General features: G+C 42.5%; 2 protein-coding genes, 2 long non-coding RNA genes and 1 pseudogene across 5 annotated transcripts; 3 read left to right on the top strand and 2 right to left on the bottom strand.

Annotated features, from left to right (window-relative positions):
* Positions 1 to 57,257: 57,257 nt before the first annotated feature.
* On the top strand, positions 57,258 to 97,901 carry LOC309512830 (annotated as a pseudogene). Its single transcript, XR_014211666.1, has 12 exons — positions 57,258 to 57,903; positions 58,807 to 58,902; positions 59,115 to 59,345; positions 59,423 to 59,445; positions 59,527 to 59,645; positions 65,539 to 66,035; positions 82,414 to 82,836; positions 91,790 to 91,885; positions 92,100 to 92,330; positions 92,408 to 92,430; positions 92,512 to 92,630; positions 97,179 to 97,901. The product of XR_014211666.1 is annotated as an uncharacterized misc_RNA (transcript).
* On the top strand, positions 59,639 to 63,918 carry LOC309513018 (uncharacterized protein). Its single transcript, XM_082188804.1, has 2 exons — positions 59,639 to 60,675; positions 61,893 to 63,918. Exon 2 carries the CDS (start codon positions 62,680 to 62,682, stop codon positions 63,688 to 63,690), a length of 1,011 nt encoding a protein of 336 aa, XP_082044930.1. The 5' UTR covers positions 59,639 to 60,675; positions 61,893 to 62,679; the 3' UTR covers positions 63,691 to 63,918.
* A 468-nt stretch (positions 97,902 to 98,369) lies between the features above and the next one.
* On the bottom strand, positions 98,370 to 110,353 carry LOC309513131. The gene is made up of 2 exons (XR_014211333.1): positions 110,256 to 110,353; positions 98,370 to 99,905 (listed from the first exon to the last, which is right to left on the bottom strand). It is a non-coding gene; the product is annotated as an uncharacterized lncRNA (long non-coding RNA).
* Positions 101,289 to 104,447, bottom strand: LOC309513088. The gene is made up of 4 exons (XR_014211288.1): positions 104,256 to 104,447; positions 103,376 to 103,394; positions 102,997 to 103,146; positions 101,289 to 101,946 (listed from the first exon to the last, which is right to left on the bottom strand). It is a non-coding gene; the product is annotated as an uncharacterized lncRNA (long non-coding RNA).
* Positions 110,354 to 113,352: 2,999 nt separating the features above from the next.
* LOC309512990 (zinc-binding protein A33-like) lies at positions 113,353 to 122,857 on the top strand. Its single transcript, XM_082188768.1, has 6 exons — positions 113,353 to 113,977; positions 116,876 to 116,971; positions 120,091 to 120,321; positions 120,403 to 120,425; positions 120,507 to 120,625; positions 121,874 to 122,857. Exons 1-6 carry the CDS (start codon positions 113,579 to 113,581, stop codon positions 122,368 to 122,370), a joined length of 1,365 nt encoding a protein of 454 aa, XP_082044894.1. The 5' UTR covers positions 113,353 to 113,578; the 3' UTR covers positions 122,371 to 122,857.
* The last annotated feature ends 21,322 nt before the right edge of the window (positions 122,858 to 144,179 follow it).

Raw genomic sequence — 144,179 nt, 5'->3', positions numbered from 1 at the left:
CCTAGCAACCACCCAGAATACCTTAGCAACCGCCTAGCAACCACCCAAAAGACCCTAGCAACCACCCAGAACACCCTAGCAACCGCCTAGCAACACCCTAGCAACCACCCAAAATACGTTGGCAACCGCCTAGCAACACCATAACGACCACCCATAACATCCTTGCAACTGCCTAGCAAAAAACTTTCCGGTCCAAACTTTCTCAAGCCAACTTAAAGTTTGTCTCGACGAACTTTCGCATCTAGTTAAGTTGGCTTGAGAAAGCCAACATATTGAAATCCTATTTAAACTTATTATTATTATTATTATTCTTCTTACTAAAACTGTTGACTCAAACTCGCCCTAGAGCTTTAACTCTACATACTTCAAACTCGGCTCAGACACTCAAACTGATCTGCAGCTATATGCTATATCTTTTCAGACTGATCGGACTTACGGTTTTCCTACAAATGACGATCAAAACTCGGAAAAACTCCCATTGACTTAACATTGGGCATTCTAAAAAAATTCAAACTCACCAACCGACATAAATTCAAATCTAAATCCCTTGAAAACTAAAACAAACTGCCATTCTATATATATTAGCCAATGAAACTCATTTAAACTAATAAACACTAATCTCATACACTTATAAACTAATTAACTTAAATTTAATAACTAATTAACTAATAAACTCGTGAATTCATATACTTATGAACTCTTAAACTCATAAATTAATAAACTCTGAACTCTAAACTCATTTAAACTTATAAACTCTAAACTCAAAAACTTGTACACTTATAAACTCTAAACTCATAAACTCTGAGTGTGTGTGTGTGTGTGTGTGTGTGTGTGTGTGTGTGTGTGTGTGTGTGTGTGTGTGTGTGTGTGTGTGTCTGAGTGTCTGAGTGAGTGTGTGAGCGAGGTAGTCTGTTTGAGTGTGTGTGTGTGTGTGTGTGTGTGTGTGTGTGTGTGTGTGTGTGTGTGTGTGTGTATCTATCTATCTACCGCTCTGAATACCATAGCAACCACCCAGAACACCCTAGCAACCACCCAAAACACCCTAGCAACCACCCAAAAGACTCTAGCAACCACCCAAAATACCCTAGCAACACCATAGCAACCACACAAAACATCCTAGTAACCACCCATAACACCCTAGCAACCGCCTAGCAACCACCCAGAACACCCTAGCAACCACCCAAAACACCCTAGCAACCACCCAAAATACCCTAGCAACACCATAGCAACCACACAAAACATCCTAGTAACCACCCATAACACCCTAGTAACCGCCTAGCAACCACCCAGAACACCCTAGCAACCACCCAAAAGACCCTAGCAACCACCCAAAAGACCCTAGCAACCACCTAGCAACCACCCAGAATACCCTAGCAACCACCCAAAACACCCTAGCAACCACCCAGAACACCCTAGCAACCGCCTAGCAACCACCCAGAATACCCTAGCAACCACCCAAAACACCCTAGCAACCACCCAGAACACCATAGCAACCACCCAGAACACCATAGCAACTGCCTAGCAACCACCCAAAAGACCCTAGCAACCGCCTAGCAACCACCCAAAACACCCTAGCAACCACCCAAAAGACCCTAGCAACCGCCTAGCAACCACCCAAAAGACCCTAGCAACCACCCAAAACACCCTAGCAACCGCCTAGCAACCACTCAAAAGACCCTAGCAACCACCCAGAACACCCTAGCAACCGCCTAGCAACCACCCAAAAGACCCTAGCAACCACCCAAAATATCCTAGCAACCACCCAGAATACCATAGCAACCACCCAAAACACCCTAGCAACCACCCAGAACACCCTAGCAACCACCCAAAAGACCCTAGCAACCACCTAGCAACCACCCAAAAGACCCTAGCAACCACCCAGAACACCCTAGCAACCGCCTAGCAACCACCCAAAAGACCCTAGCAACCACCCAGGACACCCTAGCAACCACCTAACAACCACCCAGAAGACCCTAGCAACCACCCAAAATATCCTAGCAACCGCCTAGCAACCACCCAGAATACCATAGCAACCACCCAAAAAACCCTAGCAACCACCCAGAACACCCTAGCAGCCGCCTAGCAACCACCCAAAATACCCTAGCAACCACCCAAAAGACCCTAGCAACCACCCAGGACACCCTAGCAACCACCTAGCAACCACCCAGAACACCCTAGCAACCTCCCAAAATACCCTAGGAACACCATAGCAACCACCCATAAAATCCTAGCAACCGCCTAGCAAAAAACGTTCTGGTCCAAACTTTCTCAAGCCAACTTAAAGTTTGTCTCGACGAACTTTCGCATCTAGTTAGTGGTGCTTTTTCAAAGCAACACTAGTGTTATTGTCACTCATACTTATTATTCTTCTTATTTTTTTTATTATTATTATTATTCTGCCAAAAGTTTGGCGCGTAATGCGCCCCGCACCGTTTGTCACAGACCCCTGAGTGAGGTGTCAAATCGAGCGGCTCATTGAGGAGAGGTGTGCTATATCTTTTCTAAGCGATCGGGTGTACGATGTTCGCACAGCGGACGAAAAAGCGGCCAAAAAAGTCCCATTGACTTTACATGGGGAGTTCTAAAAACATTTGAATCCCAACTGCCGTTTTCACACACACCACTCCAAAGGGCCTGACACCCCTGCGTTTCTCTCCCTCTCTCTCTCCCTCAGAGGATTTATATTATCAAGCAGCCAATAAGTAATGGCCTAAAATCTTCATAGCCACACCCTAGCAACCAGTTACAGCACCCTAGCAACCACTCTGAGCTCCCTAGCAACCACCCTAAACCAATAAATAATATAAAAACATTTTTTTTACATTTTTTAAAGCAATATCACACTCGTAGCCTTGCGATATTGCTCCATGCTTGTGCCTATTCGGCCATAGGCACGAGGCCACAGGCCGAGTGCCGTACTGAAGGAACTCGTTATTAAAGTCCCACTCCGATCATATTTTGATTTATTTTTAAACATTCTCAGTGGTCTTTAAATGATGATTATGCCGTTTTTAGCCAAAATCACAAAACCTGTGCCGTTTTCTGGGACTTCTCTTCAGCAGAGCGGCAGTAGCTCATTAGCAATTCGCCTCTGCGTTGTGGGCGGAGCCGTTGGCTGAAGCGAGATACATAGGCAGCAACAGCCTCTTTCTGTCTTTCTTTCTTTCTGTCAACACAGAAAACATTTCATCACTGGATAGTTTTTTTCGTTTAATTAAAGTGTTGTTTTATGTCAGCTGAATGTCCGGAACGCTTTTCAGAGAAGATAAGGCAACTTTTTTTAGCACAATTCACACCCAGCGGCAATTCAGAAAAAGAAAAAAAAATCTCCGAATGCTCCACATGAAACTTTGGTCTTCCGACCTTTTACCGCCGTGTCGATTTATTTTGATTAATATGTGCGAGGGAGAGAGAGCAAGACAGCGCTTAGTTTGGAGACGGTGAGGTCTTGTTTACATTTTCGCCTGGCTCCGAAGACAGAGAGTGCGCGCGCGCGCGTCCGGGTCTCTCTCTCTGCTCGTTCTTTCAGTTATAAACATGTCCTGTCACAAGCGCAGCAGTTCATCTACATTACTCACCGATCAAATAAGACTTTGGCGGGACAAAAAATCACTTTGGCGGGCGCTAAAACAAGTTCAATGCAGGAAAATTCATGCGTGAATTTAACTGAGTAGTACATGACCATGCACTCGCACAAATGCGACCACATAAAATTTTAACTCGCACATTCTCAAAAAATGGTCGCAGTCTGGAACCCTGGAACGTAATCCATTCATCTCTCACAGCAACATGTTTTGGTAAAGCATGAAAGCTAATACCAATATCTCTCCTCTTAGCATTGCAACCCGCTACCGCACATAGGTATTGATCCGCCATCGTCTTCTCTACTCCTCCTCAGAACCTGACCGACCGGGCGGGCCCCGCCCAGTGGAGTTACTACGTCACAACTCCAGTCTATTTTAGCCGGCATTTTAGCGTCTGCTACTGATTCACAGCCATTTGAATGCAGAAATACTCAGAAATACAACTTTGAGCTTATTTTTCTCAAGATATGTCCTCTAGCATAAGAAAAATGCCACAAGAACATGTTAACACCTAGAAAAACATGATTTTCATCGGAGTGGGTCTTTAAAGATTTTAAAAACTCTATAAAAACTCCATAGTAACCATCTTTGACAACTACCAACCACCTAGTAACACCATAGCAACTAACAAAAATACCTTAGCAACCACCCTGAACACCCTAGCAACGTCTAGAAATGCTCTAGTAACCACCAAAAAACTCTAGCAACCAACCAGAACACCCTAGCAACTGCCTAGCAACCACCCAGAACACCTAGCAACTGCCTAGTAACCACCCAAAACGCCTAGCAACCACCCAGAACACCCTAGCAACTGCCTAGCAACACCAGAGCAACCACCTAGCAATGCCCTAGCAACCACCAAGAATACCATAGCAACTGCCTAGCAACCACCAAGAATACCCTAGCAACTGCCTAGCAACCACCCAGAACACCTTAGCAACTGCCTAGCAACACCATAGCAACCACCCAGAAAACCCTAGCAACCACCACCTGGCAACAGCATCTTGCTAAAAATATGCTAGCAACATGCTAATCAAGCTAGCATCATGTTAGCATCATGCTAATCAAGCTAACAACATGCTAATAATGCTAGCATTATGCTACCAACATGCTAATCAAGCTAGCATCATGCTAGCAACATGTTAATCAAGCTATCACAATGCTAGCAAAATGCTAATCAAGCTAGCATCATGCTAGCATCATGTTAGCAACATGCTAATCAAGCTAGCATTATGCTAACATAATGCTAATCAAGCTAGCATAATGCTAGCAACATGCTAATCAAGCTAGCATCATGCTAATCAAGCTAGCATCATGCTAACATAATGCTAATCAAGCTAGCATCATGCTAACATAATGCTAATCAAGCTAGCATAATGCTAGCAACATGCTAATCAAGCTAGCATCATGCTAGCAACATGCTAATCAAGCTAGCATCATGCTAACAACATGCTAATCAAGCTAGCATTATGCTAGAAACATGCTAATCATGTTACCGTCTAGCTAAAAACATGCTAATCATGCTAGCATCAAGCTACCAACATGCTAATCAAGCTAGCATCATGCTAATCAAGCTAGCATCATGCTACCAAAATGCTATTCAAGCTAGCATTATGCTAACAACATGTTAATCAAGCTAGCATAATGCTAGCAACATGCTAATCATGTTAGCATCTGGCTAAAAACATGCTAGCAACATGCTAATCATGTTAACATCTTGTTAAAAGCATGCTAGCAACATGCTAATCATGCTAGCATCATGTTACCAACATGCTAATCATGTTAACAACATGCTAATCATGCTAGCATCATTTTAACAACATGTTAATCATAGTAAATCATGCTGGAATGTGGTAAATCGTAGTAAATCATCTTAGAAACATGGTAAATCGTGGTAAATAATGCTAAAACGTGGTATATCATGGTTTACCACACTCTAGCAACCGAGTGGCGAGTTTTGCCACTGCAAGCACCACTTCACATTTTCTTCAGGAAATGTACATTCTAGTTAAGTTGGCTTGAGAGAGCCAACATATTGAAATCCTATTTAAACTTATTATTATTATTAATATTATTATTATTATTCTTCTGTGAAAAACTATTGACTCAAACTCGCCCTAGAGCTTTAACTCTACATACTCCAAACTCGGCTCAGACACTCAAACTGATCTGAAGTTTTATGCTATATCTTTTCAGACTGATCGGACTTACGGTTTTCCTACAAATGACGATCAAAACTCGGAAAAAGTCCCATTGACTTAACATTGGGCATTCTAAAAAAATTCAAACTCACCAACCGACAAAAATTCAAATCTAAATCCCTTGAAAACTAAATCAAACTGCCATTCTATATATATTAGCCAATGAAACTCATTTAAACTAATAAACTCTAATTTCATACACTTATAAACTAATTAACTTAAATTGAATAACTAATTAACTAATAAACTCATGAATTCATAGACTTATGAACTCTTAAACTCATAAATTAATAAACTCTGAACTCTAAACTCATTTAAACTTATAAACTCTAAACTCAAAAACTTGTACACTTATAAACTCATCAATTTATACACTTATAAACTCTAAACTCATAAACTCTGAGTGTGTGTGTGTGTGTGTGTGTGTGTGTCTATCTATCTACCGCTCTGAATACCATAGCAACCACCCAGAACACCCTAGCAACCACCCAAAAGACCCTAGCAACCACCCAAAATATCCTAGCAACCACCCAAAAGACCCTAGCAACCACCCAAAACACCCTAGCAACCACCCAAAAGACCATAGCAACCACCCAAAACACCCTAGCAACCACCCAAAACACCCTAGCAACCGCCTAGCAACCACCCAAAAGACCCTAGCAACCACCCAAAATACCCTAGCAACACCATAGCAACCACACAAAACATCCTAGTAACCACCCAAAACACCCTAGCAACCGCCTAGCAACCACCCAAAAGACCCTAGCAACCACCCAAAACACCCTAGCAACCGCCTAGCAACCACCCAAAAGACCATAGCAACCACCCAAAACACCCTAGCAACCACCCAAAACACCCTAGCAACCGCCTAGCAACCACCCAAAAGACCCTAGCAACCACCCAAAATACCCTAGCAACACCATAGCAACCACACAAAACATCCTAGTAACCACCCAAAACACCCTAGCAACCGCCTAGCAACCACCCAAAAGACCCTAATAACCACCCAAAATACCCTAGCAACACCATAGCAACCACACAAAACATCCTAGTAACCACCCATAACACCCTAGCAACCGCCTAGCAACCACCCAGAACACCCTAGCAACCACCCAAAACACCCTAGCAACCACCCAAAATATCCTAGCAACCGCCTAGCAACCACCCAGAATACCCTAGCAACCACCCAAAACACCCTAGCAACCACCCAAAACACCCTAGCAACCGCCTAGCAACCACCCAAAAGACCCTAGCAACCACCCAGAATACCATAGCAACCACCCAAAATACCCTAGCAACCGCCTAGCAACCACCCAAAAGACCCTAGCAACCACCCAAAATAGCCTAGCAACCACCCAAAATATCCTAGCAACCACCCAAAAGACCCTAGCAACCACCCAAAACACCCTAGCAACCGCCTAGCAACCACCCAAAAGACCCTAGCAACCACCCAAAAGACCCTAGCAACCACCCAAAAGACCCTAGCAACACCATAGCAACCACACAAAACATCCTAGTAACCACCCATAACACCCTAGCAACCGCCTAGCCAACCACCCAGAACACCCTAGCAACCACCCAAAACACCCTAGCAACCACCCAGAACACCTTAGCAACCTCCCAAAATACCCTAGAAACACCATAGCAACCACCCATAAAATCCTAGCAACCGCCTAGCAAAAAACGTTCTGCTCCAAACTTTCTCAAGCCAACTTAAAGTTTGTCTCGACGAACTTTCGCATCTAGTTATTATTATTATTCTTCTGTACAAAACTATTGACTCAAACTCGCCCTAGAGCTTTAACTCTACATACTCCAAACTCGGCTCAGACACTCAAACTGATCTGAAGTTTTATGCTATATCTTTTCAGACTGATCGGACTTACGGTTTTCCGACAAATGACGATCAAAACTCGGAAAAACTCCCATTGACTTAACATTGGGCATTCTAAAAAAATTCAAACTCACCAACCGACAAAAATTCAAATCTAAATCCCTTGAAAACTAAATCAAACTGCCATTCTATATATATTAGCCAATGAAACTCATTTAAACTAATAAACTCTAATCTCATACACTTATAAACTAATTAACTTAAATTTAATAACTAATTAACTAATAAACTCATGAATTCATATACTTATGAACTCTTAAACTCATAAATTAATAAACTCTGAACTCTAAACTCATTTAAACTTATAAACTCTAAACTCAAAAACTTGTACACTTATAAACTCATCAATTTATACACTTATAAACTCTAAACTCATAAACTCTGAGTGTGTGTGTGTGTGTGTGTGTGTGTATCTATCTATCTACCGCTCTGAATACCATAGCAACCACCCAGAACACCCTAGCAACCACCTAGCAACCACCCAGAACACCCTAGCAACCACCCAAAAGACCCTAGCAACCACCCAAAATATCCTAGCAACCACCCAAAAGACCCTAGCAACCACCCAAAACACCCTAGCAACCGCCTAGCAACCACCCAAAAGACCCTAGCAACCACCCAAAACACCCTAGCAACCACCCAAAATACCCTAGCAACACCATAGCAACCACACAAAACATCCTAGTAACCACCCATAACACCCTAGCAACCGCCTAGCAACCACCCAGAACTACCTAGCAACCACCCAAAACACCCTAGCAACCACCCATAATACCCTAGCAACCACCCAAAACACCCTAGCAACCACCCAGAACACCCTAGCAACCGCCTAGCAACCACCCAAAAGACCCTAGCAACCACCCAAAATACCCTAGCAACCGCCTAGCAACCACCCAAAAGACCCTAGCAACCACCCAAAAGACCCTAGCAACCACCCAAAATACCCTAGCAACCGCCTAGCAACCACCCAAAAGACCCTAGCAACCACCCAAAATACCCTAGCAACACCATAGCAACCAAACAAAACATCCTAGTAACCACCCATAACACCCTAGCAACCGCCTACCAACCACCCAGAACACCCTAGCAACCACCCAAAATACCCTAGCAACACCATAGCAACCACACAAAACATCCTAGTAACCACCCATAACACCCTAGCAACCGCCTAGCAACCACCCAGAACACCCTAGCAACCACCCAAAATATCCTAGCAACCGCCTAGCAACCACCCAGAATACCCTAGCAACCACCCAGAACACCCTAGCAACCACCTAGCAACCACCCAAAAGACCCTAGCAACCACCCAAAATATCCTAGCAACCACCCAGAACACCCTAGCAACCGCCTAGCAACCACCCAAAAGACCCTAGCAACCACCCAGAATACCCTAGCAACCGCCTAGCAACCACCCAAAAGACCCTAGCAACCACCCAAAATAGCCTAGCAACCACCAAAAATACCCTAGCAACCGCCTAGCAACCACCCAAAAGACCCTAGCAACCACCCTTAATATCCTAGCAACCGCATAGCAACCACCCAGAATACCCTAGCAACCACCCAAAACACCCTAGCAACCACCCAGAACACCCTAGCAACCGCCTAGCAACCACCCAAAAGACCCTAGCAACCACCCAAAAGACCCTAGCAACCACCCAAAAGACCCTAGCAACCACCCAGGACACCCTAGCAACCACCTAGCGACCACCCATAACATCCTAGCAACCGCGTATCAAAAAACGTTACGGTCCAAACTTTCTCAAGCCAACTTAAAGTTTGTCTCGACGAACTTTCGCATCTAGTTATTATTATTATTCTTCTGTGAATAACTGTTGACTCAAACTCGCCCTAGAGCTTTAACTCTACATACTCCAAACTCGGCTCAGACACTCAAACTGATCTGAAGTTAGTTGCTTTATCTTTTCAGACTGATCGGACTTACGGTTTTCCTACAAATGACGATCAAAACTCGGAAAAACTCCCATTGACTTAACATTGGGCATTCTAAAAAAATTCAAACTCACCAACCGACAAAAATTCAAATCTAAATCCCTTGAAAACTAAACCAAACTGCCATTCTATATATATTAGCCAATGAAACTCATTTAAACTAAAAAACTCTAATCTCATACACTTATAAACTAATTAACTTAAATTTAATAACTAATTAACTAATAAACTCATGAATTCATAGACTTATGAACTCTTAAACTCATAAATTAATAAACTCTGAACTCTAAACTCATTTAAACTTATAAACTCTAAACTCAAAAACTTGTACACTTATAAACTCATCAATTTATACACTTATAAACTCTAAACTCATAAACTCTGAGTGTGTGTGTGTGTGTGTGTGTGTGTGTATCTATCTATCTACCGCTCTGAATACCATAGCAACCACCCAGAACACCCTAGCAACCACCTAGCAACCACCCAGAACACCCCAGCAACCACCCAAAAGACCCTAGCAACCACCCAAAATATCCTAGCAACCGCCTAGCAACCACCCATAATACCCTAGCAACCACCCAAAACACCCTAGCAACCGCCTAGCAACCACCCAAAAGACCCTAGCAACCACCCAAAATACCCTAGCAACCGCCTAGCAACCACCCAAAAGACCCTAGCAACCACCCAAAATAGCCTAGCAACCACCCAAAATACCCTAGCAACCACCCAAAAGACCCTAGCAACCGCCTAGCAACCACCCAGAATACCCTAGCAACCACCCAAAACACCCTAGCAACCACCCAGAACACCCTAGCAACCGCCTAGCAACCACCCAAAAGACCCTAGCAACCACCCAAAAGACCCTAGCAACCGCCTAGCAACCACCCAGAATACCCTAGCAACCACCCAAAACACACTAGCAACCACCCAGAACACCATAGCAACCGCCTAGCAACCACCCAGAATACCCTAGCAACCACCCAAAACACCCTAGCAACCACCCAGAACACCCTAGCAACCGCCTAGCAACCACCCAAAACACTCTAGCAACCACCAAAAAGACCCTAGCAACCGCCTAGCAACCACCCAGAATACCCTAGCAACCACCCAAAACACCCTAGCAACCACCAAAAAGACCCTAGCAACTGCCTAGCAACCACCCAAAAGACCCTAGCAACCACCCAAAACACCCTAGCAACCACCTAGCAACCACCCAAAAGACCCTAGCAACCACCCAAAAGACCTTAGCAACCACCCAAAACACCCTAGCAACCGCCCAGCAACCACCCAGAACACCCTAGCAACCACCCAAAACACCCTAACAACCACCCAAAATACCCTAGAAACCACCCAAAACACCCTAGCAACCACCCAAAACACCCTAGCAACCACCCAGAACACCCTAGCAACCGCCTAGCAACCACCCAAAAGACCCTAGCAACCACCCAAAATATCCTAGCAACCGCCTAGCAACCACCCAGAATACCCTAGCAACCACCCAAAACACCCTAGCAACCACCCAAAATACCCTAGCAACCACCCAAAATACCCTAGCAACCACCCAGAACACCCTAGCAACCTCCCAAAATATCCTAGCAAGACCATAGCAACCACCCATAACATCCTAGCAACCGCCTAGCAAAAAACATTCTGGTCCAAACTTTCTCAAGCCAACTTAAAGTTTGTCTCGACGAACTTTCGCATCTAGTTATTATTATTATTCTTCTGTGAATAACTGTTGACTCAAACTCGCCCTAGAGCTTTAACTCTACATACTCCAAACTCGGCTCAGACACTCAAACTGATCTGAAGTTAGTTGCTTTATCTTTTCAGACTGATCGGACTTACGGTTTTCCTACAAATGACGATCAAAACTCGGAAAAACTCCCATTGACTTAACATTGGGCATTCTAAAAAAATTCAAACTCACCAACCGACAAAAATTCAAATCTAAATCCCTTGAAAACTAAACCAAACTGCCATTCTATATATATTAGCCAATGAAACTCATTTAAACTAAAAAACTCTAATCTCATACACTTATAAACTAATTAACTTAAATTTAATAACTAATTAACTAATAAACTCATGAATTCATATACTTATGAACTCTTAAACTCATAAATTAATAAACTCTGAACTCTAAACTCATTTAAACTTATAAACTCTAAACTCAAAAACTTGTACACTTATAAACTCATCAATTTATACACTTATAAACTCTAAACTCATAAACTCTGAGTGTGTGTGTGTGTGTGTGTGTGTGTATCTATCTATCTACCGCTCTGAATACCATAGCAACCACCCAGAACACCCTAGCAACCACCTAGCAACCACCCAGAACACCCTAGCAACCACCCAAAAGACCCTAGCAACCACCCAAAATATCCTAGCAACCACCCAAAAGACCCTAGCAACCACCCAAAACACCCTAGCAACCGCCTAGCAACCACCCAAAAGACCCTAGCAACCACCCAAAACACCCTAGCAACCACCCAAAATACCCTAGCAACACCATAGCAACCACACAAAACATCCTAGTAACCACCCATAACACCCTAGCAACCGCCTAGCAACCACCCAGAACTACCTAGCAACCACCCAAAACACCCTAGCAACCACCCATAATACCCTAGCAACCACCCAAAACACCCTAGCAACCACCCAGAACACCCTAGCAACCGCCTAGCAACCACCCAAAAGACCCTAGCAACCACCCAAAATACCCTAGCAACCGCCTAGCAACCACCCAAAAGACCCTAGCAACCACCCAAAAGACCCTAGCAACCACCCAAAATACCCTAGCAACCGCCTAGCAACCACCCAAAAGACCCTAGCAACCACCCAAAATACCCTAGCAACACCATAGCAACCAAACAAAACATCCTAGTAACCACCCATAACACCCTAGCAACCGCCTACCAACCACCCAGAACACCCTAGCAACCACCCAAAATACCCTAGCAACACCATAGCAACCACACAAAACATCCTAGTAACCACCCATAACACCCTAGCAACCGCCTAGCAACCACCCAGAACACCCTAGCAACCACCCAAAATATCCTAGCAACCGCCTAGCAACCACCCAGAATACCCTAGCAACCACCCAGAACACCCTAGCAACCACCTAGCAACCACCCAAAAGACCCTAGCAACCACCCAAAATATCCTAGCAACCACCCAGAACACCCTAGCAACCGCCTAGCAACCACCCAAAAGACCCTAGCAACCACCCAGAATACCCTAGCAACCGCCTAGCAACCACCCAAAAGACCCTAGCAACCACCCAAAATAGCCTAGCAACCACCAAAAATACCCTAGCAACCGCCTAGCAACCACCCAAAAGACCCTAGCAACCACCCTTAATATCCTAGCAACCGCATAGCAACCACCCAGTATACCCTAGCAACCACCCAAAACACCCTAGCAACCACCCAGAACACCCTAGCAACCGCCTAGCAACCACCCAAAAGACCCTAGCAACCACCCAAAAGACCCTAGCAACCACCCAAAAGACCCTAGCAACCACCCAGGACACCCTAGCAACCACCTAGCGACCACCCATAACATCCTAGCAACCGCGTATCAAAAAACGTTACGGTCCAAACTTTCTCAAGCCAACTTAAAGTTTGTCTCGACGAACTTTCGCATCTAGTTAGTGGTGCTTTTTCAAAGCAACACTAGTGTTATTGTCACTCATACTTATTATTCTTCTTATTTTTATTATTATTATTATTCTGCCAAAAGTTTGGCGCGTAATGCGCCCCGCACCGTTTGTCACAGACCCCTGAGTGAGGTGTCAAATCGAGCGGCTCATTGAGGAGAGGTGTGCTATATCTTTTCTAAGCGATCGGGTGTACGATGTTTGCACAGCGGACGAAAAAGCGGCCAAAAAAGTCCCATTGACTTTACATGGGGAGTTCTAAAAACATTTGAATCCCAACTGCCGTTTTCACACACACCACTCCAAAGGGCCTGACACCCCTGCGTTTCTCTCCCTCTCTCTCTCCCTCAGAGGATTTATATTATCAAGCAGCCAATAAGTAATGGCCTAAAATCTTCATAGCCACACCCTAGCAACCAGTTACAGCACCCTAGCAACCACTCTGAGCTCCCTAGCAACCACCCTAAACCAATAAATAATATAAAAACATTTTTTTTACATTTTTTAAAGCAATATCACACTCGTAGCCTTGCGATATTGCTCCATACTTGTGCCTATTCGGCCATAGGCACGAGGCCGCACTGAAGGAACTCGTTATTAAAGATTTTAAGAACTCTATAAAAACTCCATAGTAACCATATTTGACAACTACCAACCACCTAGTAACACCATAGCAACTACCAAAAATACCTTAGCAACCACCCTGAACACCCTAGCAACGTCTAGAAATGCTCTAGTAACCACCAAAAAACTCTAGCAACCACCCAGAACACCCTAGCAACTGCCTTGCAACCACCCAGAACACCTAGCAACTGCCTAGTAACCACCCAGAACGCCTAGCAACCACCCAGAACACCCTAGCAACTGCCTAGCAACACCATAGCAACCACCTAGCAATGCCCTAGCAACCACCAAGAATACCCTAGCAAATGCCTAGCAACCACCCAGAACACCTTAGCAACTGCCTAGCAACACCATAGCAACCACACAGAAAACCCTAGCAACCACCACCTGGCAACAGCATCTTGCTAAAAACATGCTAGCAACATACTAATCATGCTAGCATCATGCTAGCAACATGTTAATCAAGCTAGCATCATGCTAGCATCATACTAATCAAGCTAGCAACATGCTAATAATGCTAGCATTATACTACCAACATGCTAATCAAGCTAGCATCATGCTAGCAACATGCTAATCATGTTAGCGTCTAGCTAAAAACATGCTAATCATGCTACCATCAAGCTACCAGCATGATAATCAAGCTAGCATCATGCTAACATAATGCTAATCAAGCTAGCATCATGCTAGCAACATGCTAATAATGCTAGCATCATGCTACGAATATGCTAATTAAGCTAGCATCATGCTAGCAAAATGCTAATTAAGCTAGCATCATGTTAGCAAAATGCTAATCAAGCTAACATCATGCTAGAAACATGCTAATCATGTTAGCATCTAGCTAAAAACATGCTAATCAAGCTAGCATCATGCTAACAACATGCTAATCATGCTATCATCATTTTAACAACATGTTAATCATAGTAAATCATGCTGGAATGTGGTAAATCGTAGTAAATCATCTTAGAAACATGGTAAATCGTGGTAAATAATGCTAAAACGTGGTATATCATGGTATCACAACATCACATTAATTGGATATCACAACAATTGTGTTAGCATCTGCCCAGTGGCGAGTTTTGCCACTGCAAGCACCACTTCACATTTTCTTCAGGAAATGTACATTCTAGTTATTATTATTATTCTTCTGTAAATAACTATTGACTCAAACTCGCCCTAGAGCTTTAACTCTACATACTCCAAACTCGGCTCAGACACTCAAACTGATCTGAAGTTTTATGCTATATCTTTTCAGACTGATCGGACTTACGGTTTTCCTACAAATGACGATCAAAACTCGGAAAAACTCCCATTGACTTAACATTGGGCATTCTAAAAAAATTCAAACTCACCAACCGACAAAAATTCAAATCTAAATCCCTTGAAAACTAAATCAAACTGCCATTCTATATATATTAGCCAATGAAACTCATTTAAACTAATAAACTCTAATTTCATACACTTATAAACTAATTAACTTAAATTGAATAACTAATTAACTAATAAACTCATGAATTCATAGACTTATGAACTCTTAAACTCATAAATTAATAAACTCTGAACTCTAAACTCATTTAAACTTATAAACTCTAAACTCAAAAAACTTGTACACTTATAAACTCATCAATTTATACACTTATAAACTCTAAACTCATAAACTCTGAGTGTGTGTGTGTGTGTGTGTGTGTATCTATCTACCACTCTGAATACCATAGCAACCACCCAGAACACCCTGGCAACCACCTAGCAACCACCCAGATCACCCTAGCAACCACCCAAAAGACCCTAGCAACCACCCAAAATATCCTAGCAACCACCCAAAAGACCCTAGCAACCACCCAAAACACCCTAGCAACCGCCTAGCAACCACCCAAAAGACCCTAGCAACCACCCAGGACACCCTAGCAACCACCTAAAACACCCTAGCAACCGCCTAGCAACCACCCAAAAGACCCTAGCAACCACCCAAAATACCCTAGCAACCACCCAGAATACCCTAGCAACCACCCAAAATACCCTAGCAACCGCCTAGCAACCACCCAAAAGACCCTAGCAACCACCCAGAACACCCTAGCAACCACCCAAAAGACCCTAGCAACCACCCAAAAGACCCTAGCAACCGCCTAGCAACCACCCAAAACACCCTAGCAACCGCCTAGCAACCACCCAAAAGACCCTAGCAACCACCCAAAAGACCCTAGCAACCGCCTAGCAACCACCCAGAATACCCTAGCAACCACCCAAAACACCCTAGCAACCACCCAGAACACCCTAGCAACCGCCTAGCAACCACCCAAAAGACCCTAGCAACCACCCAAAATATCCTAGCAACCACCCAAAACACCCTAGCAACCACCCAAAACACCCTAGCAACCGCCTAGCAACCACCCAAAAGACCCTAGCAACCACCCAAAACACCCTAGCAACCACCCAGAACACCCTAGCAACCGCCTAGCAACCACTCAAAAGACCCTAGCAACCGCCTAGCAACCACCCAAAAGACCCTAGCAACCACCCAGGACACCCTAGCAACCACCTAGCAACCACCCAGAACACCCTAGCAACCTCCCAAAATACCCTAGCAACACCATAGCAACATCCTAGCAACCGCCTAGCAAAAAACTTTCTGCTCCAAACTTTCTCAAGCCAACATAAAGTTTGTCTCGACGAACTTTCGCATCTAGTTATTATTATTATTCTTCTGTACAAAACTATTGACTCAAACTCGCCCTAGAGCTTTAACTCTACATACTCCAAACTCGGCTCAGACACTCAAACTGATCTGAAGTTTTATGCTATATCTTTTCAGACTGATCGGACTTACGGTTTTCCTACAAATGACGATCAAAACTCGGAAAAACTCCCATTGACTTAACATTGGGCATTCTAAAAAAATTCAAACTCACCAACCGACAAAAATTCAAATCTAAATCCCTTGAAAACTAAATCAAACTGCCATTCTATATATATTAGCCAATGAAACTCATTTAAACTAATAAACTCTAATTTCATACACTTATAAACTAATTAACTTAAATTTAATAACTAATTAACTAATAAACTCATGAATTCATAGACTTATGAACTCTTAAACTCATAAATTAATAAACTCTGAACTCTAAACTCATTTAAACTTATAAACTCTAAACTCAAAAACTTGTACACTTATAAACTTATCAATTTATACACTTATAAACTCTAAACTCTGAGTGTGTGTGTGTGTGTGTGTGTGTGTGTATCTATCTATCTACCGCTCTGAATACCATAGCAACCACCCAGAACACCCTAGCAACCACCTAGCAACCACCAAGAATACCCTAGCAACCACCCAAAAGACCCTAGCAACCACCCAAAAGACCCTAGCAACCACCCAAAACACCCTAGCAACCGCCTAGCAACCACCCAGAACACCCTAGCAACCACCCAAAACACCCTAGCAACCACCCAAAATACCCTAGCAACACCATAGCAACCACACAAAACATCCTAGTAACCACCCATAACACCCTAGCAACCGCCTAGCAACCACCCAGAACACCCTAGCAACCACCCAAAAGACCCTAGCAACCACCCAAAAGACCCTAGCAACCGCCTAGCAACCACCCAGAATACCCTAGCAACCAACCAAAACACCCTAGCAACCACCCAAAACACCCTAGCAACCGCCTAGCAACCGCCTAGCAACCACCCAGAATACCCTAGCAACCACCCAAAACACCCTAGCAACCACCCAGAACACCATAGCAACCGCCTAGCAACCACCCAAAAGACCCTAGCAACCGCCTAGCAACCACCCAGAATACCCTAGCAACCACCCAAAACACCCTAGCAACCACCCAAAAGACCCTAGCAACCGCCTAGCAACCACCCAAAAGACCCTAGCAACCACCCAAAACACCCTAGCAACCGCCTAGCAACCACCCAAAAGACCCTAGCAACCACCCAGAACACCCTAGCAACCGCCTAGCAACCACCCAAAAGACCCTAGCAACCACCCAAAAGACCCTAGCAACCACCCAAAAGACCCTAGCAACCACCCAAAATATCCTAGCAACCACCCAGAATACCCTAGCAACCACCCAAAACACCCTAGCAACCACCCAAAAGACCCTAGCAACCACCTAGCAACCACCCAAAAATCCCCTAGCAACCACCCAGAACACCCTAGCAACCGCCTAGCAACCACCCAAAATACCCTAGAAACCGCCTAGCAACCACCCAAAAGACCCTAGCAACCACCCAAAAGACCCTAGCAACCACCCAAAAGACCCTAGCAACCACCCAAAATATCCTAGCAACCACCCAGAATACCCTAGCAACCACCCAAAACACCCTAGCAACCACCCAAAAGACCCTAGCAACCACCTAGCAACCACCCAAAAATCCCCTAGCAACCACCCAGAACACCCTAGCAACCGCCTAGCAACCACCCAAAATACCCTAGAAACCGCCTAGCAACCACCCAAAAGACCCTACCAACCACCCTAAATATCCTAGCAACCGCATAGCAACCACCCAGAATGCCCTAGCAACCACCCAAAACACCCTAGCAACCACCCAGAACACCCTAGCAACCGCCTAGCAACCACCCAAAAGACCCTAGCAACCACCCAAAATATCCTAGCAACCGCCTAGCAACCACCCAGAATACCCTAGCAACCACCCAGAATACCATAGCAACCACCCAGAACACCCGAGCAACCGCCCTAAATACCCTAGCAACATCATAGCAACCACCCATAACATCCTAGCAACCGCCTAGCAAAAAACTTTCCGGTCCAAACTTTCTCAAGCCAACTTAAAGTTTGTCTCGACGAACTTTCGCATCTAGTTATTATTATTATTCTTCTTACTAAAACTGTTGACTCAAACTCGCCCTAGAGCTTTAACTCTACATACTTCAAACTCGGCTCAGACACTCAAACTGATCTGCAGCTATATGCTATATCTTTTCAGACTGATCGGACTTACGGTTTTCCTACAAATGACGATCAAAACTCGGAAAAACTCCCATTGACTTAACATTGGGCATTCTAAAAAAATTCAAACTCACCAACCGACAAAAATTTAAATCTAAATCCCTTGAAAACTAATTCAAACTGCCATTCTATATATATTAGCCAATGAAACTCATTTAAACTAAAAAACTCTAATCTCATACACATATAAACTAATTAACTTAAATTTAATAACTAATTAACTAATAAACTCATGAATTCATAGACTTATGAACTCTTAAACTCATAAATTAATAAACTCTGAACTCTAAACTCATTTAAACTTATTAAAGCTGCAAGCAGCGATGAAAGGGCCCTCGCACCCGTGCCGCCGCCACCCGGTGGCTTTAGGAAGACAGAGCATGGTTGGACAATGTGCATTTAAGGAGGTATATATAGTAGTTGCTAGCAGGTTTAGTATGTTTTTAGCATGCTTAGTACACAATAGTTATGTGGTTAGTACTGCATTACTGTGTTAACCATGTCAGTTTCTGTTGCCAGTAGGTGGGGCTATGTCTATATCTGAATATCGCTATGTAGATGTGTTCAGTGCAGGACTTTTATCAAACATGTGGAGTTTGGGGCAGATTGGACATTGTATGCTTGAGTTACAACAACTTCCTTTAGCATTTCTAGCATGTTTTATGATGTTTCTAGCATATTACATATTAAAGGGTTAGTTCACCCAAAAATTTAAATTCTGTCAGTAATTACTCACCCTCATGTTGTTCCAACCGCGTAAGACCTTCGTTCATCTTCGGAACACAAATTAAGATATTTTTGATGAAATCTGAGCCATGTTTCACTCCTCCATAGGCTTCCAGTGTGACCGAAACTTGCTGGCCCAGAAAAGTTATTAAAGAGATCGTTAATATAGTCCAAGTGACTCCAGTGGCTCAATCTTAAGTATATCAAGCGACGAGAATACTTTTTGTGCGCAAAAACAAACAAAAATAACGACTTTATTCCACTATTCATTTCCTTCTCTCTGGATGTCTAGTTGGTTTGCGTAGTGTTTTTGCGCAGCGCGTCTGTGTCACACGTCACCACGTAGGCTCACTATTGGCCGACGCCGGTCATGTGTGTGTTGCGTGATGACGTGCAACACAGACGCGCAGCGCAAACACACTACGAGGCCCAGAGAGAAGGAAATGAAAAGTGGAATAAAGTCGTTATTTTTGTTTGTTTTTGCGCACAAAAAGTATTCTCGTCGCATGATAAACTTAATGTAGTGCCACTGTAGTTACTTGGACTATTTTAACGATGTTTTAATAACTATTCTGGGCCGGTGAGTTTCGGTCACACTGGAAGCCTATGGAGGAGTCAAAATTCTGTCAGATTTCATCAAAAATATCTTAATTTGTGTTCCGAAGATGAACGAAAGACTTACATGGTTGGAACAACATGAGGGTGAGTAATTACTGACAGAATTTTCATTTTTGGGTGAACTAACCCTTTAATTTTGGGGTAGATTGGACATTGAATGCCTGAGTTACAGCAAATTCATATTTAATTGCAGTAATAGGATGCTTTAACACTTAGCTAAGTATTTGATTGCATGTTTCTAGTATGTTGCTAACATGTTTAGCAGTTGGTGACACTTTTTTATATGTTATTAGGAGTCCAGAATAGTGTTAAACGTCACTTCCTGTTGCCAGCAGGCGGCGCTATGACTATATCTGAATATGAGCATGGACTTGTGTTCAGGAGATAACTATTATCAAACGTGTGAAGTTTGGGGTAGATTGGACATTGTATGCCTAAGTTACAACAACTTCCTTTAGCATTTCTAGCATGCTTTAGAACTTAGCTATGTGTTGCTAGCATGTTTATTGCATGTTACATATTAAGTTTGGGGCAGATTGGACATTCCATGCCTGTGTTACAGCAAATTCATATTTAATTGCAGCAATAGCATGCTTTAGCACTTAGCTAAGTGTTTGCTAATATGTTTCTAGTATGTTGTTAGCATGTTTAGCACTTGCTGGCACTTTTTTATATGTTATCAGGAGTCCACAACAGTGTTTAACATGTCACTTCCTGTTGCCAGCAGGCGGTGCTATGACTGTAACTGAATGAGCATGGTCATGTGTTCAGGACAGAACGCTTATCAAAAGTGTGAAGTTTGGCGCAGATTGGACATTGCCTTCTTGAGTAACAACAACATCCTGTTTCATTGAATTAGCTAAGTATTGCTAGCATGTTTTAACATGTTTCTAGCATTTTTAGAAGTCAGTGGCATTTTTAACATGTTGCTAGAACGGCATCAACGTGTTAAACATGACACTTCCTGTTACCAGTAGGTGGCGCTATTACTATAACTGAATATTCTCATGTAGATGTGTTCAGGCCATGACTCTTATCAAACGTGTGAAGTCTGGGGCAGATTGGACATTCTGTGCCTGAGTTACAACAAATTTCTATTTAATTGCAGTAATAGCATGCTTTAGCACTTAGCTAGGTGTTTGCTAGCATGTTTTAGCATGTTTCTAGTATGTTGTTAGCATGTTTAGCACTTGCTGGCACTTTTTTATATGTTATCAGGAGTCCACAAGAGTGTTAAACATGTCACTTCCTGTTGCCAGCAGGTGGCGCTATGACTATAACTGAATATGAGCATGGTCATGTGTTCAGGACAGAACGCTTATCAAAAGTGTGAAGTTTGGGGCAGATTGGACATTCCATGCCTTAGTTACAGCAACTTCCTATTTATTTGCAGCAATAGCATGCTTTAGCACTTAGCTAAGTGTTTGCTAACATGTTTCTAGTATGTTGTTAGCATGTTTAGCTCTTGCTGGCACTTTTTTATATGTTATCAGGAGTCCACAACAGTGTTTAACATGTCACTTCCTGTTGCCAGCAGGTGGCGCTATGACTGTAACTGAATATGAGCATGGTCATGTGTTCAGGACAGAACGCTTATCAAAAGTGTGAAGTTTGGCGCAGATTGGACATTGCCTTCTTGAGTAACAACAACATCCTGTTTCATTGAATTAGCATGCTTTAGCACTTAGCTAAGTATTGCTAGCATGTTTTAACATGTTTCTAGCATTTTTAGAAGTCAATGGCATTTTTAACATGTTGCTAGAACGGCATCAACGTGTTAAACATGACACTTCCTGTTACCAGTAGGTGGCGCTATTACTATAACTGAATATTCTCATGTAGATGTGTTCAGGCCATGACTCTTATCAAACGTGTGAAGTTTGGGGCAGATTGGACATTCCGTGCCTGAGTTACAGCAAATTCCTATTTAATTGCAGTAACAGCATGCTTTAGCACTTAGCTAAGTGTTTGCTAGCATGTTTTAGCATGTTTCTAGTAAGTTGTTAGCATGTTTAGCACTTGCTGGCACTTTTTTATATGTTATCAGGAGTCCACAAGAGTGTTAAACATGTCACTTCCTGTTGCCAGCAGGTGGCGCTATGACTGTAACTGAATATGAGCATGGTCATGTGTTCAGGACAGAACGCTTATCAAAAGTGTGAAGTTTGGGGCAGATTGGACATTCCATGCCTTAGTTACAGCAACTTCCTATTTATTTGCAGCAATAGCATGCTTTAGCACTTAGCTAAGTGTTTGCTAACATGTTTCTAGTATGTTGTTAGCATGTTTAGCTCTTGCTGGCACTTTTTTATATGTTATCAGGAGTCCACAACAGTGTTTAACATGTCACTTCCTGTTGCCAGCAGGTGGCGCTATGACTGTAACTGAATATGAGCATGGTCATGTGTTCAGGACAGAACGCTTATCAAAAGTGTGAAGTTTGGCGCAGATTGGACATTGCCTTCTTGAGTAACAACAACATCCTGTTTCATTGAATTAGCATGCTTTAGCACTTAGCTAAGTATTGCTAGCATGTTTTAACATGTTTCTAGCATTTTTAGAAGTCAATGGCATTTTTAACATGTTGCTAGAACGGCATCAACGTGTTAAACATGACACTTCCTGTTACCAGTAGGTGGCGCTATTACTATAACTGAATATTCTCATGTAGATGTGTTCAGGCCATGACTCTTATCAAACGTGTGAAGTTTGGGGCAGATTGGACATTCCGTGCCTGAGTTACAGCAAATTCCTATTTAATTGCAGTAACAGCATGCTTTAGCACTTAGCTAAGTGTTTGCTAGCATGTTTTAGCATGTTTCTAGTAAGTTGTTAGCATGTTTAGCACTTGCTGGCACTTTTTTATATGTTATCAGGAGTCCACAAGAGTGTTAAACATGTCACTTCCTGTTGCCAGCAGGTGGCGCTATGACTGTAACTGAATATGAGCATGGTCATGTGTTCAGGACAGAACGCTTATCAAAAGTGTGAAGTTTGGGGCAGATTGGACATTCCATGCCTGAGTTACAGCAACTTCCTGTTTCATGGCGAAACATCAAAATTTGTCAGGCCGCCGAGGGCCCGCCCTTCGACGAAAACTCAAGATCTTCGCAATTTAACGTCGCAAAGGCCTTAAGATTACACTCACCAAATTTGAAGATGATCAGATTAAAACTGTAGGAGGAGTTCGTTAAAGTACGAGGCCTGAAAATGGCAAAAAGTGCACAAAAATCAGAGAGGAAGTTGAAAATGGCTGACTTCCTGTTGTGTTTAGAGCTATGCTCCAAGAGACTTTTTTGTAGGTATTAGGTCATTACACATATGTACCGAATTTCGTACACGTACGTGGAACACAGCGGGAGGCGCACTCTGTTGAACTTTTATAGGTGGCGCTATCGAGCCATTTTGCCCCGCCCAATTCTGAAACCTATATCAGATGTAAATTTTCGCCAGTTCTGACGCGTGTGCAAAGTTTCGTGAGTTTTCGAGCATGTTTAGGCCCTCAAAAATGCAATTAAATGCGGAGAAGAATAATAATAATAAACAGAGCAATTCCAAGAGGGTCCTCACACCATCGGTGCTCGGGCCCTAATAAACTCTAAACTCATAAACTCTGAGTGTGTGTGTGTGTGTGTATCTATCTATCTACCGCTCTGAATACCATAGCAACCACCCAGAACACCCTAGCAACCACCCAGAACACCCTAGCAACCACCCAAAAGACCCTAGCAACCACCCAAAATATCCTAGCAACCACCCAGAACACCATAGCAACCACCCAAAACACCCTAGCAACCACCCAAAATACCCTAGCAACACCATAGCAACCACACAAAACATCCTAGTAACCACCCATAACACCCTAGCAACCGCCTAGCAACCAGCCAGAACACCCTAGCAACCACCCAAAAGACCCTAGCAACCACCCAAAAGACCCTAGCAACCACCCAGAACACCCTAGCAACCGCCTAGCAACCACCCAGAATACCCTAGCAACCACCCAAAACACCCTAGCAACCACCCAGAACACCATAGCAACCGCCTAGCAACCACCCAAAAGACCCTAGCAACCGCCTAGCAACCACCCAGAATACCCTAGCAACCACCCAAAACACCCTAGCAACCACCCAAAAGACCCTAGCAACCGCCTAGCAACCACCCAAAAGACCCTAGCAACCACCCAAAACACCCTAGCAACCGCCTAGCAACCACCCAAAAGACCCTAGCAACCACCCAGAACACCCTAGCAACCGCCCAGAACACCCTAGCAACCGCCTAGCAACCACCCAAAAGACCCTAGCAACCACCTAGCAACCACCCAAAAGACCCTAGCAACCACCCAAAACACCCTAGCAACCACCCAGAACACCCTAGCAACCGCCTAGCAACCACCCAAAAGACCCTAGCAACCACCCAGGACACCCTAGCAACCACCTAGCAACCACCCAGAACACCCTAGCAACCACCCAAAAGACCCTAGCAACCACCCAAAATATCCTAGCAACCGCCTAGCAACCACCCAGAATACCCTAGCAACCACCCAAAAAACCCTAGCAACCACCCAGAACACCCTAGCAACCGCCTAGCAACCACCTAAAAGACCCTAGCAACCACCTAGCAACCACCCAAAAGACCCTAGCAACCACCCAGGACACCCTAGCAACCACCTAGCAACCACCCAGAACACCCTAGCAACCTCCCAAAATACCCTAGGAACACCATAGCAACCACCCATAAAATCCTAGCAACCGCCTAGCAAAAAACGTTCTGGTCCAAACTTTCTCAAGCCAACTTAAAGTTTGTCTCGACGAACTTTCGCATCTAGTTAAGTTGGCTTGAGAAAGCCAACATATTGAAATCCTATTTAAACTTATTATTAATATTATTATTATTATTATTATTCTTCTGTGAATAACTGTTGACTCAAACTCGCCCTAGAGCTTTAACTCTACATACTCCAAACTCGGCTCAGACACTCAAACTGATCTGAAGTTAGTTGCTTTATCTTTTCAGACTGATCGGACTTACGGTTTTCCTACAAATGACGATCAAAACTCGGAAAAACTCCCATTGACTTAACATTGGGCATTCTAAAAAAATTCAAACTCACCAACCGACAAAATTTCAAATCTAAATCCCTTGAAAACTAAATCAAACTGCCATTCTATATATATTAGCCAATGAAACTCATTTAAACTAATAAACTCTAATCTCATACACTTATAAACTAATTAACTTAAATTTAATAACTAATTAACTAATAAACTCATGAATTCATATACTTATGAACTCTTAAACTCATAAATTAATAAACTCTGAACTCTAAACTCATTTAAACTTATAAACTCTAAACTCAAAAACTTGTACACTTATAAACTCATCAATTTATACACTTATAAACTCTAAACTCATAAACTCTGAGTGTGTGTGTGTGTGTGTGAGCGAGGTAGTCTGTTTGTGTGTGTGTGTGTGTGTGTGTATATCTATCTATCTAACTTATTTATCTATCTATCTCTCTGTCATGAACTTCAAACTACTTTAAACTTTAAACCAATTTAAATTTCTTAAGTTTAAAGCTCCCAGCTCCCAAGCAACTCCATAGCAACCAAACTTGAGTATCCTAGCAACCGTTTTGCAAGACCTATATCTCTGTATCAGAACATCGTATAGAGATGAGGTTTGGCTCTTTTGACTCATGCTAGCAAACAGCACTTTCAACATGCTACACATGCTAGCAGTGAATAGCTACATGCTAATAGCGATTAGTTAAGTAAGAACTCTATAAAAACTCCATAGTAACCATCTGTGACAACTACCAACCACCTAGTAACACCATATCAACCGCTCTGAATACCATAGCAACCACCCAGAACACCCTAGCAACCACCCAAAATATCCTAGCAACCGCCTAGTAACCACCCAGAATACCCTAGCAACCACCCAAAACACCCTAGCAACCACCCAGAACACCCTAGCAACCGCCTAGCAACCACCCAAAAGACCCTAGCAACCACCCAAAAGACCCTAGCAACCGCCTAGCAACCACCCAAAAGACCCTAGCAACCACAAAAAATAGCCTAGCAACCACCCAAAATACCCTAGCAACCGCCTAGCAACCACCCAAAAGACCCTAGCAACCACCCAGAATACCCTAGCAACCACCCAAAACACCCTAGCAACCACCCAGAACACCCTAGCAACCACCCAAAACACCCTAGCAACCGCCTAGCAACCAACCAGAATACCCTAGCAACCACCCAAAACACCCTAGCAACCACCCAGAACACCCTAGCAACCGCCTAGCAACCACCCAAAAGACCCTAGCAACCGCCTAGCAACCACCCAGAATACCCTAGCAACCACCCAAAACACCCTAGCAACCACACAGAACACCCTAGCAACCGCCTAGCAACCACCCAAAAGACCCTAGCAACCGCCTAGCAACCACCCAGAATACCCTAGCAACCACCCAAAACACCCTAGCAACCACCCAGAACACCCTAGCAACCGCCTAGCAACCACCCAAAAGACCCTAGCAACCACCCAAAAGACCCTAGCAACCGCCTAGCAACCAACCAGAATACCCTAGCAACCACCAAAAACACCCTAGCAACCACCCAAAAGACCCTAGCAACCGCCTAGCAACCACCCAAAACACCCTAGCAACCGCCTAGCAACCACCCAAAAGACCCTAGCAACCACCCAGAACACCCTAGCAACCGCCTAGCAACCACCCAGAACACCCTAGCAACCACCCAAAACACCCTAGCAACTGCCTAGCAACCACCCAAAAGACCCTAGCAACCACCCAAAATATCCTAGCAACCACCCAAAACACCTTAGCAACCGCCTAGCAACCACCCAAAATACCCTAGCAACACCATAGCAACCACCCATAACATCCTAGAAACCGCCTAGCAAAAAATTTTCCGGTCCAAACTTTCTCAAGCCAACTTAAAGTTTGTCTCGACGAACTTTCGCATCTAGTTATTATTATTATTCTTCTTACTAAAACTGTTGACTCAAACTCGCCCTAGAGCTTTAACTCTACATACTTCAAACTCGGCTCAGACACTCAAACTGATCTGCAGCTATATGCTATATCTTTTCAGACTGATCGGACTTACGGTTTTCCTACAAATGACGATCAAAACTCGGAAAAACTCCCATTGACTTAACATTGGGCATTCTAAAAAAATTCAAACTCACCAACCGACAAAAATTTAAATCTAAATCCCTTGAAAACTAATTCAAACTGCCATTCTATATATATTAGCCAATGAAACTCATTTAAACTAAAAAACTCTAATCTCATACACATATAAACTAATTAACTTAAATTTAATAACTAATTAACTAATAAACTCATGAATTCATAGACTTATGAACTCTTAAACTCATAAATTAATAAACTCTGAACTCTAAACTCATTTAAACTTATAAACTCTAAACTCATAAACTCTGAGTGTGTGTGTGTGTGTGTATCTATCTATCTACCGCTCTGAATACCATAGCAACCACCCAGAACACCCTAGCAACCACCCAGAACACCCTAGCAACCACCCAAAAGACCCTAGCAACCACCCAAAATATCCTAGCAACCACCCAGAACACCATAGCAACCACCCAAAACACCCTAGCAACCACCCAAAATACCCTAGCAACACCATAGCAACCACACAAAACATCCTAGTAACCACCCATAACACCCTAGCAACCGCCTAGCAACCAGCCAGAACACCCTAGCAACCACCCAAAAGACCCTAGCAACCACCCAAAAGACCCTAGCAACCACCCAGAACACCCTAGCAACCGCCTAGCAACCACCCAGAATACCCTAGCAACCACCCAAAACACCCTAGCAACCACCCAGAACACCATAGCAACCGCCTAGCAACCACCCAAAAGACCCTAGCAACCGCCTAGCAACCACCCAGAATACCCTAGCAACCACCCAAAACACCCTAGCAACCACCCAAAAGACCCTAGCAACCGCCTAGCAACCACCCAAAAGACCCTAGCAACCACCCAAAACACCCTAGCAACCGCCTAGCAACCACCCAAAAGACCCTAGCAACCACCCAGAACACCCTAGCAACCGCCCAGAACACCCTAGCAACCGCCTAGCAACCACCCAAAAGACCCTAGCAACCACCTAGCAACCACCCAAAAGACCCTAGCAACCACCCAAAACACCCTAGCAACCACCCAGAACACCCTAGCAACCGCCTAGCAACCACCCAAAAGACCCTAGCAACCACCCAGGACACCCTAGCAACCACCTAGCAACCACCCAGAACACCCTAGCAACCACCCAAAAGACCCTAGCAACCACCCAAAATATCCTAGCAACCGCCTAGCAACCACCCAGAATACCCTAGCAACCACCCAAAAAACCCTAGCAACCACCCAGAACACCCTAGCAACCGCCTAGCAACCACCTAAAAGACCCTAGCAACCACCTAGCAACCACCCAAAAGACCCTAGCAACCACCCAGGACACCCTAGCAACCACCTAGCAACCACCCAGAACACCCTAGCAACTTCCCAAAATACCCTAGGAAAACCATAGCAACCACCCATAAAATCCTAGCAACCGCCTAGCAAAAAACGTTCTGGTCCAAACTTTCTCAAGCCAACTTAAAGTTTGTCTCGACGAACTTTCGCATCTAGTTATTATTATTATTCTTCTGTGAAAAACTGTTGACTCTAACTCGTCCTAGAGCTTTAACTCTACATACTCCAAACTCGGCTCAGACACTCAAACTGATCTGAAGTTAGTTGCTTTCCCTTTTCAGACTGATCGGACTTACGGTTTTCCTACAAATGACGATCAAACTCGGAAAAACTCCCATTGACTTAACATTGGGCATTCTAAAAAAATTCAAACTCACCAACCGACAAAAATTTAAATCTAAATCCCTTGAAAACTAATTCAAACTGCCATTCTATATATATTAGCCAATGAAACTCATTTACACTAAAAAAACTCTAATCTCATACACTTATAAACTAATTAACTTAAATTTAATAACTAATTAACTAATAAACTCATGAATTCATAGACTTATGAACTCTTAAACTCATAAATTAATAAACTCTGAACTCTAAACTCATTTAAACTTATAAACTCTAAACTCAAAAACTTGTACACTTATAAACTCATCAATTTATACACTTATAAACTCTGAGTGTGTGTGTGTGTGTGTATCTATCTACCGCTCTGAATACCATAGCAACCACCCAGAACACCCTAGCAACCACCTAGCAACCACCCAGAACACCCTAGCAACCACCCAAAAGACCCTAGCAACCACCCAAAAGACCCTAGCAACCACCAAAAACACCCTAGCAACCGCCTAGCAACCACCCAAAAGACCCTAGCAACCACCCAAAACACCCTAGCAACACCATAGCAACCACACAAAACATCCTAGTAACCACCCATAACACCCTAGCAACCGCCTAGCAACCACCCAGAACACCCTAGCAACCACCCAAAACACCCTAGCAACCACCCAAAATATCCTAGCAACCGCCTAGCAACCACCCAAAAGACCCTAGCAACCACCCAAAACACCCTAGCAACCACCCAAAATACCCTAGCAATACCATAGCAACCACCCAAAACACCCTAGCAACCACCCAAAATACCCTAGCAACACCATAGCAACCACACAAAACATCCTAGTAACCACCCATAACACCCTAGCAACCGCCTAGCAACCACCCAGAACACCCTAGCAACCACCCAAAACACCCTAGCAACCGCCTAGCAACCACCCAAAAGACCCTAGCAACCACCTAGCAACCACCCAAAACACCCTAGCAACCACCCAAAAGACCCTAGCAACCACCCAGAACACCCTAGCAACCGCCTAGCAACCACCCAGAACACCCTAGCAACCACCCAAAACACCCTAGCAACTGCCTAGCAACCACCCAAAACACCCTAGCAACCACACAAAATATCCTAGCAACCACCCAAAACACCCTAGCAACCGCCTAGCAACCACCCAAAATACCCTAGCAACACCATAGCAACCACCCATAACATCCTAGAAACCGCCTAGCAAAAAATTTTCCGGTCCAAACTTTCTCAAGCCAACTTAAAGTTTGTCTCGACGAACTTTCGCATCTAGTTTGTATTACCCTCATTAAACTGGAACTTTATTCATCATCTTCGTCTGCCTTCTTGCAACCACCCGTGACAGGCACATTTAATTGCCCGTCAATAAACTGCTTTACAATTAAAATTTTGTTCCGAACCCATGTACAACGACTTCTTATTATGGGCCCTATCTTGCACCCAGCGCAATTGACTTTGTACACCGACGCATGTATCATTCCTATTTTGCACCCGACACACAGCGGACTTTTCCCTCCACAGACGCACATCGGTAAATTAGGGAATGAACTTGCGCTCCCGGGGGCGGTTCAGCGAAAAGAGGAGGCGAGTTCCGGCGCAAACGTTCCCTGGTGCTATTTTGCAGTTTCAGAAAACAATTCCGCCACATGGTGCATGTTATTCATATGCTATTTTAAGGGCGCATGCTTGGCCATAATGTAGTGTGTGCACAACGTGCATACACTTTGCTTCTCTACTCTACACAGAAGCAGCAGTTTTCATTTTTGTAAATCATACATTATTACAAGGAAAAATATTACCACACGAGGGAAATCATTGTTGTGTCCATGAAGATGTGAAAAAATAGGCATAAATCTAGCTTACACATTTACCCAAATTATTATACGCCTGTTTAAGCGAAGTTAATTTGTGTGTGTTTCTCCATCCCCAGTGTCACTTCTCTGTCTTTTTTACGGCCCTGACGAGAACGTCGGTCTCCTCGGCTGTGAACTGCTCCTGGTGTGCGCCTGGCAAATCCACCGTTATAATAGCAAGCCGCCATGGAATAAGCGCGCCTGCTCTTAAAGGGAATGTGAGATGACGCTCTGATTGGTTTATTTCACGTTATGCCCAAACCACACCTATGAGTAATGAAGCTACTTCAGACCAACACATTTTAGATTTGCGTCGAGCACAAGAGTCATTTATCCCGCCGGTATAAAAGCAACAGTGCCCGAGATCCGCCCACAAAGTTACTTGCGTTTGATACTTGTGTTTCAGATCGTTAAAATAGGGCCCCATGAATAGGGATGGGTACCGAAACCCGGTTCCAATAGGGAACCGGTTCCGACGTAAACGGTAGTAACGAGACCGAATAAGAACGAAACTTTCGGTGCCTGATTTCGGTGCCTGACTTTTTTTTACCACCCTCTATAAAACATCTCGCGGCACGAATGTTCCAATAAAACATCTCCAGTTAACCAGCAGAGCATTCATTTCGTTCGTTTATTAAATAAGAGACGATCTAGTGTGTTTTTTAAATCAAGTGATCAAAGTGCTCGTTGCCGCTGCGATCAGTGGCGCTGATACAGTGTTTTCTTTTTTGGCTCGTGCACACCGCACTGTCTTCACTCGGACGCGCGCTTCAATACGTTGCGGAGACTCTCTATTCGTTCCAGTGAAATCAGGAAATGCGTCTCCCTGCTTGATATACAACCACTGATGAGCATAATCGGTTTAAAAAAAAACAAAAAAAAAACTGTACGAATGCGTATTAGAACCCAAAACCTCTGACACGCTTGACTAAAGTTCAAGTTCAGCTGCCAGTGTCGTGGTGGACATGGAAGTCTAGTATTTTAATGCCAACTGCAAATCTTGCATATCAAGTATTAAGTATATCAAGTATATTTATATGAGGCTATACTGTGTGTGTTAAATATTTCTGCTCAGTGTCAGATATTTCTCTGTTTTAAAGTAAAAGTCATAATATGAGAAGACAAAATTTTGATCTTAACTTAATTGACCTTTCGCCGGCCCCTCCCCCAAAACGGCCATTGTCCAATCACACATCATAGCAACCGTTACTATGTGAGCATGTCCGACAAACATTCTCCAAGCAAGATGGTGAAGCGGTGCGCCCACGGCGTTTGTAAATATGTGGAATAAGGGCTGCTTCCGACAAAAAACATTTTCTAATCGACTATAGTTATTCATTTAAGCCATTAGTGGACAAATCGCCCCTTTATATTAATTTAATTACTTAAATAGGCTATATAGCCTACTACAGGATAATGAGCGTTTACGTAATATAGCCGCACAAGCGCACGCATAAAGCTTGCCACAAAGAACCAGTAAAAGTAATTTGGGGTCAGTAAGATTTTTTAAGAAATTAAGAAAAGTAATAGGCAAGGATGCATTCAATTGATCAAAAGTGACAGTATAGACATTTATAACGTTAGAAAAGCTTTCTATTTCAGAAAACTCTGAAACTTTCTATTAATCAAAGAATCCTGAAAAACAAAACAAAAAACAGTTTTCTACGGAAGCCCTGAACCGCAACGTAAAAAAAAAAAAAATTACGTAAAAAATAAAATAAAATACGTAAAAAAAAAAAAAATGTAAAAAAAAAAAAAAAAAAAATGCTATCATTTCGAGATTAAAGTCGAAATGTTTCGAGATTAAAGTCGAAATGCTTCGAGATTAAAGTCGAAATGTTTCGAGATTAAAGTCGAAATGTTTCGAGATTAAAGTCGAAATCTTTCGAGATTAAAGTCGAAATGTTTCGAAATTAAAGTCGAAATGTTTCGAGAATAAAGTCTTCCGTAGAAGTTGTGTGTGTGCTTGCCGTTATTTCACATTGCCGCACAGGCATTCATGCGTGTGCGTGTGTGTAAATACATGCGCTTGTGAAGTCGAACTGCCGTCTATAATAGACAGACACCGTACGTTCTGGATACATTTTAAGTGCATCATTCTGTATCCAATCATTTGGCCGGATCCCGTGATTTCCTCAAATATAATAACCACTGGTGGTTGAGGAAAGATTCCCTGAAATGATTGTAAAGCGCTTTTAAGTGTAGGCCTACAGTAGACATATGAAAGCGCTATATAAATGCCTCATTCATGCATTCATTCATTCATTCATAAAGCTGGATATCTTGATCCAGTCTGACAGTATATTTTATAAAGTCCTATAGCCTAATGTCATGTTGGTAGACCTGTAGAATATCCCTTTGTTGAAAGCCCAGATAAAAGTAAAAAGCTATTATTTTGTGTAGATCCAGTTTACACACACACACACACACACACACACACACACACACACACGCACGCACACGCATGAATGCCTGTGCGGCAATGTGAAATAACGGCAAGCACACACACAACTTCTACGGAAGACTTTATTCTCGAAAGATTTCGACTTTAATCTCGAAAGATTTCGACTTTAATCTCGAAACATTTCGACTTTAATCTCGAAACATTTCGACTTTAATCTCGAAACATTTCGACTTTAATCTCGAAACATTTCGACTTTAATCTCGAAACATTTCGACTTTAATCTCGAAATGATAGCATTTTTTTTTGACATAATTATTATTATTTTTTTACGTAATTTTTTTTTTTTTTTACGGATTATTATTTTTTTTTTTACGTTGCGGTTCAGGGCTTCCGTAGTTTTCTACATTGATAACGATCAGAAATATTTATTGAGCAGTAAATCAGCGTATTATTCCCTCAGGTAACGTTAGGTTGCACGTTTTCTTGCGTGGGTGGATGTTGGAATCAATAATCACGTTGTTTGCATTCGCCTAAACTGATTTGCCGAAATCAAAATGCTGACATTGGAAGTCCCGCTCGAGCGGTAAATCAAACAATGATTTGTCCCTAAATAATGATATATTAAATCATAATATATTATTATTATTGATAGGATGATAACAGGTGTCGTGATCAGCACTGCTGCTGTATCAGTCAGTGGTTAGATCAGCTTTGCAGTAAAAAAAACAAAAAAAACAGGACAAGGGATATATAAATTATGCATTATTAATTATGACAAATAAATTATGCCCAAAATACGGGACATTTGGCAACCCTAACGTTAGTTTTTTCCCTTCCCCAATAACAAAGCACATAACTTTAGCAGGGCTGAACTGGAACAAAACAATAAAAATCTAATTTGCTAATAAAAATGAGCAAAATATAGCTAACAGCTCAGATAACTGCGATTGTCTGCAACAAATCGGAGAAAATCAAGACAGAAGAAGAGGTCTACGATGCCTACGGATGCTGGTTGATCACAAACTTCCAAGATGCCGTCTGCAAGTGTTTATGTCGATTGCGTGGGTATTAGAGATTTTTCTGCGATTGTCATGGGGTTTCTCAGATTTCACTTGAGACCGGTATGCATTAGCCTCGATAGTAGTCGTGTCTCCTTCATTGTGTATTTTTATATTTCGAATATATCCCTCCACTGCATACTGTAACCCCTTTTGCCTCGATCTGGAGGATATCGCGGAGGTATTACTCCAAAAAAGGTCACTGACACGCACAGGTATACCTCTTCCCGTCATGGCAATCTGTCGCGCTGGTCGTGTTTGACCATTTGTTTGTCGGACGTAGCAACAGTAACTAAGGGGGGCGGGGCTCGGCGAAAGGTCAATTGTTTTTGGCTACATCAGTAGCCTATTAAACGGCGGAAATCAGAAATCAGAAAATCTTTAAAGATTTAAGTTAAAATTGTGTCCAGTTTGGACACACACACACACACACACAGGTATTATTTTTTTTTATAAAGTGTGTGTGCTTTCGTTTTCTTAAGTACCGGTTCAAGAACCGTTTAAGCACCGGAACCGTTTAGAAAAGGGGCAATAAAAACGAAATGTTCAATATCTTCAAATTATGTGTTACAAAAAGTACATTTATCTCAAACAGTATGAATATATCTACTAATGGCTGCATTTACAGGATAACATCTATTAATAATTTTGTAAATGATTTCTTTTACTTTATTAGAAATAACATATTTATATGGTAATGCCAAGATATACAGTGAGGTTTAAGCCATTTTGATTTACATGGAGGATTGGATCTGACATTAAAGGAATTTCATAAAAAGTATATTTATATGAGGCTATACTGTGTGTGTTAAATATTTCTGCTCAGTGTCAGATATTTCTCTGTTTTAAAGTAAAAGTCATAATATGAGAAGACAAAATTTTGATCTTAACTTAATTGTTTTTGGCTACATCAGTAGCCTATTAAACGGCGGAAATCAGAAATCAGAAAATCTTTAAAGATTTAAGTTAAAATTGTGTCCAGTTTGGACACACACACACACACAGGTATTATTTTTTTTATAAAGTGTGTGTGCTTTCGTTTTCTTAAGTACCGGTTCAAGAACCGTTTAAGCACCAGAACCGTTTAAAAAATACCGAGTAGGTACTGGTATCAGATAAAACGTACTCGGTTACTAACGTAACCTCGGTTCTCTCTAGAAGAGGGAACGAGTACTGCGTAAGATATCTTACGCTAGGGGAAAATCCTTTTCCGCGAGATATTGAAGCCAAAAATTATCCTTAATTTTGTAATAATGCAAAACGCGTTGCAGCAGCAATGCAGACATAGGCGAGACAGCTCGCGCGCCTATTGGCTGCTCTGCGGCAACTGCAGCAGCCTATCGAGCGAGGCCTGGCGTGACGTCAGACCCAATCAGGGCACTTCGCGCCCGCTGCGTCACGTCCCGCCGAAATGGGCGTGGTCTAGGCCTATAAATATCGCTCGCAGGCAGCTATTATCTGGTTTTTCATCATCGAAGCAACCAGAGCGTGTGCATGCACGGCAAGATACGCAGTACTCGTTCCCTCTTCTAGAGAGAACCGAGGTTACGTTAGTAACCGAGTACGTTCTCTTACGAGAGGTCTCTCGTACTGCGTAAGATATCTTACGCTAGGGGACCCAATGTAAAACGCCGTGCATGCTGAGATCTGACACCAAAGACCCAAGGGCGAAAGCCCGGGGTACATATAGTGCACAATCACTCAGTGAACTCACAGGGAGTCCGGGAAGAAGGAGGGGTGCAGCCTCACTTTTCCACATAAAGTAGCGTCGATGGGACGCGAATTTCATCATACAGACAGGGCGGGGTACGGCCTGAACTGATGGGGAAAAATGTGGGTCTTACACAGTTTGCCCAGCTTTATACTGTCGAACATTGAGCTGTGCTCAGCAAACGCAGCATTCTGAGCTGAACGCATCAGGTCAGATAATACTGGTAGTTTAGACCGACAGCAGCCTGGCCTGCAGGGCGGGAACCTCTAGGTTATAAAACCTTATAAATGTAGACGGGGAGGCCCAGCCTGCCGCCATACAAATATCTTGCAAGGCAATCCCACTTGACCAGGCCCACGAAGAGGCCATGCCTCTTGTGGAGTGCGCTCTGACACCCAAAGGGCACTGCATGCCCTTGGAGGCGTATGCCAGCGCTATAGCATCAACTATCCATCTGGATAGGCTCTGTTTTGACGCGGCTAGTCCCTTAGAACGTCCGCTAAACGAAACAAAGAGCTGTTCCGTCTGTCTGAAAACAGACGAGCGAGACACATAAGCTCGTAATGCCCTGACTGGGCAAAGGAGGCTCGCGTCTCTTTCCTCATCAGGGACCGGTAGGGCTGACAGAGAGATAATCTGCGCCCTAAACGGTGTGTTGAGGGATTTTGGAACATAACCGTGCTTAGGTTTGAGTATAACTTTTGAGTCATTGGGCCCAAACTCCATGCACGCCGCGCTCACAGAGAGCGCGTGCAGATCCCCTATGCGCTTCACTGAAGCGAGAGCCAGCATAAACACCGTTTTGAAAGACAGGTGTTTCAAATCGATTGACTGTAAAGGCTCAAATGGCGCACCTTTCATGGCTTCCAGAACCGTAGAAAGGTCCCATACGGGGACTGAGGGAGGTCTGGGAGGATTGAGTCTCTTAGCCCCTCTAAGGAAGCGGATGACTAAATCGTTCCTTCCTATTGACTGACCAAGCGTTGTTTCTGAGAACGCTGCTATAGCCGCCACATAAACTTTGAGCGTGGAGGGGGCCCTGCCCCCATCCAACAGCTCTTGTAGGAAGGAAAGCACCTCCGTCACATCACAGTTTGTGGGTGACACACCACGGGCTGTGCACCAGCCCGAAAACACTGACCATTTCGAAGAATAGAGTCGTCTTGTAGACGGAGCTCTAGCCTGCGTGATCGTGTTTAATACTCCTTTAGGGAGTCCAACATGTACCCGTTGATGGCCCAGACATGAAGGGACCATAGTTCCGGGTGAGGATGCCAGATCGAGCCGCGGGCCTGTGAGAGGAGATCTCTCCTCACTGGTACTGGCCACGGGGCAGTACTTGCTAACTGCATCACGGCTGGGAACCAAGGTTGGTTTTTCCAGAACGGTGCTACCAGCAGTACTGAGCATCCTTCTTCCCTGATCCGTTCTATCACCTGAGGCAGGAGAGAGACGGGGGGAAAAGCATAGAGCGGGCGGCGGGGCCACACATGGGCCAGCGCGCTCCTGCTCTTGGAGAAAAATTCTTGACAGTGAGCGTTTTCTTGAGACGCAAACAGGTCCACTTCCGCTCTGCCGAATTTCTTCCACAGCAGTTGGACTGTCTGTGGGTGTAGAGACCATTCACCTGCCGGAACATTGTTCCTGGACAGTCTGTCCGGTCCTAAATTCAAGATCCCTGGCACGTGCGCTGCTCTGAGCGAGCGCAGGTTGCACTGAGCCCATACCAGGAGGCGTTCTGCCAGCCTGTACAGTTTCTCGGATCTGATGCCGCCCTGGCGATTTATGTAGGACACCACAGACATGTTGTCCGAACGGACCAAGACGTGGTGACCTTTTATTTGGGGACAAAAACGCGTCAGCGCGTTGTCTACTGCCAGCATTTCGAGGCAGTTTATGTGCAGGAGCTTCTCCCGTTCTGACCACTGGCCGAAGAACGGTCTGCCCTCGAGCAGCGCTCCCCATCCCGAGGTGGACGCGTCCGTGGACACCACTTTCACCCTCGAGGAAGTCCCCAGGCTTACACCTGATTGGTACCAGTCGTTCGCTTTCCAGGGTTTCAGAGCTGTAACGCATTTCTGATTGACCCTGAGGCGAAGCAAACCGGGTGCCCACGCTTCGCGTGGGACTCGCGCTTTCAGCCAAAACTGCAGCGGGCGCATGCAGAGCAGACCCAGCTGGAGCACTGACGATGCTGAGGCCATGAGACCTAGCATCTTCTGAAATTTCTTGAGCGGGACAGACGCGCCGCAGCGAAAAGAGTTCGCTGTGCGTCGAATGTCTACCGCGCGCTGTTGTGATAGTCGCGCTATCATGGATAGTGAGTCCAGTTCTGTGCCCAGGAAAGATATTTTCTGACTGGGTGACAGGGAGCTCTTTGCCCAATTGACACTCAGACCCAAATCCTCGAGGTGATCGAGTAAAATGGTCGTGTGTTCTATGAGCACTGCGCGAGATTGCGCTAGAATCAGCCAATCGTCCAAATAGTTCAGCACTCGCATGCCTCTCATTCTGAGGGGTGCGAGCGCCGCATCCATGCACTTCGTAAATGTACGGGGTGCTAGGGACAAACCGAACGGCAGGACTGTGTACTGATATGCCTGGCCCTCGAAGGCGAATCTCAAATATCGCCTGTGACGTGACGCTATCTGTATTTGAAAATACGCGTCTTTCAGATCTATTGACACAAACCAATCTCCTTGGCGAATCTGCACAAGGATTTGCCTGGTCGTGAGCATCCTGAACTGTCGCTTCACAAGCACTTTGTTCAGTTGCCTTAGATCTAGTATGGGTCTGAGACCCCCGTCTTTTTTCGGTACCAGGAAGTATCTGCTGTATAGCCCTCCCTCGCTCTGATCTTGAGAGAGAGGTTCTATGGCCCCTTTGCTCAATAGTTTCGTCACTTCGGCTCGAAGTAGATGTGCTACTTCTGTTTTTACCGTGGTCTCGACGCGCGCCACATAGCGGCGAGGGCGTTGGCGAAACTGCAGCGAATAGCCTCTTTCTATAATGTTCAGCACCCACTTCGAAAACCCCGGGTAGCTTTGCCCATGCGTCTGCATGGATAGCTAGGGGTCGAATACGAAGCGCGCTCCGCTCGCTCAGCGATGGAGAAGCTTCGGTGTGCTGTAACACAAGCGTGTCGCTCGTGACATTTGAGGCATGGGGCGCGCTGATGACAGCGGGCAGATTGCCCGCGCTCGACTCCTCTGCGGTGGTTAACCGCGAGGGGGAGGGCTGGGCGGTTCCCGTGGGAACTGTCATGTCTATGTGTGGATGTGGGCGCGGGACAGCGGGCACATTTATCACACCGAAAGCATCGTTCGCTTGCGTGAAGCGAGTGCACGTTGGTTTCGTTTTTACAGAAACCGTGAGACATGCATAACGTGGTGTTAGTGGGCACATTCACCATGTTTGAAGCGCAATCGGTCTGAGCCGATTCATGTGCGCGAGCCCTGTGTGACGGGCTGTGCTTGTGTGTAGAGATGGGCACTGGGCAGTGGGCATTCTTCTTACACATAAAGCACCATCGGCCGTGGCCGGGACACCAGAAAAATTCACACTTATGGGATTTATCTGGGTAGCCGTCAAAACGGCGTTTGTGTGCAGGCAAGCGGGTGACAGAACCGACTTGTTTACTGCAGGATACACTGGAACAGTCACATTTACTGGAACTGAACGAGCGAGAAGTTGCCATAGAAACAGAGAGCGTCAACATGCTGGCGTTTATTGCAGGCCTGCGTGCATTACAACAGGCTTGTTCACTGCAATATTGACATTTCCAGTCGCCTGAATTCCAGAGGGGAATGGGAAATGTATAGGAAAAAGGATGCAGGCGTGGCGGGTTGTACAACGCGCTCGTTGGCTGCAAAATACACATCTGCAGTCGCCTTTTCAGGGAACTGACAGAGCGAGCATTGACGGCATAATTTTATCTGCCGGTAGACCCGGGGATCGAACGCGGGTCTCTCGCGTGCAAAAACCTGAGAGTCTGCCACTGGGCCACAGGGGGAGACACATTGTAACTCAGTTAGCGCGAGTATTATAAGAGAGCGTCAACGTGCTGGCGTTTGTTTGCAGGCATGCGTGTATTACAACAGGCTTGCTTACTGCAATACTGACATTTCCAGTCGCCCGAACTTCAGAGGGGAATGAGAAATGTACGAGAAAGAGGAGGTCGGTCCGTCCGCGGGGGGACCAGAAAACGCTCTTTTCTCCTTTCGCCAGTGACGCACGGAAACCATAGAAACGGTGTTTGGGTGCAGGCGAGCGGGTTGTGCAACGCGCTCGTTGGCTGCAAAATGCACGTCTGCAGTCGCTTTTCAGGGAACTGACAGAGCGAAGCATTGGCGGCATAATTTTAACTGCCGCTAGACCGGGATTCGAACTCCGGTCTCTCGTGAGAAAAACCAATGATTCTGCCACTGAGCCACAGGGGGGAACGCAAAGGTTTTCGGATGCACGAGCATATAAGAGCGTCACATGCTTTCTTCGGCGTATGCTTGCAGGCGCGCTTGTATTAAAACAGGCTCGCCTGCTGCAATATTGATATTTCCAGTCGCATGATCAGGGAACTGGGAATATGTATGAGAAATTGAAGGTCAGTCCATCCTCGGAGGGACTAAAAAACACATCTTTCTCCTTTCGCCGGTGAGTGACGCATGAATGGGGCGCAGAAGGCAGGGTAGCTTTCTTATAACGTAAAGAAAAACTAACCCCGACCGTCCGCTTCCAGCCTCCCTTGTGAGCGGCGCAGTTTGCGCGGCTTGAACAGAGGGAGAGAGAAAGCTAGCCCCGTGACCGCCCGCTCCTGACATCCTCTGTGAGCGGCGCGGTGTGCGCGGCTCGAACAGAGGGAGAACAGGTATCGTCCCCCAAGCAGGCAAGGCAAGCGGGCGAACCGGCAAGCTTTGCGGGTTGGGGGGGGGGGCGGAGGAGCAGTCTCGGAGAAGGATGCCAGGTGAGTCCTCAGAGTCACCATAGGCAGTACCTAACTCGCAGTGAGGGCAGTCGCCGTCAGCGAGTGCGAGAGCTGCGTGATCAGGAAAAGGGGCGTCTTGAAAAAGACGCCCAGCTCTTTTAGTGCAATGGGAGTGTGTGTCGCGGCGGCGAGCACACACACATACATAAACACAGTAGCAGAGAAAGGATATAATGCCGGAAAGCGCAGCAGGAAGGCAAGGAAGGCGGCGCGGCCAGCGACTTCAGTGACTCGTCCCGCTGAAGGTGCTCTCTTTCAGACGGCGCGGCTTCTTATCCGGCTCCAGCGATGCGTGTGCTTCGCTTGAAGGATGAAAAATCAGATAATAGCTGCCTGCGAGCGATATTTATAGGCCTAGACCACGCCCATTTCGGCGGGACGTGACGCAGCGGGCGCGAAGTGCCCTGATTGGGTCTGACGTCACGCCAGGCCTCGCTCGATAGGCTGCTGCAGTTGCCGCAGAGCAGCCAATAGGCGCGCGAGCTGTCTCGCCTATGTCTGCATTGCTGCTGCAACGCGTTTTGCATTATTACAAAATTAAGGATAATTTTTGGCTTCAATATCTCGCGGAAAAGGATTTTCCCCTAGCGTAAGATATCTTACGCAGTACGAGAGACCTCTCGTAAGAGAACCCAACCAATACCCAACCCTACCCATGAATGATATCACCATTGTTCAAATAAAACACCAAAACTGTGTTTGTACAAAAGTGAGCAGAACAGTAATGCTTGTTTGTGATAATTGGCCGAAGCAATAGGAAGTTTTCCAGTTATATAAGGACATTGCAACAAAAAAATGTATACCCCCCCCCCCCAAAAAAAGGGACGATATTGAATACATTTTTTTTTATTTTGTTTTAAAAGTTTTACGCCAAATAATTTACGATTTGATTGAAAATAGTCAAATTAAGAACATTTAACCCACCATCAGATAATTTAGCATCAAGGACACTTTTCTTAATTTTATGAGGTTTGTTTCTCCAGATTAAATGAAAGAGTAATTCCTCTATTTGTGAGCATTTCTCCTTTGAGGCACTAATTCTCCATTTGTGATTTTAATTCCCAAATAGGCTACCACACTTTTAACAGGAATATTACACAGTGGACAGGTTGTTGTTTTTAAGTTGTAGGATCTAGACACATTTAAATTCAATCTGGAGAATTTTGAGAAGCTATTAATGGTTTTCAAAGCCAAACCTCAGTACTATCATCAGGAAAAATTGTGGTGTCATCAGCAAGTTGCGATATTTGAATGTGTCTTTCATGGATTTCAATACCTTTTAAAGGGTGTTTATCATATTACTCAACACTTGAGCTACAACTAAAAACAGGGATGCAGAAATTGGACAGCCGTCAGATGCCTCGGTTTATTTTAAATCTGGGAGATGTTCCGTTAGCGAGTTTAATAGAGATATTACTGACATAGTCCATCGTTTTTACACTTTTGATGAAATATTGTCTGAAACCAAAGAATTTCAATCAAATATAACTGTATGTGTCATGATCAATGAAGCGGAAGCAAGAATGCAAGTAACTCTTTATTTAGAAGAATGACAGTTCGAAGATCTTTTGGAAGACTGGTGACGCAGGGACAAGATGGTCAGAAATCCGGCAGATGATGTGATGTGACGAAGTGGGTGAATGGTGAGGTCTCCAGACAACGAACAAAGCCAGATGAACATGGAACAGGAACAGGAGCACAAAACTGAGACGCTGACTGGAACAGGACCAAACACACACGGACATCAAACAACGATCTGACAAAGAGAGAAGAGTCCGATGAGCATATAAAGGTGAGGGAATAGGCTGCAGCTGGTGATGCGATTGAGATCAGCTGGATCGCTAATCAATCTGAAATGAGCGGAACGCCCACTCGCACACACCCACACACACATAACAACAACTACACGAGACAAGAAGAAAACAGTGAATTCATGAACCGTGACAGTACCCCCCCTCCTAGGAATGCCTCCTGGCATTCCCAGACTCCCTTACCTGTCGATTGTAATCAATAAGGGAGTGATCCAGGATGTGATCCAGGTACCCAACTTCTCTCCTCCGGACCGTAACCTTCCCAGTCCAGAATACGATTAACCGAATATGTAGGTTCCCCTTCTACGAATCGCGGCGGGGTGGGGGGGGGACCGGGACTGTCGGATTAATACAAGAACGAAACACGGGTTTTATTTTGGATACATGGAAACAGAATGAATCCTCCTGTACACTGGAGGGAGTTTGAGGCGGACTGCCACCGGGCCAATGATCTTGGTGACAGTGAACGGGCCGATAAATTTGGGAGCAAGTTTATTAGAGACGGAGCGGAGAGGAATGTTCCTGGTAGAAAGCCACACTTTTTGACCAACGACGTATACGGGAGGCCTAGACCGGTGGCGATCGGCTTTGGCCTTGGTGCGTGCTCCCACCTGGAGTAGAGTCTCACAGGCTCTAGTCCAGGTGCGATGGCACCTCTGGATGAAGGCGTGAGCGGAGGGAACCGCGACTTCGGACTCCAGACTAGGAAAAATTGGTGGCTGGTAACCTACACTACATTGACAGTTGTTGGCTCCATGAGGAAGGATTCTTGGAGACCAAACATTGCAGTGTTCTCTCCAGATCTTGGTTGGCTCTCTCAGTTTGACCATTGCTTTGGGGATGGAACCCTGAGGACAGACTGACAGTCGCTCCCAATAATTTACAAAACTCTTGCCAAAATTTGGACACAAATTGGGGTCCTCTGTCGGAAACCACGTCTGTCGGGAGGCCATGTAAGCGAAAGACGTGATCAACGACGGTCAACGCTGTCTCCTTGGCTGAGGGTAATTTGGTCAAGGGAATGAAATGGGCCGCCTTTGAGAACCGGTCCACCACGGTCAAAACTACCGTGTTACCTTGAGAGGGCGGAAGGGCGGTGATAAAATCTAGCGCAATATGGGACCAGCGTCTCGAAGGGACAGGCAGCGGTTGAAGTAACCCATCTAGGGGTCGATTGGAGGTCTTACCAATGGCACAAACTGAGCAAGCCAAAACAAAACTGTGAACATCGCGAGCCATAAGTGGCCACCAAAATCGTTGCTTGACCAAAAACTTAGTACGACTAACTCCTGGATGACAAGCCACATTGGAACAATGCCCCCACTGAATGACGTCAGACCGTAATCCCTCCGGTACAAATAAACAGTTCGGTGGGCAACCGGGCGGAGGCGTTACCCCTTCTAAGGCCGTCTTGACCTTCGATTCGACCTCCCATACGAGTGTGGAGACAAATAGGGTCTCGGGCAAAATGCACTCGGGAGTAGACGGGCGTTCGGAACGGTCAAAAATGCGCGATAAAGAATCGGGTTTGATGTTCTTGGAACCCGGGCGGTACGAGAGAGTAAAATCAAAACGTCCGAAAAAAAGTGCCCACTGAGCCTGCCTGGAGTTCAATCTTTTAGCGGTTTTAATGTATTCCAGATTCTTGTGGTCGGTCCAGACGATAAAAGGTACCCCCGACCCTTCTAACCACTGACGCCATTCTTCCAACGCTAACTTGACTGCCAACAACTCTCTGTTACCAATGTCATAATTGCGTTCGGCAGGGGACAAACGATGAGACAAAAACGCGCACGGATGCATCCTGTCGTCTGTGGGAGAATGCTGGGATATCACTGCACCTACCCCCACCTCTGACGCGTCGACCTCCACCACGAACTGACGTGATGTATCAGGGGCAATGAGGATGGGGGATGAAACAAAGCGGCCTTTCAGTTTGGCAAACGCAGCCTCAGCTGCGTCTGACCACCTGAACGCAGTTCTGGGGGAGGTCAAGTCAGTCAGAGGCGAGGCTAGTTGGCTGAAGTTGCGAATAAAACGCCGGTAGAAATTGGCGAACCCCAGAAACCTCTGTAGGGCCTTACGGGAATCTGGACTTGGCCATTCCACCACAGCCTTAACCTTCTCAGGATCCATACGTATTCCCTCAGATGACACAATGTATCCTAGGAAAGGAACAGACTGTGCATGAAAAGCGCATTTCTCCGCCTTGACAAAAAGCCCATTCTCTAGCAACCTCTGAAGCACTCGCCGGATGTGCTGCACGTGTTCCTGGAGAGAAGATGAAAATATCAATATGTCATCCAGGTAGACATATATGAACTGGTCGACCATATCTCGCAGCACGTCGTTGACGAGTGCCTGGAAGAGTGCTGGGGAGTTGGACAAACCGAAAGGCATGACCAAGTATTCAAAGTGCCCCCTGGGGGTGTTAAAAGCAGTCTTCCACTCATCCCCCTTCCTAATGCGGACCAAATGATAGGCATTCATAAGTCCAATTTAGTGAAGACAGACGCTCCCTGCAACCTCTCGAAAGCTGAAGACATCAACGGCAAAGGATAAGTATTCTTTACCGTGATGCTGTTCAACCCCCGGTAATCAATACAAGGTCGCAGAGATCCGTCCTTCTTCCCCTCAAAAAAGAACCCCGCCCCCGCTGGAGAAGAGGAAGGGCGGATGAACCCTGTTGCTAGAGAATCAGAAATATATTTCTCCATAGCCTCCCTTTCTGGGACAGAAAGCGAATATAACTTGCCTTTAGGCGGAGACTTACCTGGCAGTAAATCTATGGCACAGTCATAGGGAGGAAGAGAAGCAGCACGAGACTTACTGAACACCTCCTTCAGGTCTAGGTACTCCGCGGGCACGTTTGATAAATCCACTGCCTCCTCCTGAAACACAGAGACAGAAACAGACGAACAGGCAGACACAAGACAGGACTCATGACATTTACTGCTCCACTCCAACACTGATCTTTGCTGCCAGTCTATCTTAGGATTGTGATCGATGAGCCAGGGGTGTCCAAGAACAATCGGTGCGAGAGGTGAGTCCAGTATGTAAAACGAAAGAGTCTCAATATGGTTGCCTGATGTGATGAGTGTGATGGGTCCAGTGATGAGTGAAATGGTGGGTAGATCTCGGCCGTTGAGTGCATGTACCTCAATCTTGTGGGTGAGTGGTCGGAGGGGAACTTGGATTTTGTGTGCGAATGAACGGTCCATGAAATTACCTTCTGCCCCGGAATCCACCAGTGCTTGACAGTCGTGATTGTGTGCTGACCATCTTAGTCTTACCGGGAGGAGCGTAGATGTTGATGAGGTCTTCTCAGCGGAGATCCCACCCGACAGTAGCCTCATACTTACTGCCGGGCTTGGCCTTTTACTGGACAGTTGTAAGCGTAGTGTCCCGCCGCTCCGCAGTACAGGCAGAGCCCTTCGGATCTCCGCCTTTCCTTCTCCTCCCGGGAAAGCCGAGCTCTCCCGACCTGCATGGGCTCGTGATCGTAGACGGGGCTGACCGCGTCCCCGCCGCTGGACCGCTGACTCTCGGCTCCTCCCACAACCCGGCTGGGCAGCATCCGTTGCTCGACCCTGGTCAGTCGCGAATCCACTCGAAGAGCCAATTCAATAAGTCCATTAAGAGAAGTAGGAAGGTCCAGGGCATAGATCTCTCTCTGGACGCGGTCAGCCAGCCCATGCAGAAACATGTCCCACTGCGCCCCCTCGTTCCACTGACACTCTGCCGCCAAAGTCCTGAATTCGATCGAGTAATCAGACACTGACCTCTCTCCTTGTTTGAGCTCCGCGAGCACTCGGGCCGCCTCTCTCCCGGCGACGGCTCGGTCAAAAACTCTTTTCATCTCGGCGGAGAGTGTCTGGAACGAGGCGCAGCATAGGTCTTGGTTCTCCCACACCGCCGGCCCCCATAGCGCTGCTTTCCCAGTCAGAAGGGTGAGCACGAATGCAACCTTGGCTCGCTCGTTGCAAAAGGTCCTGAGCTGAAGAGAAAAATGCATTGAGCAACGAGTCAAAAACGCTCTACAAAAGCTTGGCTCACCGGCGTATGATTCTGGAACTGGTAGGCAGGGCTCTGACTGAGAACCGCTCTCCTGTGGTGTGGGGGGAACGGGCGGTGTGGGTGGCGCAGTGGGAGCTCGCAGATGTTGTATTTGCTGGGTGAGCTCTGACACCTGCGTCACCAGCGCTTGAACAGCTCGTGCCGTGTCGTTCAGATTCTTCTCCTGATTGTCCATGCGCAGAATGCTGGAGTTCACAAACTCTTCCAACAGATTACTCGCTGCTTCCATTGGCAGGTCAGATCGTTCTGTCATGATCAATGAAGCGGAAGCAAGAATGCAAGTAACTCTTTATTTAGAAGAATGACAGTTCGAAGATATTTTGGAAGACTGGTGACGCAGGGACAAGATGGTCAGCAATCCAGCAGATGATGTGATGTGACGAAGTGGGTGAATGGTGAGGTCTCCAGACAACGAACAAAGCCAGATGAACACGGAACAGGAACAGGAGCACGAAACCGAGACGCTGACTGGAACAGGACCAAACACACACGAAGGACATCAAACAACCATCTGACAAAGAGAGAAGAGTGCGATGAGCATATAAAGGTGAGGGAATAGGCTGCAGCTGGTGATGCGATTGAGATCAGCTGGATCGCTAATCAATCTGAAATGAGCGGAACGCCCACTCGCACACACCCACACACACACATAACAACAACTACACGAGACAAGAAGAAAACAGTGAATTCATGAACCGTGACAGTATGGCTGACTGTATCAAAAGTTATAGAGGTGAAATGATAATTTGTTCATTGAAATAAATGGATGTAAAAGCTCTTGCTGATCCACAACAATGTTGAATGAAATCGAAATACTTAATATAGAAATACTTGATTCAGATGTTTATAAATCTGATTCTCACAACAAATGATCAGTTTCTCTGCGACTCACTACAAACTCTGACAAAGTTTGACTAATAGTGATAATCACTTGAACTATGTGTTTTAAATAAATAAATTATACCTCTGTGATTATGTGATTTAATGTTCAGAGTGAAAGATTAAATGTTCGCGTATATCGCAAATTATATTGTATCTTTCGCATCACATTGTAAAATGCAGAGAATAATTAAGCAATTGAAACGCGCCAGTTTACTGCTCACTATTTGCACGAATAATAGACCTATTACTAAATTATGAAATATGAATCAGATGATGATGGAGAAGTGGGACAGCTTGTCTGACAGAACTGCATTTATGTGATGAAGCCCATGGGTTTGGACAGGGCAGCTCATTTCTCCTTATGCAAAATGTTAGGATCCATTAACAAGATTAGTACAGTAAAATGTTCGGTCATATAGCAACAATCTTTAACGTTAGCCTTGAACATGTAGTCGAGCCAGGTGCGGTTTGACGCGTCCTAGAATGTACGTATTCAAATCATTCAAGACAAAAAAAGTTATTAGTTCTGGTTTCAGAGTTTAATAACATCAAATCAATCAAAAACATCAAATCACTGCTATTTTCCCCCTCAGGGACAGAACTGTAACCTAACGTTTTAGTTTTGTGTGTGTGTGTGTGTGTGTGTGTGTGTGTAGGGCATGCCTATATTTAACTTTTTTAAATGGTATCGACCTGCTGTTTTAACAATCTAAAAATCGTTTAGAGCTTTTTGAGTTCAACCCCCTTTATTTTGTCTAATTTGTTTGAGATAAAATGATATTACATATTAATAAATTGTATTTATAAAATTATTTTAACAAGTGTCATGTTTGTGATTTTCATTTGTCAAGTAGCCAGATCCTTCCCATAAAATTGTGATTTTATGGCATTCATTTTATTTATTCAGATACAGACGTAACATGTTGTTTATTTTACCTTTCTTTCTGGCTGTATTGGAAACTCCTTCATTCTTCCTTCATTTGACAGACGCACATCTGTAGTTTGATGAGCGGCAGAAATGTTCAAGGCGCTATATTTTCCTCATCCATTTTGAAACAACACGTTATTATAAATTATTAAATTGTCTACATAAAATGATATAGACAAGGAGGCTGTCCCCATATTTTTCAAAGCCAGACCAGTTCCTTATGCAATGAAGGCAAAAGTAGAAGCTGAAGTAGAACACCTGTGAAGAGAAAACATCACTGAACCTGTTAAACCCTCTGAATGGGCAGCACCTGTAGTGCCGGTGTTAAAGTCTGATAATACAGTACGACTACAGTATGTGGTGACTACAAGCTAACAGTAAATCAAGTTTCAAAGTTGGAACAGTACAACATCCCTTGAATAGAAGATTTGTTTGCAACATTGTCAGGTGGGGAGAAGTTCACCAAACTGGACATGATCCGTGCTTACCATCAGACTGCATTAGATGCAGAGTCCAAGAAATATGTCACAGTGAATACCCACAAGGGGTTGTTTACTTACCGTGTTTTACCCTTTGGAGTTTCTTCTAGTCCTGCCATCTTCCAGAGGACCATTGAGGGAGTACGGCAAGGTATACCAGTGTGGCAGTTTTCCTCCATGACATCAATCATGAACTAATCAACAAGAAAAACTACAAAGGACTACAAAACATGGCACAGAACAGGAAATAACATAAAAGTCCTCACAAGATAAGGGGAACACAAGACAGGAATCATGACAGGTATAGTCTAGGTCAAGCTGATCTTTTGCTATGAAAAGACACCCAGAACTTTAGGATTAATAGGAATTTAAATTTAAAATTTATAACAAGGATTTTTCTCCATATAATGGACTTCAATGGGGTCCAACAGGTTGAAGGTTCAAATGTCAGTCTCAATCATAGGTCTCAATACCCTGGAAATCCAGAGTTCTCACGAGAGCACAAGTTGAATTTGCTCAGTGAGTTGCTCTGGCATTGAGTAATGATGCTCATTAAATATGCCCTTGTATCCGAGCTGCACCAATCACATCAGGTTATCTGATATAGGCGGGCCAGAGGCGAGATGACGACAGCGCTGTGACGTCGAAGTCATTAGTAAACATTGCAAGATGGCTATGGAGGAACACCAGTTGTTTGAAACGGCTTTGGCTGCTACAGTGATCGAGTTAGACTTGGCTTTTTATCTAAAACAGGAACAGAAGACGCCGCTCGAATCGTTCCTTTGCAAGAAGGACGTTTTTTGCTGTTTTGCCGACCGGCAGTGCCGCTGCTAGCCATTTTGGTGCCCTAAGCATAATTCCTTTATGATGGCCCCCCACCCCGACCCCCCCAAAAAAAAAACAAAAAAAAAAATTTTTTTTTTGCCAGTTTAACTTTTTCTTACCAAACATATAACTCAATACCAATAATATCACAATAGCAGCATCACAGTATAAAACTTAAGAACACTAAAAAGAGAAAGTAAAATCTTCACAGCTTTGCTGACTTTGTAAACATATGTAGAATAGCCAACACACATTTGAAAGTGCAAACTTTTCTTCAGTAAACAAAATAATCCAGACATGTTTTTCCCAAATTCAATGTCACTTTGAATAAATTACATTTATTAGACAAATATTCAAGAATCTTATACCGGAAAAAAATTATAAACATTTAAAACTGAAAGCATGGCAGCCAAGGAGTTCTCCCCCTTTATTCCTTATTTATCAACTATTTGATAAATCCAATATAATATAATATAAAAGCATAATAGAATGAGGTGCAATAATGCACACAATTCAACATTAATGTTTGCTTTATATCATTCAAAATGACATTTTATATATATATATATATATATATATATATATATATTTAACAGGAATTGTTAGCCTACCATAGCTAACGTTAACTGTTACTGAGAAAGTATTAACCACCGTCACGTCAAAATAAACCATAAACTACTGCTCAATATCTAAAGAAAGAAAGTAACAGCTAGCTGGCGTCAGTTATTTGTAAAATAGGTCATGTTTAACAGGAAAATCTCAATTTAGCTTGCACCGAAGTTGTAAGTTATAATAATAACATAGTTTGCTAACATTAACGTCAGCAAGTTCGAGGCGCATTACGATTAGCAGCAGCACCATGCAGCACATTTCCCGTATTTAAGAATGATTAAACATGAACTTACCTGCAAGTGATGCACGGGCATCATCTCGCAGTTTCTTTTTCTTTCTTTTCTCAGATCCTGACTCCTGCTGTCTTTTCGGGGCCATTTCCCAAAAAGTTGCCTACTGTCTGTCTGTCAAACTTCGTCAGGCGCCCGCGCGAAGGCGTCCTTCGCATTCGCAAAGGCGCCCGCGCGAACAACTGGCACGGAACATCCAACGGGGGGCGGTTCTTTCTAGACTAGAGCAATTCAATTATCTTGTTCCCCCTTTTTTGTTACATATACATGGCTAGAATGTGCCTAATAATATTTCTATAGGCTACTGAAATAATATCGGCATTATATATATTTTTCTTCATTAGGCTATTTTTGGTGCCCCCTCAGCACTTGGTGCCCTACGCACTGCGCGTGATGCGCGTGGTGGGAGCGGCGGCGCTGCCGACCGGATACGGCAAGAGTCTAATCTACCAGTTAGCTCCGCTGGTAGCTAAGCGTATGGGGCTTATTGTTGTGATTGGTCGTAGTGTTATCCAATTGCGTGCAGTGAGATTTTCAAATGCATGCTTGGTGCCGCCCCTCGAGCTGGACGAGTTTCATTAGTCGGTGCCAGACCAATAATCTTTCAGATTTAGGTCTGGATTTCCAATCATAGGTCTCAATGCAGCTTCAAAGTTTCGACACGATCCCAGCCGAGAAATAAGGGTATTTTCTAGTGAAACGATCGGTCATTTTCGAAAAAAACAAAACAATTCTATACTTTTTAACCACAAATGCCTGTCTTGTACCATCTCTGAGATGCGTCAGGCATTACATCATCACGTTGGAAAGGTCACAATTTTTTTTTTAATAAAAAAAATAATAAATTAAAACAAATATGTCGGACCGTTTTGAAGATGAGAGGGAGTTTTTTGCCCTTCCCTACCTTTTTCAACCGGAGTACACAGACAAAGAACTTCTACAGATGTCACGCGTGACCTTTCCAACGTGATGACGCAATACGTGGCCAATTGTTTCACTAGATAAGACTCTTATTCCTCGGCTGGGATCGTGTCGAGACTTTGAAGCTGCACTGAAACTCACATTTGGACCTTCAACCCGTTGGACCCCATTGAAGTCACTATATGGAGAAAAATTCTGGAATGTTTTCCTCAAAAACATTCATTTCTTTTCCACTGAAGAAAGAAAGACATGAACATCTTGGATGACGTGGGGGAGAGTAAATTATCAGGACATTTTTATTTGAAAGTGAACTAATCCTTTAATGCTGCGCAGTTTTACCCATTTAAAACAATCGTACTAAAAGTACATTTGAACGAAACCACAGTATTTGCAAGTTATGGCTTAATGTTTTTTGTGCAACACATACTGTATTTAATTTCACTGCCATAGACTTGATAAAAAGCATTACTGAAGTAGGCTACAAACAAATTGATATTATATGTGTACAATAAATCATATATGCTTACCTGTCTATTAAAACACATGCGATAGCTGAGTCTCTGTCAAGTCCAAGTTTGTCGTGAAGCTCTCCATCTGGAAAACTCCACGCCAATATTGATCCTTGTTTTATTTCTGTTTTTCCCAAAGCTTGCTTGCCTCAGTTGATCGATGTTTACGTTTTTTTTGTGGAATTTCTGAACTCGCAATCAATAATCGTGATCCATGATGACTGAACGACACCACAACAGCATCTGCAATATCATAGATATATATTGAAATGGCCGCTAATGAGGAATCTTTGTATATATATATATATATATGGTTTCTCTATATATCTCTATGGTTTCTACAAGCGAAACCGAGGATAGCGCGGATATTACGTCATTGATGGGCAACAATGACAGAGGACGAGCCATTATTTAAATCTGGAATTTCTCTGGATTTACAAATCCTTGGGAACTTTTGGGATAACAACTGCATGAAATATATCACACTGTGCAAGGGGTTTTTGAATATTTTATTAAAAAAATCTTACATATTGTATCTATAATGGGACCTGCCACCTGTTCATGTCATGTACATAGACCGTAAAAGAAATGGACACAGCGACCCCAAAGACTTCAACGGAGAAAAGTGAAGTCAATTAGAAGCTCTCACTTCCTGATGGTCGAGCGTACTGCGCAGACTCAAACTGAGCTTGACGACGTAGATGTGACGTGAGCAACCCGTCTGTCTTCTAGTAGCTGTGCCAAGAGAAATCTGAATCATTCCCTTCCGAAACTTGCAGAGACGGAGAGCGTGAGTAGGAGGTGTCCATGAGCTAGGAGCAGGAGAAACTTTTGCTAAGTATTCTGATTAATTATTTTGTCATTTTGCCTCCACGTCCCCCCGATTGCCCGCGAGCTTCTCCTCCTGTCCATACGGTAATCTCTCTACTGTGCGACAGAGAGTCGCGTGGTTATGACGCAATCGTTAGCCTATTTTTACAAAAACTGCTTCTACGGGGCCATAACGTAAGATACAAGGTAATGGAGCCGTTTATACATTTTCGTGTTTCTTTAGAAATAAATAATGGACAAATGGAGTCTTTAAGCGCCTCAAATGTAAAGTTATTCGCTGTCAAAGTGACGCCAAAATGAATGGGAGTTAATGGAATGCTAACAGCAGGTGATGGTCCGCTAATCAATGGCGGCGCCCGGGGAAGCTTCAGTTTCTGGCTGAAAGATTACCCCCTTGGTCATGTACTAGGGCTGTAGTACTCGAGTGCAGTCTTGGACTCGAGTCAGGACTTGAGACCGTTTTTCTATGGTCTCGGACTTGTCTCGGACTCGCTGGCATTCGGACTTGTCTCGGTCTCGACCACTGGTCTTGCCAAATATGGCTTTTGGTCTCGACCGAGTCCAGGTGTCTTTATTATGTTCCAAGTAAGCACACATACGTCGCCGCGATATTAAAACGAAATATTATTGGAGGGAAAGTGAAACACTGGCCACCTAATAACTAGCGATGGGCATTTCGGCTCTTTTTCCGGGCCGGCTCGTTTGACTCAGCTCACTGAAAAGAGCCGGCTCTTTTGACTCACAAACGGCTTTTTAAAAAATAAATGTTTAAATAAACTCGCTGAAAGTCCACCGCTAGTGCAATGTGAATATTCACATTTTTTATTGTCCATAACAACCCGAAAACTAGCCTGCTTGCCTTGCACAACTAATTAATGGGCAAAGTTTTCCGACTTTTTTCTTATCTTCTTCTTTTTTTTTCTTTTTTTTTTTTTATGTGGATGTTATTGAGCTTGTAGAAGTTTAGCTCTTGCGTTCTTCTGAACATCTCGCTGAATGACATCTGAACATTGCCCGATGTAATTTCTGAGTCATATCACTCCATAATCTGCCTCTCTTTTAAATGCCTATTTCACGAGTGGTAGACTCCAATGACTGGCTGTTTTAAAATATAGCTAATATCGAAACAAAATAACCCAGGCAGTCTCATCTACGAGACGTTTAGGCCTCCTCCAGTAGTACTCACAGCTTGCAGGTTTGCTTAGTGGCACACTTTTTTCATTTGATTGGTTCAACCGCCACCCGCCCGAATTTAATTAAAATGTTATTTTTCGTCGCGTCATCCGCCCGATCCGCGGTTTATCCGCATCTCTAGTGTGTGTGTGTGTGTGTGTGAGTTGGCTCGGCCCTCCCTCATGCAGTTTAATTGGTTGACATTGCGTGTATGATTGACAGGGACAGAATGTGAGGCTGATCAGACAGTCGAAACGAATATGTGTGCTCCTTTAGGCCTATATAATTATTTTTTTGTTGTTCTTTGAATTAGTCAATTATTTTAAATAAAATTAAAATCATTCATTATTTCATTATTACATAATGATTTAATTTCTATAGGCTATATTTTTTAGCAGACTTTTTTTTCCTGTCCTGGACTCAGTCTTGACTTGGACTCGAACCTTTTTGGACTCTGTCTTGTCTTGGACTCGAAACTCTTTGGACTTGACTACAGCCCTATCATGTACACACACTGTCCGTGTACTTTTTGATCATTTAATTTCCTGTTTGGAATGGAATAACGAGAAATGAAAACCAGCTCGTTTATTCGTTTTTTAGTTTAGTTTAAAAAACGAAAAATTTGATTTTGTCAAAATTTTTCATTTGTGGTTTACAAATCGGTTTATGGGTTCGATATTTCATTTGCACACATGGGCGGCGCTGAAACGCCCCTTTCATCTGATTGGTCAAACCGCTCTGCCTTCAGTAAGCTATGAGCTTTTCTTTCTGTCAGGCAGAATAAGAGCCAGTACGAGTGCGGCACGGACTCGAAATGTCAAAATAACATGCATCATAACGTGCAATATAAATATGATGTGAGTAAATGACACTCAGTGATTATTACAGTATTCACGCAGAAATAAATATGTGTGTGTTATTTATGTACTGCTCAGTGGGATTGTAACAGTGGCTGTTGAGGAACGAGAGTGGGATCCAGATGCAGAAAACTTTTTTTCAAACAAACATAAAAGTAAATCCAGGCAAAACTGATAGATGCAGACACATGCAAGGTAGGCAAACAAAACTGACAACAAGCGCGCACGCACACACACACCCACACACACAAAAACATGGTACAGAACAGGAAATAACAAAAGTGAACACAAGACAGGAATCATGACAGGTATAGTCTAGGGGCCTGTACCATGAAGCTGGTTTAGGGGGATAGCCAGGTGTGTTTCAGGTTAGTTTGCACCAACACTATGAAAGGCACTATGAAAGTGGTTTGGCTTTTAGCGTGTTCATCGCCATAGTAACTAACGCTCCACGGTAACCTGGTCCGGGTCAGGTGATGTTCCAGGTGAGAGGTTGCAAACCGAACTTGGACCAATCAGCTTTGAGCAAAGTCACATGTCTGATGTGATAAAGTCACTCCACTTGTTTCCACTCCAAATTAAAGATCACTACACAGCAAATGACTTTTAAAGACAAAAACATCTGGCTTTTAGTATTGCTTATTAAGAATAATAATTGTGTATGATTTAGATATTATTTATGTATTTGTACCCTTAATCGATCACACATGTACAATTTTAGTTGATCAATTATTATTATTACGCACAGTTTAATTGAAAAAATATATAAAGGTAATATAAATACGCTTTATAATCAATAGATAAAGCTATAAAATTACTACATGTGAGCTTAAATGTTCAACTCTCTCTATACCTTTATCAACTGTATAAACTAACTTCACAACTTTTACTTGCACTGATATAGCAAGACTTTTTCTTTTAGTTGTCCTCATTCATAGACAGCTATTTTCTTCTTGCTGTGTAAATTTGTTTCAATTCTTTGTATTTTTCAATCTCTTAAAGCTGCCGTCGGCAAGTCTGGCAGATTGGGTCGATTAGCCAAAATTTTGAATGTTTACAACTCTCATGCCCCTCCCCACTACCAGCGAGCACCCTCCCATCGAGGTCGTGCTCGTCAGTGCGTCACTGTGCGTGTGTACCTGATTTTCTGTGAACGCGTCCGTCTCTTCAGCATCTATCAACACCATGGACTCGGAGGTAGGCTGCCCTGGCTAATCTATCCATAGATAGCAATAACCGAGGAATTGGAAGCTTGTTAGTAGATTTTCTCTCCGCCATCACGCTTCATGCAATCTCCAGGCGAACTTCAGGCGTGGCGTGTGCATGTGATATTAACGTGCGCGAGTGAGGGGGGATCTGTGGCGTGTGCACGACCTGTGATTGACAGTCAGATCTCACACCCCCCTGCGCTGATTGGACCTGATGAAGCGGGAGCGCTGGATTTTTGCAAAACAAATAACACGCTCCAGGTGGAGTTAGAAGCTCGGATTTTTTTCTAAAACCACCTTATGTTGTTCTGTCGGATTATAGTGTCGATTACACTGAATATGATCAAAAAAATGTTGCCGACGGCAGCTTTAATATTCTGTAGTGAATCGCGTTGCTTCTCTCGTGAGAAATTAATCTCAGTTTCCCTCTTTCTCAGCCTGTGATTGGCTGTTCACTTCTGATGTCACTCCTAAACTCAGGATCAAAGCCTGAGCTGATAGAGAATGTTGATGAACCGCATCATGGTACCAACAAAGCCTGGTTAGATTGGTTTGGTTTGGTTTTGTCAACTCGTCCTGTAACCCTGAGTTTGTTCAACTACCATCATGGTACAGGACACTGATGTTTCTGTTTGACCTGCTTTAACACACCAACTTGATCAGAAGCTGAAAAAAAAAAAGAGAAATAACAAGTCAGCCTCTTCCTTGTTAGTGTTGTAAGAGGGTGGCTCTTACAACATTAACGAGGAAGAGGCTGACTTGTTATTTCTCTTTTCTGTCATTCTGACTTTGTCTCGACAAAAGCAATAAAGAATCAGCGATCAGTGGAGTACGAAGAGAAAGACTTTACAGAAGAATTTGAGAAGTTTGTTTCTGAACAAGTTTGTTTCTGATCTTTGTGATTCTCATGGTGATTTGTGTTTTAAACCATCGTTAAGAAAGTGAAAGTAAAGTTTAGATTGCTGGAGCTCAAACAGTGAAAATGGCTTCACTAAATGCATCTGAAGAAGAACTTTCTTGTCCTGTGTGTCATGAAATCTACAAGGCTCCTGTTATTTTATCCTGTAGTCACAGTTTCTGTAAAGAGTGTCTTCAACAGTTCTGGAGAACCAAGGAATCTCAGGAGTGTCCTGTCTGCAGGAGAAGATCCTCAAGATCTAATCCTCCATGTAATCTTGCGTTAAAAAAATTGTGTGAGTCGTTCCTGAAGGAGAGAAATGAGAGGCGTTCATCTGGGTCTGAGGAGATCTGCAGTTTACACAGTGAGAAACTCAAACTCTTCTGTCTGGAGGACAAACAGCCTGTGTGTTTAGTGTGCAGAGATTCAAAACAACATGACAATCATAAATTCAGACCCATCAGTGAAGTGGTTTCATCATATAAGGTATGACAAATGTTTCTTGATTCACATGTAAAGAACCATAACGAGTCATAAACACAGATCGTTCCGGTTACTAACGTATCCTCAGTTCACTGAGATCATGAGCATTGCATCAGTAACTGACGCTTATGAGGAAAACGTAGTTTTTCCCTGAATACTGAAGCCTGATTGGTTCACGTCTCTGCACCTGTACAGACAAATGGCTTTTCAGTCCGCCAAAATGGACAGGACCGACTGCCTATTCAAGTCACACCGAAAGAGTTGCTGGACAGCCGCAGGGGAAAAGCACAGAGCTGCAGGTGTCGAAGAGCCGTTAATCCACTGCTTGAGGCTTGTTTCAACGGTGAGCAGAAAGGCTCCTATCTTCTTCTCTTTGGAGACAGCGAGGAGATGATCTTCACACTTCAAGGAGAAAACTTCTGATGAAAATAGTTTTCAGCGCGACTTAAATATGCAGTCGGCCCCGTCCGTTTTGGCGGACTGAAAAGCCATTTGTCTGTACAGGTGCACAGACGTGGACCAATCAGGCTTCAGTATTCAGTGTTGATCTGATTGAACAGGACTGCAGTGATCAGGACTGGTTGTGTTTAGTCCAGCTGAACTACATTATAAATGCAGTTTCATAGATCTGAGGAATTAGTAACTACGGGGGCAAATACATTTTCACGCCAGCCCAGTTGGTATTGGATAACTTTTTTGTTTCACTAAATAACATTGTCATTTACAAACTGTACTTTGTGTTTACTCAGGTTGCAATTTCTGAATCAATCTAGTATGAGATATACATACAAACAGAAGAAATCAGGATGGGGGCAAATACTTTTTCACTGCATTATATGATCATATCACTGTATTGTCTTCTCTTCACTGTAATCTGGTGTTTTATGTATCTTTGTTCAATTGTAGGAGGAGCTCAATACAGCACTGAAGTCCTTACAAGAGTAACTTAAACGCAATGAAGAAATGAAAGCAGAGTTTGAGGAAACAGTTCAACACATCAAGGTGAGGAAACAGAAATGAGTCATTTTCATTACAGCTGTTGGATCACTATATACGGTTATGATTTGATATGATGCATGCCAGTTTATTATTTCAGTAAATGACTAGCAGCAATCTGCTTCTGGATCCATTTTATGTCGGTTATCCGAGTTTATCTTGGATATTAATGATGTGTGTCGATTGAGATGATTGAAGTGAATGTGCTTTGATTTCAGTCTCAAGCTGAGCACACAGAGCGTCAGATTAAACAGCAGTTTGAGAAGCTTCATCAGTTTCTCAGAGATGAAGAAGAAGCTACAGTCACTGCACTGAGGGAGGAAGAGGAGCAGAAGAAGCAGAGGATGAAGGAGAAGCTGGAGGAGATGAACACACACATCTCAGCTCTTTCACACACAATCAAAGACATGGAGGAGATGATGAAAGCCAATGACGTCCACTTTCTTAAGGTCTGATTTCAGATCATTGGTTGATTGATTGATGATTGATTGAGTTCTTGATGATTAATGGTGTGTTTGTTCTGCAGGAGTTTGCAGTCTCAATGGAAAGGTGAGTGATCTGCTCCTGTCTCTGGTCTCTCTGGTTCTGATCCAGAGCCACTGCAGTTCTGACTCCTGAATGTTCTTCCAGAGTCCAGAGCTCACAGCCGGATCTACAGATGGCTTCTGGAGCTTTGATTCATGTGCCACGATACTTGGGCAACCTGCCGTTCAGAGTCTGGAAGAAGATGCAGGACATCGTCCAAAACAGTGAGTCTGACAGCAGGAGATCTGAGCTGGACATGATGGATGGGTGGAGAGTTAAAGGCTCTTCATGACATAGATGTTGTTAACATGATGCTAGCATAATTAACATGTTGTTAACATGGTGCTAACATGATTAGAATGCTGTTACTGCGTTTTAGTTAGCATTGTTGATATGTTTCAACGCTTAGTTAATCGCTATTAGCATGTAGCTGCTAGCATGTGAAACATAATGGAAGTCCTGTTTGCTAGCATTAGTCAAAGGAGCCAACCACCATGTCTCTATAATGTTCTGGTGCAGAGTTATAGGTCTTGCTGAACAGTTGCTAGGGTACTCTGTCTAGTTGCTAAGGAGTGGCTTGGCAACTGCCAATGATATTACTTCAAAGGCTGCTTGCCAGTATGAATGATATAAACCAACTGCAACTCTTCTATGACATTCAGATTAGAAGATGTCCTCTTTGGATTTGGGTTGCTAGGGTGCTTGACAATGGTTGCCAGGGCGTGGCTAGGAAGTGTTGAAGGTGATTCATGTTTAGAAGTCAAACACAACAGACAGCCATAATAAACTAATTTAAAACAAAACACAGACTATAAGAGCCAATAAAATGAAGATGATAAGATGCTGCTGAAGATCAGACACACACACTTACAGTTCCCTTACGAGAACGTTATCTCGTACTGCATTGCAAACGCTGTGGGAAAACTCCTTTTCTCGAGAATATTGAAGCCTTTATTTTAAAACGCATTGGAACTGCACAGCAAGAGCATCATAGCCCGTGAAGCGAGGTGATTGGCTGTGCTGCGGCAACTGCATAAACCTATGGCGAGTGAACAGGAGCGCGCGATCCAATAGGAGCGCTTGGCGCCCTACCAAACTCGAGCGCGCCAAATTGGCCGCGTCAGGAGAGTATAAATAGGGAGAAAACTCGCCATATGACAGATCTTTCTCCTTCAGCTCAGAGACTTACCTCTCTGATTCTCCGGATAGGAAGCCGCTCGCCGTCGAAAAGCCCCAACAGCGGAACAGCTTCGCGTCTTCGGCGGACATCGCCCAGCAAGCGTTTCCCTGTGGCATCCAGCGTGTATCCTTTTAACATTCCTAAAAGAGCTAAAACGCTGTTTTAACAGCGGAACGCGTTGATTCAAATGCCGCTACCCGTCTGTGAATCCTGCGGGGTTCCCCTGCACGTGTCAGACCGACACACACAGTGCACTGTCTGCCTCGGCCCTGAGCACGCCTGTGACAGTATGCCTTTCTCCGTCCTCCGATCAAGACTCACTCTCGCTACTTCAGAGAGTGAACCCGCCCATCTTCCGTCTTCGGCGCCCCGCGAGCCCCGTAGGAGGAAGCGGCGCGATCAGAGCATCCCTGAATGCGGTGATTTCAGCTCGTGCACGCCGGGTCCTTCCTCCACGCTGGGGGTGTTCTTTGCCACTATTTCAAGGACAATTAGGAAGAATACAAATAAAAAGCTTTTATGTAACTCAAATATTACATATTTTTTCCACATATAGGCCTTTTTTTTTTTTTTTTTCATAATTTAATTTAATGGCCCCTACCCTGGGCCCGGGACAACAGACCCGTTTGTCCCCCCCTGTCGGCGGGCGTGCTCCCCCCACTTGAAGAAGCGGTCGCCGCTCATTTGTGCCCTCCCACTGCAGGAAGTTGGAGGTCAAAAGCGGTTCACCCGTCTAAACTGTGCAGAACCACTTCGGCTACGGCAAGCCGCGCTTATACCGCCGCCGGCCAAGCCGCCTCTGCACTTCACGCCATGGCGACGCTTCAAGTGTTTCAGGCGAAACTCCTCCGTACTATGGACGAGTCAGGACCTGACCCAGACAGCTTCAAGGACCTCAGAAGTGCGACGGACTTGGCACTACGGGCTACTAAGACCACTGCTCAGGCCATCGACCGTAATATGGCCAGCCTCATTGTGTTGGAGTGCTCAACTTAACTGAGATCAGGGACAGAACCGCCTTCCTCGACTCACCGGGCTCCGCAACTGGTCTCTTCGGCCCATCCGTCAACGGCTTCGCTGAGCGCTTCACCGAAGCCCAAAAGGCTTCCAGTGCTATGAAGCACTTCCTTCCAAAGCGCTCCAGTTCGGCGTCATGGCCCCCAAGAGCACGCCGCAGCCAGAGAAGACAGTGCATCAGGTTCATCAGCCCCGCCCAGCGGCTGAGACCAGCAAACGTCTGAAGCCAGCAAAACGGTACCTGTTCCCCAAGCGCCAGGGTCCCCGGCCGAAGCTGACGCTCGACCACGAGCCCAAAAAGCCGTCCTAGCCGGCATAAAGAGGGGTTTATGTCCCGCCGCGGCCGGACCAGCCCCGAAGATCGCTCGAGTGCTTCTCACAGCCCCCTCTTCAGCTCAGGGAGCTGGAGCAGTAGTAAATACAGAACATGGGCCCGTCTTTTGTCACGCACCCCTGCACCAAAACACTGTTTTTACAGCGACCCGCAAAATACACAAATCGAGCAATATTTCTCTCATAAATCCATATCGGTCAGGGCCCCCGAGTCTGGGCGTTCCACTGTCAGATATGATCTTACCCCTGGCTCAGCGGGCTCTGGCATGGCAAGCCATCCCCTGGGTTTCAGAATGGGTAATGAACATTATAAAGCGCGGCTACTTGCTTCAGTTCATCCACAGACCACTGCGCGTCCGTGCTGTTATCCAAACTTAAGTAAGGAGCACAACAGCTCATATCCTCCGCACCAAAGTTTCATGTCTGCTGGCGAAGGGGGCTATCGAGTTAGTTCCCAAATCTCAGAGCGAGTCGGGGTTTTACAGACGCTATTTTCTCGTTCCGAAGAAAGACGGCGGCTTGAGACCCATTCTAGATCTCAGACATCTGAACAGGGCCCTCATGAGACGGCCATTCAGAATGGAAATGTACCCCTCCGAACGTTTCAGAGGATCTTGGGCCTCATGGCTTCAGCATCATCAGTACTCCAACTAGGCCTACTGCGTATGCGTCCTCTTCAGCTATAGCTAAAACCTCAAGTACCATCCCATGCATGGCGCTCGGGCCTTATGCTTATCAGGGTGGATCAGCGCTGTATCAAAGCCCTGGACCCCTGGAAAAACACCGGCTGGTACCAGCAGGGTGTGAGTATTGGCTTGGTCTCAGAGAGGAGGGTCGTTTCAACAGACGCTTCCAACTCCGGTTGGGGAGCCCTGTACGAGGGCAGGCCTGCCTCCGGCCTCTGGTCGAGCTCGGAGCAACGCCTTCACATCAACTGCCTCGAGATGAGAGCGTTTTTTCTAGCTCTAAAAACCTTCCTCCCATATCTGGCGGGACACCACGTCTTGGTCCGCACGGACAACATGTCTGTGGTGTCCTACATAAATCGCCAGGGCGGCATCAGGTCCCCAAACCTGTTAGCCATAGCCACACAGCTACTGCTATGGGCTCAAACCAACCTGCGCTCACTCAGGGCAGCTCACGTGCCAGGCACGATGAACATAGGAGCAGACATGCGTTCTCTGGGCAATGTACCCCCAGAAGAATGGTCACTCCATTCCCAGACGGTTCTCCTGTTATGGGAGGTCTTCGGCAAGGCAGAGGTAGATCTCTTCGCCTCAGAAGACAACTGTCACTGCCCAATCTTTTTCTCAAAGAGCAGGGATGCGCTGGCTCATGAGTGGCCCAGCCTCCCCCTCTATGCGTTTCCCCCGGCCTCGATGCTCCCTCAGGTCATCGAACGGATCAGGAACACGAATTGCGCAGTACTCCTTGTAGCCCCCCTCTGGCAAACTCAAACTTGGTTCCCAGAGCTAATGCAGATGTCAGAAATAGCCCCATGGCCAGTCCCGCTAAGGAGCGACCTCCTTGCGCAGGCGAACAATTCTATCTGGCACCCCCCGTCCCGACTTGTGGGCCCTCCATGTGTGGCCACTCAACGGGAACCCCAGGACCTCCCGGAAGGCGTCCTGAATACTATTATGGAGGCTAGAGCCCCTTCTACAAGGCGCCTCTACCAATTTAAATGGTCAGCGTTCTCCAGCTGGTGTTTAGCTCGGGACCTCGACCCACACACTTGAAGTAACAGCGGTGCTTTCCTTTCTCCAAGAGCTGCTGGACGCGGGACGCTCCCCCTCCACACTCAAAGTATATGTGGCAGCTATCGCAGCCTCTCATGTGCAGGTGGACGGCTCGTCCTTAGACAAGAGCGACCTTATAGTTCGCTTCCTCAAAGGAGCCAGAAGGCTTAACCCGCCTCGACCACCTTCAGTGCCGGCTTGGGACCTTTCACTGGTCCTACGGACCCCCCTTTCAGCCACTTCAGTCGGCTGATTTATGACCTCTCTCTCTTAAAACCGCTCTGCTGTTAGCACTGGCGTCAGTTAAAAGAGTAGGCGACTTACAAGCACTCTCCATGAGCCCTTCCTGTCTTGAGTTTGGACCTAACGACTCTAAAGTCTTCCTTAGACCAAGACACGGATATGTACCAACACCATTCAGAGCCCAGGTTATTTCTCTATCGGCCCTCCCAGTCTCGGGAGAAGATAGTGATGCTCTCACACTCTGCCCCGTCAGAGCTTTGAGAATATATTTGGAGTGTTCGGCCTCTTTCAGACAGTCGGAACAGCTCTTCGTCTGTTTCAGAGGCCGCACCAAAGGGTTGCCGGCCACGAAACTCACGCTATCTAGATGGATAGTGGATGCTATTGCTCTGGCATACACCTCACTGGGCCTTTCGTGTCCCATAGGTGTAAGAGCTCACTCCACAAGAGGCATGGCTTCCTCTTGGGCATGGTCCAGTGGAGTCCCTATAGAAGACATTTGTGCGGCGGCCGGCTGGTCCGCTCCGTCCACGTTTGTAAGGTTTTATAATCTTGAGGTCCCTGTTTTGCTCTACGGACCCAGGCCAGTGTATAACTCAGACACTTGTTGGGACTTCACTATTTTATGTGGGAACGATATTCTAGGTCCCTGGCTCTTTGACCCAGGCCTATACATGCTTAGTGGCCTTTGTGCTTCACTACATGTTTACATATCATTTAGACCTGACATTCTGGTCTGTGATATTCAGAAGGCTCTGTTATGGTCCCGGGGCTCCCTGGATTCTCAGAGTGGTCACTTCAAATAGCACGGCGTTTTAAATTGGGTTCCCACAGCGTTTGCAACGCAGTACGAGAGAACGTTCTCATAAGGGAACATACTAGGTCACTTACGTAACCTCGGTTCCCTTAGAGATAAGGGAACGAGTACTGTGTTGCCTTGCTGTGCTATTCGCCCATATCAGGTGCTTCGCTTCAGTCGAATGGACCTTTCATATGGCGAGTTTTCTCCCTATTTATACTCTCCTGACGCGGCCAATTTGGCGCGCTCGAGTCTGGCAGGGCGCCAAGCGCTCCTATTGGATTGCGCGCTCCTGTTCACTCGCCATAGGTTTATGCAGTTGCCGCAGCACAGCCAATCACCTCGCTTCGCGGGCTATGATGCTCTTGCTGTGCAGCTCCAATGCGTTTAAAATAAAGGCTTCAATATTCTCGAGAAAAGGAGTTTTCCCACAGCGTTTGCAACGCAGTATTCGTTCCCTTATCTCTAAGGGAACCGAGGTTACGTAAGTAACCTAGTACGTTTTTCATCTACAGCATAAATCTCAACAGATCTCATTGATTTATTGTTATTTAACTTTCCCAAAGTATCAGTTTCTCTTGATGGACACAAATGTCTGAATCTCATATTTAATGTTTGTAGTTGATGCCGTTAAACTCTGATGATAAAAACGAGTGTGAAACTAATAACAGCACTGACAGTGATCAGAGGAAAATGTGTTTGATCAACAGGACGAGTGTCATAATTCATAATAATCTGTGTTGGGTTCACTCTTGATCATTATATGAAGATCAGAATAAAAGCATCTGTTGATTGTGTCTCATCAGCTCCTGTGATTCTGGATCCAAACACGGCTCATCCAGATCTCATCGTGTCTGATGATCTGACCAGTGTGAGAAACAATTGGAACAATCAAACTGTTCCTGATAATCCAGAGAGATTTGACTGTTATCTCTGTGTTCTGGGTTCAGAGGGTTTTAACTCAGGAACACACTGCTGGGATGTGGATATTAAAGAGAGTTCACGCTGGAGTCTTGGAGTAACTACAGCATCAAACCAGAGGAAGGGAGGTGATTTCTTCAACACTGATGTCTGGAGTGTGGAGTATAATTCATACGGACGGCCTTCAGACTCTGGTTTTCCTGTTAAACAGAAGCTTGATCGTGTGAGAGTGAATCTGGACTATGACGGAGGAACGGTGTCGTTCTCTGATCCTGTAACTAACACACATCTACACACATTCACAGCCACCTTCACTCACACACTCTTTCCATTCTTCTGGTGTTATTTTAACTCTCTGAGGATCTTACCGGTCAATAGTCAGTAAACGTCACTTCTGTAGATCTGGATCTTCCTACTTTCATCATGTTTCCAATATTTAATCCATATCTCATGAGTAAGAGTGCTGTTGATCTGAATATCAGTACGTGGCTGTGATTGGGCCGTGATGATCACATGACTGATATCCAGCACTACAGCAACACTCAGATCAATAAACAAGAAGTTTTCATTTATATTCCACTTTACACAATTAGACCGATTGGAGACCGTTTTAGCATTCATGTTTTCAGGATAATTGACATTTACCAGATTATTTCAGTCAATGTGTGTTTATTAATTTCTAAACTTTTTGCATCATAATCATATATGATTATATCACACAATTATACCAATTAGAGACCATTTTAGACAATTACAGAAATGTACAATGCAAAAAGTTCAAGACAAACACAAGGCATCATTCAGAGTATGTACAACAAAGAATAATAATAATAATAAATAAAAAAATTAAAAGTTGCTATATAATATTACAGCATGTAACATGAATTTGAAATGCTTTAGCTTTTTGTTTTGTGATGTCTGAAAGAGTTTTAAAGTATGTTGTGAGATCAATATTATAAAAGGTAATATATGAGGGTTTCTTTTGAGTTATTTTTGTGTTTTAGAATATAAAACTTTGCCAAAATAATTAAGATTAATCATATAATTTTGTTTTTCAGAAAAATATGGGTTTTGAAATCAAAGAAAAATGTCATGAGGTTCTAAATTAAGAGTTCTGTTGAATTTTTGTGTCATGTCTATTTTAAAGTCAGTCCAAAAAGAAATAGAAAAGGGGCAATAAAAAACTAAATGTTCAATATCTTCAAATTATGTGATACAAAAAGTACATTTATCACAAACAGTATGAATATATCTACTAATGGCTGCATTTACAGGATAACATCTATGAATAATTTTGTAAATGATTTCTTTCACTTTATTAGAAATAACATATTTATATGGTAATGCCAAGATATACAATGAGGTTTAAGCCATTTTGATTTACATAAAGGATTGGATCTGACATTAAAGGAATTTCTTATAAAATTGTTAATAAAGCGTTTATCCATTAAATGGAGAAACCATTTACAAAAAGTTGTAATTCATAATTCATAATTCATTTGAGAACTGGGTTAAGATAATTATGCCATTGGGGATAGCCTTAATTACTTTGTTTAATTCTTTTTCATTTACAAAAATATATGTATTTTGAAATAAAATGAGGGGAATTGTCATCATTATGTAGTTTATCAGTGTAAGCTGTGTTCTATTATTATCCTCGTGTGCGTTTGCTTTATAAGTTCATCTCTCACATTCATTCTCTGTTCGGTCTATGTTGTATTAAGTGTGTGTTGCCCGTCCTGTCCTGGTGTTATTGGTATTACCCTCATTAAACTTTTCTAACTTTTCTACATTCTCCATGTACAACGACTTCTTATTATGAATGATATCACCATTGTTCAAATAAAACACCAAAACTGTGTTTGTACAAAAGTGAGCAGAACAGTAATGCTTGTTTGTGATAATTGGCCAAAGCAATAGGAAGTTTACCAGTTATAGAAGGACATTGCAACAAAAAAATAATAATAACCCAAGTTTTTTTTTGTTTTTTTTTTAAGTTTTAAGACAATTAATTTAAGATTTGATTGAAAATAGTCAAATTAAGAACATTTAACCCACCATCAGATAATTTATCATCAAGGACACTTTTCTTAATTTTATGAGGTTTGTTTCTCCAGATGAAATGAAAGAGTAATTCCTCTATTTGTGAGCATTTCTCCTTTGAGGCACTAATGAAGAGAGAAGAGCTGCTCTCCACATACATTCTGCCTTACTCACTATTCTCCCTGAAATATAGAGATCTCTTGTTAACCATGAGTTATATTTCTTTTGCATTTTTTTCAATAACAGGCCTGAAATTAGACTTGACCATTACATCAGTGTTTTTTGTGATTTTAATTCCCAAATAGGCTTCCACACCTTTAACAGGAATATTACAGTGGATTGGTTGTTGTTTTTAAGTTGTAGGATCAAGACCAATTTAAATTCAATCTGGAGAATTTTGAGAAAATATTAATGTTTTTCAAAGCCAAACCTCAGTACTATCATCAGGAGAAATTGTCGTGTCATCAGCAAGTTGCGATATTTGAATTTGTCTTTCATGAATTTCAATACCTTTTAAAGGGTGTTTATCATATTACTCAACACTTGAGCTACAACTAAAAACAGGAATGCAGAAACTGGACAGCCGTCAGATGCCCCGGTTTATTTTAAATCTGGGAGATATTATTTTTATTTATTTTATTTATTATTAACCAGGAAAAGCCCATTGAGATTAAAAATCTCTTTTTCAAGGGAGACCTGGCCAAGATAGGCAGCAGAATTACATCACATCATTACATACATACAAGACACACAAAAAAAACATGAAAATAAAAACAAATAAATTAATAGAAACAGTTTGAAAGCCAAATATGGACTTACAATGAAATCTCAATTAAAACATTGACATGTGAGGGAGTCCAACTCAAAACATCTCATTCTTAACTTAAAAACACTCAAAGGAATCAATTTACTAAGTTTTAAGTTGTTCTGCAGCAAATTCCATGTAAAGGGAGCAGAATAAACAAAGGCCTTTTTACCCAGCTCAGTTCTAACATGTGGGACAGAAAGCAAAACAACAGCCTGAGAACGGAGAGAATAATGACCAGCACTTTTTTTCATAAGAAGTGAACATAAATAGGATGGAAGCACACCAAGCACAGGCGTAACTATCGGTAAGCAGGGTAAGCGGTTGCTTACGGGCCCGGACCAATCAGGGGCCCGGCCGCGTTACTGAAGATATTGATTGACAGCCGTGTCCCCCTATCGCATTTTACTACTTTTAGTCTGATCGCATTTAAATTTTTTGCGAATTGATTTGAATAAATAATATCAACAACATATTTGACTGATCATTAAATAAATGTTTGAAACGAACAATGATGAGTTTGGTGTAATTTGTTTCGAATTGGGACTGGGGAATCCCCGGGTGAACATGCGCATTGCGTGCAAAACAGTAAAAAACTTTGAACTTGAGACAGATATGGAGTCGTCAAATTTTAAACACAAAAGTGGCTTTCAAAAGCGCAAACGAAAAGAGGAATTTGATAAATTAATTAATAAATTACCAAAAATAGGAAGCTTCTTTAAAAAGATGACACAGGGGGAGATTGAGATGGAGCAAGAGAGTGAAGCGAGTAAAGCACCTGAAGCGACCGTTGGTAGTAGCACCTCCGTGGTTAAATGCAGCTATAATGTAAGTGAGCATTTTTTTTTTTTTTTTTATGTATTTGGACCTAGGCCTATGTGTATATAGCAGTAGCAGTGACAGTAACAGTAACAATGTGTTATTATGGTGCGCCGTCACCAGCATTTTTTTTTTTTTTTTGGCGCGTAGCGTCATCACGTGTTGTAGTAGGGGGGCCCGCCTTGATAATCCTGCTTAAGGGCCCGGTGTTGGCTCGTTACGCCACTGACACCAAGAATAGCCTTATATATTAATGTATACCAATAACAAAGCCTCCGTGTGGCCAGAGCAGACCACCCTACACGAGAGTACAGCTCACAGTGATGGCTGCGAGCTTTACAATTAGTAATAAATCTCAGCGATGCATGATAGGCTGCGTCAATCATATGAAGGCATTGAGCAGATTAATGCATATATAATATATCACCATAGTCCAGCACAGATAAAAAAGTTGATGCCACTAACCGTTTTTTAACATTAAAAGAAAAGCACAGCTTATTTCGAAAGTAAAAACCCAATTTTAGCCTCAACTTTCTCACTAGACAGTGAACATGAGGCTTAAATGATAGACAATCATCAATAACAATACCAAGATACTTATAGGTTGTAACAGTCTGTATTTCACGTCTGTCAAGAGTAATCACTGAGGGAACATTCAGTGGTCTATTCCGAGGGCCCGTGAAAAGCTTACATTTGGTTTTGTCTGCATTAAGCACAAGTTTCAGCTGTAGCAAAGTGTTTTGGACCACAGTGAAGGCATTCTGTAAATGTGCAATGGCTTGTTTAAGAGAGGGTGCACAGCAGTAAATAACTGTGTCATCTGCATAAAAATGAAAGTTTGCATCAGACACATGCAGATTAAGATTATTTATATAAATAGTAAATAAAAGAGGGCCTAACACAGAGCCTTGTGGAACCCCTTTAAGGATTGGTAAAATACCAGATTGAACACCATCATGCTTAATACACTGGGTTCTATCACTAAGATAGTTTGAGAACCAAGAGACAGTATTCTCTGAAAACCCCGAATTTAGAAGCCTAATCTTTAAAACATCATGATCAACCGTGTCAAAAGCTTAAAATAAAAGTAAAAATAAAAAGTGATGCACAGTGCTGCTTCTTGTCACGAGCAACAGAGATGTCATTTATCACCTTCATTGCAGCTGTGATGGTACTATGTTTTTTTCTAAAACCTGACTGAAATGGGGATAAAATGTCCTGTACATGCAAGAAGTCTTTCATCTGATCACTCACCAGGGATTCAAGCGTTTTGGCCAAAACAGACAACTTAGAAATTGGCCTGTAATTATTTAAATTTGACGGGTCACCCCCTTTCAATAATGGACAAACAAATGCAGATTTCCATATTTTGGGAATAGTGTTGCTCTCTAAAGTAAGATTAAAAAGGTACATTAGAGGCTGTGCTACACAATCAGCAGCTATTTTTAAGAAGTAAGGCTCTATAAGATCAGGTCCTGGAGGTTTTTCAGGAGCCAGCCCTTTTAGGGCTTTTTGAACGTCAGCCATAAGAATGGAGTGAAGTTAAAGACACTTGTAGAGACTGGTACATCTCCACAAGGTGTCACAGTATAAGGACAAGCAGTGTCAAACAAAGAACCAGACTGAATAAAATGCTCATTAAAATGGTTCAATATCTCCAGCTTGTCATGAACTACTACAGACTCTTTCATAATAAAAGAAGGAACATTAATACTATCTTTGTTTAAAGAAAGTAATTTTATAGCCTTCCAAAATTTTCTGGGATCATTTAAGGTGTTAGTAGTGGCTGACAGATAAAAGTCAGATTTTGCTTTCTTAATAAAAGAAGAACATTTATTTCTTAAATGCCTAAAAACAAGCCAATCAGACGAAAAGCCCGTTTTTCTTGCTTTGGCCCAAGCTAAATTGCGGTCATGAAGAATATCTCCAAGCTCAGAGGAAAACCAGGGATGATCCCGCCCCTTTACTCTGAATCTCTTTAGTGGGGCGTGTCTATTTATTACTTGTAAAAAACTATCCCGGAAAAAGATCCAGGCTGACTCCACATCGGGAATCAGCTCTATTCTACTCCAATCACAATTAAACAAATCATGGCAAAAGCCCTGTTCATTATTTTTTTTGAGATTCCTCTTACATATTACGCGAGGTTTACATTTAGGCATCTTAGTATTCCTTACAGCAGCAACAACGCAGTGGTCACTTAGGTCATTGCAAAAAACACCAACACCAAATTTGTGCGGAACATTAGTCAAAATTAAATCAATTAAGGTGGATTTCTCATGGCACTTAAAATTTAAACGAGTGGGAGAATTGATTAACTGTGTAAAATTGACAGAATCACAAAATGACTTAAATTCATCTGAACAAGATTTCAGCCAGTCCCAGTTTAGATCACCTGCTAAAATAATTTCAGAGTAGTCCAATCTGGATAAGAGTTGAATAAGAGTCTGCAATGCAGTGCTCAAGGCAGAAGGAGGCCTATAACACCCAACAACAGTAACATAAAGGCCCTTGGCCAACTCCACCTTCACTGCCAAAAATTCCAGCTGCTTACCGATTGATTCTGAATAGACTAACTTCACATTAAATTTAGATTTGACATAAATAGCAACCCCACCACCCTTCCTTAGTCTGTCAGCACGAAACACATTATAACCACCCATTCCAATATCCATATCAGTGATTGATTTTGTCAGCCAGGTTTCAGATAGCACAACAATATCTGCATCTGTTAAATTCACCCAAATTCTAAGCAGATCCATTTTGGGTAACAAACTGCGAACATTAAGGTGAATTACACTCAAACCAGACATGGATTTCACATCAGATGGCAATGGAATACACTGCAACTCAGGGCCTGGATTTGGCTGCACATTGCCAGATAAAAGCAACAATAAAAATATTAACCATCTCTGTTTACCATCAGTATATGAAGAATCTGTAGAGTTTTTAAAATGAGAGTCCCAGTAATGTCTGTCATCAAATGCAAAATAGTCATTTAAAATCAAAAGACTTTGAAGCTGAAGAATATCTCTGGGTAGAAACCAGGCTAAATGTAAGTCTTCTGCCAACTCTTTTGGCATTTGAGGGGAATGCACAAAGGCTGAACAGTTGAATCCATAGGCTATGTCCAAAGAGCCACAAATGTTGTAAGATGTACTCACCCAGTATAAATCACTTGATCTTAGATTCTGCAAAAACAATGAACAAAGCAGCATTGAGAGAAGAGCCATGTTAGCAGACGATGTTAGCAAAACCAGGAGGAGCTGACAGGGCCACAGGATCCACGCAGAGCCTGGAGATGTTAGCTGGGCTGCTAAGGCCTAGAGAAGCTAGCAGAACCTCAAGATCCAAGTCAAGCCTGGAAAGGCTAACAGGACCTCAGGATCCAAACAGAGCCTAGGACGGTAGCTGGGCTGCTAGGGCCTGGAGCCTGAAGATGGTAGCTGGGCTGGAGCTGGGCTAGAGAAGGAAGATGGTAGCTAGGCTGCTAGGGCCTGGAGCCTAGAGATGGTAGCTGGGCTGCTAAGGCCTGGAGAGTCTAACAGGGCCTCAAAATCCAAGTAGAGCCTGGAGATGGAAGCTGGGCTGCTAGGGCCTGGAGAGGCTAGGAGGGCCTCAGTATCCAAGCAGAGCCTGGAGATGGTAGCTGGGCTGCTAGGGCCTGGAGCCTAGAGATGGTAGCTGGACTGCTAGGGCCTAGAGAGGCTAACAGGGCCTCAGGATCCAAGTAGAGCCTGGAGATGGAAGCTTTTCTGCAGCAAAGTAGTCCATAATCCAATAAAAAATTATTTCATCTAAAAACCAGAAAGCTCAATCATGGAATCTGCTAAAAATTTTACTCCAAATATGAGCATAAAAGTAAACAAATGAGTATAGATAAGGGGACAAACACACATCAGACCATACATGCCGCCATCTTGGATGTATGCGAGTTTAATAGAGATATTACTGACATAGTCCATCGCTTTTACACTTTTGATGAAATATTGACTGAAACCAAAGAGCTTTAAGGAATCAAATATACGTGTTATATTTAGGGTCACTCTTTCTCTCTCTCTCTTTCCCTTTTCTTACTGTTTCTTTAATTTCATGATCCATCCACGGCTCTATTTCTCCTCCTCACACAAACACACAGACTCGGCCTTTTGTAAAAATCACTCGACAGCTTGTTATTTTGCAATGATTTGTAAATGGTTGATGAATGCTCCACAAATATGGGAAACGTCAGAGATGGGAAAGGTTAATAGACAGTAGAAGTTTTCATGTTTTTTGATAATGAAATTCAACTCACTTCCAATGTATTTGTATAGTGCTTTACAAATCGCTTTACAGAGAACAGAAGAGTGTCGTAAACCTCAGTGAGCAAAACCACGATGACTAGGGAAAATTCCCGTTTCATGCTGAAGAAAACAACATGTACAATATAAATATGATGTGAGTAAAAGACACTCAGTGATTATTACAGTATTCACGCAGCAATAAATATGTGTGTGTTATTTATGTACTGCTCAGTGGGATTGTAACAGTGGCTGTTGAGGAACGAGAGTGGGATCCAGGAGGGACTTCCGGTTAGGTGAACATGTGAACGGCAGGGTGGTCTCGCGTACGCACAACTTTATTTCGAAAGTTAACTTTTTCATTAACCCCAATAGTCTGAAACAACATAATGTACTTCATTAACTTAATATAAGCTAGCACGATGTAAAAATCCGGGAAAATTTTTAAAAAGAGCACAGAAGGAGAAGCCTCAGCCGCATGCAACAACACCTGCGTAGCTAGCATCGCTAGCTTACAGGAAGACCACAGAGCTAGCATCTCCGCCGATTTCAAAACCACTTTTGCGGCTTTAGAGGCGAAATTGGACTGCACACAGGCTGTGGTGACGGAGCACGATCAACGGATTGACTCTTTGGAGTCCGGAGCTGAACGGTAATTATTCGTCTCCATCGGTACCAGATAAAGGAGATGATTGTACGGGAGGCCCGCAAGAGACGCATTTACGAAGACTACACACCGGAGATTCTCGAGCAACGTGCTAAGTACCGTGACGCCATGTCAACGCTATACAACCTGGGCCTCAGACCGTCTCTCCTATTCCCGGCCCGCTTGCAGATTAAGCTACCCAACGGAGCTAAGAAGAAGCTAGCTTCGCCCGAGGAGGCCGCAACCTTTGCGACTTACTACCAGCAGAGACCAGACATGGAGGCCGACTAACTGACTTCAGCTGGGCTGACAGCTGGCTAGCTGTGTTGACTAGCCTTTTCCTGGGGAAGATCTACTTCGCTTTACTGCGGGTTATGGACCCTGAGCCTGGACTGAATTGAGACAATGTACAGCAGGTGAGCCCCCAGCTAGTTTTTGAGCTAAATGGCAGCTAAATAGCAGGCTAAAGGTCTGTGGCCCAGTGGATGACACTCCATAACTTTTGAGGGGTGAAACATTGAAGATGCTGGACCAGAGACACAGTAAACTGTAGAGTCTGTAGTGCACTCGGACACTTTATGTTGTTAAGTCTGCCTTCTTTTTTCCTTTAATTATTAATGGTGTTGGGTTGATGTTTTTGTTTTTGTTCTGCTGCTGTTGTTTACAATTTCGAAGGTGGTGATTGACATATCATATTACAGGTACCATAGTTCAGCTACCTGCACCATTCTCTGCAGAATCACTTTCTTTGGATTTTTATATACATTTTTGGACGAGTTCATAAGTTTACTTTTGGATCCTCTACTGTGTAACAAGTTGCCAGTTAAGAATAGTTGGATTTTACTATGCTCCAGGCCCCTTTTAATTTTTCAGACTTCTTAGTCTTATAATTGTATTTGATATATACGTCCACACAGCTAAGGGATATTCCTGGAGCATACTCTGCCACTCGCTGATATAGCATAGTGTACACAATGGTTGGCATTTTATTTGTATCTCTTATTTTGGTTATTGGGGTTTTAAACAGAGATGTGGGTTTTGAGATAAAAAGAAAAGGAGACTTGATATGGAAAGGGAAGTGTGAATGGGTAGGGTAAGTATGGAAGGGATGATGTGGGCGGGGAGAAGAGTTTGTGTGGGTCAAGGAGGGGACCTAGATTTTTTCTGGACATTGATCTGGGTGGTAGGAATGAAGCAAGGTGGGAGAGCCAGTGTTTTTCATGTTGGGAAACCTTTGTTTATATGTTTTTTATTTGTGAGGACTGTTTTAATTATTTGTTTCATAGTAAAGTATGTTGTTTATGCACAGCTAATTATTTTTTCTCTCTCTATTTGCTGCTCACATCCTAGGATGTCTCTGATACATTGCAATTGTTTTCTGCGCCATGGCTGGAGTGACTAAAATGGGGGCAAATGGTGGGCAGGCAGTGAGGATTATCTCACTAAACACAGGTGGGTTGAACGCTCCGGTGAAACGTACTAAGATCGTGACGCATATTAAAGACTTGAACGCCGATATAATGCTTTTGCAGGAGACACACTTGTCTGATTCTGATCACCAGAAATTGATCAGGCTCTGGATGGACAGATTTTTCACTCCAAATTTTATTTGAAAACGAGGGGTACAGCAGTATTGATAAGATCTAGGATTGACTTTGTACCTGATACTATAATTACAGATTCGAATGGCCGTTATGTTATTGTCTCTGGCACACTTAACCAAAAAACAATTATCTTAGCATCTGTTTATGCCCCCAATTGGGACGATGATTCTTTCATGAAATCATTTCTGTCTTTTATTCCAAACTTGAATTCTCACTTACTGCTGCTAGGAGGGGATATGAACTGCGTCATGGATCCGGTACTAGACAGATCTAATCCGAAACCTGTCCCGCTCTCGAAAATGGCAGCGACTCTCTCTGCCTTCATGGACCAGTATGGCTATGAGGCTCTCATACCCCTCTACCAGACAATACTCTTTTTTTCTCCCATGTGCACTGTACATACTGGCGTATAGATTACCTTGTAGTAGACAGGGCATTTATCCCATCAATTTCCTCCACCCAGTATTCACCGATAATGGTATCGGACCACTCAACTGTTACTCTGGACCTTCATTTTGACCACAAGCCAAAGGGATTAAAATTTTGGTGCCTGGATCCTCTTTTGTTAGCTGAGGTGGACTTTTGCAAGTATTTATCAGAGACTATTAAACTTTTCCTAGATGCCAATCAGAACGATGAGACTTCACCTTCCCTTCTCTGGGAAACCCTTAAGGCTTTTGTTAGAGGCAAAATTATATCATTTACATCTTATGCAAATAGAGAAACTAGTTGAACATAGAAACTAGCAAAGTAGAAAAAGCTATCGCGGACTTGGACAACTCACTCTCTACCAACCAATCACCTGACTTACATAAAGAGAGGATGGTACTTCATACTGAGCTCGACCTCCTCTTGACAAAGGAAGCTGAACAAAACCTCCTTCGTGCACGGGGATATATGTATGAGCATGGTGATAAAGCCAGTCGCCTCCTGGCCCACCAACTGAAGGCCAAGATGGCCTCAAATCAAATTACACAGATAAAAGACAAAACGGGCTCCCTTACATCTGACCCAGAAACGATCAATGGTACTTTCAGGAAGTTCTACTCCCAGTTATATAAGTCAGAATGTTCCTATGATGAAGCTCAGTTGTCTCAGTTATTTTTTTTAATTGGCCATGCCCAAAATATCTGAGATGTTAAACGCTCCTTTGCAGCTTTCAGAAATCAAAGAGGCAATACAGCTAATGAACAACGGTAAATCCCCGGGACCCGATGGGTACCCGGTTGAAATTTATAAGAAATTCTCAGACCAACTGGCCCCATTATTATTAGAAATGTTCTATCACTCATACCGCCTGGGCTCCCTGCCGCCCACCCTCACACAGGCTGCTATTTCTTTGATCTATAAAACAGGCAAAGACCCCCTGAATTGTACATCGTACCGCCCAATCTCACTCTTATCCGTAGACGTTAAAATACTCGCAAAGGCTCTGGCCCGCAGAATGAAGTCGGTCATGTCCTCGGAGGACCAGATGGGATTTATAAGGGGGAGCCACTCGTTCGCTAATGTCAGAAGACTTCTCAGCATCATTCACACCCCGCATTCTCCTTCAGAACCAGAGGTTGTTATATCTCTCGACGCAGAGAAGGCTTTTGATAGGGTGGAGTGGGCCTACCTGTTCTCCTCCCTCCAACAGTTTGGTTTTGGGGCAGGTTTCATTTCTTGGATTCGGTTACTCTACTCCTCCCCATGCGCATCAGTTTGCACTAACACCCAGCGCTCGGGGTCCTTTCCTCTCTTCTGCGGGACTCGACAGGGATGTCCGCTTTCTCCACTCTTATTTGCGTCCGCTATTGAGCCACTTTCGATTGTTTTGAAGGCAGAGGAGGGAATCAAGGGGAATCAGAGATGGAACACAGACCACAAGGTCTCGTTATATGCCGACGACCTCCTTTTGCACATCTGCGACCCTCAGTCCAGCATCCCACGTGTTCTCTTGGTTCTGAAGTCCTTTAGCGAGTTCTCGGGTTATAAATTAAACATCTCGAAAAGCGAGTGCTATGCTATTAACCAATTAGCTGTGGAGCTACCCCCGTCTTCAGTCCCCTTTAGACTATCTAATACAGGATTCAGATATTAAGGCATTGCAATTACAAGATCCGTCCAGACATTACGAGAGCAGAACTTTACTGCTTTAACGACAACAGTCAAGTCTGATTTGCAGAGGTGGAACCGTCTACTGCTATCCCTGGCCGGAAGAGTACAGACTGTTAAGATGAATATACTTCCTAGATACCTATATATTTTCCAATGTCTGCCTATCTTCTTACCCAGGTCATTTTTTACTGCCATAGAAGGTATTATCTCCTCATTTATTTGGGCTGGCAAACACACCAGAGCCGGTAGATCACTATTGCAGAGGAGCAGATCCCTTGGGGGTCTTGGCCTGCCTAGCCTTATTGGCTATTACTGGGCTGCAAATGCTCATAAGATTATGCTTTGGTTTACTTCAGCTCAGAGAGCAACTGGTGTCAAATCGAGGCCAAGTCATGCTCCTCTTCTTCGCTCCAGGCCCTCGTTTGCAGTAGCCTTTCTTTTTCCCCGTCGCTTTATACATCCAATCCTATAGTAACTGGCACTCTGAAAATCTGGGCACAAATTAGGCGCAACTCTGGCTGGCTCACCCTTCCTCAGACAACTATTTGCAAACTATTTATTCCTTCCTGCTAAAATTTACCCTAGATTCACGTTTTTTCCTAGGAGTGGCCTCCAATATTTCAGAGATATGTATGTTAACGGCTGTTTTGTTAGCTTTGAGCAATTGCGCACAACTTTTAACTTCAGCGGCTCTGATTTTCTAAGACACTTTCAGTTATGGGATTTCGCTAGGACCCACTCCCCTCAATTCCCTCAAATCCCACCCCCAAGTGGCATAGATCTAATTGTTAAGGCTGAGACTCTACCCAAGGGCCATATATCTTACTTCTATAACCTACTTTCCCCATCTTTTGATTCTGTTGTCAACAAAATTAGGACCAGCTGGGAGAACGAACTGCAGATTCCCCTGTCTGATGACTTTTGGGAAAAAGCCCTACGAGCAGTCAGTTCTTCCTCCAGCTATGCTAGGTTTAGTCTTATTCAATTTAAAGTGGTACATAGGATTCAAATTGACAAATTGACAAAAACTTAATACCAAGTTAATACCATTGCTTTCACCTCTCTAATTGCTCGTCGGGAAAATTCGGACTCTGCAAAGACCACCCATTGGCCCAACGACGGAAGTCCAACGGTATGGGCAAAAGGATAATGCGTGTATGTCTTTTCAGTGCTCCAGTGAAGTTCACTTAATTTATTGGAATTTAGTTTCAATATTACTTTAGCTTTGCACTAAATCTGACTCCAATTTCAAATGATAATCAAATTTAGATTGTGTTTCTTATTAGAAAATAATCATAAATATTGATTATGAAGTAATTTAGATATTTGATTACTCTGGGTATCCCATCATTTCAAATATCCGTTCATTAGGGACCCAGTGTCGCTTTGAGACGTCACGCCGCGAATGTGCGCTCATGATCACAAACTAGCCAGTTCTGAAATAGTCAGAGGGTGCAGTGCAACTATTTTACCCTAAGCGGCCGCTCACTGCTGACTCATAACAAAGGTGTCATTTTTTTAATAGTTGCGAGCTTGCAACGTGCTAAGTCAGTGATTGTCAGAAATCGGAAGGTCTCCTTAATGATGTGCCCCATGCTCCATTCATTAGTGCCTTCGGTTTGATCTATCCTGGACAGAGATTTGCGGAAACACCAAACAAAGAATGATTTCAGAATACTTCAGAATAAATCAAGATGTAACATTTATTTGTCAGGTAAAAATGTATCATGCCAATTACACAAGTGATTAAAAGCCAATTCAGAAATAATAAATACATGACATCAATTACTCAAAGATGACTCTAAAAGTAAGCAATGCATTCCTGACAGAGACTCACAGTTGCGTGTGAGTGTGTTCCAAGTGTAAAACTTGAGAAGACACTGATACAGCACTGCATTGGGGTTTTCTGGTTACAGGTTCCCAAAGACTGCTCTGTCACCTACCCTTAAATACCCAGACCAGAACAAAAGGGTTATACCAATATTTTTTAGGGTTGTTTTGGGTCAATTAATTTACCCCAGGGGGTAGCAACTGGTTTCGGGGGAGAGGGGAGATATCTTGAAGAGACATCACCCAAAGAGGAGAACAGGTCTCCTAAGTTCTCAATCTTTCTCATTATACCAATGACTGCAATGAAATTAAGACCATTTTGACATTTAAAAATGATACCATTTAAAATGATACCAAACATAAAAAAAGAAAAACAATAGATTCACAAGATACATCATATGTGATATATAGACATTCTTAGTGAACTTGTGGTGACTTGACTCAGGGGGAGAGGAAGGGAGGAGGGAGAGGGGGATGCAGAGATAAGGTAGGACAAAAGTTTGGACAGGATCTTTGGACAGGACAATGTCCTGTGATCTTTCTTTGCAATCTTGTGTCCAGGGTGTGTTTTATTGCTTTATTGCTTTATTGTAGGGTGAGTTTTGTCTTAGCAGGAAAATCAGTTCTTACAACTTTATGGAAGTCACCCTTACCACCATCATTTAAAGCCTGGCTATGTGACACATGGTCTTTCTTAAAACTTGAGAAGATAAAGTTTACTTTCAGAGGCTCTACTGATACATTTTATTCTCATTGGAAACCAGATTAATTATGTGAACCATCTTTCTGTTAGGGAGATGTCTGTTTAGTGGCATATTTAGTATTTGTCTACATAGGTTCCTACCTCGCTATACCTCACTGCCTGCCCGCCACGCCATAAGCCGCTTTATAGGGGTAATTGAGCCATAGCCCTCATGATTCCTGCTGTAGGGAGGGATATGGGATGAAACCACAAAAGGACATTTGTTTTGAAGAATTGTTCATTCTGAAAACACAAAATGGAGACTTATATTGTATTATGTTACAAATATTGTTTGAACGCTGTATCCAATAAAGAAAAAGAAAGTGGGATCCAGATGCAGAAATTTTTTTTTCAAACAAACATAATAAAAGTAAATCCAGGCAAAACTGATAAATGCAGACACATGCAAGGAAGGCAAACAAAATTGACAACAAGCGCGCACAACATACACACGCACGCACTGACGCAAAACATCCATAGGAGGACAACACCAGACAAAGAACATGAGAAACACTTGGGTATATTTACACTCAAGGGGAGATTGGCAAATAAGACACACCTGGGAACAATCATGAACTATTCAACAAGAAGAACTACAAAGGACAACAAAACATGGCACAGAACAGCAAATAACAAAAGTCCACACAAGACAAGGGGAACACAAGACAGGAATCATGACAGGTATAGTCTAGGGGCCTGTACCATTAAGCCGGTTTAGGGGGATAGCCAGGTGTGTTTCAGGTTAGTTTGCGCCAACCCTGGGTTTTAGGCACTATGAAAGTGGTTTGGCTTTTAGCGTGTTCATCGCCATAGTAACTAACGCTCCAGGGTAACCTGGTACGGGTCAGGTGATGTTCCAGGTGAGAGGTTGCAAACCGAACTTGGACCAATCAGCTGTGAGCAAAGTGTCACATGTCTGATGCGATAACGTCACTCCACTTGTTTCCACTCCAAATTAAAGATCACTACACAGCAAATGACTTTTAAAGACAAAATCGTCCGGCTTTTAGAAATGCTTATTTAGAATCATAACTTTGCATGATTTAGATATTATTTATGTAATTATTGTACCCTTAATTGATCACACAAGTACAATTTTAGTTTATCAATTATTATTATGCACAGTTTAATTGAATACATATATAAAGGTAATATAAATACGCTTTAGAATCAATAGATAAAGCTATAAAATGACTGCATGTGAGCTTAAATGTTCAATTCTCTCTATACCTTTATCAACTGTATAAACTAACTTCACAACTTTTACTTGCACTGATATAGCAAGACTTTTTATTTTAATTGTCCTCTTTCATAGAGAGCTATTTTCTTCTTGTGTAAATTTGTTTAAATTCTTTATATTTTTCAATCTCGTAAGATTCTGTAGTGAATCGCGTTGTTTCTCTCTTGAGAAATGAATCTCAGTTTCCCTCTTTCTCAGCCTGTGATTGGCTGTTCGCTATTGATGTCACTCCTAAACTCAGGGTCAAAGCCTGAGCTGACAGAGAATGTTGATGAACAGCATCATGGTACCAACAAAGCCTGGTTGGATTGGTTTGGTTTTGTCATCCTGTAACCCTGAGTTTGTTCAACTACCATCATGGTACAGGCCCCTGATGTTGTTCTTTGACCTGTTTCAACACACCTTGATCAGACACTTCACCCTCTTACAACACTAACCAGGAAGAGACTGACTTGTTATTTCTCTTTTCTGCCATATGGACTTTGTCTCGACAAAAGCAATAAAGAATCAGTGATCGGTGGAGTACGAAGGGAAAAACTTTATAGAACAATTTGAGAAGTTTGTTTCTGAGCAAGTTTGTTTCTGATCTTTGTGATTCTCATGGGGATTTGTTTTTTAAACCGTCGTTCAGAAAGTGAAAGTAAAGTTTAGTTTGCTGGAGCTCAAACAGTGAAAATGGCTTCACTAAATGTATCTGAAGAAGAACTTTCTTGTCCTGTGTGTCATGAAATCTTCAAGGCTCCTGTTCTTTTATCCTGTAGTCACAGTTTCTGTAAAGAGTGTCTTCAACAGTTCTGGAGAACAAAGGGAACTCAGGAGTGTCCTGTCTGCAGGAGAACCTCAAGATCTAATCCTCCAGTTAATCTTGTGTTAAAAAACTTGTGTGAGTCATTCCTGAAGGAGAGAAATGAGAGGCGTTCATCTGGGTCTGCGGAGATCTGCAGTTTACACAGTGAGAAACTCAAACTCTTCTGTCTGGAGGACAAACAGCCTGTGTGTTTAGTGTGCAGAGATTCAAAACAACATGACAATCATAAATTCAGACCCATCAGTGAAGTGGTTTCATCATATAAGGTAAGACAAATGTTTCTTGATTCACATGTAAAGAACCATAACGAGTCATAAACACAGATTGTTCCGGTTACTAACGTAACCTCGGTTCCCTGAGATCATGAGCATTGCATCAGTAACTGACGCTTATGAGGAAAACTTCGTTTTTCCCTGAATACTGAAGCCTGATTGGTTCACGTCAGAGCACCTGCACAAAGGGCTTTTCAGTCCGCAAAACAGGACCGACTGCCTATTCAAGTCACACCGAAAGCCATTTTAGTCTGAATTTTTCTACTGATGAGTGGCAGCGGAGTTGTGTACAGTTGCACGACAAACTAGAGTCTAGACAATACTCATTCCCGTTATCTCAGGGAACTAGGGTTACGTTAGTAACTGGAACATTCCCTTTCGATACTGTTCACTCGCCTTACATAAGCAGCTGACACTTATGGGGAACGCAATCCAATAGCGCCGTGCTACTAGTGCAGAACGGAAGAAAGCTTTATGACCTGAGCTCTAAAGGCCGCGGAAAGCACCTTAGGCACATAGCCTTGTGTTGGTCTAAGGAGGACTTTACTGTCATTGGGCCCAAACTCGAGGCAGAAAGCGTCCACTGAAAGAGCCTGAAGATCACCAACTCGCTTGACCGATGCCAGAGCCAGCAGAAGGGCGTCTTTAGCGAGAGAGGCCAAAGGTCGGCCGTTCTGAGGAGCAAAGATCTTTGTGCGATCAGGCCTTTGATTAGGCCAAAAGCAGCCAATCATTGAGGTAATTCAGGATGCAAACTCCCATCTGTCTCAGGGGGAGAAGGCCGCATCCACAAATATCATAAAAGTGCGCGAAGCAAGACACAGTCCGAATGGCAGGACTGTAGGTTGGTAAGCCACCCCTTTGAACGTGAATCTCAAGAACTGTGATGAGGGGTTATTTGGATATGAAAGTATGTGTCCTTCAGATCCACTGATAAAAAACGATCAGATCTGTAAGAGGATTTGTTTCAAAGTTAGCATTCTGAACGGCCGTCTTACCAGAGCGCGGTTCAGACATCTCAAATCGAGGATGAGCCTGAGGCCGCCATCCTTCTTTGGAACGAGGAAGAAACGGCTGTAAAAGCCTGAGTCGCCCTTCGCTAGCAGAGCTTGTGCTTCAGCTCGGAGGACGTGAGTGCGATGTCCGAGACTGAAGTGTTAGTCACACTCCTGAAGCAGGGGGGCCTGCGAGAGAACTGGAGCGAGTAACTCCGTTTGAATATTTCTGACACCGTCAGGTTCGGCCAAAGGTGCTGCTCGAGGATCACCAAATGACCAATCGCTTGGGCCGTAGACTTAGTGGCACGCAGAGTGAGGTCGGTCGTGCTGCAGCTGCACAGCTCTTTGAAGGCCGCCGAGTCAAGACCAGTTCAATCCATGGTTCCGAGAAGGTTGGCCTGGTAGACTTGAAGGACCACTATTGTATGAGGGGCAGATCCAGCTTGAACATTTGTTGCATACTCTCTGACCGCAAGGGCAGATCTAGTTCTGCATGGCTTAGAGGGATGGACAGCTTTAGTCCGAGAGCCGAGGGCCGTGGGCGGGCAGAGATGTGCGGTGACGGTCTCTCCGAATGGGGGAAGCTTGGTGTATCCTTTTTCCTTCGCGCCGTCAACAAAGGTGAAGGCAGACGAAGAGGAATAGTGGACGCGTGATGAGTAGGGAGCGCGCCATGACTTATTCAGTTCTTTGTGGACCTCTAGAAAGAATGGCCCAACTATTCTACAGGGAGTGGGGGGGAGGGGGAGTCATCGGCAGAGTTCGCTCAGTCCTCCGCTTCAGAGACATAGTGTCATCAAAGTCCTCCTCGGAGCCGCCAAATTAAACCATGGCACTCACACCAGATGAGGGAAGCAGGGAGACCTGCAGGAGCAACACTCGTGGCACAGCATTTTGCAACAAATGTCGCTCAAATTTGCTCTTTTAAAGGGGTCATATGACAGTTCTAAAAAGAACATTATTTTGTGTATTTGGTTTAATGCAAATGTGTTTACACGGTTTTAGGTTAAAAAAAGTCATTATTTTAATATTTAATAATTTTATTGTTGCTCCTCTATGCCCCCCCTTTCTGAAATGCGTTAATTTTTACAAAGCTCATCGTTCTGAAAAGTGTGGTGTGCTCTGATTGGCCAGTGATCCAGTGCATTGTGATTGGCACGAATACCTTAAGCGTGTGACAGAAATGTCACGGCCCTTACCATATTTGGAACATCAGCTCCCAAAGCAATAATGACAGGTGATAATGTCGGTACCGTACTAACTTATCAATTCGAGCCTGAATCTGATCCGGAAAATGCAGAGGGCCAAGCTGATCGGGCTGAACTTTGCCAGCGAGACTGGACCAGAACGATCAGATTGGTAAAGTTTTATTTCATTGGGGACATAATTACTGATTATAATGACTTATACCGTCTTTTTACACGCCGCGCCGCGCCGCGCTACGGGGGAGAACATTTTGTAAGCATAAAACCATGTCTGCATTTGTGATCGTACTCTATACTGCTCAAAACTCGCGTTTGAATAGTCAGTAGCAAATTATTAAAATATGAAAACATACTTACAGGCTGTGTCTGTGTGTCAGAAGCGCCAGACTGTACTAGCAAAGATGGAATTGCCCCATTTTTTAGAATCAGCCTTTTTGCACAGCCGGCCTTGTGCTCTCGCAGGTTCTGGAAACAGTCCTCCAGAAAATATGCAGCACACGGTCGAATAGTTTGGTTTTACTTTTCTGGAACAGAGTTGTAAATAAAGCTTAACCACTGTTTTCTTATTTTGTCCTCTTTTGGAAGGCCAAACAAAATAGTTTGGCTTTCGCAACAAAACACAGCGTCTCCGCGACTTGCCAGTGCCGGCAGCAACAATAATACAGCGAGAATAAAAGTTACACCTTCTTTCTTTGCGTATACATCTGGGTGGTGTTATGAAACTCTGCGCACACACACTGATGTAGGTTTGTGGCGGCGTGTTTGAATGAAGCATTATAGGAAGGCGTGGCTAAACCTTAACTTTTACAAAGAATATCTCTTTGGGTTTAAGACTTTGAGCTTTGTGACACTGCAGATCTTAAACAGCCACTAAAGAAAAAGAAAAACAAGAAATCACATCATATAACCCCTTTAATAATGATATTTTCTCTTGAAGAGTTGGATAGCCACAGGGGAAAAGCACAGAGCTACAGGTGTCGAAGAGCCGTTAATCCACTGCTTGAGGCTTGTTTCAACGGCGAGCAGAAAGGCTCCTATCTTCTTCTCTTCGGAGACAGCGAGGAGATGATCTTCACACTTGAAGGAGAAAACTTCTGATGAAAATAGTTTTCAGCGGAACTTAAATATGCAGTCGGCCCCATCCATTTTGGCGGGCTGAAAAGCCATTTGTCTGTAGGCTACAGGTGCACAGACGTGAACCAATCAGGCTTTAGTATTCAGTGTTGATCTGATTGAACAGGGCTGCAGTGATCAGGACTGGTTGTGTTTAGGCAAGGCAAGGCAAGTTTATTTATATAGCACATTTCATACACAATGGCAATTCAAAGTGCTTTACATATGTGGCAGGATAAGTGATGTTGCCATCCTATTGGCTCTGGTTAAGTGGGGCTTTGACAGAACAATGAGGTGGAAGTGGCCACAATATTTAAGGACCCTTATTTTGACGGGTGTACGGGTCCTCTAAGTCGGGGTTCTTCCCTTCCTGGCATTTTTTTTCGTTTCGGGTCTCGGTTCCTTTAAGGTATGATGACTCTCTCTCTCTGGCGGTGTAATGATGTACACTCACCTAAAGGATTATTAGGAACACCATACTAATACTGTGCATCTTGCAGTTGATGGAGATTTGTGGGATGCACATCCAGGGCACGAAGCTCCCGTTCCACCACATCCCAAAGATGCTCTATTGGGTTGAGATCTGGTGACTGTGGGGGCCATTTTAGTACAGTGAACTCATTGTCATGTTCAAGAAACCAATTTGAAATGATTCGAGCTTTGTGACATGGTGCATTATCCTGCTGGAAGTAGCCATCAGAGGATGGGTACATGGTGGTCATAAAGGGATGGACATGGTCAGAAACAATGCTCAGGTAGGCCGTGGCATTTAAACGATGCCCAATTGGCACTAAGGGGCCTAAAGTGTGCCAAGAAAACATCCCCCACACCATTACACCACCACCAGCAGCCTGCACAGTGGTAACAAGGCATGATGGATCCATGTTCTCATTCTGTTTACACCAAATTCTGACTCTGCCATCTGAATGTCTCAACAGAAATCGAGACTCATCAGACCAGGCAACATTTTTAGTCCAACATCCAGGGTATTTATTATGTCACATTCAGCAGTAACAGCATGTTAGCGGGTGCGTGTGAATGCTGGCCGGTAAACAGAGCCGCAGTGTTGTGAGTAACCATACAGCTCTGCGTTTGGTTGTTGTTCTACCTAAACCTTTTGTAGGGCTATAAGGACTACCTTATAAGGACTATAAGGACTATAGACTATAAGGACTACCTTATAAGGACCAGTGTTGGGCAGTAGCGTTGCTAGTGACGTTACTAGCTTAACTACATTTCTCAATAGCGTGGTGGTAGCGTCGCTGTTTTCTGAATCAAATAGCTTTTCAGTAGCGAAGCTCTTTTGTTGATCAAGTAGTGCAGTAGCGTCCACACAAGCTGAAGCTACATTTTCTGAAGCACAAGCTCAACTCGGGCGGCGCATGATTATCATCGCGCAACATCAGCATCACACGTGCACAAGGAACGCACATGTAGGAAACCTTGTGAATTTCGGCCGTTTCAGATCGCAAGCATGAGCAGCGCGAATTGTTTTCGGCGTGCATGTTCAATGAGTGCATTCACACCGCAAGAAGGAGCAGTGCGTGAGCGTCAAGTTGGAGCATCGCGTGAGCAGTTGTGAAGCTGAGGGTTTCCGCGCCGAGTCTATTTAATATACTATTTACGCTCAATTAAAGTGAAAGCACACTTTTGATGGACAAAATAAATATGATTTCACACTAAAAGTACCTACAATGCACATAATTTGCATGTATAGTGTGTTTTAACAAGAACTAGAGTAGGCTATGTCAGAAATCAGAAAGACTCAAAAATATTTATAGAAAATGTACACATTTAAACTTGTTTTTATTAATCAGTTTGGGTAAAATATATATATTTTTTTAAATGGTTGTGTTTTATAAAAAAAAAAAAAAAAAAATATATATATATATATATATATATATATATAGAGAGAGAGAGAGAGAGAGAGAGAGAGAAAGAGAGAGAAAGAAAATAAATATTTGTGTGTGCTGTAAAGTGGTTAAAAAATGAAATCTGAATCGGCTAAAATTTGTATCGGCAGGTCAAACTCAATGACAAATCGGAATGGCCTAGAAAATTGTAATCGGGGCATCTCTATAATCTTTCTGATTGGCTGGTATCAAACATTATCACATAATCTGATGTTCACCTAGATGTTTTATTTATTTATTTCTACATTTGCCGTAGTATTGTCGATGGGTTCAATAACACATCCTGCAAAAGGGGGGCCTTGGCCAGAACCGAGTGGTATTTGGGGGGCCTTGTCATGGAAAAGTTTGGGAACGCCTGGTTTAGAGGACATGTTTTTTTGTTTGTTTTTTGCCATGTTGTTTGGAGCAGGTCTTAATTCTTTTGCTACTGTGGTTTGAGCTGAGTTGAGTTTTAAATTAACTTACAGTTAGTCCTGCAAATGTGCCCAAGTCTAAATTGTGCACACCCAGGCAAACACATGCATATGCATACGTACACATACAGATGAATACACACTCTCGACACCTGGTTTTGTTATTATGTGGATCACGTTTTTTGTTTGTTTGTTTTTGTTGCCAAATTGGTTTGGAACAGTTGTTGAAACAATTGAATAAACAATTGAACTGAACAATTATGCTTGCCTATCTGTTTGACTTACAGTTTTATTGATCACTGAGATAGCACTGATTTGGAATGAAGTTGGTTCAATATAAAAATGTAATTTAAAAAAATTGCTTAGATGTAGTGAACTACTTTTGCCATGTTCCAGTAGCTTAGCTTGCTACATTTTCCAGGGTGGTAGCTTCAGTGTAGTGAAGCTTCATTTAATGTAGAGTAACTAATAACTTAGCTCACTACACTTTCCAAGTAGCTTGCCCAACACTGATAAGGACTACAAAACTTGTAGTCCATTATAACATCTACAAAGACAGCCTGCATGCTTTCAATATGGAACTAGGCAAAGCTAGACAGACTTTCTTCTCAAATATTATAAACAGCAATTTAAACAACACACGCACTCTTTTTGCTACTGTAGAGACTGACAAACCCCCCAAGCCAGATTCCCAGTGAAATGCTCTCAGACAACAAGTGCAGTGAGTTTGCTTCTTTCTTCTCTGAGAAAATCAATAATATCAGAAAGGTGATCAGCACATCCATGAGTTGCGCTGGGGTCAGACAGATCAGACCACCTGAGAAAGTAGTTACTATGTCTGACTTCAAAGAAATTGATGGCAAAATTTGGCAAAGAAACCGTACAGCACCTTAAAACATCAACATGCGCTCTTGACACACTTCCCACATCTTTTTTCAAAAGTGTGTTAAACAGTTTAGAAGCAGATATTCTAGAAGTGGTAAATGCCTCACTTCTCTCTGGGAGTTTTCCAAACTCCCTAAAAAGTGCAGTTGTCAAGCCCCTCCTGAAAAAGAGCAATCTGGATAAGACCATATTAAGCAACTATAGACCGATCTCAAATCTTCCTTTCATAGGCAAGATCATTGAAAAAGTTATCTTCAATCAGCTGAACAAATTCTTAAGCTCGAATGGATACTTTGACAATTTTCAATCTGGTTTCCGACCGCACCACAGCACAGAGACAGCGTTCATAAAGATAATAAACGATATTCGCTTAAATACTGATTCAGGAAAATTATCAGTGCTGGTACTACTCGACCTCAGTGCTGCATTTGACACTGTCGATCACAACATACTTCTGGACAGGCTGGAAAACTGGGTGGGGCTTTCTGGGATAGTCCTAAAATGGTTCAGGTCATACTTAGATGGGAGAGGTTATTATGTGAGTATAGGAGACCATAAGTCTGAGTGGACATCCATGACATGCGGAGTCCCTCAAGGCTCAATTCTTGCGCCACTCCTGTTCAACCTGTATATGCTCCCAATGAGCCAAATAATGAGAAAGAACCAAATTGCTTACCACAGCTATGCCGACGACACACAGATCTACTTAGCCCTATCGCCTAATGATTACAGCCCAATTGACTCCCTGTGCCAATACATTGATGAAGTCAACAGTTGGATGTGTCAAAACTTTCTTCAGTTAAACAAAGACAAAACTGAAGTGATTGCGTTTGGAAACAAAGATGAAGTTCTCAAGGTGAACGCATACCTTCACTCTAGGGGTCAAACAACTAAAAATCAAGTCAGGAATCTTGGTGTGACACTAGAGTCAGACCTTAGTTTCAGTAGTCATGTCAAAGCAATAACTAAATCAGCATACTATCATCTGAAAAATATTGCAAGAATTAGATGCTTTGTTTCCAAACAAGACTTAGAGAAACTTGTGCATGCTTTCATCACCAGCAGGGTGGATTATTGTAATGGACTCCTCACTGGCCTTCCCAAAAAGACGATAAGACAGTTGCAGCTCATACAGAACGCTGCCGCCAGGATTCTGAGCAGAACCAGAAAATATGAACATATCACACCAGTCCTCAGGTCTTTACACTGGCTCCCAGTTAGATTTAGGATTGATTTTAAAGTATTATTACTGGTATATCATTCAATGGCCTAGGACCTCAATATATTGCAGATATGCTCACTGAATATAAACCCAACAGATCACTCAGATCATTAGGATCATATCAGCTAGAAATACCAAGGGTTCACTCTAAGCATGGCGAGTCTGCTTTTAGCTATTATGCCAGCCGCAGCTGGAACCAGCTTCCAGAAGAGATCAGATGTGCTCCTCCAGTGGTCACATTCAAATCCAGACTCAAAACACTTCTGTTTAGCTGTGCATTTACTGAATGAGCACTGTGCCGCTGTTCGTACTGTACTGTATTTTATTTTATTTTTCTAAACTGTTTTAATTATTGTTATTTCTTTTAATTATTTTAATTGTCACATTGTTTGGTGGTCCCGTAAGTAACTTTGTTTCAAGAACTGCATTACTTTGTAAAAGTCTGTGGCAGTTAGTGCAGCAAGTAGATTCTTGAACCAGAAGAGGCATTTTCTCTTATCCTTGTAGGTCGGGTAAAAGAATTCTGCGTTTTTGAAGTAATCTAAACTTTGTCGTATGAGCACTGTGCTGATTTGCTGAAGTTAAAATTAGGTGATAAAAGGAAATAAAATATAAAAATATAGGAGATAAAATGTAAAAGCGATAGAGCAAAGCGCGGAGCAGTAAGCAAGAGCGTCCGAACAGTAGCTGAGCAGGAAGTACATTTTTACATTTACATTTATTCATTTAGCTGACGCTTTTATACAAAGCGACTTACAATTGCTATATATGTCAGAGGTCGCACGCCTCTGGAGCAACTAGGGGTTAAGTGTCTTGCTCAGGGACACATTGGTGTCTCACAGTGGATTCGAACCCGGGTCTCTCACGCCAAAGGCATGTGTCTTATCCATTGCGCCACCACCCCTACTGAGCTGAACTACATTATAAATGAAGTTTCATAGATTTGAGGAATTAAGTAACTACGGGGGCAAATACATTTTCACGCCGGCCCAGTTGGTATTGGATAACTTGTTTCAATAAATAAAATTGTCATTTACAAACTGTACTTTGTGTTTACTCAGGTTGCAATTTCTGAATCAATTTAGTATGAAATCAGGATGGGGGCAAATACTTTTTCATTGCATTATATTATCATGTCACTGTATTGTCTTCTCTTCACTGTAATCTGGTGTTTTATAATTTTTTTGGTCAATTCTAGAAGGAGCTCAATACAGCACTGAAGTCCTTAAAGAAGAAACTTAAACGCAATGAAAAAATTAAAGCAGGGTTTGAGAAAACAGTTCAACACATCAAGGTGAGGAAACAGAAATGAGAGTCATTTTCATTACAGCTGTTGGATCACTATATACAGTTATGATTTGATATAATAGATTCCAGTTTATTATTTCTGTAAATGACTAGCAGCAATCTGCTTCTGGATCCGTTTTATGTCGGGTATCCGAGTTTATCTTGGATATTAATGATGTGTGTCGATTGAGATGACTGAAGTGAATGTGCTTTGATTTCAGTCTCAAGCTAAGCACACAGAGCATCAGATTAAACAGCAGTTTAAGAAGCTTCATCAGTTTCTCAGAGATGAAGAAGAAGCTACAGTCACTGCACTGAGGGAGGAAGAGGAGCAGAAGAAGCAGAGGATGAAGGAGAAGCTGGAGGAGATGAACATACACATCTCAGCTCTTTCACACACAATCAAAGACATGGAGGAGATGATGAAAGCCAATGACGTCTGCTTTCTGAAGGTCTGATTTCAGATCATTGGTTGATTGATTGATGATTGATTGAGTTCTTGATGATAAATGGTGTGTTTGTTCTGCAGGAGTTTCCAGTCTCAATGGAAAGGTGAGTGATCTGCTCCTGTCTCTGGTCTCTCTGGTTCTGATCCAAAGCCACTGCAGTTCTGACTCCTGAATGTTCTTCCAGAGTCCAGAGCTCACAGCCGGATCCACAGATGGCTTCTGGAGCTTTGATTCATGTGCCACGATACTTGGGCAACCTGCCGTTCAGAGTCTGGAAGAAGATGCAGGACATCGTTCAAAACAGTGAGTCTGACAGCAGGAGATCTGAGCTGGACATGATGGATGGGTGGAGAGTTAGAGGCTCTTCATAATAAAGATAGATAGATAGATAGATAGATAGATGAGTTTGATGTTTGTTAGGAGGTTACAATAAAAAAAAAATTGTCTCAGAATGATAATAATAATAATAATAATAACTAGACTGTAGTGGTGCTTGCAGTGGCAAAACTTGAAACTAGGTAGATGCTGACACAATAAGCATTTTGCTAACATGATGCTAACACATTTATCATGTTGTTAACATGATTAACATTTTGCAAACATGCTTTTAACCAAATGTTAACAAGATTAGCATGTTGCTAGTATGATGCTTACACAATCACCATGTTGCTTGCATATTTTAGCAAGATGCTAATATGATTAACATGATGCTAGCATGATTAACAAGTTGTTAACATGATGCTAGCATAATTCACATGTTGTTAACATGGTGCTAACATGATTAGAATGCTGCTACTGCATTTTAGTTAGCATTGTTGACATGTTTCAACACTTAGTTAATCACTATTAGCATGTAGCTATTCTGCTAGCATGTGAAGCATGATGGAAGTCCTGTTTGCTAGCATTAGTCAAAGGAGCCAACCACCATGTCTCTACGATGTTCTGGTGCAGAGATATAGGTCTTGCTGAACAGTTGCTAGGGTACTCTGTGTAGTTGCCTAAACAATGATATTACTTCAAAGGCTGCTTGCCAGTATGAATGATATAAACCAACCACAACTCCTCTATGACATTCAGATTAGAAGATATCCCTCTTTGGATTTGGGTTGTTAGGGTGCTCGACACCCCTCCTTGAACTGCCACCTTACCGTGGTGGAGGGGTTTGAGTACCCGAACGACCCTAGGAGCTATGTTGTCTGGGGCTATATGCCCCTGGTAGGGTCTCCCAAGGCAAACAGGTCCTAGGTGACGGGTCAGACTAAGAGCGGTTCAAAAACCCTTTTGTGATGCCTATAAATTTGAGGGCCGTGACGTCGCCCGGCATGGCGCAGCCGGGGCCCCACCCTGGAGCCAGGCCCGGGGTTGGGGCTCGCATGCGAGCGCCTGGTGGTCGGGCCTCCCCCCATGGGGTCCGGCCGGGCCCAGCCCGAAGGAGCGACGTGGTGCCACCCTCCTGTCGACCCACCACCTGCAGGAGGGACCGTAAGGGGCCGGTGCTTAGAGGATCGGGCGGCAGTCGAAGGCGGGGGCCTCGACAACCCGATCCCTGGACGCGGAATCTAGCTCTAGGGACATGGAACGTCACCTCTCTGGCGGGAAAGGAGCCTGAGATTGTGCGTGAGGTTCAGAGATTCCGACTAGAGATAGTTGGGATCACCTCCACGCACGGCTGGGACTCTGGAACCACACTCCGTGAGAGAGGATGGACTCTTCACCACTCTGGAGTTGCCCATGGTGAGAGGCGGCGGGCTGGTGTGGGTTTGCTTATAGCCCCCCAGCTCAGCCGCCATGTGTTGGAGTTCACCCCGGTGAATGAGAGGGTCGCTTCCCTGCGCCTTCGGGTCGGGGATAGGTCTCTCACTGTCGTGTGCGCCTATGGGCCAAACGGCAGTGTAGAGTACCCGGCCTTCTTGGAGACTCTGGGAGGGGTGCTGGCAAGTGCTCCAACTGGGGACTCCGTCGTTCTACTGGGGGACTTCAACGCCCACGTGGGCAGTGACAGTGACACCTGGAGGGGCGTGATTGGGAGGAACGGCCCCCTGATCTGAACCCGAGTGGTGTTCTGTTATTGGACTTCTGTGCTAGTTAAAGCTTGTCCATAACGAACACCATGTTCAAGCATAAGGGTGTCCATCAGTGCACATGGCACCAGGACACCCTAGGCCGGAGGTCGATGATCAACTTTGTGGTTGTTTCATCTGACCTCATGCCGTATGTCTTGGACACTCGGGTGAAGAGAGGGGCGGAGCTGTCAACTGATCACCACCTGGTGGTGAGTTGGATCCGATGGCGGGGAGGAAGCTGGACAGACTCGGCAGACTTAAACGTACTGTGAGGGTCTGTTGGGAACGTTTGGCCGAATCCCCTGTCAGAGAGATCTTCAACTTCCACCTCCGGCAGAGCTTCGACCAGATCCCGAGGGAGTCTGGAGATATTGAGTCCGAGTGGACCATGTTCTCCACCTCCATTGTCAACGCGGCCACCCGGAGATGTGGCCGTAAGGTCTCCGGTGCCTGTCGAGGCGGCAATCCCCGAACCCGGTGGTGGACACCGGAAGGGATGCCGTAAAGCTGAAGAAGGAGTCCAATCGGGCCTGGCTGGCTTGTGGGACTCCAGAGGCAGCTGACGGGTACCGACAGGCCAAGCGGACTGCAGCCCGGGTGGTTGTGGAGGCAAAAAATCGGGCTTGGGAGGAGTTCGGTGAGGCCATGGAAAAGGACTATCGGTCAGCCTCGAAGAGATTCTGGCAAACCGTCCGGCGCCTCAGGAGGGGGCGTCCCGCCGTCACGTCTTCCATTGAGGAAGCAGAGGCTGAGGGCTCGGAGGTGGACTCGTCCATCACCCGGGCTGAAGTCACCGAGGTAGTCAAGAAACTCCGCCCCGATGAGATCCGCCCCGAGTACCTCAAGTCTCTGGGTGTTGTGGGGCTGTCTTGGCTGACACGCCTCTGCAGCATCGCTTGGCGGTCGGGAACAGTACCTTTGGACTGGCAGACCGGGGTGGTGGTCCCTCTTTTTAAGAAGGGGGACTGGAGGGTGTGCTCTAACTATAGGGGGATCACACTTCTCAGCCTCCCCGGGAAAGTCTATGCCAGGGTACTGGAGAGGAGAATACGGCCGATAGTAGAACCTCGGATTCAGGAGGAACAGTGCGGTTTTCGTCCCGGTCCTGGAACACTGGACCAGCTCTATACCCTCTCCAGGGTGCTGGAGGGTTCATGGGAGTTTGCCCAACCAATCCACATGTGCTTTGTGGATTTGGAAAAGGCATTCGACTGTGTCCCTCGCAGCATCTTGTGGAGGGTGCTCTGGGAGTATGGGGTCTGGGACCCTTTGCTAAGGGCTATCCGGTCCCTGTACGACCGGAGCAGGAGCTTGGTTCGCATTGCCGGCAGTAAGTCAGACCTGTTCTCGGTGCATGTTGGACTCCGGCAGGGCTGCCCTTTGTCGCCGGTTCTGTTCATAATTTTTATGGACAGAATTTCTAGGCGCAGCCAGGGGCCGGAGGGTGTCAGGTTTGGGGACCACACAATTTCATCTCCGCTCTTTGCGGATGATGTTGTTGTGCTGGCCCCATCAGACCAGGACCTTCAGCATGCACTGGGACGGTTTGCAGCCGAGTGTGAAGCGGCTGGGATGAGAATCAGCACCTCCAAATCCGAGGCCATGGTTCTCAGTTGGAAAAGGGTGGTTTGCCCACTTCAGGTTGGTGGGGAGTTCCTGCCTCAAGTGGAGGAGTTCAAGTATCTTGGGGTCTTGTTCACGAGTGAGGGAAGGATGGAACGGGAGATTGACAGACGGATCGGTGCAGCTTCTGCAGTAATGCGGTCGCTGTACCGGTCTGTCATGGTGAAGAAGGAGCTGAGCCGCAAGGCGAAGCTCTCGATTTACCGGTCAATCTACATTCCTACTCTCACCTATGGGTGAGCTGTGGGTCATGAGCTGTGGGTCATGACCGAAAGGACAAGATCCCGGATACAGGCGGCCGAAATGAGCTTTCTCCGCAGGGTGGCTGGGTGATCCCTTAGAGATAGGGTGAGAAGCTTGGTCACTCGGGAGGAGCTCAGAGTAAAGCCGCTGCTCCTCCACATCGAGAGGGGCCAGCTGAGGTGGCGTGGGCATCTATTCCGGATGCCTCCTGGACGCCTTCCCGGGAAGGTGTTCCGGGCATGTCCCACTGGGAGGAGACCCCAGGGAAGACCTAGGACACGCTGGAGGGACTATGTCTCCCGGCTGGCCTGGGAACGCCTCGGTGTCCCCCCGGAAGAGCAGGAGGAAGTGTCTAGGGAGAGGGAAGTCTGGGCATCCCTGCTTAGACTGCTGCCCCCGCGACCCGGCCTCGGATAAGCGGGAGAAGATGGATGGATGGATGGAGGGTGCTCGACAATGGTTGCTAGGGCGTGGCTAGGAAGTGTTGAAGGAGATTCATGTTTATAAGTCAAACACAACAGACAGTCATAATAAACTAATTTAAAACAAAACACATACTATAAGAGCCAATAAAATGAAAATGATCAGATGCTGCTGAAGATCAGACACACACTTACAGTTCTTCATCTACAGCATAAATCTCAACAGATCTCATTGATTTATTGTTATTTAACTTTCCCAAAGTATCAGTTTCTCTTGATGGACACAAATGTCTGAATCTCATATTTAATGTTTGTAGTTGATGCCGTTAAACTCTGATGATAAAAACGAGTGTGAAACTAATAACAGCACTGACAGTGATCAGAGGAAAATGTGTTTGATCAACAGGACGAGTGTCATAATTCAATAATCTGTGTTGGGTTCACTCTTCATCATTATATGAAGATCAGAATAAAAGCATCTGTTGATTGTGTCTCATCAGCTCCTGTGATTCTGGATCCAAACACTGCTCATCCAGAACTCGTCATGTCTGATAATCTGACCAGTGTGAGAAACAGCGGGAACTATAAACCTGTTCCTGATAATCCAGAGAGATTTGACCGGTATCTCTGTGTTCTGGGTTCAGAGGGTTTTAACTCAGGAACACACTGCTGGGATGTGGAGGTTAAACAGAGTAAACGCTGGACTCTTGGAGTAACTACAGCATCAAACCAGAGGAAGGGAAGTGATTTCTTCAACACTGATGTCTGGAGTGTTGAGTACGGATGGTCTTTAGCTTCTAGTTTTCGTGTTGAACAGGATCTTGATCGTGTGAGAGTGAATCTGGACTATGACGGAGGAACGGTGTCGTTCTCTGATCCTGTAACTAACAAACATTTACACACATTCACAACCACCTTCACTCACACACTCTTTCCATTCTTCTGTTGTTATTACTCTATGAGGATCTTACCGGTCAATAGTCAGTAAACGTCACTCCTGTAGATCTGGATCTTCCTGCTTTCATCATATTTCCAATATTTAATCCATATCACATGAGTAAGAGTGCTGTTGATCTGAATATCAGTACGCTGGCTGTGATTGGGCCGTGATGATCACATGACTGATATCCAGCACTACAGCAACACTCAGATCAATAAACAAGAAGTTTTCATTTATATTCCACTTCACACAATTAGACTGATTAGAGACCGTTTTAGCATTCATGTTTCTTTAGTCAGTCAATGTGTCTTTATTAATTTCTAAACCTTTTACATCATAATTATATATGATTATATCACACAATTATACCAATTAGAGACCATTTTAGACAATTACAGACAAGTACAATGCAAAATGTTAAAGATAAACACAAGGCATCGTGGTCCAGTTCAGAGTATGTACAACAAAGAATAATAAAAAAAATAAAAAAATAAACAATACTGTGATAAAAGGTGCTATATAATATTACGGCATGTAACATGAATTTGAAAAGCTTTTGATTTATTTTTTACATATTTTTTATAAGCTTTTTGTTTTGTGACTTCATGTTTGAAAGAGTTTCAGAGTATATTGTGAGATCAATATTATAAAAGGTAAAATATAAGTGTTTCTTTTGAGTTATTTTTGTGTTTTAAAATTTAAAACTATGCCAAAATAATTAAGATTAATCATATAAATTAGTTTTTCAAAAAAATATGGGTTTTGAAATCAAAGAAAAAAATGTCATGAAGTTCTAAATTAAGAGTTCTGTTTAATTTGTGTGTCATGTCTATTTTAAAGTCAGTCTTAAAAGAAATAGAAAAGTTTGTAACACATCAAATTATGTGTTACAAAAAGTACATTAATGACAAACAGTATGAATATATCTACTAATGGCTGCATTTACAGGAGAACATCTATGAATAATTTTGTAAATGATTTCTTTTACTTTATTAGAAATAACATTTACATGGTAATGCCAAGAAATACAATGAGGTTTAAGCCATTTTGATTTACATAAAGGATTGGATCTGACATTAAAGGAATTTCTTATAAAATTGTTATTAAAACGATAATCAAATCAGGAGAGACCATTTACAAAAAGTTGGGGATTTTGTAAGATTATTAATAAATTGATATACATTTGAGAATTGGGTTAAGATAATTATGCCATTGGGGATAGCCTTAATTACTTTGTTTAATTCTTTTTCATTTACCAAAAAATATATGTATTTTGAAAGAAAATGAGGGGAATTGTCATCATTATGTAGTTTATCCGTGTAAGCTGTGTTCTATTATTATCCTCGTGTGTGTTTGCTTTATAAGTTCGTCCACATTCATTCTCTGTTCGGTCTATGTTGTATTAAGTGTGTGTTGTCCGTCCTGTCCTGGTGTTATTGGTATTACCCTCATTAAACTTTTCTAACTTTTCTACATTCTCCATGTACAACGACTTCTTATTATGAATGATATCACCATTGTTCAAATAAAACACCAAAACTGTGTTTGTACAAAAGTGAGCAGAACAGGAATGCTTGTTTGTGATAATTGGCCAAAGCAATAGGAAGTTTACCAGTTATATAAGGACATTGCAACAAAACCAAAAAATACGACATTGAATATATTTGTTTGATTTTTTTTAAACAAGTTAAGCAAATTAATTTAAGATTTGATTGAAAATAGTCAAATTAAGAACATTTAACCCACCATCAGATAATTTATCATCAAGGATACTTTTCTTAATTTTATGAGGTTTGTTTCTCCAGATGAAATGAAAGAGTAATTCCTCTATTTATGAGCATTTCTCCTTTGAGGCACTAATGAAGAGAGAAGAGCTGCTCTCCACATACATTCTGCCTTACTCACTATTCTCCCTGAAATATAGAGATCTCTTGTTAACCATGAGTTATATTTCTTTTGCATTTTTTCAATATCAGGCCTGAAATTAGACTTGACCATTATATCAGTGTTTTTAGTGATTTTAATTCCCAAATAGGCTTCCACACTTTTAACAGGAATATTACACAGTGGATAGGTTGTTGTCCTTAAGTTGTAGGATCTAGACACATTTAAATTCAATCTGGAGAATTTTGAGAAGCTATTAATGGTTTTCAAAGCCAAACCTCAGTACTATCATCAGGAGAAATTGTCGTGTTCATCAGCAAGTTGCGATATTTGAATTTGTCTTTCATGAATTTCAATACCTTTTAAAGGGTGTTTATCATATTACTCAACACTTGAGCTACAACTAAAAACAGGAATGCAGAAACTGGACAGCCGTCAGATGCCTCGGTTTATTTTAGATCTGGGAGATATTTGCAAGTTTAATAGAGATATTACTGACATAGTTCATCGTTTTTACACTTTTGATGAAATATTGACTGAAACCAAAGAATTTTAAGGAATCAAATATAACTGTATGGCTGACCGTATCAATAGTTATAGAGGTGAAATGATCATTTCGAGGGCTTGGAGCCAGAGGGGCGTAAGTGGCTTTTGACAAACTTTACAGGAGAGACAAAACAAAATTTTGACCACACTTCAATCACCTGTATTATTAACCTTAAACCACAAACATTGCAACCACAGGCATACTTACATGAATGATTAAGTAATAAACTTATGGCATATTAACACAATGAACATGTTCTAAAACATTTTAAAATAAAAAAAATATGGCAATAACGTCAGATACGCCTTTTTGAGACCAAACATTTCCAAGTCTTCTATGGAGATATTTGGCGTATCTGCTGAACAATGCAGAAAAGAATTGGTCAAAAGGGGAATTGATTGAATAATTAACACTTGAATAACACTTGAACAATTAATTAATTTTCATTCATTAAAATTTTTTGTACAATTTTTTCTCATTTCACTTTTCCATTCTGGGCATCTGCTGAACAGTACAGACTGTAATAAAAGTCACTGAACTTGCTAAACACACTTCTGATTGGCAATTCATGAGTTGTTCAATTTATTTCGTTACATTCATAATTTTTTTTTCAAATATACAATTGACAGTTCTCTCGTGTTCTTTTTACTCATTTCACTTTTCTTTTTTGTTCAACCATTTCAATTACGCTATTCATTGACCACATCCAAAGAATCATGTTGCGTCTTATTTGCTTTTCTGTTCACTAGTTTGTTTAGTTCTACTCACTGTCAGAGTATTGTAGAACTCTGCGTATCTTGTGAGGAAATGCATTCAAAAACAACTCTGACTCATCTTAAACTTCTTCAATATAGGATTCATCAGTTTGTTTCTTAATATTCATCAAAATCTTTTCTGCCTCAGACAGTTCCATGTCTGCAGTTGTGTCAGCCATTTTGAATGTTGTTTTAGGGCACCAACTACACTTACGCCCTTCTGGCTCTGAACAAAAATGTGGGTCTTACATGTCCTACATGTATTTTTCAGAGCCAGAAGGGCGTAAGTGGACTTACGCTCTTCTGGCTCCAAACATTACTCACATTTTTGTGTTAGGTCTTTATTGTTTTGTTGCTTTATTCAATACAGTTACTCATATTCTCCCAAAATGCCACTTACGCCCCTCTGGCTCCAAGCCCTCGATTTGTTAATTGAAATAAATGGATGTAAAAGCTCTTGCTGATCCACAACAATGTTGAATGAAATAGAAATACTTAATATAGAAATACTTGATTCAGATGTTTATAAATCTGATCCTCACAACAGATGATCAGTCACGGGTTGTTCCAAGTGTAATTTATACACGTGTGTTTTCCCAAGGGTTAGGACATTTCCACCTCAGGGAACAAAGAATCTTCTGAGAACCTCTAAATGCACTTTGACTGGAGAAACCTGAGAATAATTTGAGTTCCGGAAAAATAGTTACAGGTGTTGTTTATTATTATTAAAAACAAATTTAGGCGGTGTTGTTGTAAGAGAAACATACAGAGAGTGAACCAATTGAGGGCATGATGAAATGAGAGCATGAGAACAATTTACTAAAATTATCAACACAATGTAAAGAATAATTTTGTCAACTTGTACTCGCACTCATGTCATTCCAAGCCTGCATGATTTCTTCTGTGGAAGATGATATTTTGAAAAATGACTCAAAAAGTCAATGGGATTTTCATTGTATGAACAAAACAGATTAACAATCCTTTTAATGTCTTTATCAATAAATCATTGATAGCTTTAACTTGCAGCCTGAATATGTCATTTTTATTTCAAACAAATACAGAGAATGTGTCTGACAGTAAAAAATGTACTTGCACAGAAAAAGAGTGACCTGTGCCTGAGTGTCTCTCTTGGGTTTATTTATCTGTTTGACACACATCACAATTAAGGAAAAAAGAGAGAAGAAAATAGCCTGGTTAAAACCAGACCATTCTCAGTAGTAACTGAGTTATGATCTGGCAAAGCTTCATTAATAACTAATTTCCAAAGGGGCGTCGCCAACGGACGTCACTCAAATGCCTCTGGGCGCAATTGGATAGACCTAAAACCAATCAGAGCGATCGTCATCGTGTAAAGCCATATACACTACACTACACAAGTTACACTACGCCATAAAAGTATGTACTCTTTTTGTGAAGAAAAGGTATTTACTTTTGAATGTGTAGCAAAAAAGTAGGCAAGCTTTGGGACATACTACTTCGTCATCTTTATCGGACGGATCTGTCGCGTGTATCCTGTCACGTAAACTGCCCTGTCAATCATCTTGTCACAGTTAAAATCCTCTATTAAATCTAATTTAATTTCCTACTGTTTCGGAGAGAAATGTAGCAGCACGTTCATCTGCCAGTGGCTCTTTCATGGAGACTGTCCTCATGTGTTTGCAATCTGAATATAATAATGCATTTAAAAGTTGAACGGACGTCGCTCAAATGCCTCTGGGCTAAGACCAATCAGAGCGATCGTCATCGTGTAAAGTCCGCCTCAACGTTTCTGATTGGTGCCGCGATTTCGAGGGATTAGAAATGGCCTTGAATGAGCTCTTTGCCAGACTACTTGCAGAGCAAATCTAAATTTGCCGGAAGTTGTCTGGGTTTTCCCAGGCTAAGAAGACAACTGAATATTAGTCAAATATTACATAAATCTATACAAATAAAAATGATTCTTTTTTCATCAGTGATTATTGACTAATTAATATGTCAGGAGTTCTCAACTCTGGTCCTCGAAGTGCACTGTCTTGCAGTTTATGTCCAGACCTGATCAATCTCACTTGCTCTTTTAACCAGAAGAGCTGGATTAGCTTGTTCAGGCGTGCTGGACCAGGGTTTGTGCTAAAGTCTGCAGGACAGTGGTCCTCAAGGGCCAGAGTGGAGATCCCCTGCAAAATGTTCTGAACATGATTAGATGGATCACTTACAGCAGTGGTGTCCAGTCCTGGTCATGGAGGAGTTTAGCTCCAGCCTGTCTGTAGTTTCTGCTGATCCTGAAGACCACGATCAACTGGTTCAGGTCTGCTTAACTGGGGTTGGAGCTCAATGCTGCAATCAGGATTAGATGGCAATAAATACTGAAAAGAGACTGGACAAACAACATTTCAAATACAGTATTTGTTCAGGGGTTGAGGAACATCTCATTTAAAAAATTTGATTCCCAAAATATTAACATAACATAAGCAAAATGTTTATGAAAATACAGTTATTTATATGGCGCAAAGAAAGTTTTTGTAGACGTCTATGACAAATCTACAATGCAAACACTGAGAATGTGTCAGACAGTGATTCCAACAGAATACTTACACAGAGCAGCACCAATTATCTGATTACACACGTGGAAAAGGGAGAAAAAGAAACAAAAATTAATATTTCAGTCAAATATTTACAGTATCTGTATGGACAAACGTTCTGATGAAATTTATACATAAAAAAAAAAAAGACTACATTAATGATATTAAATGAATGAATAGTATTTCATGGCCTAAATGTTTTACTTCCATTATAACTTTACATAATTAAGTTAATTAAATATTACAGATGGTTGATTTCATTTCAGTTATCAATTAAAGTTAGAATTGTAAAGTCTGTTATTTTTAGGTCACGTTAACATGATAGTTATGACCCCATGTAACGCTATATGTAAGATAACTTAAATAGCCGAACTGATTTGCTGTCTGTCAGCACGCAGTGTTTATCGGTGTCTATCAATTATGAGCAATCATAATCATATTTAACGAGATGTAATAAGAGTGTGTAGCTTATGTATTGTATTTACGCTACATAAATCCTCATTTACATCGCTATTTAAAACTTTAAAACAAAGACATGAGTTGACATGACTTCAGCCCGGCCATGTGTCTGGCTCGGCCCTATTCATCACGTAAACGGGAAAACAATAATAAACCAAATTATAATAACACCAAAAGTGTAAAACACATACAGGTAATGAATTCATGCAGTATTAAAGTATACATTACCTCGGAGACTGTCTGAGCAGCTAACGTTAGTCGACCGTTATTACCGTTTCATTTAAACAGCAGCAGAGAAACGTTAGCTATACTGTATAGCCTATAATCATAACAATAAAATGAGTGTAATTTAATACCAATGAATTAATTACCATTTTGACCCATTTCAGTAATTTTAATAGAAAACTCAAATTACTATGGAAATTTAAGCTTACCTGTTTGGGGCAAAGCTGGGCGGTACCAGTCGAGTCCAGAATGACAGCTCCTTAACATGCAAAGTTCCAGCAGTCTCACTGGTTAGAATTAATCACGTGATGACGCCATCTACTGTATTACTTATCTTTTTTTTGTTGCAGTTTTAAGAAATATAATATTATATAAAAAATATATAATTTATCAGTGATGTATTTATTAGTATAAAAATTTATATAATTTTATAATAATATTTATAAAGATGCAACCTGCATTGCTATAATGTTATTATGTTATTTATGAATGTATTAATATACAAGTGCTGTGATTTATTGAGGTATAATAGTCTACTGGTGTTTAAACTACTGTAATGCACTGGTCTGTCTGACTTTACCAGTCTGTCTGGGAACGGCTGCTACAAGCAAACAGGTAAAGATAGTACTTGTCTTGCTATCTTGTTGACTGTGTGCAGTTTTAGTCAAGTATGGGATGGACTGTTGAATGAAATAACATCTATGACATTTTACGGGATTGTTAAAATAGTTTGATTAACCCTGAGCTTGTAATCTTAAAACAATGATTTAACTGTACTGTTATGGTGGGTTGCCCACAGTAAACCCTCATGGTGGCCCCACAGTGAAAAACAGCTATGGGTCCTGCAAGCCCACAGTAAATCCTAATGGGAGCCCACATGGGGCCCCAAAGGGTTTGCCCTTGCCCACACTGTCCCACAGAAAACCCACACTTACCCACAGTGGGCCCACACTGGTATGTTTGCTGGGAGTGTGCGAACTGTTGTACCAGTCTGTGGCAACGACAACTTTGATGTGATGACTTAATGAACAGCTGAGACAAGACAGTGAGATGTCGAAAGGATGGCAGGGTAATAAACAAGAAAAGTTTCAGCGCGGCCCAGGAAAAAACTCAGGAACTTTCTGGAACAAAATGGCGCAGCTCAGACCAGCTCGCACGCGGCACGCACATAGACAGTATATAAACTGGACACAGCGACCCCATTGGATTCAACGGAGACAAAGTGAAGTCAATTAGAAGCTCTTACTTCCTGATGGTCGAGCGTACTGCGCAGACTCAAACTGAGCTTGACGACGTAGATGTGACGTGAGCAAACCGTCTGTCTTCTAGTAGCTGTGCCGAGAGAAATCTGAATCATTCCCTTCTGAAACTTGCAGAGACGGAGAGTGTGAGTAGGAGGTGTCCATGAGCTAGGAGCAGGAGAAACTTTTGCTAAGTATTCTGATTAATTATTTTCTCATTTTGCCTCCACGTCCCCCCGATTGCCCGTGAGCTTCTCCTCCTGTCCATACGGTAATCTCTCTACTGTGCGACAGAGAGTCGCGTGGTTATGACGCAATCGTTAGCCTATTTTTACAAAAATTGCTTCTATGGGGCCATAACGTAAGATACAAGGTAATGGAGCCTTTTATACATTTCCGTGTTTCTTTAGAAATAAATAATGGACAAATGGAGTCTTTAAACGCCTCAGATGTAAAGCTATTCGCTGTCAAAGTGACGCCAAAATGAATGGGAATCAATAGGATGCTAACAGCAGGTGGGGGTCCGCTAGCCAATGGCGGCGCCCGGGGAAACTTCAAAATAATATGAAACCCTGCCCCCCTGGGCACGCATAGATCGAATGATCTGAATAACACACAAAAAAATGTCTCTCAAAAACAAATCTTGATCATGGACGATCGTCAGTCTCTTAAAAAAAACGAATCACACCTTCAAAACCGATCGTTCAGCTCACAGACGCATTCTCGCGCACAAACAAGTGCACTTAAATGATTCGCAGAAAATGTCTCTCGCTCCAAAACAGTTTATGGATCACTCAGAAAAACAGTAGGAGGCTCAAAATTTCTTCGTCAGAATAACAAACAAAAAAAAGCAAAAAAAAACCCACGGACCGTTGGCTGAACGTCTGATGCATATGGCACACTTTTCTGGAAACACTTCAGGAGTTTCGAAGTCGCGATCTGATTGGTTGAATTCTACAGGATGTCCGGGAGACGTGTGTGTCGCATTCTTTGTCGGCCCGCCTGGAAACAAATGCTGTGATGCCAAAACCCCTCGTGGAAGAAGAAAGCCATTGTGTTTACAACTGAGACAATAGCGCTTGCCAGGATCAATTAAACGCTGGATTTTCAAAAAGTATGTGAAGTTCGCGGCTCCATTGTTGCAGTAAACTTGCACAACGTTCATGAATGAATAATTTATTAGATGCACACCGGTCTGTTATTGTAGGGACATCGACATTATATTGCCACGCCCCTAAACATGACGCGGAACAAAACGAACTGTGATTGGTTGGGTTACATGTCAGTCAAACGTCCTCTTGGGCGGTCCTTGGCCAAGAAAAGCTCAGATAGAGTCCAGACCTTCTGCCGTCAGTCTGAAGGTCTGGCTACGCGAGACTACGGCTCCAGCAACTCTCTCTTGTGCTCTCAGCCAGTCTCCAACACCGTTCTCTGTCCGATGACGCAATCAACCGAACTTCTGTTTTAACTGCGTCTCCAGTCTCACACAACAATGTTAATGTACACTAAACTCACGAAACTTAATCTGACCGTGCACCACTGTCTTACATTATAGCTTCAGCGAAAAAATGTCGACTTCTCGTCTGGGATCATGGCGTCTGCCTCGTAACACTGCTCTCTCTTCTTCTTCCCAGACGTCTTTGCATCTCCCGCGAACACGTCGGAGAAAGAAAAACCTGTCAAAATAAAAGTCCCGATAGAGAAAAATACCTCTGTTACATTAGCCAATAGGCTCTATGCACGAACGCTGCTAACATATTTCCGTTAGGATCTCAGCCAGCGTCTTTATTTCCGCATAGAGCGTTCTATAGCGAAGTGTATAGCGGCAAAACTTTAATAAAATTCATTTTCTCAGACACGGAGACAACGATTTTAGAAACTGATTCGCTAGTCGGATTTTGCGCGATATGAGAGAATACTCACCCTCAAAGTTGTCGATGTAGCTTGAAATTTATAATTTAAAGCCCTTCTCTTTCTTACTCTTATCATGTGTGACAGCTAACTGCCTCACAATATTGTTAACATCATTCACGTTAACCGCTGCAAGTTCTTGTAAACAGCGAGTGTAATTTGCCATTATCTCCACCTAATGCAAAAACGGCTTCCGACGCAGCACCGGATGTAACTGGGCGGGCTGAGACAAAACGCGGAAGCGATCGTGCATAGAGCCTATTGCTGATTTAAGATATAAATGTTTGACATAAACTGTAGCCAATCAACGAGCTCAAATCTAGAACTTACTAGCATGACGAATGTTGATCACATTATATGAAGATCCACATGACTGCAAATGTGACATTGATTTTATACAACAGTTCAACAAACAAAATATTAATATTAAGTGATGTTCGTTTTCAACACAGTTGTCAGTATTTTTTACAACAAAATAATAGTTAATTTGAACAAATCATTAGAGTCAATGATTCAATTATTAATTCATAAATACAGCCACTTGCTTCATTACTGAGTGAATGAATGACTCGATGACTCACCACCTACTGGCGGTTTTAATTTAGCCTAATATTTAAAAGCATCACTTCCTTTTTACCATCATTGCATATTTCTCGAACATTTTTTTATTTTAAGCATTATTTACACTACCGGTCAAAAGTTTTAGATCGGGAAGATTTTTAATGTTTTTAAAAGAAGTCTCTTCTGCTCACCAAGGCTGCATTTATTTGATTAAAAATACAAACAAAAACAGTAATATTGTGAAATATTATTACAATTTAAAACTGTTTTCTATGTGAATATACAGTAAAGTGTCATTTATTCCTGTGATCAAAGCTGAATTTTCAGCATCATTACTCCAGTCTTCAGTGTCACATGATCCTTCAGAAATCATTCTAATATGATGATTTGATGCTCAAGAAACATTTATGATTATTATCAATGTTGAAAACAGTTTTTTACATTTTTATTTCATGCTATGATGAATAGAAAGTTCAAAAGAACAGCATTTATCTGAAATCTAAAGCTTTTGTAACATTAAACACTACCGTTCAAAAGTTTGGGGTCAGTAAGAATTTTAATTTTATTTTTGGGTGAAAGAAATAAAATAAATCAATACTTTTATTCATCAAGGATGAGTTAAACTGATCAAAAGTTACAGTAAAGACATTTATAATGTTAGAAAATATTCTATTTTAAATAAATGCTGTTCATTTGAACTTTCTATTCATCAAAGAATTTGGAAAGAAAATTGTACATGACTGTTTTCATAACAAAATGACTGTTTCATGAAAATAACAATTAATGTTTTTTGAGCATAAAATCATCATATTAGAATTATTTCTGAAGGATCATGTGACACTGAAGACTAGAGTAATGATGTTGAAAATTCAGCTTTCATCTGAGGAATAAATTACATTTTAAAATATATTAAAATAGAAAACAGTCATTTTAAATTGTCATAATATTTCACAATATTACTGTTTTTTTATTTATTTTTATTTTTATTTTTTTAATGTTTTTTTTTATCAAATAAATGCAGCCTTGGTGAGTCTTGGTTCTTTTAAAAACATAAAAAATCTTACCGATCTAAAACTTTTGACCAGTAGAGTATTTTATAAAGGTATTTGTAAAGGTAAAAATGCACTGGAAAAATCTATTTAAGGGGGCAAATATTGTCCCTTACTGAAAAAGGTGTGACTGAAGAGTGTGTGTACGCAGAAGGATGTTAAAGCCTCATGGGGTACAACTCTAAAACGTTTGAGAACCACTGGGACTGAGTTAAAGAATAGAACAAAATAAACATCAACATCAAAGCACAATACACATACCAAGGGCAGAAAGTAGGCCTAATATTCAGAGGTCACTACAAAGTTAGGTTAAAGACACAAACAAAGAGGGATTCAAACAAATAGCATATCAATAACAATGTAGAATTTACAGACTGTGAGCTGAAGAGTAATATACAGATAAAATATGTGTTTTTGAAGGAGAGAAGGATGGATGTTTGACGGATGTCTTGAGGAAGAGCATTCCACAACCTCGGAGCCACTACGCTAAAGACTCCCATGGTTACCAGACTATTGAAACCGACTGAATATGACACAGCCCCACCTAAGATATTTTTCACCAGCCGCCACTGGTTTTTGAGGAAAACATTCCAGGATTTTTCTCCATATAATGGACTTCAACGGCAACCAACGGTTTGAAGGTTCAATGTCAGTCTCAATCATAGGTCTCAATGCAGCTTCAAAGTCTCGACACGATCCCAGCCGAGGAATAAGGGTCTTTTCTAGTGAAACAATTGGGTCATTTAAAAAAAAAAATATATATATATATATACTTTTTAACCACAAATGCTCATCTTGTACCATCTCTGAGATACGTCACGCATTATGTCATCACGTTGTTAAGGTCACAGATTTTTTTTTCATAAAAAATAATAATAAATTAAAACAAAGATGTCGGACGATTTTGAAGTTAGAGGAGAAAATAAGAGGGAGTTTTTCGCCCTTCTCTACCTTTCTGAACCGGAGTATACAGACAAATAACTTAGAGAGATGTCACGCGTGACCTTTCCAACATGATGCCGCAATACGTGGCCAATCGTTTCGCTAGATAAGACTCTTATTCCTCGGCTGGATCGTGTCGAGACTTTGAAGCTGCACTGAAACTCATATCTGGACCTTCAACCCGTTGGACTCCATTGAAGTCACTATATGGAGAAACATCCTGGAACGTTTTCCTCAAAAACCTTCATTTCTTTTCGACTGAAGAAAGAAAGACATGAACATCTTGGATGACGAGGGGAGAGTAAATTATCATGACATTTTTATTTGAAAGTGAACTAATCCTTTAATGCTGTGCAGTTTTACCCGCTTAAAACAATCGTACTAAAAGTACATTTGAACGAAACCACAGTATTTGCAAGTTATGGCTTAATGTTTTTATGCAACACATACTGTATTTAATTTCACTGCCATAGACTTGATAAGAAGCATTACTGAAGTAGGCTACAAACAAAGTGGAATATAATATGTGTACAATAAATCATATATATTTGCTTACCTGTCTATTAAAACACATGCCATAGCTGAGTCTCTGTCAAGTCCAAGTTTGTCGTGAAGCTCTCCATCTGGAAAACTCCACGCCAATATTGATCCTTGTTTTATTTCTGTTTTTCCCAAAGCTTGCTTGCCTCAGTTGATCAAGGTTTACGTTTTTTTAGTGGAATTTCTGAACTCGCAATCAATAATCGTGATCCATGATGACTGAACGACACCACAACAGCATCTGCAATATCATAGATATATATTGAAACGGCCGCTAATGAGGAATCTTTGTATATATATGGTTTCTCTATATCTCTGGTTTCTACAAGCGAGACCGAGGATAGCGCGGATATTACGTCATTGATAGGCAACAATGACAGAGGACGAGCCATTATTTTAAACTGGAATTTCTCTGGATTTACAAATCCTTGGGAACTTTTGGGATAACAACTGCATGAAATATATCACACTGTGCAAGTGGTTTTTTAATATTTTATTAAATAAATCGTACATATTGTATCTATAATGGGACCTGCCACCTGTTCATGTCATGTACACGCGCATCACTGTGAATGACGTCACAATCCAATAAATAAGAGTGAAAATAAGAATGAAATAATTTCCTTGTTTTTGGAGTAAAATATGACTTGGAAATCTGTTGACTCCTTTTGAGATTCATCCATTCACAGTATTGTTTAAAGTAGATATTGTGCAATTTACACTGTTTATTTAAAGTGTTCATACCGTATATAACTATAGCATGCAATAAAATACGCTATAGATTTTTCTCTTAAAAAAAATACTTGCTTTATATCCACCTTGACTCCAGTGACGTACAGCTGTTTTAGGATGAATCGCTTTACATGGAGAAGTTTCAGTCAGAGACAGGCAGGGTCTCAAATCACTCGACAGCTTGTTATTTTGCAATGACTTGTAAATGGGTGATGAATGCTCCACAAATATGGGAAACGTCAGAGATGGGAAAGGTTAATAGACAGTAGAAGTTTTCATGTTTTTTTTTTGTTTTGTTTTTTGATAATGAAATTCAATTCACTTCCAATGTATTTGTATAGTGCTTTACAAATCGCTTTACAGAGAACAGAAGAGTGTCGTAAACCCCAGTGAGCAAAACCACGATGACAAGGGAAAACTCCCGTTTCATGCTGAAGAAAACAACATGTACAATATGATGTGAGTAAATGACACTCAGTGATTATTACAGTATTTACGCAGCAATAAATATGTGTGTGTTATTTATGTACTGCTCAGTGGGATTGTAACAGTGGCTGTTGAGGAATGAGAGTGGGATCCAGATGCAGAAATTTTTTTTTCAAACAAACATAATAAAAGTAAATCCAGGCAAAACTGATAACATGCAGAAACATGCAAGGAAGGCAAACAAAACTGACAACAAGCGCGCACACACACACACACACACACACACACACACACACACACACACACACACACACACACACACACACACACACACACACACACACACACACACACACACAACAAACACAAACAAACATGGCACAGAACAGGAAATAACAAAAGTGAACACAAGACAGGAATCATGACAGGTATAGTCTAGTGGCCTGTACCATGAAGCCGGTTTAGGGGGATAGCCAGGTGTGTTTCAGGTTAGTTTGCACCAACCCTGGGTTTTAGGCACTATGAAAGTGGTTTGGCTTTTAGCGTGTTCATCGCCATAGTAACTAACGCTCCACGGTAACCTGGTCCGGGTCAGGTGATGTTCCAGGTGAGAGGTTGCAAACCGAACTCGGACCAATCAGCTGTGAGCAAAGTGTCACATGTCTGATGCGATAAAGTCACTCCACTTGTTTCCACTCCAAATTAAAGATCACTACAAATGACTTTTAAAGACAAAATCGTCCGGCTTTTAGTAATGCTTATTTAGAATCATAACTTTGTATGATTTAGATATTATTTATGTAATTATTGTACCCTTAATCGATCACACATGTACCATTTTAGTTGATCAATTATTATTACACACATTATTATTTATTATATAAATTATTTAATTTAATTTAATAAATATATAAAGGTAATATAAATACGCTTTAGAATCAATAGATAAAGCTATTAAATGACTGCATGTGAGCTTAAATGGGACCCTGGACCACAAAACCAGTCACATGGGTCAATTTTCTTAAATTGAGATTTATACATAACCTGAAAGCTGAATAAATAAGCTTACCAGTGATATATGGTTTGTTATGATATGACAATATTTGGCCGATATACAACTATTTGAAAATCTGGAATCTGTTGGTGCAAAAAAATCAAAACATTGAAAAAATCTCCTTTAAAGTTGTCCATTTGTGTTCGTGATTGTGCTGCATTCACTCATTATATATTATATATTTACAGTAGGAAATTTACTAAATATCTTCATGGAACATGATCTTTACTTAATATCCTAATGATTTTTGGCATAAAAGAAAAATGGATAATTTTGACCCGTACAATGTATTGTTGGCTATTGCCACAAATATACCCGTGCGACTCGTGACTGGTTTTGTGATCCAGGGTCACAAATGTTCAATTCTCTCTTTACCTTTATCAACTGTATAAACTAACTTCACAACTTTTACTTGCACTGAAATAGCAAGACTTTTTCTTTTAGTTGTCCTCTTTCATAGACAGCTAATTTCTGGTTGCTGTGTAAATTTGTTTAAATTCTTTATATTTTTCAATCTCGTAATATTCTGTAGTGAATCGAGCTGCTTTTCTCATGAGAAATGAATCTCAGTTTCCCTCTTTCTCAGCCTGTGATTGGCTGTTCGCTACTGATGTCACTCCTAAACTTCTAAACTCAGGATCAAAGCCTGAGCTGACAGAGAATGTTGATGAACAGCATCATGGTACCAACAAAGCCTGGTTGGATTGGTTTGGTTTTGTCAACTCATCCTGTAACCCTGAGTTTGTTCAACTACCATCATGGTACAGGCCACTGATGTTGTTCTTTGACCTGTTTCAACACACCTTGATCAGAAGCTCCACCCTCTTACAACACTAACCAGGAAGAGACTGACTTGTTATTTCTCTTTTCTGCCATATGGACTTTGTCTCGACAAAGCAATAAAGAATCAGTGATCAGTGGAGTACGAAGGGGAAAACTTTATAGAAGAATTTGAGAAGTTTGTTTCTGAACAAGTTTGTTTCTGATCTTTGTGATTCTCATGGGGTTTTTTTGTTTTAAACCGTCATTCAGAAAGTGAAAGTAAAGTTTAGATTGCTGGAGCTCAAACAGTGAAAATGGCTTCACTAAATGTATCTGAAGAAGAACTTTCTTGTCCTGTGTGTCATGAAATCTTCAAGGCTCCTGTTATTTTATCCTGTAGTCACAGTTTCTGTAAAGAGTGTCTTCAACAGTACTGGAGAACCAAGGAATCTCAGGAGTGTCCTGTCTGCAGGAGAACCTCAAAACCTAATCCTCCATGTAATCTTGTGTTAAAAAACTTGTGTGAGTCGTTCCTGAAGGAGAGAAATGAGAGGCGTTCATCAGGGTCTGAGGAGATCTGCAGTTTACACAGAGAGGAACTCAAACTCTTCTGTCTGGAGGACAAACAGCCTGTGTGTTTAGTGTGCAGAGATTCAAAACAACATGACAATCATAAATTCAGACCCATCGGTGAAGTGGTTTCATCGTATAAGGTAAGACAAATGTTTCTTGATTCACATGTAAAGAATCATAACGAGTCATAAACACAGATCGTTCCGATTACTAATGTAACCTCGGTTCCATGAGATCATGAGCATTGCATCAGTAACTGACGCTTATGAGGAAAACGTAGTTTTTCACTGAATACTGAAGCCTGATTGGTTCATGTCAGTGTATCTGCACAGACAAATGACTTTTCAGTCCGCCAAAACGGACAGGACCGACTGCCTATTTAAGTCACACCGAAACCCGAATCTTTCTACTGATAAGCGGCAGCGGTGACTTGTGTACAGTAGAACGACAAACTAGACAATACTCATTCCTGTTATCTCAGGGAAACAGGGTTACGTTAGTAACTGGAACATTCCCTTTTGATACGGTTCATTCCCCTTGCATAAGTAGCTGACACTTATGGGGAACGCAATCCAAGAGCGCCGTGCTACTAGTGCAGAATGGAAGAGAGCTTAATGATCTGAGCTCTAAAGGCCGTGGAAAGCATCTTAAGCACATAGCCTTGTGTTGGTCTAAGGAGGACTTTACTGTCATTAGGCCCAAACTCGAGACAGAATGCATCCACTGAAAGAGCCTGCAGATCACCAACTCGCTTGACCGATGCCAGAGCCGGCAGAAGGGCGTCTTTAGCGAGAGAGGTCGAAGGTCGGCCGTTGTGAGGAGCAAAGATCTTTGTGCGATCAGGCCTTCGATTAGGCCAAAAACAACCAATCATTGAGGTAATTCAGGATGCAAACTCCCATCTGTCTCAGGGGGAGAGGGCCGCATCCACGAATATCATAAGAGTGCGTGAAGCAAGAGACAGTCAGAATGGTAGGACTGTAGGTTGGTAAGCCACCCCTTCGAACGTGAATCTCAAGAACTGTGATAAGGGGAAATTTGGATATTAAAGTATGTGTCTTTCAGATCCACTGATAAAAACCAATCAGATCTGTAAAAGGAATTGTTTCAAAGTTAGCATTCTGAACGGCCGTCTTACCAGAGCACAGTTCAGACATCTCAAATCGAGGATGAGCCTGAGGCCGCCATCCTTCTTTGGAACGAGGAAAAAGCGGCTGTAAAAGCCTGAGTCGCCCTTCGCTAGCAGAGCTTGTGCTTCAGCTCGGAGGACGTGAGCGTCGCTGTCCGAGACTGAAGTGTTACCCCTAATTTCCATCAACTGCGGAACGGCTGCGGATCCGCTCCGGAACGGCGGCGGAGTCAATAGGTTTCCATTAAAGTCAATGTGTGTATTTTCACTGAATGCGGAACGGCTGCGTTTCAACTCCGGCGATCCGCAGCCCTCCAGAGCAGATACGCAGAGCTTCTATTTTTGCCGGATGCCGGAGAGCTCCGCAGCAATTCAGTACTTATATCGCGCAATCATACGTGAATTCGCGTTAACAGTAAAACGTCCGTCATTTAACAAATTTTAAAAACACGGATGGATAATACAAAATGCTTTTTGACATTTTGACAGAAAAAAAAAACAAGCAAGAACAAAATTTAAACTTAGCCCGTAAATATGTAACATAATTAGGTACTGCACTTAAGTTATTATTAACACAATAACTTAAACCCATGAAGGCTACGTTTCTTAACACTGAGAATGAATAAATTAACGTCTGTTTCTCCAGACTCGCGCTTATCGGTAGCTTAATCCACAAATCACATCACTTTCATAATCACTTAGCCATAGCGATTTCAAATTTATTAAGATTTATTGTTCAGCATTACTTAAGCATTTTATTATTTGCATGGTTGAATGATGTCTTCCTCTTTTCTGAGTGACCATGAATAACTGAGTATTTTAAGATAATCCATGCGGTCCGTGTGATCATCGAATCCAGAGGATTAAGTTAACTCAATACAATATTTCAACTTTCCACATCCACCCCAGCCTGTTTACCTTCAGGAGTAAGAAGTACCGCGACTACTGTACTGTCCTCGCTTATGAAATCAGTCTGAGGCCAGCCGCGGGAGTGGAAGGGGGATCGAGCGGGATTCTTTATTAGTGTCGATTTCAGGTCTCTTTTTAATGATAGGCCTTACACATCTGTCAATCATCCCCGCTTGCTATATGGGGAATGAACCCGGCGCTATGATTGGCCGAACTCCGCTTATTTTGCTGTTGCTTGATTTGAGAACTGCACGTGCACAGTGGCGTCACCATGTTTTTGCGTAGTTTAGAGTGACAAATCGTACCAGCGTACTTTGAAGTCAAAATTAAGAAGAAATCGCATCATATGACCCCTTTAATAATGATATTTTCTCCTGAAGAGTTGGATAGCCGCAGGGGAAAAGCACAGAGCTACAGGTGTCGAAGCGCCGTTAATCCACTGCTTGAGTCTCATTTCAACGGTGAGCAGAAAGGCTCCTATCTTCTCTTTGGAGACAGCGAGGAGATAATCTTTGCACTTGAAGGAGAACAATTCTGATGAAATTAGTTTTCAGCAGAACTTAAATATGCAGTCGGCCCCGTCCGTTTTAGCGGGCTGAAAAGCCATTTGTCTGTACAGATGCACAGACGAGAACCAATCAGGCTTCAGTGTTCAGTGTTGATTTGATTGAACAGGACTGCAGTGATCAGGACTGGTTGTGTTTAGTCCAGCTGAACTACATTATAAATGCAGTTTCATAGATTTGAGGAATTAGTAACTACGGGGGCAAATACATTTTCACGCCGGCCCAGTTGGTATTGGATAACTTTTTTGTTTCAATAAATAAAATTGTCATTTACAAACTGTACATTGTGTTTACTCAGATTGCAATTTCTGAATCAATTTAGTATGAGATCAGGATGGGGGCAAATACTTTTTCACGGCATTATATGATCATATCACTGTTTTGTCTTCTCTTCATTGTAATCTGGAGTTTTATGTATTTTTGTTCAATTCTAGGAGGAGCTCAATACAGCACTGAAGTCCTTACAGGAGAAACTTAAACGTAATGAAAAACTGAAAGGAGAGTTTGAGAAAACAGTTCAACACATCAAGGTGAGGAAACAGAAATGAGAGTCATTTTCCTTACAGCTGTTGGATCACTATATACAGTTATGATTTGATATAATCGATTGTAGTTTATTATTTCTGTAAATGACTAGCAGCAATCTGCTTCTGGATCCGTTTTATGTCGGGTATCCGAGTTTATCTTGGATATTAATGATGTGTGTGTCACATTCACCGTCTGTCATCGTCCTGTCTTCACTACAGTTCCCAGAATCCTCCTTGTCTCCACACCTGAACTCACTCCCTCAATTACCCACCTGTTCATCATCATCCGTGTCACCTGTGCTTACCTCTTGTCTTTTTGTTTGTTCTGTGTATATAAGCCCAGTGTTTTCAGTCTGTTAGTTGTCTGTCGTTGTTGCTACATGCGTGGTTGTTCTGTTCTTGTTCCCTGAGAAACCTGTCCATGTAATATCTTGTTTGTTTAAATAAACACTGCTGCAATTGAGATCCCGCTTCTGATCCTGCTTCAACAGCCCGTGACAGAACGACAGACCAAAAATGGATTTTGCAGCAGTGAAGATCCTCCTTCTCTCCCAGGAGGATCAGTCCCTCGAGGCCCACACACAGAGGTATTTGGACTTAGTACCGTATGTTCATTATGATGACACCAGCCTCTGTGTGTTCTTCCGGGCAGGTCTCAACACTGAGACCAAAGCACGCCTGCCCGGTGATGGGCCTTGGGGGAACTTCGCGGAGTATGTGGAGTGGGTGCTGTGGCATAATGGGTCTTCGTTCACTGTTGGGCCCTGCGACAGCAATAATGAGACTCGTCCCACCGAGACTGTCCTGCCTGAATCTCGTCCAGCCGAGCCTGCACTTCACGCCAGCCCATTTGAGCCAGCATTTCACGCTAGTCCAGATCAGCCTGCATGTGATGCCAGTCCAGTCGAGCCCCCCGAGCAGGAGCTCAGTATTCGTCCTGAATCAGTCACAGGGATCGTCTGGCCCAAAGCTCGCAAACTGGTCTCTAACAGTGCTGATCTGACATCCAAGTTGATCGACCCCCCTTTGATGTCCGTCCGAAGAGCTTGCAAGTATGCTTCACACAAAATCAGCCCAGCCAAACCCCCTCATCCTACCTGCCCGCCAGAGCCAGCCGCCTGCCCAGTCGAGCCAGAGCCAGCAAGTATCTGCCCAGTTGATATCGCTCACGACGACTGCCCAGCCGAGATTGCTCACAGCGACTGCCCAGCCGAGACAGCTCACAGTGACTGCCCAGCCGAGACTGCTTACAGCGACAGCCCAGCAAAGTCTTCACCGCTGGTCCCGTCCAGCACAGAGCCTTCACCGCTGGTCCCGTCCAGCACAGAGCCCTCTTCGCCGCTGGTCCCGCCCAGCTCAGAGCCCTCTTCGCCGCTGGTCCCGCCCAGCTCAGAGCCCTCTTCGCCGCTGGTCCCTCCCAGCTCAGAGCCCTCTTCGCCGCTGGTCAAAGGCCTCCGTCCTGGCCACTCAAGGGACCACGGCCACCCGAAGGGTCTTCTCCGCCATGGCCACCCGAAGGGTCCTCTCCGCCTTGGCCACCCGAAGGGTCCGCACCGCCATGGCCACCCGGAGGGTCCGCACCGCCATGGTCCCCTGCTCTGCCTGCACCACCATGGTCCCCTGCTCTGCCTGCACCTCCTTGGTCCCCTGTTCTGTCTGCACCGTCTTGATCACCTCCTCCTCTGTCTGTCCTGCCACCATCCTGGAGTCTCCTGTCTGTCCTGTTCCTGTTCTCCCTCCGGCCACTGACTCCAGGATGCCCACCCCCCCTCCCAGGTTCTGCCATCTACGGCGCGGGTCGCGCCTAGCGGGAGGGGGGAGTAATGTCACATTCACCGTCTGTCATCGTCCTGTCTTCACTACAGTTCCCAGAATCCTCCTTGTCTCCACACCTGAACTCACTCCCTCAATTACCCACCTGTTCATCATCATCCGTGTCACCTGTGCTTACCTCTTGTCTTTTTGTTTGTTCTGTGTATATAAGCCCAGTGTTTTCAGTCTGTTAGTTGTCTGTCGTTGTTGCTACATGCGTGGTTGTTCTGTTCTTGTTCCCTGAGAAACCTGTCCATGTAATATCTTGTTTGTTTAAATAAACACTGCTGCAATTGAGATCCCGCTTCTGATCCTGCTTCAACAGCCCGTGACAGTGTGTCGATCAGGGTTGGGGAGTAACGGAATACATGTAACGGCGTTATGTAATCAGGATACAAAAATCCAGTAACTGTAATCCGTTACAGTTACGTAAAAAAAAACTTAGTAATCAGATTATAGTTACATTTTGAAAAAAGGGGGAATACTTTCAGGATTACAATGGTTTCATTTAAAACTAAATAAATAAGTATTTTGGCATAATAACACTATATTAAGCGCTGCTTGATTATACAGTAGTTCCTGGTTCTGGCAAATAACAGCTTTCTACAATCTCCTCCAGACGCAGATTGAATCACTGCTGCTAGTAGAAACGATGCCTGCGGGTAAAATCGCTTTTAATTCATAGAAATTCAACTGCTATTTTGTAGAAATTAGGAGAGTAGCTTTTTAAGTACCCAAAATGTCCTTTCTTAATCTTTTCTCACGTAATGGGGTGTTCGCTGTCTAGGTAACGTAGGGGAACTCCCACTGCCAACGCCCCAAGTTCAGTCAGGTAAATTAAGAAAGATCACGGCTTTAGTCAACATGTAGGCCTATTTTAAAATAAACTAATATGTAGATTGTTTAAAATTTGTAAATGTTGTGTTTTTATTTTTTATTTAAAAATAAAACAAAATAATCTGTAATACCATACATTAGCCACTAGATGTCTGTATAGCCCTTTACATAAATATATATTCTGGCCTGTGTGTATATTTTGCAAATATTGTACACTGGACCAAATTCTTAATAAATAAAAGTTTTTATTTTTTTAATAATATTTCTTCTTGCTTGACTTTATTTATATACGTGACCTTGAAGTAATCCAAAAGTAATCAGTTACATTGCTTTCATATTATAGTACTTGGATTACGTTACTGAATACTTTTTTTATGAAGTAATTTGTAACTGTAACGGAATACATTTTTAAAGTAACCCTCCCAAGCCTGGTGTCGACTGAGATGATTGAAGTGAATGTGCTTTGATTTCAGTCTCAAGCTGAGCACACAGAGCGTCAGATTAAACAGCAGTTTGAGAAGCTTCATCAGTTTCTCAGAGATGAAGAAGAAGCTACAGTCACTGCACTGAGGGATGAAGAGGAGCAGAAGAAGCAGAGGATGAAGGAGAAGCTGGAGGAGATGAACACACACATCTCAGCTCTTTCACACACAATCAAAGACATGGAGGAGATGATGAAAGCCAATGACGTCTGCTTTCTGAAGGTCTGATTTCAGATCATTGGTTGATTGATTGATTGATGATTGATTGAGTTCTTGATGATAAATGGTGTGTTTGTTCTGCAGGAGTTTCCAGGCTCAATGGAAAGGTGAGTGATCTGCTCCTGTCTCTGGTCTCTCTGGTTCTGATCCAAAGCCACTGCAGTTCTGACTCCTGAATGTTCTTCCAGAGTCCAGAGCTCACAGCCGGATCCACAGATGGCTTCTGGAGCTTTGATTCATGTGCCACGATACTTGGGCAACCTGCCGTTCAGAGTCTGGAAGAAGATGCAGGACATCGTCCAAAACAGTGAGTCTGACTGCAGGAGATCTGAGCTGGACATGATGGATGGGTGGAGAGTTAGAGGCTCTTCATGACAGAGATAGATAGATAGATAGATAGATAGATAGATAGATAGATAGATAGATAGATAGATAGATGCGTTTGGTGTTTGTTAGGAGGTTACAATTTAAAAAAAATTGTCTCAGAATAATAATAATAAAAATAACAAGAATGTACATTTCCTGAAGAAAATATGAGGGGTGCTAGCAGTGGCAAAACTTGAAACTAGGTAGATGCTGACACATGTTGTTAACATGATTAGCATGTTCTTAGCATGATGCTAACACAATCACCATGTTGTTTGCATGTTTTAACAAGATGCTAATATGATTAACAAGTTGTTAACATGATGCTAGCATAATAAACATCTTGTTAACATGGTGCTAACATGATTAGAATGCTGCTACTGCGTTTTAGCTAGCATTGTTCACATGTTTCAACACTTAGTTAATCGCTATTAGCATGTAGCTGCTAGCATGTGAAGCATGATGGAAGTCTTGTTTGCTAGCATTAGTCAAAGGAGCCAACCACCATGTCTCTACGATGTTCTGGTGCAGAGATATAGGTCTTGCTGAACAGTTGCTAGGGTACTCTGTTTAGTTGCTAGGGAGTGGCTTGGCAGCTGCCAATGATGTTACTTCAAAGGCTGCTTGCCAGTATGAATGATATAAACCAACCGCAACTCCTCTATGACATTCAGATTACAAGATATCCCTCTTTGGATTTGGGTTGCTAGGGTGCTCAACAGTGGTTGCTAGGGTGTGGCTAGGAAGTGTTGAAGGAGATTCATGATTGTAAGTCAAACACAACAGACTGTCATAATAAACTAATTTAAAACAAAACACCGACTATAAGAGCCAATAAAATGAAGATGATCAGATGCTGCTGAAGATCAGACACACACTTACAGTTCTTCATCTACAGCATAAATCTACACAGATCTCATTGATTTATTGTTATTTAACTTTCCCAAAGTATCAGTTTCTCTTGATGGACACAAATGTCTGAATCTCATATTTAATGTTTGTAGTTGATGCCGTTAAACGCTGATGATAAAAACGAGTGTGAAACTAATAACAGCACTGACAGTGATCAGAGGAAAATGTGTTTGATCAACAGGACGAGTGTCATAATTCATAATAATCTGTGTTGGGTTCACTCTTGATCATTATATGAAGATCAGAATAAAAGCATCTGTTGATTGTGTCTCATCAGCTCCTGTGATTCTGGATCCAAACACGGCTCATCCATGGCTCGTCGTGTCTGATGATCTGACCAGTGTGAGACTCAGCGAGAACAAACAACCTGTTCCTGATAATCCAGAGAAATTTAACTGTTGTTTCTGTGTTCTGGGTTCAGAGGGTTTTAACTCAGGAACACACTGCTGGGATGTGGAGGTTAAAGAGAGTTTAGAGTGGATTCTTGGAGTAACTACAGCATCAAACCGGAGGAAGGGATTGGGTTTCTTCAACACTGATGTCTGGAGTGTGGAGTATGATCAGCACGGATGGCCTTTAGGTTCTGGTTTTCATGTTGAACAGAAGCTTGATCGTGTGAGAGTGAATCTGGACTATGACGGAGGAACGGTGTCGTTCTCTGATCCTGTAACTAACACACATCTACACACATTCACAACCACCTTCACTCACACACTCTTTCCATTCTTCTGTTGTTATGACTCTCTGAAGATCTTACCGGTCAATAGTCAGTAAATGTCACTCCTGTAGATCTGGATCTTCCTGCTTTCATCATGTTTCCAATATTTAATCCATATCACATGAGTAAGAGTGCTGTTGATCTGAATATCAGTACGGTGGCTGTGATTGGGCCGTGATGATCACATGACTGATATCCAGCACTACAGCAACACTCAGATCAATAAACAAGAAGTTTTCATTTATATTCCACTTCACACAATTAGACCGATTAGAGACCGTTTTAGCATTCATGTTTTCAGGATGAGTGACATTTACCAGATTATTCCAGTCAATGTGTGTTTATTAATTTCTAAACTTTTTGCATCATAATTATATATGATTATATCACACAATTATACCAATTAGAGACCATTTTAGACAATTACAGACAAGTACAATGCAAAAAGTTCAAGACAAACACAAGGCATCGTCCAGAGTATGTACAACAAAGAATAATAATAAAAAATAAAAAAATTAATAAAAAGTTGCTATATAATATTACAGCATGTAACATGAATTTGAAATGCTTTAGCTTTTTGTTTTGTGATTTCATGTCTGAAAGATTTTCAAAGTATATTGTGAGATCAATATTATAAAAGGTAATATATGAGGGTTTCTTTTGAGTTATTTTTGTGTTTTAGAATATAAAACTTTGCCAAAATAATTAAGATTAATCATATAATTTTGTTTTTCAGAAAAATTTTGAAATCAAAGAAAAATGTCATGAGGTTCTAAATTAAGAGTTCTGTTGAGTTTTTTGTGTCATGTCTATTTTAAAGTCAGTCCTAAAAGAAATAGAAAAGGGGCAATAAAAAAAACTAAATGTTCAATATCTTCAAATTATGTGTTACAAAAAGTACATTAATGACAAACAGTATGAATATATCTACTAATGGCTGCATTTACAGGATAACATCTATGAATAATTTTGTAAATGATTTCTTTCACTTTATTAGAAATAACATATTTATATGGTAATGCCAAGATATACAATGAGGTTTAAGCCATTTTGATTTACATAAAGGATTGGATCTGACATTAAAGGAATTTCTTATAAAATTGTTATTAAAACGTTTATCAAATCAGGAGAGACCATTTACAGAAAGTTGGGGATTTTGTAAGATTATTAATAAATTAATATACATTGGAGAATTGGGTTAAGATAATTGTGCCATTGGGGATAGCCTTAATTACTTTAATTCTTTTTCATTTACAAAAATGTTTATATATATTGAAATAAAATGAGGGGAATTGTCATTATGTAGTTTATCCGTGTAAGCTGTGTTCTATTATTATCCTCGTGTGTGTTTGCTTTATAAGTTCATCTCTCACATTCATTCTCTGTTCGGTCTATGTTGTATTAAGTGTGTGTTGCCCGTCCTGTCCTGGTGTTATTGGTATTACCCTCATTAAACTATTCTAACTTTTCTACATTCTCCATGTACAACGACTTCTTATTATGAATGATATCACCATTGTTCCAAATAAAACACCAAAACTGTGTTTGTACAAAAGTGAGCAGAACAGGAATGCTTGTTTGTGATAATTGGCCAAAGCAATAGGAAGTTTACCAGTTATAGAAGGACATTGCAACAACAAAAAATTAATAACCCAAGTTTTTTTTTTTTTTTTAAAGGGACGAAATTGAATATATTTGTTTGATTTAAAAAAAAGTTTTCTTAATTTTATGAGGTTTGTTTCTCCAGATGAAATGAGAGAGTAATTCCTCTATTTGTGAGCATTTCTCCTTTGAGGCACTAATGAAGAGAGAAGAGCTGCTCTCCACATACATTCTGCCTTACTCACTATTCTCCCTGAAATATAGAGATCTCTTGTTAACTATGAGATATATTTCTTCTGCATTTGTTCAATAACAGGCCTGAAATTAGACTTGACCATTACATCAGTGTTTTTAGTGATTTTAATTCCCAAATAGGCTACCACACCTTTAACAGGAATATTACAGTGGATTGGTTGTTGTTTTTAAGTTGTAGGATCTAGACAAATTTAAATTCAATCTGGAGAATTTTGAGAAGCTATTAATGGTTTTCAAAGCCAAACCTCAGTGCTATCATCAGGAGATATTGTCGTGTTCATCAGCAAGTTGCGATATTTGAATTTGTCTTTCATGAATTTCAATACCTTTTAAAGGGTGTTTATCATATTACTCAACACTTGAGCTACAACTAAAAACAGGAATGCAGAAACTGGACAGCCGTCAGATGCCTCGGTTTATTTTAAGATATTACTGACATAGTCCATCGTTTTTACACTTTTGATGAAATATTGACTGAAATCAAATAATTTTAGGGAATCAAATATAACTGTATGGCTGACTGTATCAAAAGTTATAGAAGTGAAATGATCATTTGTTCATTGAAATAAATGGATGTAAAAGCTCTTGCCGATCCACAACAATGTTGAATGAAATAGAAATACTTAAAGCAACAACATGGAACTTTTCCTCTGCGGTCGCCCTACAGGTTGGAAGCGGAATTGTCCATTACCGCTGTCGTAAAATGATTTACGGTTACTGTATATGAAGCATGCAGATTTTTTTTCATATGGGCAATGATAATATTATTAATCTTCCCCCTTTCATAATTTATACATGTTTAGTAGACTAAACATTTTAACTCAAACATTTGAATTTTGCATGTCGATTGCAATGCTCAAATCTGAACGAGAATGATAGCGATAGCATCCTAACCATCTAAAACTACCATGTTAGGGTTTACTAGCTACCAGATTGATAATTCGCTCATCTACTAGCTGATTCATGAAGATAAATAAATGGAGGACCAGATAGTTTCCGTAACGTAGCCAGGCAGACAACCGATTAGAAAAACTAAAGATAGTATGCAAGCAATTTACAGTTACTTACTAGTTCCCCTTCGAGGGAACTCGCACTGCGTCGTCGTCGTGACGACACTATGGGAACGCCCTCAACGTAACGCATCTGAAGCATGAATGAAATCTGTCCAATCCTGATTGGTGCTGCGTCATGACGTAGTAGATGACGGCATAACCGGAAGATACAAAGGGACGCCGGCACAAACACACGTTAGCTTTTTGCTCTTCAGCAAAGCGCTCTGTGTGAAACTGTTTGTCCTATTTGGTGTTGTTTGTCCTATAAGAATTGTCCCAAATAACGTCTGCATTGCAATATAGAATCTAGTGGCTCGGATCTCGCGTTTGCCGAGGCAGCGCGTAGATTACGGGTCTACTCTGCAATAAAGATTCTGTGACTGATCTCGCGTTTGCCGAGGCAGCGCGTAGATTATGTCTGCATTGCAATACAGAATCTATAGCTCGGGTCTCGCGCTTGCCGAGGCAGCGCGTAGATTACGGGGCTATTCTGCATTAAAGATTCTGTGTGGGTGCGAGGCATGCACAGTCAGCTCCTGAAGGTGCTGGCTGTGTGTTCATTGAGAAATATCTTGACGCACACAGCCGTGCGTTCCGGGTGTTTCAGCCTCGCGCCCGTTGGCTTTCTTCTCGAGAGATGAAAGCCAAATATATTGTGAACGACTCGAATCTCGCATTTGCCTAGGCAGCGCGTAAATTACGAGTCTGCTATAAAAGGGACACACACGATCTGTGAAATAATACTGTTTGGGTGCGAGGCATTCACAGTCAGCTCCTGAGGGGGCTGGCAGTGTTCATTGAGAAATATCTCGGCGCGCGTGCATAGAAAAAAGCCGTGCGCTGTCGGATGTTTCAACCTCGCAATTGTTGACTTTCTTCTCGAGGGATGAAAGCCGATATATTGTGACCGACGGCTCGAATCTCGCGTTGCCGAGGCAGCACGTAGATTACGAAACCGTTTAAATAAATATTAAACTAAACAAACAGTATTGTCTGGTGATTATGGCTGCATTTAATTCTTAATGGAATTAAAATGATGGAATATTATCTGACTTTGAGAAGTTATATATTTTAATTCAGCCTACCACCGTTTCACTTATCTAGTGTTTTTGGCTGCATTTAATTTTGAGGAATTAAAATGTTGAGCCTCGCACCGACAGGTGCAAAAAGAGTGTCGCCTCCCGCGCCCCTCCCGAGGGAGCCTGGCAAAGGAGACGGCGCTCTTGCGGCAAGCCTTCTGAGCCTAAGGTCGATCTGAGGACCGTCCTTTAGGCAAAGAAGGCTTCTGCCAGGTGGTCCTATCTGCGGCCGGACCACTCAGAGCTGTCCCCCCCGGGGTGGAGCGATCGAGGTCGCCTCCCCCCGGAGCTCTCAGGAAATCAGTGCTGTGTTCCCGCCGTCCAGTACGCTTCGGGCCACACTGATTTCCAGCGCACGCACGCCGCTCCAGCCGCCTCTAGAAAGACCTGCGGCTGGGCAGCGAACGCGTCCGCACACCGAAAATCATTCTCGACTGCTCCCTGCCGGTCAGCCGCTTCAGGGGGTCGGGAATGAGGCTCGGTTGACACCCGAGGCCAGCCTTGAGAGGCTGGTTCCCTTAGTAGATTATCTCGGCGCATGGTCATGCTTCCGAATATATCTGCGTGGGCCCTGCGTACTGTAGAGCTGGGTTACAGACTGCAGTTCAGCTCCCCTCCCCCGAAGTTCAACGGGGTGGTCTGGACTGTGGTCGGCTCAGAGCAGGTTCGGGTTATGGAACAGGAAATTCAATCCCTGTTGGTCAAGGAGGCCATAGAACGTGTTCCTCTGCCAGACAGGGAGTCCGGGTTCTACAGCCGGTACTTCATAGTTCCCAAGAAGGATGGGGGGTTGCGTCCAATAATAGATCTCAGGCACTTGAATCGTTCTCTGAGGAGATTCAGGTTCAAGATGCTCACAATTCCAGCCATCGTGAGTCAGATCCAGTTCGAGGACTGGTTCGTCACGATAGATCTGAAGGACGCATACTTCCATATTTCCATCCTTCCATGTCACAGGAAGTTCCTGAGGTTCGCTTTCGGGGGCGAAGCGTACCAATATCGGGTTCTTCCCTTTGGCCTAGCTCTTTCCCCTTGCACCTTCACCAAGTGCATGGATGCAGCGCTGGCTCCGCTGAGACTCCTGGGCATTCGTGTACTCAATTACATCGACGACTGGCTAATATTAGCCAAGTCGTACGATATGGCAGTTCGGCATCGAGATGTCGTTCTAGCCCATATCAGGTGCTTGGGGCTGAGACTCAACACAAAGAAAAGCGTGTTGACGCCCTCCCAGAGGACTATGTTCCTGGGAGTGGTATGGGACTCCACGACGATGCGGGCACAAATGTCTCCTGCACGGGTGGAATTCATACGGGCGATGGTCTCCAGAGTGAAGCTAGGCCACAACCTCACTGTGAAGCAGTTTCAGAGACTGCTGGGGCTCATGGCAGCAGCGTCCAACGTCATACCTTTGGCCTGCTACACATGAAACCCCTACAGTGGTGGTTGAGAGCCAAGGGGTTTTCCCCGAGGGGAAATCCGTTCCGTATGATCAGGGTAACGCGCAAATGCCTTCGTTCTCTCGTCATATGGAGGAAACCTTGGTTCCTGTCCCAGGGACCGGTGCTGGGAGCATCATGTTGCCGGAAAACCGTTTCAACAGATGCCTCCCTCACTTGGTTGGGGCGCGGTCATGGACGGCCGCTTTGCGAGAGGTCTGTGGGAGACCCGGCATTCTTCCTGGCACATCAACTGCCTGGAAATGCTGGCGGTCTACAAAGCTCTGAGGAGCTTTTTCCCAGACCTCCGCGGCCACCATGTCCTGATACGCTCGGACAACACTTCTGTAGTCGCGTATCTGAATCATCAGGGGGGTCTGAGGTCGCGCCCTCTATGCAGACTGGCACACCAGATCCTTCTGTGGTCCCAGGGGAAACTGTCGTCTCTCAGAGCGATGTACGTCCCCGGGGACCAAAATCAGGGAGCAGACGTCCTGTCGAGGCGGGGGCTGAGGCCCGGGGAGTGGCGACTCCACCCAGAGGTGGTGGAAGCCATGTGCGTGAGATTCGGCCCAGTGGAAGTGGATCTGTTCGCGTCTCAAGAGACGTCCCACTGTCCACTGTGGTTCTCTCTCAGGCATCCAGCTCCGCTGGGGCTGGACGCCATGATGCAGACGTGGCCAAGGCTGCGTCTGTACGCATTTCCCCCGATCGTTCTGCTCCCGGGAGTCTTGGAGCGAGTCCGCCGGGAGGGGATCAGCCTACTTTTAGTAGCACCCCGCTGGCCGACCCGAGTATGGTTCTCGGACATTGTAGCACTGCTGGACGGCCTTCCGTGGCAGGTCCCTCTGAGGAGGGATCTGCTGTCGCAGGCAGGGGGCACAATATTTCACCCCCGGCCAGAGCTGTGGAACCTCTGGGTCTGGCCCCTGAGGGGGCTCGGTACCTAGAGGCTGGCCTGTCAGCAGATGTTGTCGAGACCCTACTCAGCTCCAGGGCTCCTTCTACCAGGAGACTGTACAGCCTGAAGTGGAATGTGTTTTCCACTTGGTGTAGAGAGCGTGAGGTGGACCCAGTTAACTGCCCAGTGGCTTCAGTGCTGGAGTTCCTCCAAGATCGTTTCTCCGCCGGTCTTACCCCGTCCACACTTAAGGTGTATGTGGCTGCCATTGCGGCTTTCCACTCGCCTATAGGTGAGGGGCCTTTGGGGAAGCACCATCTGGTTGTACGTTTCCTCCGTGCGGAGGATGAGGCCTGCGGCTCGCTCCAGAGTTCCAACCTGGGACCTGGCGGTGGTACTTGAAGGGTTGGCTGAGGCCCCCTTCGAGCCACTGGAGTCGGCTGAGGCAAAGAACCTGACCCTTAAGGTGGCCTTTCTCCTTGCTATCACCTCTCTGAGGAGAGTGGGGGATCTCCAGGCCTTGGCTATAATGCCAACTTGCCTGGAGTTTGCCCCTGGCGGAGTTAAGGCCATCTTACACCCTAGACCGGGCTATGTGCCCAAGGTGCCATTTAATGTGGCACGGTCAGTGGTTCTTCAGGCATTCCATCCTCCACCTCACGTGACGGCGGAAGAGGGGAGACTTCACCTGCTCTGCCCGGTCAGAGCCCTGAGAGTGTACCTTGAGAGGTCCTCTCAGTGGAGGAAGTCAGACCAGTTGTTGGTGTGCTTTGGTTCACCCAAGAAAGGGCTGCCTGCATCCAAGCAGACAATCAGTAATTGGATTGTTCAGGCTATAGCCATGGCTTATCAGGTGCGCAGTCTGCCTTCACCTATAGCTGTGAGGGCTCATTCTACCAGGAGCATGGCCTCCTCGGTAGCCCTCCTTTCTGGAGCCTCGCTTCAAGATATTTGCGAAGCGGCTGGGTGGGCCACTCCACACACCTTCATAAGATTTTATAGTCTGCAACTCCCTGTGACGCCTGGCGCCAGAGTGATCGCGTCCTAAGTGTGCCTGGTCTCCCAGCTTCACACTAGGGTGGCGTGCTTACGGTGTGGCATAGTGGGCATTGCGTTCCCATAGTGTCGTCACGACGACGACGCAGTGCGAGTTCCCTCGAAGGGGAACGTCTCGGGTTACGACTGTAACCCTTGTTCCCCGAGAAGGGAACGAGACACTGCGTCTCGTCGCCACACCTATCACGGGCAGAGCGCGTGCTTCATCGCAAAGGAGCTAACGTGTGTTTGTGCCGGCGTCCCTTTGTATCTTCCGGTTATGCCGTCATCTACTACGTCATGACGCAGCACCAATCAGGATTGGACAGATTTCATTCATGCTTCAGATGCGTTACGTTGAGGGCGTTCCCATAGTGTCGTCACGACGACGACGCAGTGTCTCGTTCCCTTCTCGGGGAACAAGGGTTACAGTCGTAACCCGAGACGTTCAACAGCATGACGGCCAAGTCAGCATCAGTCTGGTAACTCTCCTCCTCCATAAGCTAACGCCAGCGAGCAAACGCTCGACCAATATTGATCCTCGTCCTGCCTTTCAGTTTATCACTCTCCCTTTTCCTCTTCCGACTCTACTCCGACAAAACCTTGGACTTCTTACGTTTCGCTGCTGCTTCAGCCATGACGAAAACAGACGTACGAAAACAAACGCGCTGGTTGGTCACATTTGAGGAAGTGGTGGGCAAAGTGACGTATGCCGTAAAGCAGTCGAATTTTGTAGTTCTTTTTGAGCGCTGGTTACTACCCGCACCCCGAAGTTACATAGTGCCAGTAAAAGCGATACAGACCCCGTCAGGCTCTGGCAGACGTCTCATTCAACCTATTGTAAGTCGATGTACTATCACAAGGGTCTTGGAAATATATTATGAAGGTTGAAAAGTTACATGTTGTTACTTTAAAGGGATGGTTCGGGATTTTTGACATCGGACCTCATTTTTAAGTCAGCCTGGTTGTTATTCATCAGTGGAGACATTAAAAAAAAAAAAAAATCCAGTCCTTATATTTGGATAGTTAGCCGATGCTAGGCTAGCGCGAGTCAATGGTATATGTTAGCCAGCCATTAAAAAACGTTTTACCCACTCCACAGTGCACCAAACGCAAATCAATTATAACACTAGACTATCGATGTATATGTCCGTTGAGAGAATAATGTTAGAAATCAAACTTACCTTTCATCACATTGCATTAGTTATAATTTGTTCCCTGTAATCATAAGCCTTGTCTACAGCAGCAGCGGAGTGATATTGATTACCTAGGCAACCGAGTGAGCCGGTACACACATGAGGCAAGTGTATTTACCTGCCGCTGGTACACTGATTACAGTGCGCTTCTGTTCTGTGTTTACTTTTTGCCGCATTACTAACCGGAGCAAAGTAAAATTCCGCAGCTGCTGAGAAACTAGTTCCTTTGGGATCATTGAGATGAAAGGTAAGTTTGATTTCTAACATTATTCTCTCAACGGACATTTGCATCGATAGTCTAGTGTTATAATTGATTTGCGTTTGGTGCACTGTGGAGTGGGTAAAACGGTTTTTAATGGCTGGCTAACATATACCATTGACTCGCGCTAGCCTAGCATCGGCTAACTATCCAAATATAAGGACTGGATAATTTTGAAAAAAAAAATGTCTCCACTGATGAATAACAACCAGGCTGACTTAAAAATGAGGTCCGATGTCAAAAATCCCGAACCCCTTTAATATAGAAATACTTGATTCAGATGTTTATAAATCTGATCCTCACAACAAATGATCAGTCACGGGTTGTTCCAAGTGTAATTTATACACGTGTGTTTTCCCAAGGGTTAGGACATTTCCACCTCAGGGAACAAAGAATCTTCTGAGAACCTCTAAATGTACTTTGACTGGAGAAACCTGAGAATAATTTGAGTTCTGGAAAAATAGTCACAGGTGTTGTTTATTATTATTAAAAACAAATTTAGGCGGTGTTGTTGTAAGAGAAACATACAGAGTGAACCAATTGAGGACATGATGAAATGAGAGCATGAGAACAATTTACTAAAATTAAATTAAAAAAGGAGTTCTCAACTCTGGTCCTCGAAGTGCACTGTCTTTCAGTTTATGTCCAGACCTGATCAATCTCACTTGCTCTTTTAACCAGAAGAGCTGGATTAGCTTGTTCAGGCGTGCTGGACCAGGGTTAGTGCTAAAGTCTGCAGGACAGTGGTCCTCAAGGGCCAGAGTGGAGATCCCCTGCACAATGTTCTGAACATGATTAGATGGATCACTTACAGCAGTGGTGTCCAGTCCTGGTCATGGAGGAGTTTAGCTCCAGCCTGTCTATAGTTTCTGCTGATCCTGAAGACCACGATCAACTGGTTCAGGTCTGCTTAACTGGGGTTGGAGCTCAATGCTGCAATCAGGATTAGATGGCAATAAATACTGAAAAGAGACTGGACAAACAACATTTCAAATACAGTATTTGTTCAGGGGGTGAGGAACATCTCATTTAAAAAATTTGATTCCCAAAATATTAACATAACATAAGCAAAATGTTTATGAAAATACAGTTATTTATATGGTGCAAAGAAAGTTTTTGTAGACGTCTATGACAAATCTACAATGCAAACACTGAGAATGTGTCAGACAGTGATTCCCACAGAATACTTACACAGAGCAGCTCCAATTATCTGATTACACACGTGGAAAAGGGAGAAAAAGAAACAAAAATTAATATTTCAGTCAAATATTTACAGTATCTGTATGGACAAACGTTCTGATGAAATTTATACATTCAAAAGAAATTATTACATTAATGATATTAAATGAATGAATAGTATTTCATGGCCTAAATGTTTTACTTCCATTATAACTTTACATAATTAAGTTAATTAAATATTACAGATGGTTGATTTCATTTCAGTTATCAATTAAAGTTAGAATTGTAAAGTCTGTTATTTTTAGGTCACGTTAACATGATAGTTTAGCCTGGTTAAAACCAGACCCTTCTCAGTTGAAACTGAGTGTAGGGTCTGGCGAAGCTATGTAGACAAATCATTTCCAAAGGGGCGTCACCAACTGACGTAGCTCAAATTCCTCTGGGCGCAATTGGATAGTCATAAAACCAATCAGATCGATGAAGGAGATGACGTATGCTTCGAGTGTTGTTCTTTGCTCCGGTTTTAACGAAAACGGTAAGTTTAAATCGCTCAAAACAGACGCGATAACTGATTCGTTTATATACTGTCTATGATTCGAACGAGTGATGTTCCACGGCGGCATCCATCTTTGTAATGAAATCTCCTTCAGCGTCGCTGCGCTGTCGTCATCATGTAAATCCCTCCCCAAACGTTTCTGATTGGTGCCGCGATTTCGGCGGCACAGAAATGAGTTTGAATGGGCTCTTCTCCAGACTATCCTGGAGAGAGAATTAAAATTCGCCAGAAGTAGTCTGGGTTTTCCCAGGCTAATGATAGTTATGATGACCCCATGTAACGCTATATGCAAGATAACTTAATAGCCTAACTGATTTGCTGTCTGTCAGCGCGCAGTGTTTATCAGTGTCTATCAATTATGAACGGTCATAATCATATTTAACGAGATGTAATAAGAGTGTGTAGCTTATGTATTGTATTTACGCTACATAAATCCTCGTTTACATCGCTATTTAAAACTTTAAAACAAAGACATGAGTTGACATGACTTCAGCCCGGCCATGTGTCTGGCTCGGCCCTATTCATCACGTAAACGGGAAAACAATAATTAACCAAATTATAATAACACCAAAAGTGTAAAGCACGTACAGGTAATGAATTCATGCAGTATTAAAGTATACATTACCTCGAAGACTGTCTGAGCAGCTAACGTTAGTCGACCGTTATTACCGTTTCATTTAAACAGCAGCAGAGAAACGTTAGCTATACTGTATAGCCTATAATCATAACAATAAAATGTGTGTAATTTAATACCAATGAATTAATTACCATTTTGACCCATTTCAATCATTTTAATAGAAAACTCAAATTACTATGGAAATTTAAGCTTACCTGTTTGGGGCAAAGCTGGGCGGTACCAGTCGAGTCCAGAATGACAGCTCCTTAACATGTAAAGTTCCAGCAGTCTCATTGGTTAGAATTAATCACGTGATGACGCCAGCTACTGTATTACTTATCATTTTTCTTTTGCAGTTTTAAGAAATATAATATTATATAAAAAAATATATAATTTTTCAGTGATGTATTTATTAGTATAAAAAATTATATAATTTTATAATAATATTTATAAAGATGCAACCTGCATTGCTATAATGTTATTATGTTATTTACAAATGTATTAATATACAAGTGCTGTGATTTATTGAGGTATAATAGTCTACTGGTGTTTAACTGCGTCTCCAGTCTCACACACACAACAATGTTAATGTACACTAAACTCACGAAACGTAATCTGACCGTGCACCACTGTCTTACATTATAGCTTCAGCGAAAAAATGTCGACTTCTCGTCCGGGATCATGGCGTCTGCCTCGTAACACTGCTCTCTCTTCTTCTTCCCAGACGTCTTTGCATCTCCCGCGAACACGTCGGAGAAAGAAAAACCCGTCAAAATAAAAGTCCCGATAGAGAAAAATACCTCTGTTACATTAGCCAATAGGCTCTATGCACGAATGCTGCTAACATATTTCCGGTAGGATCTCAGCCAGCGTCTTTATTTCCGCATAGAGCGTTCTATAGCGAAGTGTATAGCGGCAAAACTTTAATAAAATTAATTTTCTCAGAAACGGAGACAACGATTTTAGAAACTGATTCGCTAGTCGGATTTTGCGCGATATGAGAGAATACTCACCCTCAAAGTTGTCGATGTAGCTCGAAATTTATAATTTAAAGCCCTTCTCTTTCTTACTCTTCTTATGTGTGACAGCTAATTGCCTCACAATATTGTTAACATCATTCACGTTAACCGCTGCAAGTTCTTGTAAACAGCGAGTGTAATTTGCCATTATCTCCACCTAATGCAAAAACGGCTTCCGACGCAGCACCGGATGTAACTGGGCGGGCTGAGACAAAACGCGGAAGCGATCGTGCATAGAGCCTATTGCTGATTGAAGATATAAATGTTTGACATAAACTGTAGCCAATCAGCGAGCTCAAATCTAGAACTTACTAGCATGACGAATGTTGATCACATTATATGAAGATCCACATGACTGCAAATGTGACATTGATTTTATACAACAGTTCAACAAACGAAATATTAATATTAAGTGATGTTCGTTTTCAACACAGTTGTCAGTATTTTTTACAACAAAATAATAGTTAGTTTGAACAAATCATTAGAGTCAATGATTCAATGATTAATTCATAAATACAGCCACTTGCTTCATTACTGAGTGAATGAATGACTCGATGACTCACCACCTACTGGCGGTTTTAATTTGGCCTAATATTTAAAAGCATCACTTCCTTTTTACCATCATTGCATATTTCTCGAACATTTTTTTATTTTAAGCATTATTTACACAACCGGTCAAAAGTTTTAGATCGGGAAGATTTTTAATGTTTTTAAAAGAAGTCTCTTCTGCTCACCAAGGCTGCATTTATTTGATTAAAAATACAAACAAAAACAGTAATATTGTGAAATATTATTACAATTTAAAACTGTTTTCTATGTGAATATACAGTAAAGTGTAATTTATTCCTGTGATCAAAGCTGAATTTTCAGCATCATTACTCCAGTCTTCAGTGTCACATGATCCTTCACAAATCATTCTAATATGATGATTTGATGCTCAAGAAACATTTATGATTATTATCAATGTTGAAAACAGTTTTTTACATTTTTATTTCATGCTATGATGAATAGAAAGTTCAAAAGAACAGCATTTATCTGAAATCTAAAGCTTTTGTAACATTAAACACTACCGTTCAAAAGTTTGGGGTCAGTAAGAATTTTATTTTTGGGGGAAATAAATAAAATAAATCAATACTTTTATTCATCAAGGATGAGTTAAACTGATCAAAAGTTACAGTAAAGACATTTATAATGTTAGAAAATATTCTATTTTAAATAAATGCTGTTCATTTGAACTTTCTATTCATCAAAGAATTTGGAAAGAAAATTGTACACGACTGTTTTCAACATTGAAAATAATAATTAATGTTTTTTGATCATAAAATCATCATATTAGAATTATTTCTGAAGGATCATGTGACACTGAAGACTGGAGTAATGATGTTGAAAATGCAGCTTTCATCTGAGGAATAATTTACATTTTTAAATATATTAAAATAGAAAACAGTCATTTTAAATTGTCATTATATTTCACAATATTACTGTTTTTTTATTTTTTTATTTTTTTAATGTTTTTTTTATCAAATAAATGCAGCCTTGGTGAGTCTTGGTTCTTTTAAAAACATAAAAAATCTTACCGATCTAAAACTTTTGACCAGTAGAGTATTTTATAAAGGTATTTGTAAAGGTAAAAATGCACTGGAAAAATCTATTTAAGGGGGCGAATATTGTCCCTTACTGAAAAAGGTGTGACTGAAGAGTGGGGGTACGCAGAAGGATGTTAAAGCCTCATGGGGTACAACTCTAAAACGTTTGAGAACCACTGGGACTGAGTTAAAGAATAGAACAAAATAAACATCAACATCAAAGCACAATACACATACCAAGGGCAGAAAGTAGGCCTAATATTCAGAGGTCACTACAAAGTTAGGTTAAAGACACAAACAAAGAGGGATTCAAACAAATAACATATCAATAACAATGTAGAATTTACAGACTGTGAGCTGAAGAGTAATATACAGATAAAATATGTGTTTTTGAAGGAGAGAAGGATGGATGTTTGACGGATGTCTTGAGGAAGAGCATTCCACAACCTCAGAGCCACTACGCTAAAGACTCCCATGGTTACCAGACTATTGAAACCAACTGAAAATGACACAGCCCCACCTAAGATATTTTTCACCAGCCGCCACTGGTTTTTGAGGAAAACATTCCAGGATTTTTCTCCATATAATGGACTTCAACGGCAACCAACGGTTTGAAGGTTCAATGTCAGTCTCAATCATAGGTCTCAATGCAGCTTCAAAGTCTCGACACGATCCCAGCCGAGGAATAAGGGTCTTTTCTAGTGAAACAATTGGTCATTTAAAAAAAAAAACTTTTTAACCACAAATGCTCATCTTGTACCATCTCTGAGATGCGTCACGCATTATGTCATCACCAGTAGCGGTTTTAGGCACGGGCGAACCGGGCAATCGCCCGGGGCGGCATTTTTGGGGGGGCGGCACCGCCGGCACGAGCAAAAAACAAATAAAAATTTGCGCCGCGAAGCAGTTTTCTATTATCTATCATTTCACTGTGTGGGGAATTGCCAAATTTGCGCCCCCTGCAGCTGGAGGCGCCCCTGCTTGCTGAGAAGATGCCGTGCACAGAAGCTGTTTGTTTGCGTTTATATACTGTCTATGTTTGTTTGAGAAGGGGAAAGGGGAGGAGGCGCGGGCGCGGATGACAGTTCACCTGGGTCTCTCCCAAATGGAACGGACAAGGGGGGGAGACAGACAGGGGATCCATATAGTTATCGAAGTCAGTCACACCTTGACTTTCTTCCAGATAACGCACATTTCATTCATAATATTATAAATACGGGCCTCTATATTTCCTGCACATTTTTGTTTTTCTGAATGGTCTGAATGGCTAATAAAAATAGGTAATACAAAACGATTACTTGGTCACCACCACCAAGGTGAATTGGTTTAGTCTTGACTTCTGGTCGTGACTCGTGACTCGTGAGCGTGAGTGACAGTTATGGGGGGATCAGGGGAAATCTGTTGATTGTCGATGTCGAGGGCCAAATAAGAGATGGACAACAAAGGTCAAAGCCATCAGGTGCCCAATTTAGAAACGAGCGAAAGATAAAGGTATGCAAAGCAACTATGTTTACTCTATGATTACGGTATCCATGTCATGAATGAAGGGGCAATATTAATTGGTGGGTATAACTCTTATTTGTTAGCCTTTTTGCTATGATTCTTGCTATGCTTAACAATAATTCGTTTTTAACTCAAACACGAGATCTAATTTCACCATAATATTGTTCTTTGCAACAAAACTGTTGCAAGTTCAGTTATTAAACTGCAAAAATGCTTTTCTTACTTAGTATTTTTGTCTTGTTTCCAGTCCAAATATCAAACATTTCTTAAATAAAGATGCATAACGTTATTTTAGTAAAGTAGTAAAATTACATAAGATATTAAGTCTTGTTTTCTGGGGAAATAAATAAAAATTGAGTTTTTGCTTAAAACAAGCAAAACATTATCTGCCAATGGGGTAACAACAATTATATTTGGGGGGCGCGGGGCGCTCGAAAGGGGTCTCGCCCAGGGTGTAATTAAATGTAGAACCGCCACTGGTCATCACGTTGTTAAGGTCACGGAATTTTTTTTCATAAAAAATAATAATAAATTAAAACAAAGATGTCGGACGATTTTGAAGTTAGAGGAGAAAATAAGAGGGAGTTTTTCGCCCTTCTCTACCTTTCTGAACCGGAGTATACAGACAAATAACTTAGAGAGATGGCGTCAAGCGTGACCTTTCCAACATGATGACGCAATACGTGGCCAATCGTTTCGCTAGAAAAGACTCTTATTCCTCGGCTGGGATCGTATCGAGACTTTGAAGCTGCACTGAAACTCACATTTGGACCTTCAACCCGTTGGACTCCATTGAAGTCACTATATGGAGAAAAATCCTGGAACGTTTTCCTCAAAAACCTTCATTTCTTTTCGACTGAAGAAAGAAAGACATGAACATCTTGGATGACGAGGGGAGAGTAAATTATCATGACATTTTTATTTGAAAGTGAACTAATCCTTTAATCCTGCACAGTTTTACCCGCTTAAAACAATCGTACTAAAAGTACATTTGAACGAAACCACAGTATTTGCAAGTTATGGCTTAATGTTTTTATGCAACACATACTGTATTTAATTTCACTGCCATAGACTTGATAAGAAGCATTACTGAAGTAGGCTACAAACTAAGTGGAATATAATATGTGTACAATAAATCATATATATTTGCTTACCTGTCTATTAAAACACATGCGATAGCTGAGTCTCTGTCAAGTCCAAGTTTGTCGTGAAGCTCTCCATCTGGAAAACTCCACGCCAATATTGATCCTTGTTTTATTTCTGTTTTTCCCAAAGCTTGCTTGCCTCAGTTGATCAAGGTTTACGTTTTTTTTGTGGAATTTCTGAACTCGCAATCAATAATCGTGATCCATGATGACAGAACGACACCACAACAGCATCTGCAATATCATAGATATATATTGAAACGGCCGCTAATGAGGAATCTTTGTATATATATATATGGTTTCTCTATATATCTCTATGGTTTCTACAAGCGAGACCGAGGATAGCGCAGATATTACGTCATTGATAGGCAACAATGACAGAGGACGAGCCATTTTTTTAAACTGGAATTTCTCTGGATTTACAAATCCTTGGGAACTTTTGGGATAACAACTGCATGAAATATATCACACTGTGCAAGTGGTTTTTTAATATTTTATTAAACAAATCGTACATATTGTATCTATAATGGGACCTGCCACCTGTTCATGTCATGTACACGCGCATCACTGTGAATGACGTCACAATCCAATAAATAAGAGTGAAAATAAGAATGAAATAATTTCCTTGTTTTTGGAGTAAAATATGACTTGGAAATCTGTTGACTCCTTTTGAGATTCATTTACATTTACATTTACATTTATTCATTTAGCTGACGCTTCTATCCAAAGCGACTTACAATTGCTATATATGTCAGAGGTCGCACGCCTCTGGAGCAACTAGGGGTTAAGTGTCTTGCTCAGGGACACATTGGTGTCTCACAGTGGATTCGAACCCGGGTCTCTCACACCAAAGGCATGTGTCTTATCCATTGCGCCACTACCACCCCTATATTCACCAGATTCATCCATTCACAGTATTGTTTAAAGTAGATATTGTGCAATTTACACTGTTTATTTAAAGTGTTCATACCGTATATAACTATAGCATGCAATAAAATACGCTATAGATTTTTCTCTTAAAAAAAATACTTGCTTTATATCCACCTTGACTCCAGTGACGTACAGCTGTTTTAGGATGAATCGCTTTACATGGAGAAGTTTCAGTCAGAGACAGGCAGGGTCTCTCTCTCTCTCTCTCTCTCTCTCTCTCTCTCTCTCTCTCTCTCTCTCTCTCTCTCTCTCTCTCTCTCTCTCTCTCTCTCTCTCTCTCTCTCTCTCTCTCTGTGCGCATGTGCGGGCGTTTGTTGAGTGGAGTGAGTGGTGTGGTGAGTGTGTGGTCTTTTTTGTGCCCGCCGTGGCTTTAAAAGATTATTTCCCCCTCTTTTTTTGTTTGTTTGTTAGTTTGTTTTGTTTGTTGTTTGTTGTGGAATTAGTAGAGAAGCCTAACTGAGCGCCTGCTTACAACCAGTCTTCGCACTGGGAAGCATGGCGACTCAAGGAGTTAATGTTCTCGATTCACTCACGCGGCGCCACGGTGTGAAGGTGGTGGCTGCGGGGAGTGTGGAGGAGTGTAGTGTAGCGGTCGGTGATGTAGTGGGTCATGAATGTGTGTTAGCGGCGTCCAAAATGAATAATTCAATTGTACTGTTCTTAAATACAGTAGAGAAAGCGAATGAAGTCGTTGGAAAGGGAATAAACATACGTGGTTTATTTACTCCAGTACTACCTCTTTCTACTCCCGCTAAAAAAGTCACCATTTCAAACGTACCCCCCTTTATTAAAGATGAGATGTTGATGAAGGAATTGTCGCGCTTTGGCAAACTGATTGCTCCCATAAAAAAGATCGCTATAGGATGTAAATCGGGGTTAGTGAAACATGTAGTGTCGTTCAGGCGTTTCACTTATATGATTCTGAACGGAAATAGAACTGATCTTGACGTAAATTTTAAATTTAAAGTGGATGATTTTGATTACACCGTTTTTGTAACTACAGACACGATGAGGTGTTTTGGTTGTGGAAAGTCTGGTCATTTGATCCGCGGGTGCCCGGAAAACAGCGCTCATCACAGTGGGCAGAATGATGGTGAAAAAGGTAACGCTGAGCAGAATGAAGACGGAGAAGTCGCCAGTACTTCCAATGCGCCGCATTCTAGTGGTCCAAAAATAGTGTCTGTAGAAAAAAATGTTGAATCTGAGCTAACTAGACAAAGCGTTGAAATTGATGAAAGAAACGCAAAAAAAAACGAAATTGTAACACGTGAGAGTGTTGAAAGCAACAGTATTGATGGTGGAGAAGCTCTTGGTAACACACAAACGAGGTTAAATCAGTTTTCTGATACTGAGTCACAAGTGGAGAGTGTAATTCAAAATGAGGACACATTAATGGATATGGATCAGGTTGTTTTTAAAACACCGCTGAAGAGGAAAAAAAATGGCAAGAGCATGGTTTTGAAACAGGCTAGAAAGAACCAAGAAGAGAATAAAGTGGACAATGAAAGTAGTGAGAGTGACTGCTCTGATTCCAGTGGCTCCGTTTGTTCTCAATCTAGTTGGTCATGTCTTGAATATGGAGTGGATGAGATCAAAAAATTCTTGAAAGTGACCAAAAATATGAGAGGAGTGAAAATTGATGAATATTTTCCAGATCTCAGAAGACTTCTGGAAAATATTAAGTGTTTAATGAGCGAAGGAAGATTTGCAGATAAAGAAGTATATCGTTTAAAAAAAATCGTCACAAAAATTCAACTCCAATTGAATAATGATGATGAAATGGTTTAGTATTTATGCCCTTATTGGATGTATTGCTCTCTGTGCTGTAGTTTCTTTTTCATTTTCATTTATGAGTGACATTCGCATTGCTTCTTTAAATGTGAATGGGGCTAGAGATTGCAGAAAGAGAGCTCAGATATATGAAGTAGCGAAACAGAATAAAATTGATGTCCTGTTTTTACAGGAGACACATAGTGACGTGAAAATTGCTGTTGAATGGGCTAAGGAATGGGGAGGTCTTCTTTTTCTGAGTCACAATACTTCACTAAGTGGAGGAGTTGCAGTTCTGTTTAATAAAAATTTTGCTCCCTCATCTTGTTCAGTAGAGGAGATTGTAAAAGGTAGATTTTTAAAGATAAAAGCTCAATTTGAAGATCGTGTTTTTGTTTTTATTTGTGTATATGCACCAACCTCACAGATAGAAAGAATGTTGTTTTTAGATCAATTGAATACAGTAATAGAAAAATGTGACAATGAAGAATTTTTGGTTGTGGGAGGAGATTTTAATTGTGTCGAAAGAAATATAGATAGGAATCATGTAGAACCACATATGGCTTCACGCCGAAAACTGATACAAATGATAGAAGGGAATGAGCTTGGTGATGTATGGAGAAATTTTAATCATGATGTTAAACAATACACATGGACGCATGTTCGTGAAAATGTGTTGTCAATGGCACGATTAGATAGATTTTATGTTTTCAAACATCATCTTAGTTTTTTTGTAAATGGCTCAATTCTTCCAGTAGGTTTCTCTGATCATAGTTTGGTTGTGTGTAGAATGATTGTTAGTTCTGTCAAATTAAGTAGTTCTTATTGGCACTTTAATGTGACATTGTTGTCAGATTTACAGTTTAAAGATGTTTTTAGGTTTTATTGGGAGTCTTTTAGAGAACAAAAAGATCAATTTTCCTCTTTACAGGAATGGTGGGACATTGGGAAAGTAAATATTAGGCAACTATGTCAACAATATACTCTAAATGTCACAAGAGTTTTAACCCAGTCTATAAAGAAGTTAGAAGAGGAAATTATAGATATTCAAGTTTTAATTCAAGAAACAGGAAATCAAGACCATTTAGATTCTCTTTTCATGAAAAGATCAGCCTTGTCTGAATTCTATAAAAGAAAGGCACAAGGGGCATTGGTCAGATCCCGTTTCCAGGATGTAGAGCAGATGGATGTTCCATCAAAGTTTTTTTTCGGATTAGAAAAAAAGAATGGTCAAAGACGGTATATTCAGAATTTAAGGTCTGAAGCTGGGGTTCTGTTATCAGACCCAGTCGAAATGAGGAAAAGAGCAGTAACATTTTATGAAAATCTTTATAGTTCTGATCATAGGATAGATCAAGATGTTGATGGTTTCTTCTTTGAAGATCTGCCAAAATTATCAGAAAGTGCCAATGCAAAACTTAGTGAAGATATAACTTTAATTGAACTGTATGAAGCTCTCCAGAGTACGCAAAACGGGAAAGTTCCAGGGTTAGATGGGATTCCTTTTGAATTCTATAAAGCATACTGGGGCATTATAGGAGAAGACTTGCTTGCAGTTCTTAGTGATAGTTTGGTTGGTGGTTTTTTACCACTTAGTAGTCGGAGAGCAGTTCTTACACTCCTCCCAAAGAAAGGAGATTTGAGTGATATTAAAAATTGGAGACCAGTGTCTTTACTGTGCTCTGACTACAAAATTCTGTCTAAGGTATTGGCGATTAGATTAGGGAAAGTTTTAGATGATATAATTAGTCCTGACCAATCCTATTGTGTGCCTGGAAGATCTATATTTGATAACATTTTTTTAATCCTGATGGATTTTTCAAAGATTTGTGGTGTTAATTTTGGCTTGATTTCCATTGATCAAGAAAAGGCATTTGACCGTGTAGAGCATGATTATTTATGGAAGACTCTAGATGCCTTTGGTTTTAATTCGGTTTTTAAAGGTTATATTAAAGTATTATATAATGACATTGAGAGTATGTTGAAATTTAATGGTGGCTTGTGTTTTCCTTTTAAAGTTCAGCGTGGAGTGAGGCAAGGTTGTTCATTATCAGGCATGCTCTATACATTGGCAATAGAACCACTTTTGCAAAGATTGAGAAGGGTAATGAAAGGCCTCACATTGATGAACTGTGGAAGTACTTTTGTTTTATCAGCTTATGCTGATGATGTTGTTGTAATTGTAAAAGAGCAAAATGATGTGAACCTTTTAATGAAAACTTTGGATGATTTTGAAATGGTATCAGCTGCAAAAGTGAATTGGTCAAAAAGTGAAGCTGTTTTGGTGGGAGAGCGGATAACAGTGCCCCCCAAACTTCCTGGTGGTTTGACATGGAAAAAAGATGGGCTAAAGTATTTGGGAGTTTATTTGGGGGATGAGTCTTTTCAATTAAAAAATTGGGAAGGGGTGATCGAGAAAATAAAGGGCCGCTTGGATAAATGGAAGTGGATTAAGAAAATACTGTCCTATAGGGGTCGAACCCTTATTATTAATAACCTTGTTGCTTCATCTCTTTGGCATCGACTGACTTGTGTTGACCCACCACTACTTTTTCTTGCTAAGATACAATCGATGTTGATAGACTTCTTCTGGGATAAGATGCACTGGGTGATCCATAACATCTTGTATTTACCAAAGGAAGAAGGTGGACAAGGACTTGTGCATCTACAAAGTAGGACAGCAACATTTCGTGCACAATTTATACAACGTTTCCTGACAGGCCCGGAGTCTGTAAGTTGGAGA

Source organism: Leuciscus leuciscus, assembly GCF_965113295.1.
Source record: "Leuciscus leuciscus genome assembly, chromosome: 13".
Classification (NCBI taxonomy): domain Eukaryota; kingdom Metazoa; phylum Chordata; class Actinopteri; order Cypriniformes; family Leuciscidae; genus Leuciscus; species Leuciscus leuciscus.
The sequence above is the reverse complement of the archived record's forward strand: the minus strand, read 5'-3'. Positions and strand labels throughout refer to the sequence as shown.

Coding starts and splice junctions, on each gene's coding strand:
- LOC309512990 (XM_082188768.1), top strand. CDS start 113,579: ATGGCTTCACTAAATGTATCTGAAGAAGAACTTTCTTGTCCTGTGTGT. Junction 116,972..120,090: donor AAACAGTTCAACACATCAAG/GTGAGGAAACAG, acceptor CTTTGATTTCAG/TCTCAAGCTGAGCACACAGA. Junction 120,626..121,873: donor GCAGGACATCGTCCAAAACA/GTGAGTCTGACT, acceptor GTGTCTCATCAG/CTCCTGTGATTCTGGATCCA.
- LOC309513018 (XM_082188804.1), top strand. CDS start 62,680: ATGCTTATCAGGGTGGATCAGCGCTGTATCAAAGCCCTGGACCCCTGG.